Below are 144179 nucleotides of genomic sequence, written 5' to 3'. Positions count from 1 at the left end.
CTCTCTCCCTCTCCTCTCTGTCTCTCATCATCGAAATATATTCACAAAACACCCACATCTCTGTCCACACTATAAATCAGGGTGGGGAGCCTCTGGCCTGCAGCCCAGATCTGGCCCTCAGCTTGATTCATCTGGCATGTGGGGGATACTGTACTGGCTGCCACAGCTGCAACCCAGAGAATAATGCCTGCCTCCATCCCCTCCTCCCACCCCCTGGACTGCTGAGGCTGGCCCATTCCAAAGGGAGCCTCGCAAATAGCCAGACTCAGATGGGAGGGGGGTGGCTCCTGTGACTCCTTCAATTGCTATTAAACAGGAAATGGGACTACAGAGCCAAGGAGGTGATTTTCATAATGAGAAAAGTCAATATTTAGCAGCCACTTTGCTAATTTCCAGGACTGATCTAACAAAGGCTATCACCTACATTTTCTCATTTCATCTTCCCAACGCTTTTGAACTAAGAAGTCTAGTTTTCATCTGGGGCATAGGAAGCAGGGGCTCAGGCACTTGCCTAGCCCCACAACTAGTAAGCAGCCCAGCTGGGAATCAAACCTGGCTGGCTTACATCAGCGCCACTGTAACCATTCTGCTGTACTGTTTGTGGCGTCAATGCACCCCGCTTGCTCTCAAGATTCTAGAGCCATATCTTTTCCTTGTCTCTCCATTATGTGCAATGACCATGTGGTAGTTCTGTAGTGACTATAAATATGACTCCAGTTACTTAAGGCTCCCCACCCTGATTTGAAACATTTAAGTGTGACAGCCTGTGCTCTAAGGATTTATAAAACAAACAAACAAAACCGAAGGGTAGAGATTGTGTTTAACAGGCTTCTTAGAATTTTTAAAGGCAGTGAAACTCTTTTCAAGTCCAAAGAAATAAAACATTCTTGGGGGGTTTATCACAAAGATTCCTCTTTCCTATTTGCCTAGATAGATGATGACTAATAGGGGTGGAGAAGGAGAGAGAGAGAGAGAGAGAGAGACAGAGAGAGAGAGAGAGAGAGAGAGAGAGAGAGAGAGAGAGAGAGACAGAGAGAGACAGAGAGAGAGAGAGACAGAGAGAAAGAGAGAGACAGAGAGAGAGAGAGACAGAGAGAGAGAGAGAAAGAGAGAGACAGAGAGAGAGAAAGAGAGAGAGAGAGAGAGAGAAAGAGAGAGACAGAGAGAGAGAGAAAGAGAAGAGAGAGAGAGAGAGAAAGAGAGAGAAGAAAGAGAGAGAGACATATAAGAGAGAGAAAAGATAACATAGATAGAGAAAAGATATCAGAAGAGTAGATATAGAAAGAGAGAGACAGAGAGAGAGAGAGAGATAGAGATAGACAGAGAGAGAAAAGAGAGACAATATAGAGAACAGAGAGAGACGAAGAGAGAGAGAAAGATATCGAGAGAAGAAAAGAGAGAGACTAGAGAGGATATAACGCATATACATATAGAGAGAGATCAGAAGAGAAGATACAGAGAGAGAGATATATATAGCAAATAGATACAGGAGAGAGATACGAGAGAAAGATAAGAGAGAAAGAGAGAGAGCAAGAGAGATAGAAGAGAAAAGCTACTCTCTCAGAGAGAGAGAGAGACTGACTCCCAAAGCAAGCCCTCTGGTCTTACTCTCCAAGAGACCTCTTCAGACCCTCCCATGGTACCTCAATGCCCCAGTGCAGCATTGGCACAACTCTTCATCTCCTAAAAGAATGCATTGGGATAGCAACTCTGGGCGGGTGAACTGGAGCCCAGAATTTATGCCCCGATAAAATATAAGAGGTATGATCAAACAACATGGTGAATATTTAAATAAAAAAATATTACAATAAAAGACACATTGCCATGAATCTTCCTCAAAATACTCCCCCTTGCTTCAAACGCACTTATCCCATCATGCTGCCTCTTTCTGAAGCAGTTCTGGAAGTCCTCATTCTTGAGTCTTTAGTTGTGCTGTCATGGCTGCCTCCATGTCCTGAATGGTTTCAAAACATTTACCTTTCATGGTCATTCTGACTTTGTGGAAGAGCCAGAAGTTTCACGGTGCCAGATCTGGTGAATAAGGTGCATGAGGACACACCATAATGTTTTAATTTGATAGAAATTGCCGTATCAGAAATTGCCGTACCACCCGACTGACTGCACTGAACAAGTTGAAACTTGTCAAACACTGCTATTAAGGATCGATGCACTGCTTCCCATGTTGAAGATCCCTGCCTTTCCATTGGATGGCACTCGGCAGCAGCATTCACCGTATTTTGTGATCACAACAGAAAGACTCCATGTCACACATCACTTCTGGTATACAGCAATTTCTCAAATAAAAACATTACGGAGTGTCCTCATCCACCTTATTCACCGGATCTGGCACCGTACAACTTCTGGCTCTTCCCCAAAGTCAAAATACCATGAAAGGTAAACATTTTGAATCAATTCAGGACATCGAGGCAGCCACAACAGCGCAACTAAAGACATTCATGAAAGAGGACTTCCAGAACTGCTTCAGAAAGTAGCAAGAACGATGGGATAAGTATGTTTGAAGCGAGGGGGCGTATTTTGAGAGGGATTAATGGTAATTTGTCTTTTACTGTAATAATTTTTTTTTATTTAAACATTCACCATATTGTTTGATCATACTTCATAGTATGTCTCTAGTCACCAAGATAGACGTTTTGTGAATCTAGAAACACCCAGCAGTTGAATGGTTAAAAATGAAAAGGGAGCAGGGGTAAGTTCAGAGCCCCCAGTGTCAGACCATCTGTCTACCTTAAAAAAAAAGAAAGATAAGCTTTTGCCTGATGTGAAATCTGAAAATACCGATGGACCCACAAATGCCCTTTAGTGACACTCCAAGGCAGCAAACAACTGCTTGGGTTTAGGAAAAATTGGGGGAACTCTAGACTGATCCAGGAAAGAGGAGGCAGCTGCTTAGTAACAGAGTCTCAGAGCACCCTGACTCCTGCTTCTTGAGGCCCAAGTGATAAGAGTTAGAAAATAATAGTTTGGATGGGCCTCTAAACCCCACCAACACGGTGGTCCCAGAATCAGACAGCTGGGACAAACGGTCCTGGCAGTGTGATAGTCCAAATGAGTACATCTTGTCCTCCCAAGATCCTTGGAAATGAAAGCTTTGCTATGCTCATTACTGTGAAGGCCCTGGCGCCCTCCAACCCATTTGTATCTCTTCATTCTTTCTCTAAACATTTGTTGTCTGGCAGGCACAGCTGCAGGCTTCTAAGAACCATAGCCTCAGACCTCTGGGAGACCCGACCGAAAAAGGTCAAGGTGAGGAGTATCAACCTGAAGGACATCGTGTCTGATTCCTAGAAGCAAGTGGACACTGCAGGCCTGACCATAGAAAACCCATGCCTCTGTTTTAAGAACGTACTTGCATCTTTCCCTGTGTGGCACTCCAGAGGCCAACAACTCGGAGGAGTTTCATTCTACCCAGAGAGAAGTGTATAAAAACTGCAAGAGTCTAAGGAAGTAAATCAAAATCACAGTGCATCTAGCAGCCTGGTGACCTATTTCCTGAATTGGATGTTGGAATCGCCTTCCCACAGAACAGCCAATTGTGATGTGTTAGTATTTTCATGCAGCACAGCCCTCTGGCATGGAGGCGCTGCCCCATTCCTTCCCAAGGAAATTCCACTGCAGGCAATGTTATGATTAGTGGACTAATAACACTTGTCGTTGGAACACTCCAGACAAAGCTGCAGTGTGGACTGGCCTCCAAGTCCCTTAATCACCTATTTCATCATCTCGACACTGGAGCCCTGGCAATGGGGATGGGCTTGTGGATCCCAATAATTAACCAAAGGGACAGCTGCTTGCTTGCACGGGGATCTCCCTTCCCTCCATTCATAATCCTAAGCCGATCCGGGGTGTTAACTGGTGTGGTTAGCATGTCCAATACTGGATGGCAGCTAGAAAAAGAGATGCTGCAGGCTAATTCTGAAGCAAGCCACCTGCTCGTTGACTCCTGACATTCATGCACACACATTTTCCTTGTGATTAACTTACTAGGGTTCTGGGCAGGGGCCAGGAGAGAGTCCAGGAAGTGTGTGCATGCTAGTGTGCCTGCCACCTGATAGGGAGTACTACCAATCCCCAACACTATAATGGCAAGCTCCTTTATCCTTCCCCCTGACATGGCATGGGGCTGTGGAGGCAGGAGATATGAAAGCTCTAATCATACCACAGCCTCTGTAGAAGCCAACTGGGTCTATAAAATATGAGGGGGGCTGAAGGACAGTCTACTCTACTCCTTCATCCTGGTCCCTTTCAATGTGCTTTGAATCAAAGCAGTTAATTAGCTGAAGGCAGAGGCTTACTGTCTTTGAATGGACTGATTTAGAAGTGAGCATGTATCAAAAGGGAATATGATAACATAGACGAGTAGGGGAGAGTGAAGCTGATACAATCACAGAGGGAGGAAAAGCATCTCCCAGGACTTATGATTTCTCGGAACTGCTGGCTATCCTCAGGCCAGTGGACTCGACTTCCTTTCCAACCCTGACAGCCATCAGGGCTTCTTGGCCACATCTTTGAGGGAAGAAATAAACATATAAAGAGAAAACTAAGTTGGGGGGGGGGCATGAGTAGTGAGAGCCAGACAGAGCGGGTGAGAAAAAAGAAAAAAAAAAAAGGAGAAAGGTCAATTATTATTGGAAGGTAGAGTGCTAACAGCAATGTCTGCAAGGCCTTAGCAGAAACACCGGAGCTCCGGGGTGCCTGGAACTGGTTTCAGGGAAAAGCACTTTCCCAGTGAGCACTATTTGATTATTTTAAACACATCAGCAGTTCTCTAGATAACAAGACACAAGGCAGACAATCCTTGGCAATTTTCTTCCCACAGATGCTGGGCTCATTCTCCAAGTTTCCTAACTGGAGAATAACTACACTGTTCATGGGATTCCCAGGGTGAGATCGCTGCCCCCAAGCAAACAGCAACTCCCAGGTGTCCAGTCCCACTGGACCCAGGTACCAAGAAATGATGGCTTCTGTTCTCCTCTCCACCCTCCCTGAGAAGTGCAAACTGTCCGGGTGACCAGACAGCTCTCAGAGCAAAGGCTCAAACATTCTCTGGGAAAGTCACACCTCCACCCCTTTCCCACTGACCTTTCCAAAATTCATTTGGCTTTGTTTGGGGCTCCACAAGTTATGAAAGTTAGCTTCCAGGGGAGCTAGAGATGAGGCATTCCCAATGTGGGATTCAGAACTCTGTTAGTTTCCACCAAAGTGCCAGAGTATAGTTTGGGGGTAGTTTCTCCCTCATATTTAGAGAATGACGCAAAATCTGTTGATTTGTTTAGACACAATTGTCCCTCAGCAGGACAGATGGTATTCAACAGACTGAAATAATTAGGATATTTAAAAGAAATAATTATGTGGGAAAATACAGTTGGAGTCAAACATGCCTGGTAATCTATATGAAGAATTCATGTTTAAAATGTGAGTAAAAATTGTCATTATGGGTTCTGTTGCCTTGTTATCCTGAGGTAAAACAACTCCTTATTGACATGAGATGTTTCATAGCATGCTGTTAAAGACAAACATGATTTTTTAAGACTCGTGGGAACAGTGACATGAAACGCTCAGTTTATTTTCATCTCTTCCTGGGGAAACCGAAGTTCCTGGTGAAACAACTTTATGAGGCAATGGTTTAATTACACTAAATAGTTTTAAAAAAATAACAGCAGGGTGGGAGTGGGGGTAGGGCGAGCTATCTTGTTAAATTGCTTTTTGTTTGACTTTGAGCTGCCTTTGGCTTTCCATAGCTCAGTGTCCAAAAGATGGGACTCCTTTCTGAAACATACACTTCTTTCAATGAAAACTTCATGTGCAATGCTTTTTACTAGGTATACATCACTCCTCTGCCCAAACAAATGACTATAAAAGAGGCTGCCTGCAACATTAAATCCTGAGCCAACTGACTCCTGGAGCAAACAGGAGGCCTAAATGCAGGGTGGAAGCCAATTACCACCAGATAACACTATTGGCCACATGGTTTGCTTCTTACCTCCCCCATGGCCAGTGCCACCAAGCTCTCTTTCACTTGTGTGATCTGACAAAGGCAATGTAGCATGATTTTTGCCCAGCACCTTGATCAGGTATTAAGCCAGAATGACAATGTGAGATAAAATCTACCTGATTCCAAAAGTCTGGGGCCAGGGGAAAGAGTGGACTTTGAATAAAGTGGATTTGGGATTAGTATTTGAGCTTTATTTAAGTGAGGCATCCAGTCTTGATCTCAAAAATTAATTCTAACTTTAAAATTTTATAATTCCTTGACATTGTCTACAAAAGCTGAACATGTATACAGCCTAGGACTCAGTAATTCTACTCCTAGGTATACTCAACAGAAATGCACACACACGTGCTCCAAGACACATGTACAGAAATATTCATAACAGAACTATTCACAATAGCCACCACTGATAACAACTGAAAGGTCCACCAAGAGTAGAATGGATGAATTGTGATAAAGTCATTTAATGAAATACTATACAGCAATGAGAATGAATGGTCACAGCTATAAGCAAACATGTACATAAATCTCACACACTTAATGTTCAGCAAAAGAAGCCAGATACAGAAGAGCACAACCTGTATGATTCCATTTATATAGAAAGTTCAATTACAGGCAAAGCTAATCTGTGGTATTAGAGGTCAGGACAGTGGTTAGCTTCGGCCAGGGAGTGGCTGGGAGAGGAGATGAGGGATGCATTAGATTGAATGGTGGCCCCAAAAATATATATCCACGTTCCAGAACCTGTGAATGTGACCTTATTTGGAAAAAGGGTCTTTGCAGATGTCATTAAGTCAAAGATCTTGAGATGAGGTCATCCTGGATTATCTGGGTGGGCCGTAAATCCAATGACATGTGTCCTTATAAAAGACTGAAGAGGAGAAGACACAGAAGGGTGAGAAGAAGAAGGGCCCTGTGAAGAAGGGGGTAGAGATTTAGAGTGATGTGGCCATAAACCAAGGAAGGCCTGGAGCCACCAGAGCTGGAAGAGGCAAGGAAGGACCCTCCCTTAGAGCCCCCAGAGGGAGTATGGCCCAGTTAACATCTTGATTTCAGACTCCTGGCCTCCAGAACTGTAAGAGAATAAATTTCTGCTGTTGTAAGCCACTAAATATGTGGTAATGTGTTATAGAAGCCCTAGGAAGCTAATACAGGAAAGGTGTTCTGTTTCTTGATCTGAGTACTGGTTCCATGAGTACGTCCATTTTGTGAAAATTCATCAAGTTGTACACTAATAATTTGTGTACTTTTTATATGTATATTATACTTCATTAAAACATTTCTTTTAAAAAAAATCTATGATTCTATAATCTAATTTCCAATTAGCCACCATTTTGAGTAAACAGAGGCTGGCTTTATGAGGTTTTATTGCTTATGTTTAAGCTGTGCTTTACAACTGGAAGGAAGGCCCTTCACCAAACAAAAAAAACTACGCCCCTAACAAAATGTATAATCATCATCTTTCCCTGCACTGTAGTACAGGTGAGGGGAACTTTGGAAGACAAAATATCACAAGTAAGGAGCAGATATCCATTTTTCGTATTTTCCTTTTTGTTGAAGTAGATGGCGGGTAGTTTAGGGGTAACACATCTCCAGGACAGGAACTGTCTGGAAGTTTTGGGTAACAATAGGGTGACCAACACCTTGCTTTTGCTCAAAGTGAATCAGTATGAACATTTTGTGATCAACAAGAATAGGAAGCCCAACCCTAACCCCACCTTATCTGGCAATTTTGCAGTGAGTGGGAGAAGTACTGCATATAGTTCATGTTATTAAGAATGAGATTCAAAGATGGTTTTCTCTGTCTTAGAAAAAAGAACACACTTGGCAGCCTACAAACAATAAACCAGTGGAGGTTTCAGATTTTTTCCAAAAGAATGAGATGCCTTCAAAATGAGCATGTTTTCCATTTTCCACTCCCTCCAACCCCAAGCAGATGATTTTGAATGTGTACTCTCCTCACACTGGCTTTGAAGAAGTCAGCACTTGCCAGAACTGTGGACTCAAGACGAATGCCAAGTGCAGATGGAAGTGGCTGTGGAGAGCCAGGCCCAAATTCCCTCAGTAGGGATTACTGAGGAACAAAGCTGGCAGGGTGGGGATTTCAAACAGTCACAGGTGCAGAGAAGTGCAGGGCAGGAGATGGGGTCCCTGGGAAGGGCGTTTTCCACCCTCATATAAGTCAGTTCTCATGCATGTCTGCTTAAAGGGGGCCACTGCTGCCTAAATCCACTTGCTGAACCTGTCAGTTCAAGGAGACCTCATCACTGAAAGTGGGCAGACAGGCCTACTGTTTCCTCCATGATGGATCAGATCTTCCCCCATTAGCCCAGCCCAGGCAGCAAGGAGACAGGACTCTGACCACATTGTCTGGGGCCTGGAGTATAAAGTAAAGAAGACAACAGTGGTCTTCTTTCAACTCTGAGAGGGGGTTTTGAAGTCCACAGTAGGAATAAGCAAAGTTTTGGCAATGGTTTGGGTGCTGACTTTCTTAAGGGGCCAAATTAGGTTAAAATTGATGACTCTTCTGGTTCCCACCTGCATTGGAATCCTCAAATGTGTGTGCTGTATTCTGTGTGGATGCTCTGTCTTTCCCCTTTTAGAGTATAAGCTACAAGGACAGCAAGGGCTGGGCCCTCCGTTTCTGTTGTCACCTTCGAGCTGTTGTCATCTACATGCAGCTGTTAATAAAAACAGAAAAAAAAGAAAGAAAAGTGAAGACAGAAGTGAAATGGCACATGTTCCAAATTAGGCCACTATAGGATGGCCAAAATAGTGACTTCTTCAGCGAGAATAAAAACCCACTCAAGGATTTGTTTGAGAGGGGAAAAATATGAAATTAGGGGGCAAAGAGAAGAAAATTCCTACCCAGGAAATATGAAAAGAAAGGCAATGTTTGTGAGACCAGATAATAACTAACTGATTTGGAAAGAAGTCAAAATATTAGGTAATGTGGAATTCTGAGCCTTGACTGTAACATATATTGCATATTTTTTTCCTAATTCAGTTTTGTCTGTATGGCATTCCAGCCAAATGTTCTAACCAAAAGCCCTTGAGGAAAAGACTGAACATGAGACAATAGTCCATAATTCACTTCCATCAGCATTCACTGAATGCTTACTATGTGCTCAACATTGTTTGGTTCTGTGGGGAATGTGCAGGAAGCAGAAAACACAGTCAGTGCCTGCAAGAAGTTTGCCATTTTGTTGGGAGAGAGAAGACTTCCAAACATACAATTAAATTAGAAAATAAATATAGTAAAGAATTAAAAGAAACATACTTTAGTGCAAAGGCATATGGTTCAGGCAAGAATGGGCAATTCAACACCACAAAAATGCTGAAGATAGTAAGGAGAGGCCTACAGAATACAAATAAGGTGGACTCCTGGGCTGTGGGAACAAGGCCAGCCAATGTCACATCATGCTCTGAAACTGATGTTAACAAGGAAAACTCTAACCTTTTGTCCTATTAAAACTAGGGTGCTATCTCAAAATCAATAGGAGACAGAGAGAGGCTTCTAAAATCTCAACCATATTGTGGTGATCACTTTGTAAGATATATACATGTTGAATCACCTGAAAGTAACATAATATTGTATGTCAACTATAATCAAAAATAAATTTAAAAAAATAAATAATTTTTTAAAATAAATGAAATATGGCAATTCTATTCTTAATTTTTTGAGGAACCTCCACACTGCCTTCCATAACGGCTGCACCAGTCTGCATTCCCACCAACAGTGTATGAGGGTTCCTTTTTCTCCACAGCCTCTCCAACACTTGTTACTATTTGTCTTGTTGGTGATAGCCGTTCTGACTGGGGTGAGGTGATATCTCATTGTGGTTTTTATTTGCATTTCTCTGATGATTAGTGATGTTGAGCATTTTTTCATATGTCTACTTGCCATTTGTATGTCCTCTTTGGAAAAATGTCTCTTCAGGTCCTCTGCCCATTTTTTAAATTGAGTTGGTTGATTTTTTGGTGTTGAGTTATATGTCAACTGTAAGATATCCATTTAAAAGGCTAGCTGATACAAAATCAGTTATCTCGATGTGGTTGTAACAAGTTTTTGGTAACTGAGTGTGAATACTGAATAAGGAGACCTGGATCAGAAGAAGTTGTCAGTAAGTGTGCAGCACTGTTTACAGAAGTGGACCTAAGTTCTTTGGGTATATTTTGGATCAGAACAGAGGAGACAACCCAGGTACTACCCTTCTGCTCCTCCCTTGGTTATGATGTCCTAAAAAATAGTGGCTCCTTTAGAGTCTTGTCAGATGACCCAACCACATATTACCCATGTGGCCTTGGAATGGAAACTTACTTCACTTCCCCGAGACTGAGTTTCCTAAAATGGGAATAATAATACCTGTCCCCACTGGATATGATGAGGATTCAATTAGGTAATACATGTGGAGTGCTTAGCACAGGGCCTGCCGTATGTCAGGGGCTTAGTAAAAGTTTGCTATTGTTTTTATTAATCATGACAACCTCTTGTTTGCCACCAAAGGCTAGATCAATTGGTAGTTAAGAGTTTGGGCTTCAGACTCAGATACAGTCTAAATCCTGAGCTCTGCTATTTACTAGCTGCGTAACTTTGGGCAAATTAGGCTGTTTGCTATTATTATTATTTTCTGCTATAGCTATTATTACTACCAGCTTGTTTTCCTAGGTACCTTGATACTGAGGACACAAGCATTCCAGACACTGGAAAGGCATACCTTTCATTGCCAATGAATAAGCTGGTCTTCTGAATTATAGTCCCCTCTGAGTCTAGCTAAGTGTCTATCAGTCCCCCAGAGTCCCTGCTGGATGACGTGTGAATTCCTGTTTCAGTGACCAGCCAGCCTCTCTTGTTACCATCTATCTCCCCAAATAAGAAAGTTTTTTTATTATGCTGAGTGAAATATGTCAGACTGAGAGAGACAGATACCATATGACCTCACTTATATGTGGAATCTAAAGAACAGAATAAACGAGCAAACAAAACAGAAATAGACTCAGAGATACACAGCAGAAACTGATGGTTGCTAGATGGGAGAGGATTTGGGGGATGGGGGAGACGGTGAAGGGATTAGAAAGTACAAATTGGTAGGCACAAAATAGTCACGGGGATGTGAAATACAGTATGGGGAATATAATCAATAATGTAAAGATCATGGAAGGTGCCAGATGGGTACTGGACTTATTAGGGGGATCACTTCATAGACTGTGTAGATGCCTGACCACTGCACTGTACACCTGAAACTGAAGTACAATTATATTGAATGTCAACTATAATTATATATATGTATATGTACATATATATAAATATGTATATAATTATAACTATAATTATACCAGCGGTGCCAAAAAAATGTATACACATGACTTGTATTCATCTTTTGTTATCAGTATATATTATTGCAATTTTAATACAGTTTTTCCTGTCTTAAAATGCATACGCATTTTTTGGATATATATATGTATAATGTATATATATGTGTGTGTATATATATGTATACATATATATATATATATATATGGTCATACACTTTCCCTATGTAAAGTACAGCATAGGGAATATAGTCAATGGTATTGTAATAGCTATGTACGATGTCAGAGGGGTAGTAGACTTGTTGGGGTTATCACTTGGTGAGGGGTGTAAATGTCCAATCATTATGTTGTTTCGTATACCTGAAGCTGATATAAAAAATAAAATTTAAGAAAAGAAAGTTTTTGGCTCACAAAACTGTAAATCCAGAAGCAGGTGGCTACAGGGCTGACATAATCCTGTACCCTAGCTCCTTTTCCCTGCTTTTCCCTTTGTCTTGATCTCCTCCAAGTTGATTTTATCCTCAAGCTTGAATGAGACATATACAGCAGTTTCAGACCTCATATCCATATATGACAACATGTTAGAGGGAGAGAAATCTTTCTTAACCATGGGGAAACTTTCTTAGAAGCCCACAGCACTTTCCTTCATCTCTCATTACTATGGACTGGGTCACATGCCCACTCCCAAACTAATCCTAGTAGCCAGGTATATCTAAAACATCCAGGGGCATGGCATTACCAAGACTGGGTTAGACTAATTAGGTTCCACCCAGTGAAGCTGGAAGCAATCCCCCAAATTACACTTAGGCTAAACAATGTGAGAGAGGTAGAATAGATGGTAGGATATCAACCCACAATGGCCACCACCTTAAGCATGCTGCTTAATGCTAGGGATCATGAAAAATAACCCTATTACAAATAATTGGCCCTTCCCTGAAAGCAAGTTGAAGTTAAGGTGTACCCCAGTGACCTCTTTGGAACTATAGTCATATCCGGAGTAACAGGAATGTCACTGCCTGGAAAAACAGGGTCCTTTTCTAAAATGGGCTTTCCCTTCTGGCCAGACTCCTTGGTCCATAACTGCAGTTGATAGAATCTTTGGGAGAGGTTTCCTTGGCCTTTTGTTTGAATGTCGTGCCCCCTTTATGATTCTATACATGAAGAGGAAACCAGCCCTTTCCAGCTATGTCAGGACTTTGATTAATGCCTCAGTAGCAAGCATGACCCAAACCACAGTAGCCTGGTTCCTTCCTTTCCCAGAAGGAAGCTAACATGGCTCTCCCTTTGTTTGAAGGTGCTGGATTGAAAAACACTAGCTGCAGTTTCAGCGGGAGGTAAGGAGGTCCTAAAATCCATTCCCCTCCTTATCCCTCTACTGTCTGTGTTGAATCGAAAATGAATCAGCCTGAGAAACTAAGATTCATCCAAGTGAAGGTTGAGGACTCTATACATTGACACAAGCGAGGCTGGACTACTTGCAGAGCTCATTGTGACACGCTGTACTGGAAGGTGTACAACCACAGGCCTGTGCCTCAGGGTTCAGTTCCTAACATTGGTTTCCTCCTTGATCTGTTTTTAATTTTTCAAAACTCCCACCCCTCTTGCAGAACAGTTTCGGTTCCTTGCCTGACCTCTGCCTGGTCGCCCTGAACAGGTTGCCTTTTTCCTCAGCTGGTGAGGCCAGCTAGCTGCCTAATTGTCCCAAGAGACAGGAAGGCACCCTTTCCATCTCTCCAGTTTAGGTCCATTTTTACCGCCTCTCTAGAGTTAACATCAATGACTTTAAAAACATCTTGGTAAATGCAGATGTAGAGGCTAGATAGGGCTGTGGTCACCTTGGCCCTCATTTTTCTTGCTGCTCACAGAGTAGGAAAATTCAGTGCTGTTTTTGGACTTGACCCAACACCTTTTCTGTTCAGAAAGCCAATAACTCACTCTCAAAGTGACTTGTTTGGCTCTGCTGGCTATATCACGTATCATATATTATAGATGATATATCACAGCCATTGGCAAAGCTAACTAATGCCCAAACTCCACTCCTAGATCCCAGCACTGACTGCCAGAGGTAACCATACATTAACATTAATGAGACACAGTGGGCTGTTAAACCAATCTGCATTATTTGAAGTGAAAGGGTGGAAGCGAACACACTTCCAAGTTTCTTGGAGTAGTATCAGTCTAATTTCTTTTGGTCTGTAAATAACTTTGAAAGATTGTATTTTCTATGTTACTTGGAATTTGTTTTTCGAATCAAGTGAATATTATGTACGGAACATTGTGCACAATGTTCAAGGGGCTACGAGGGTTTTAGTAAGGAATACATGCCATATGTTTTCGAAAACTTAGAAACAATCCAAGGTAGTATGTGCTAAGTCAAAACGAATGGAATAGAGCAGGCTATATGTGTGAGAGAAGCACAGAAGACTTTATCCTTAGTTGATGCATAACAGCTTACATTCATTTCTAAGCATTGTCCTTGGGCCTTCCATTCAGAACAATGACATACTTTGGGAGAGGTAGGTTGGAACAACACTGATCGTCTAGAGTTAAATGAAACCTCTTATTAACCCATTGCGAATCTGCACCAAGAGCACTCTGTTCAGTTGCTTGCTTTCTGTGGCTAATGTTGGCCTATCCAGGAGGCCAAAAGAGCGTCTGCCCAGTGGTTTGTATAGCAGCTTCCATTCTGACAGGGAAGGAAAGATAAATGTGGAAGGAGGTGGGGATAGTGGTGACCTGACCTCTCTGGAAAACACTCCGCTATATTTTGAGTTGACAGGTCACTCGGCTTAATGTTTTTAAAAGACATTTTGTTCAGTGTCCTGTAGTGAGTGAAGTTTGCACTCTTCCAGGGAAGAGAAATTAAATGTCTGTGGGAGTGCAGAAATAGTAGGGACCTCCTTGGGAAACTCTCTGTTGGTCACTCAGTTTATTAATTTTTAAGAGACATTAAGGGGTCAGGAAGAGAACCCTGGCCTAGAAGTCAGGAAATGTGGTGTGGTGTGGGCCCATTAGCAGATGTAGGGAGAACATCAGCCACTGGGAATCCACAGGGGGCATTTATAATGATGATAATGGCAAAAATGTTACATTTTATACCTCTACACTTTTCAAACCATTTTCCCATTTACTACCAGAAAATCACAGAATCTTAAGAGTGGGAAAGAATTTTAGGAATTAACCTGTATGTCCTCCCACCCCAGGAAAGACTCTCCCCTACAATATCCCTCTTGTTTAACTTTCAGAGAAGCCCCCTATGGAAGCCAGCTTAGCAGGTACCACCATCTCTGTCTTAGAGGAAAACCAACTAAGAACTTAGGACTTTCAGGCCAAGATGATGCAGTCAATTAGTGATAAAACTGGCCTTAGGCTAGTCCTGGGTTCTTTCCATGCGATCGCATGTCTCTTTTACCTTTCAGGGGATAGGTTCTAGTCACCCTTGTGGTCCTTACGATGAAATTTAGCACCTAATTATTCTTGAATTGCTTTAGAAACTTCAGATCTGTTATCCAAACTAGAGTACAAGATCTCTGAGGGACAGATTCATATCTCTCCCTGCATATTGCCTTTGAATTTCCGTCCTTTCCCTAGCTCACCACCCATGTTAGGGGTTCTTGGAAGATATGTAAGAAATGCTTTTATGAACAGATTGAAATTCTAAAACTTCTGACTTACTACTTACATCTTAGAAGTATTCCAGGTTCTACTTTCCCCGATTTTATCCTCATCTTTCGGAAATTCATTTGGTTGTAGCTTTCGGAGTTACTTAGGCAGATTGAAATACTTTGGTATTGGGACTTAAATAGGGGGAATATCTTGATATCTTACATCAGATCACCTTTCTCGAGGGATGAAACAACTGGCAAGGCAATTACCTAGGTCTGATACTGGCAAGCTGAGGATCCAACATGTATTTTATTTTTCCGTAAAGCCCTGGTTGGAACTCTCTAGAATGGAGAAGTCCTATTGCCCCTTTCTGGCCACTGGAACATATTAAAAGAGATACACTGTGCTCATTTAAAATCTTAATGTTGGAGGAAGAGGTCTAATCAGGGTTATTTGTCAGGGGCTTTTGACATAAACTAGCCTCTTCCTAGAGTAGTAGGCTGCAATGAAAACAAGAAGCAAAGACTTATACAGAAATATCCGAAGGATTGACTGGTTACCCAAAGTGTGCACTTAGAATTTTATGAAGTTAAAAGTTTAAACTTGGTGAGGTATTCTTATTTTAAAAATCAAGGTTTTAAACTGCTGTCTATACCTGGACTTAAAAAAAAAAAAAAACTCTCTTTAGTTCATCATTCTTTTGATGTTGTTGACATATAGAAAACCCCTGGCTCATCAGTTTCCATTCCTTTCATTTTATTCCTTTCCCACAAATAGGATTTATATTGCTACAAGCAGCTCCTGCTCCTGCCCTCCAAGGACATCTGGAAAGGGTGTTAGTTAAATAGCAATGGGTTTGTACAGTGCTATAATTTGTATAGCTATAAGGAAGACACGACCACGCTTACACCAGAGATGGGTGAGCTGTCCCAAAACTCTTTCATCAGGAGAACAAGCAATGGAATCTGGCAGATCACCCAAACCAAACACCACCCAGGCAGAAGGGGCCCAACTTGTCTGGTGAGATTCTTTCAAATATATTTTATATTATCAAGGCTTAAATTCACCAGGAAAAAAAAAGACAATGACATTTACCAAGAGACATTTAAGGTAGAGTAACAGAGCTGCTGAGATAGGCCCCCAAGCCCTCTTCCTCCCAACTACCCATTCTTAGTAGATGAGCTTGCTGACAAACCTCTTACAAAAGTTGCTGAAAAAAAATTGAAGCTATGGGTCTAAACTCCCTTAGCTATTGGAGATGTGAGAATATCTCTGACATCAGATGAAGATTTTTTTCCCCAAATACTTTCTAAGTTATCTCCATACTCTCTGCTCTAGAATTCATCCCTTCCCAGTTTTCTACACCCACGTTTACACATATCCTCTCCCTCTAGACCTGTACCATCCTATATGGTAGTTACTAGCCACATGTGGCTCTTTAAATGTAAATGAATTAAAATCGAATAAAATGTAAAATTCAGTTCTGCGATTGCACTGGCCACATTTCAAATACTCAACAGCCACATGTGACTAGTGACTACTGTATGGGACAGTGCAGATGTGGAACATTTCCATCATCACCAAAAGTTCTACTGGATAACATGCTGTGGGGACAGAGCCCCAAAAAGCAGTTTCCAGGCTCTCGGCCTCACATAGAAAGGTGCTGGCTCAGGTAGTAAATGGCCATCGACTGTGATCAAATGGCCAGCAGCTGTGGCTAGTTGGCCGTCAGCTGTAACCAGTGAGCCATTAGCCATGAATATAACTGCCGTGGCTAGGCTAGTAGCAAAAAGAAGAAAAGGGGGAGCTAGCAAGAGATGGTGGCTGAGTCTGCAAGCGGCACAGTGAGGGTTGAGAATTGTGTTGCTCCTGGTTCCTGTGTCTCCAACCCAGCCGCCAGCGAGAGTATAGTGGTATGACTCCCCTACCTATGGCTCCGTGGGTGTTCCTTTTTGGCCTAGCCATATAACTGCGTTCTTTTGTGTGGGGAGTGGGACCAGAGACCCCGCCAGACGCCCCGCACGACACTTGGCGTAGTCGGCAGGATACCCCGCAGGCCGCCCCACACGACACCCCGCATGACAAATGGCGCAGCGAGCAGGGTACGGTGCCGGCCAAAGCCCTCCGAAGGGCAGTGGAGAACAGCTGCCTGAGAGCTGGACCCCCGTGGAGGGGTGGGAAGACGTGGACGGTTCCCCAACCAGCAGAGGCCGGAGAAAGCGAAGGTCCTTGCGGCCCTGTGGGCTGGAAAGTGCTTGCTGAGGCAGCCCGGATGCAGGACTTGTAGTCCCAGGAGGAAACACTTGCTGAGTCCTCCGTGGGAGCTGAGAGTGAGGTCAAGGTCATCCCTCACCCCCAGGACAGCCCTGGAGAATGACTATGAACTATGGGGAATTGCCTTCCATCCCTAATTTAATGGACAGCTTGACTATTTGTTTGGGAACATACCACCATGTAGTGGAACTGGCAGATGTTTGCTATTGTGTCTTGACCGGCCGCCATTGAGAATATGTAAGCACCTTGACTGTGAGCCGCTGTTGTTCCAGCACGGTACCCTGAGAGGCCCAGAGAGAGTGGCAATGCCCTGAGAGCCCTGGCTGTGTCCAGGAAGTCTGGCTGTGTCCAGAGAGAGTGGCAGTGCCCTGAGAGCCCTGGCTGAGTCCAGGAAGTCTGGCTGTGTCCAGAGAGAGTGGCAGTGCCCTGAGAGGCCCTCGTGTGCCCGGGGAGACTAGTGGTACCCTAAGAAGTCCAGGAAGTCTGGCTGTGCCCAGAAGTACTGGTGGTGCCCTGAGAAACCCTGGCTGTGTCTGGGGAGACTAGTGGTACCCTAAGAAGTCCAGGAAGTCTGGCTGTGCCCAGAAGTACTGGTGGTGCCCTGAGAAACCCTGGCTATGTCCGGGGAGACTAGTGGTACCCTAAGAAGTCCAGGAAGTCTGGCTGTGCCCAGAAGTACTGGTGGTGCCCTGAGAAACCCTGGCTATGTCCGGGGAGACTAGTGGTACCCTAAGAAGTCCAGTAAGTCTGGCTGTGCCCAGAAGTACTGATGGTGCCCTGAAAAGCCCTGGCTGTGACCAGAGAGCTTGGCTGTGTCCAGGATATTGCATTCACCTCCAGGCTCCTCGCACAGGGCCCCTCGCGGAAGACGCTTGTCGTGTAGATTGTGAGGCGAGACCCTCTAGGGGTGGAGTGTGGGGACAGAGCCCCAAAAAGCAGTTTCCAGGCTCTCGGCCTCACATAGAAAGGTGCTGGCTCAGGTAGTAAATGGCCATCGACTGTGATCAAATGGCCAGCAGCTGTGGCTAATTGGCCGTCAGCTGTAACCAGTGAGCCATTAGCCATGAATATAACTGCCGTGGCTAGGCTAATAGCAAAAAAAAGGGGGAGCTAGCAAGAAGATGGTGGCTGAGTCTGCAAGCGGCACAGTGAGGGTTGAGAATTGTGTTGCTCCTGGTTCCTGTGTCTCCAACCCAGCCGCCAGCGAGAGTATAGTGGTATGACTCCCCTACCTATGGCTCCGTGGGTGTTCCTTTTTGGCCTCACCATGTCCTGCGTTCTTATGTGGGGAGCGGGACCAGAGACCCCGCCGGACGCCCCGCACAACACATGCTCAGTAGGGTCCTCTGATTTCTTACCTATCCCATGGGCTCTCCAACAACAGCAGAAGCTACCCTACAAGTGACTCTCCTACCCTAGTAGCTACCAGTCTCTACATGCTGGCAAACTTTTAGAATGAGAATTTGCTTTAACACGTTCATTCCTTCCTTAGTCCTCTGTAGTCTGACTTCTGTACTTTCTTTACAGAAATGAAGCCACCAAAGACTTTTGAGGCATCCTCCACCATTTTTTCCCAGTCATCACCCTCCTCAAATTTCTCCTCTCTGACCTGTTTCTCCCATCTCCTGTCCATGGCACATAATCACTGCTGAAGAAGTGCTGATTCGCTGAGATAAGGAGCTTCCCTCCTTGATCACTTAATCCTGGAGGGCCCTTCCTATGTCTCCTTCCTGTCCCTAAAGCCCAGTCATCTGTTCTTCATTTGCCAGCCCTTCTCTGATGAGCTTCTCTGATGGTCTTCCCTCCTTCACCTTTAACTATCTGCTCAATGAAAACGGGTATTGATCTTACGGCTCAAGATGCTAATTTCTCACCTACATGCCTGGCATTACTGGGAAAACACCAAGAATAAGTGCCTGTATTATCAAGGAATGCCCCCAGTTATTGATGAATGCACAGAATTCTATCGCCCCATCCCAGTTAATTCCCATATCCCTCACAACACCATAGGCCTGTGACTGAAGGAGGCAGAAACCAAGACTGTAAAATGGAAGACATAGGCTCTAGCCAAAGGAACTTTGTCTATATAATAATTCTACCATAGTTTCTCTTACGACTAGTTTCAAAGCCGCAGGATAGTATAGAAGTTCCTTTTCCTATTCATTTCTTCTTTCTTTTTTTTTAAGAATAAGGAGTGGGTTAGTAACCTCCATGTTGCCTCTTCATAGCAAACTACACAACAGTTGTAGATCAAAATGGAAAACCAGTCACTTGCACAAAGGCAACAGAATGCAATAAGCATGCAGCAAATTACACCCTGGTGTCGTGTGAGGGAAACTAAAAGAATACCTCCTTCCCTCCTCAAAATGAAGGCATAAAGCACACTCTAACATTTAATAGCACTGATGTCTATAACTAACTTGCAGGGAAGTCAGAACTTTTTTTCTCCCTTTGGCTTTTTTCTTTTCTTTCAGCAGAAATATTGTTCTGCTGTTTAGAAAGCTAAGAAAGTAAATCAGTAGAAATATACAGCTCATTCAGCTGAAAGAAAATTAAAGTACGTAATGAAGACAACACAGTACATGGTGCTTGATTCTGTTACCCTTAAAGACTACCAGGTCCAGACCAATATTTCCCACCCCCAGCTTTATTGAGATATAGTCGACAAATAAAATCGTAATATATTTAAAGTGTACAACATGAAAATTTGATTATGTATACATAGTGAAATGATTACTACTATCAAGTTAATGAACACATCCATCACCGCACATATGGACTTTTTGTTTGTTTTGTTTTGTTTTTGATTGGCTTCATGTGTACAAAACACTCTAATAGTTAGACATTTATCATTTATAGCCCTCACAAAGTGATAATGCCCCTCCCCCAATCTACTACCCCTCTGACATCTTATATAGCTGTTACATTTCCACTGACTCTATTCCATATGCTGTACTCCACTTCTTGTGACCATATACATATATATATATTAATATAATTGTAACTGACATTCATTATTATTCAGCTTCAGCTTCAGGTGTACAGCGCAGTGATCAGGCATCTACATCTTCCCTGAGGTGGTCTCCATAATAACACAAGTGTCCATCAGATACCCTACAAAATCTTTACAACATTATTGATTATATTCCCGAAATTGACTTTCGTATCCCCGTGGCAATCTTGTGGTTACCGATTTGTGCTTTCTAATCCCCTCACCTTCTCCCTTATCCCCACCGCCCCATCTAGCAACCCTCAGTTTTTCCTCTATGTCTCTGAGACTGTTTCTGAATGAGGTCATATGGTATTTGTCTTTCTCTGTCTGACTTATTTCATTTAGCATAATGTTCTCTAGGTCCATCCATATCGTTGCAAATGGTAAGATTTCGTTCTTCTTTATGACCAAGTAATACTCCATTGTATAAATGTACCACAGTTTCTTAATCCAGTCATCTACCGATGGGCATTTCAGTTGTTTCCATGTCTTGGCTATTGTGAATAGTGCTGCAGTAAACACAGGGATGCACAGATTTTTCCAATTAGCATTTTGGAATTCTCTAGATAGATACCTAAGAATGGAATTGCTGGGTCATAAGGTAGTTCCATTTTCAATTTTTTGAGATACCTCCGTACTGATTTCCATCCAGAGTGGCTGCACCAATCTGCAGTCCCACCAACAGTGCACGAAGGTTCCCTTTCTCCACATCCTCGCCAGCACTTGTTGTTTGTTGATTTATTGATGATAGCTATTCTGAACAGAGTGAGGTGGTATCTCATTCTGGTTTTTATTTGCATTTCTCTAATGATTAGTGAGGTTGAGCATTTTTTCACATGTCTGTTTGCCATCTGTATGTCCTCTTTAGAAAAATGTCTCTTCACGTCCTCTGCCCATTTTTTAATCGGATTGTTTGTTTCTTTGGTGTTGAGTTGAATGAGTTTTTTTTTATATATAAATTTTGGATATTAAACCCTTATCAGATATATCATTGACAAATATCTTCTCCCATTCAATAGGATCCCTTTTTGTTGTACTGATGGTTTCCTTAGCTGTGAAAAAAACTTTTTAGTTTGATGTAATCCCATATCACATATGGACTTTTTAATACACAACACAGTATTATTGACATTGTCACTGTGTTGTACATTACATCCTCAGAACTTACTCATCTTCTAACTGGAAGTTCAGATCCTTTGACCAACATTTCTCCATTTCTCCCACCTCCCAGGCCTTGGCAATCACCATTTACTCTCTGTTGCTATGAGTTTGACCTTTTATATATTTTTTAGATTCCACATATAAGTGATACAATACAGTATTGTCTTTCTCTGTCTCCTGACCAATGTCCTTGAAATGTAAATTCAACACTCAAAACCCGTAAGTGACACTAAGAACACTGGGGAAGCAGGAGAAATTTACACTGGATAGACATGGGTTGGCCCAAAACTCAGTGATCTTTGACAGCTACAAGGTCAAGACAGTTTTTTTCACAGCGATTTGTACAAAGTTTGTTTATAAAAGAAAACCACATTTAAAAGAGGGCATTCAGTTATATACAAGGTAATCCAAGTAGCAAAATAATCTCCAAAGTGGGCATTTACTAGACAGTCTGGGTTAAAATGATATAAAAGGCAGATTGTTTGGGCCTTTCTTGTTCTTGAAGAAAATTTGTAGATGAAAAAAATGCAGAGAGAGAGAGAGAGAGAGGAGAGAGAGAGAGAGAGAGAGGAGAGCTTCCTTTCCTACATAGCCTTCTGCCAAACAGATTCTGTTGCTAGGTAAACATAAGCTACCAACAATTTATGTACCAATATATACAGCAAATTATAGCTGAGAGGAAGCTTGCTAGCTTATGAAACAGATGGTAGATTTGCGTCGTGGCCCAAGAAAAACAGGGTTTTGCCATGATGAGCCATTGCAAACCTCTCTGACAATTTCCTAGCCTAATAAACACTCTGACTTTTTATGTTGTGAAGTTGGATAAGAGTGGAATCATGTAGAAAAGAAAGGGTCAAAAGGAATGACAAAGATGATGGATGCTCTTTGAGAGTTGGAATTATTGGTTTTAAGCTTTGTGTTTAAATATGCGATAACAGCAGAAAGTAAACCAACACGGCTTGGAATATATCCCTCAGACTTGCCATCTGGGTTGAAGTCAAATAAAATAAGCCCAACTACATCAACTCCACTTCTCTAGCACTATAAAATTCAAGAAAGGCTGGTCAAACAATCAGGGGTAGGAACAAGAGGGTATAATCTTCTGTGAACCTCTGCAACTAGAGAATATATCCATGCTTATTAAAATCTTGTAAAAGGAAATTTCAGGGACTTAAGGCCTTTGCAGCTCAAATTTCTCATCCAAACTTAACTGGTGTTTGTTTAATAAGCAACTGGTTTACAATGGGACTTCAACTGTCCCAACACATCCTAGAACACACTGTTGAACCACACTCAGATCCACACTGACATCTGCAGGTAATTGAAACAGGATTTCTATGAATTAATTTCTAGATGTAGGACGTTCAAACCAGTCATCACAGTCGTGTGTGAACCCATAAAACGTAAATACCCTGGATGACAATTTATTTCTTTAAAAAATACTCCCAAGGTTTAAGTGCTTTCATAGACTGAAATATTGCATAATGAGTATGAATTCCATTATGTAGAACAAACCCACGAATATACAGCGATTTCTGCCTTGTGTAATTACAGCAATTTTATTTTCACTTTATTTTAAACTTTTTCTTCTATTTTCCATTACTTTTCATATATTCTCCAATGAGCACACAGTACTTTCACAATAAATTATTGAAAGGTTGCTACCTAAATTTTAACCTCAAACCCTTAGTTGTTCCAATTCGATTTGTATTCATATTCATCAAAGCTTTTATTAAATTTATTGGGGGTGACATTGGCAAATAAAATTATATAGATTTCAAGTGTACAATTCTATAATACATCATTTGTATATTGCATTGGGTGTTCACCACCCAAAGTCAAATCTCCTTCCATCACCATTTATTTGACCCCCTTTACCCTTTTACCACCCCCCTCTCACCTCTACCTTCTGGTAACCACTATACTATTGTCTACATCTATGAGTTTTTATTTATTTATTTGTCTTATTCGTTTGTTGTTTTCAGTATCAAAGCCTCTAAAAAAAAAAAAAACCCTGCAAATGTTTTACTGTAGTAAACTGCTGTTATGCAGCATGCTTATTTAAATAGATTACCAAAACTCCTAAATACACACAAAGATAAGGATAACAAAGATTTGTAGCATACTCAAGCTGCTCTAGTCTAATACACGTGATTTTTCTATAGTGCCTTTCAACTGAGAGAAATTTCAAAGCAACATTTATTGGATCATCTATAATTACAGCATTAGAGAAAATAAGATCTACTACAAAGAGGCTCCCTTTATAATGACTGTCTGGGGGAAAGCATGTTTTTCTGGGCTTGCAAAATCAAGTGACTCATTCAAGTTCTGAGGTAAAAAAACAACATTTGAAAAAAGCCTTATTCTACATGTTGAAAATTAAAGTGTAATAGAAAAATAAATTAAGGATTTCTACTGATAGAAAGAGAAAGGACAACTGCTTAAGAGCTAATTAAAAAATCCAATCAACAGGCACTCATAAACATGCAGTCCCCCAACTTACAAGTGTGTAACATCTCAAATGCTTACTGATATACTTATTTTTTTGGTGCCCAGAATGCATTTTCGTGAAGAAACAAAGTTAGGTAGTTGGGGTCCCAAGTTAATTCATAAAAGTAAAACCAAAATACTGCAGGTTTGCAATGAAATTGTAGGAAGCAGTTTTAGCAATAAAATCAAAGAAGTATTGAATGATTATAACAATAAATTATTTTTCACTTTTCTTATTTTGGTGCATGGAAAAATAATTATAGAAAGATAAAAAAGCAAGACATTTTCAAGTACTTTAGATATTAACATCTAATTGCTCTTTAAAACTTGCAGCTTTTCTTATTTTTGTTTTATGCTTATAGGTCATGCTTAAGATTTTACTTTAGTTAACAAATTGACACAAGAGGGAACTTAGGGAGAAAAATTGGGAGAGAGATTTTGCTATGGAAACTAGGTAAGAATTGAAACAGAAGGTGAAGGAGGGGGAACTAAAGAAAACACGGATGTAGACTATATTTCTTGTCTCCACATCATTCATTCATTCATTCAAATATTAAGTGACAGGTCCCATTGGTGCGTATAAGGACCCAGTAGTTCATTCATTTCTTCATTCATTGAATCATTCACCCTCCTCCCCAAGTGACCAGATAGTCAAGTTGACTGTATATATATATATATATATATATATATATATATATATATATGTATGTATGTATATGTATGTATATATATATTTGCATGTCTCTTACTATGTGTGAAGTTGAGTATCTTTTCATATATTTAAGGGACATTAGTACATTTTCTTCTGTGAACTGTGTATTCATGTTTTTGCCCATTTTCCTCTTGGGATTTTTAGCCTTTTTCCCCCTCTGGAATTTAAGAGTTCATTATATATTGGGGATATTACCTCTTTATGTAGAATATGTAAGTATTTTCTCCCAGTTTTGTTCTCTTTCTTTTGACTTTGCTTATGTGTTTCTTGCCTTGCAGACACTTTTTACCTTTCTTTTTCTTTATTAATGTAACAGGTTCTAACACATTGAATTATATTTTTTAAAAAGAATTTGAAGTGATATGCAAAAAGAAGGGGGTAGTTTCTTTCAAAAGAATGCTACCTAATAAATGTGGAAGGAATGACAGAATTAGGAAAATCTCATTTGCAGCCACCATCTTAAAAACTGATTCAGGTAGGAATCACTAATGGATGCTAAAACTATTCGTTAAAAGTTGTTGGAAAGCAGGACATTTATAGGGTCACATCTACTTTTAAAATATTAATTTAGAGACATCATCAAAATGGCGGCGAGAGGTGAGGCTCTGTAAATCTCCCCTGGAATTTACATCTAATCGAACAACTATAACTCCACAAAAGACTCCCTGCACAGCAGACAGGCAAGACGAAGAGGCCCACTACTGAATTCACCTAAAGGTGGGCGAATCCCCTGAGCAGGGGAGGAGGTAAGGGAGAAGTGTAGAGACAGACCGCGGGGGCACAGGACGCAGACCTAGCTCAGTGCTCCGAGCTTGCTGCATTCCGGAACTACTGCAGCTGGGGAGAAGGAAGAACTCGGACTGCTACAGATCTCTTTATGGCCCAGGGCTGAGGGGACAGCATATACCACGGACGAACACAACGCCCGCGGCAGAGACCTCGGAGAAAAGACTGAGAGAAGAAGGCTGAAAACGGTGGATTAAGCCCTCACTGCCGAGCAGAGAATGGAAGCCTTAAACACTGAGACTAGCCGCCCCCTCCTGACCCTCCCAGAGCTCGCCCCGCCCCCACCTGCCCGGTGCCAGAAGCAGAACAGTAGCAGTGTCACATCAAAAGAACAGAATATTTGCTGTTCTGAGAACTGTGGACCGCAGACACAGATTCGCAAGCCCAATTAATTCTGGCAAAGGGGAGGGAGCTGTGGAAGCAGGACCTGCTGTGGAGGTGGTTGCTGCCATTGCTCTGGGCCAACTCTCACAACTCACCCCGCCCCTGGCCCCACCTATCTGGGCAGATCCTGCAGGAGTAAACAAAACTGCTGAAACATACAGGCTCTGAATCTGGTGCAGGAAGAGCTTTGGAACTTCAAAAGCTCTCCGCATACCCACACGGACACTGCACCGTGTGACCCAAGCGAACGATTAACAGAGGAGAAGCCCGTCTCCGAGGGAATCCCCCCATTGTCTGAGAAGCTGGAATAGTGCAGAGAAAACATAGCACTACCGTGTGAGAGAGAAAAAAAGGCTGCAGTCAGAGAGAAAATAAAACTTTCTACCAACAAGTACTGGAAAACAAAACAAAGACCTCTTCCTATCAACTTGTTGCAGAAGCCACACCTGTAGATGTCTAGGAAGAGAAATAATAAATAAGTAATTGCCATAAATAACCAAGGCAACAAGACAGCTAAGAAAGAAAGTGAAAAGTCTCCAGAAAAGGAACTTAAAGATATGGAAATATGTAACTTAAATGACAGAGAATTCAAGATTACAGTTCTGAAAAAACTCAATGAGATGCAAGAAAACACAGAAAGGCAGTTTAATGAACTAAGAAACACAAACAAAGAACAACATGAGCATTTTACGAAAGAGATTGAAATTTTAAAAAAGAACCAAATAGAGTTTCTGGAGATTAAGAACTCAATAGAAGAAATTAAGAATGAAATAACCAACTTAGATAGTAGAGTTGACCAGATGGAGGAAAGAATCAGTGACATGGAAGATTGAAACCTGGAAATTACACAGATGGAAGAAGAAAGAGACTTGAGACTTAAAAGAAATGAAAGAACTCTACAAGAACTTTCTGACTCCATCAGAAAGAGCAATATAAGAATAATGAGCATACCAGAAGGAGAAGAAAGAGAGAAGGGAACAGAGAATATATTCAAACAAATTGTTGATGAGAACTTCCCAAACTTGTGGACAGAACTGGATCCTCGAATCCAAGAAGCAAATAGAACACCTAATTACCTCAATCCCAACAGGCCTTCTCCAAGGCACATTGTAATGAAGCTGTCTAAAATCAACAACAAAGAAAGAATCCTCAAGGCAGCCAGGAAAAGAAGACGGTAACCTACAAAGGAAAGCCCATTAGATTATCATCAGATTTTTCAGCAGAAACTCTATAAGCCAGGAGGGAGTAGAACCAAATATTCAAACTATTGAAAGAGAAATTATGAGCCAAGAATAATGTATCCAGCAAAGATGTCCTTTAGATATGAAGGAGGAATAAAGACCTTTCCAAACATACAGAAGCTGAGGGAATTTTCTAATACACGACCTGCACTACAAGAAATACTAAAGGAGGCTATTCGACCACCAACAACAGGGACAGTTTGTGGCAACCAAAACATAAAAAGGGGGAACGTAAAGGCCTGAACCGGAATATGGAAATGGACAAAGTAAGCGTGCAGAAGAAAATGGAATACTCTAAATATCAAACTTTCTTTTACATAAACTTAAGGGTAACCACTCAAAAGAAAATCCAGAACTGAAATATATACTGTAATAAAAGAAGAAACAGAAGGAAACATCATAGAATACCACCACACAGAAATAACAGACAACAAAAAGGCAAAGAAAGAATGGAGACACAGACTTACCAGAAAACTAAAGATAGAATGACAGGAAATCCTCACATATCAATAAGCACCCCAAATGTAAATGGACTGAACTCACCAATAAAAAGGCACAGACTAGCAGATTGGATCAAAAAAACTAAACCCAACTATATGCTGTCTCCAAGAGACACATCTCAGCTACAAGGACAAGAATAGACTCAAAGTGAAAGGGTGGAAATTGACACTCCAAGCAAATGGTATCCAGAGAAAAACAGGTGTAGCCATACTGATATCAGATGAAACAGACTTCAGGGTGAAAAAGGTAACAAGAGACAAAGATGGACATTTCATAATGGTAAAGGGGACTATACAACAAGAAGACATAACAGTCATCAATATTTATGCCCTCAATCAGGGAGCACCGAAATATACCAAGCAACTACTAACAAAACTAAAGGGAGAAATTTTGAGGTTCCTCAAAAAATTACGAATAGAATTACCATATGACCCAGGAATCCCTCTCCTGGGTATCTACCCAAAAAATCTGAAAATATCTACACATAAAGACACGTGTGCTCCAATGTTCATTGCAGCTTTGTTTATGGTGGCCAAGACATGGAAACAACCAAAATGTCCTTCAATAGATGAATGGATAAAGAAGTTATGGTATATATACACAATGGAATATTATTCGGTATTCAGAAAAGATGATATAGGAACATTTGTGACAACATGGATGGATCTTGAGAGTATAATGCTAAGCGAAATAAGTCAGACAGAAAAAGCAGAGAACCATATGATTTCACTGATATGTGGTATATAAACCAAAAACAACAAAAGAATAAGACAAACAAATGAGAAACATAAACTCATAGACACAGACAATAGTTTAGTGGTTACCAGAGGGTAAGGGGGCAGGGGCGTGGGAGATGAGGGTAAGGAGGGTCAAATATATGGTGATGGAAGGAGAACTGACTCTGGGTGGTGAACGCACAGTGGGATTTATAGATGTAATACAGAATTGTACACCTGAAATCTATGTAATTTTACTAATAATTGTCACCCCAATAAATTTTTAAAAAATATTAATTTCATGAAAAGATGCTCAACATTACTAACCATGAGAGAAATACAAATTAGAACCACAATGAGATATCACCTCACACCAGTCAGAATGGCTATCATCAAAAAAATCAAAAAATAAAAAGTGTTGGTGAAGATGTGGAGGAAAGGGAACCCTCGTGCACTGTTGGTGGGATTGCAAATTGGTGCAGCCAGTATGGAAAACAGTTTGAAGGTTCCTGAAAAAATTAAAAATAGAACTACCATATGACCCAGCAGTTCCACTCTTAGGTATCTATCCAGAGAAATCCAAAATGCTAATTCAAAAAGAATTATGCACCTCTATGTTTATTGCAGCACTATTCACAATAGCCAAGACATGGAAACAACCAAAATGTCCATCAGTAGACAACTGGATTAAGACACTGTGGTACATTTATACAATGGAGTATTACTCGGTTATAAAGAAGAATGAAATCTTACTATGGATGGACCTAGAGAACATTATGCTAAATGAAATAAGTCAAACAGAGAAAGACAAATACCATATGATCTCACTTATATGTGGAATCTAAAAAATAGAATAAATGAACAAACTAATCAGAAATAGTCTCAGAGATTAGAGAAAAACTGAGGGTTCCTAGATGGGAGTGGGTGGGGATGAGGGAGAAGGTGAGGGAATTGGAAAGCACAGATCGATAACCACAAGATGGCCGTGGGAATACGACAGACATTTTGGGGAATATAATCAAAGATGTTACAAAGATTTTGTAGGTATCAGATGGGCACATGTCTCATTAGGGAGACCACTTCAGGGATGGTGTAGATACCTGAACACTGCGCTGTACACCTGAAACTGAAGCTGAATAACAATGAATGTCAACTATAATTTAATACATATATGGTCACAGGATGTGGAGTACAGCGTAGGGAATAGAGTCAGTGGAATTATAACAGACGACAGACTGCTAGCAGATTGGGGGAGGGGGTTATCACTTTGTGAGGTGTGTAAATGTCTAACTATTACATTGTTTTGTACACCTGAAACTAAACAAAAAAGAAAAAGATGCAGTACATATATACATGAAATATTACTCCACCATAAAAAAGAATGAAATTTTACCATTTGCAACAACATGGATGGACATATAGGGTGTTGTGCTAAGTGAAATAAGTCAGACAGAGAAAGGCAAATATCGTATGGTTTCACTTATGTGTGGAATCTAAAAAACAAAAACAAACAAACAAACAAACAAACAAAAAACAGACTCAGAGAACTAACTGATAGTTGCCAGATGGGAGGGGGGTTGGGGGCTGGGTATAAAAGGTGAATGGATTAAGAAGTATACATTGGTAGTTACAAAATGGTCACAGGAATGTAAAGTACAGCATAGGGAATGCAGTCAATAGTATTGTAATTAAATATGTATACTGCCAAGTGAGTACTAGACTAATCGGGGGGATCATCACATAAATTATATAAATATCTAACGTCTAACCACTACACTGTACACATGAAACTAATATAAAATAATATTGAAAGTCAAGTATAATTGAAAACATTTTTAAATAAGTTAATTTAAAAAAACTTAAAAGAACACACACACAAAAGCTAGACTGGTGCAGCCCCTATGGAAACAGTATAGAGATTCATCAGAAAACTAAAGATGGATATACAATACAACCCAGCAATTCCACTTCTGGGTATCTATCCAAAGAAAACAAAAACACTAATGCAAAAAGTTATATGTACCCCTATGTTTATTGAAGCATTATTTAAAATATCCAAGCGTTATTCTAAGATATAGAAGCAACCTAGGTGTCCACTGATAGACGAATGAATAAAGAAGCATAATATATATATTTTTTTTCCAATGGAATATTACACAGCAATAAAAAAGAATGGAATCTTGCCATTTGCAACAACATGAATGGATCTAGAGGGTATTATGCTTAGGGAAATAAGTCAGGCAGAGAAAGACAAATACCATATGGTTTCACTTATATGTGGAATCTAAAAACAAAACAAAACAAAAACAGACTCATAGATACAGAGACCAACAGGATAGTTACCAGAAGGAAGGGGATGGGGAGGATTCGTGGAAAGGGGAAGGGGAATATACTCAATAATATTGCGATAAATTTGCATGGTGACAGATTATTACTAGAATTAGTGGGGTGATCATATTGTATGATATAAAAATGTCAAATCACTATATTGTACACCTGAAATGAATATAACCAATATAAGACTGCATACCACCTATACTTAAAACATAAATTTAAAAAAATAAATAAATTTGCATATACAACTGAAAAAAACACACAAGCTACAAAAGTTAGCCTTGGAAAGGCTCTTTAGTTGAGCAAGGAAGGAAATCTACAACCATCAAGGAAAAGTAAGGTAAATAAACTGGGACTATTTGGATGGAGCAAAGTTAAAGGAATCTAGATGTCTAGCACTATACACTGCATACATTGCTATATGCTTTGCTATAACGAGGAATTATTAAATCTTTTTGAAATTATTCATTTAACTTTAAAATGAGGTGTTTCTTGAATTCTTAATCCTTTCTGATGTCTGCTATAACAAAACCATATACATAGTTTATGAGAGAAGAAAGTTATTACAAATATATCATAAAGGTTTAAAATTATTTTTAGTGTTTATAGTTTTGTTATTAAAGTAAATTTTGAATTTTTTCCATGCTTGCATATGTAATGTGATTTAAAAATCTAAATTAAGAACTTTTTTAGCATTATTTAATAAGATTATCAGGTTATTTCAACAAATATTTCATTAATGTTGCTGTTGATAAGATTAAGGTTTAATCATTAAACACCTATATCCTTCTCCTTTTCATGGTGCTGTATATTTCTTTATTGTTACTATTATGCTGAATTTTGAGTTTATTTGTTCCTCTACTTGGAAAAGAAAACAATTTTGTATAAAAATTTATAAATAAATAGATAAGAATTCAAAGGGAGAAAAGGTACCTTTACAGTGGAGCAATCTAGAGGACACTGCCTTGACCAAGTGATCAAACTTGACCTTCACCAGTGGGACAACAGACATCATGTATCTCCTGATACAATGGAATACAACTAGATGGTATTCCTGTTAACAGTGTTTAACTAATCTAATGTATAACTGAATATAATCATGAGAAAACAATCTAACAAGTCCAAATTACAAGACATAATATAAGACAATTGGCCCAGATTCTTAAAAAATGAGTATTTCTTGAGTGACAGAAAAAAAGTACAGGATTGTTCTGTATTAAAGAAAACTAATGATACATAACAACTAAATGAATTTACATGATTTGTGATCCTGAACTGTGGATCCTTGATTGGAAAAAAAAAAAAGAAAGCAAGCTCTCAAGTCGATTATTGGGACAATTTGGGAAATTTGAATATGGACTGTGAATGAAATAATATTTTATCAATGTTAAATTGTTTTAGTGTGCTAACAAAATAATGATTATGTAGGCAAACACCCTTGTTTTTAGGCAATACAGGCTGAAAAGATGTCTGAAAGTGTCTTGATGTTTGCAACTTAATTTCAAATGGTTCATAAAAATGTGTATATAAATATAAATATTATTACATATGTAAAGAGACGGGAGGAGACAAAGAAGGAGAGAGACAAGAGAGAGAACAAATGTGGCAAAATGATAACAATTGTTTAACCTTGCTTAAGGGTATATGGGTGCTCAGTGAATTATTCTTTCAACTTTTCTATAGTTGACATTTTTCTAAATAAAAAGTTGAAAATTTTTTTAAATTAAATTTGGAAATATCTATCAAAATTATAAATAAACATACCCTTTGACCCAGTAGCTCCCTTCTAGGAATTTATCTGACATATGATCAATATTATTCATTGCAGCATTGTTAGATAATAGCAAACGATTGGGAGCAATGAAAATTTCCTTCAACAGGGGACTAGCAAAATAAAATGGTTAAAAAACTGAAGAAGCTCTTTGAGGACTAATATGAAATCATCTCCAAGATACAGTGCTAGGAAAAAAAGGTAAGGTACAGAGCAATTCCTATAGCACTATGTTTCATGAAATAAATGGACCTCCCTCTTCCCCTCCCTAATCCCACACCCCTTGCAACATGGCTTTGCAGCTTCTCACATCCCTTGAATCTGGGCTACCCTCGTGACTTGCTCTGGTCAATAAATTATAACAGAAGTTATGGTGTGCCCGGTCCAAACTGAGGCTCCCAGAGGCCTTGTGTGCTTCTGTTCTTGTGAAACCCTGACACAACAATTAGAAAAAGCTGGAGGGTGAAAGACCCTGTGTTATAGAGCCAAATAATCCCAGTTGAGGCCATTCTAGACCAACTAATCCCCAATTGAGTCATCAACTGATCATCTGAGATCAGCTGAACCTGGCCTTGAGCAGTAGAACCATTCATCTTACAGGCAGACTCATTGGGAAAAAATGAATGACTATTGTTTTAAGTCACTAAGGTTTTGGGAGGTGGAGGAGGAGATTACCCAGTTATAGCTCACACAAATAGGCTATCATTTGTGTAAAATTTTGGATAAGAGAATATATAGATGTGTTTGCTTGCATATGCAAACTTTCTCTGTTACGATGCACAAGAAACTAAAAACACAATTGCTTTTGAGGAGAGAAGCTACGGTGGCTGGAGGATGAAGAGGCAAGGGAGATATTTCACTGCTTTTTTGTACTTTTTGAATTTTGAAATATGTGAGTGTATTTCCAATAAATGAATGAATAATGCAAATCTGTTTCTTTTACGCAAATCTTTCCAGAACTCTTGAATCATATCTAATGGGTAATGGGAACTCTCACACCAGGTTGGTGAGATTATAAATTGGTACAGTCTTGGTGGGGTGGATGTATGGCTTTAAGCAGCGCTGTGGGGACAGAGCCAGGAGTGCGGTTTCCAGGCTCTTGGCCTCACATAGAAAGGTGCTTGGCTCAGGTAGTAAATGGCCATCAACTGTGATTGGATGGCCATCAGCTGTGGCTAGTTGGCCGTCAGCTGTAACCAGCGAGCCATTGGCCACTAATATAACTGCTGTGTCTATGCTAGCAGCGGATGGGGGCTAGCAAGAAGATGGGGGCTGGCAAGCGCGGATTACAGTTAGCAGAGAGTCGGTCTGTTGGCAGAAAAGTGGACAGCAGGTCACATGTCAGGTGACTCCAGCCTCCAGTGAGACTATAGTGGTATGACTCCCCTACCTATGGCTCCGTGGGTGTTCCTTTTTGGCCTCACCATATCCTGCGTTCTTATGTGGGGAGCGGGAGCAGAGACCCCACAGGCCACCCCGCACGACAAGCGCCTATAAAACATGTAAACACATAGACTATCTCTGGAAGAACCCACCTGAAACTGATAACCCTGGTCGCTTCTGAGAAAGGACCTGACGGAACTGGGGGCTAGGGTAGAAGAAAGACTGACTTTTCCTTATATGCCCTTTTTATTGTTTGAATTTTTTACACTGAACTTGCATTACTTAATGAATAATATGTACATACTATTTGACCCAGCAATTTATCACTTCTAAGATTCTCTCCTGCTGAAATACTTACAGAAGCAAAGATAAACGTTATGTTATTACTTATATATACTAATAAAGTATAAAGAACTTAAATGACCAAATTAAGGGTTATGGGTTGGTGCAAAAGTAATTCCGGTTTAAAAGGTTAAAAATAATTGCAAAAACCGCAATTACTTTTGCACCAACCTAACAGTTAAATCAATTATGGAATGTTCATACAAGGGAATACTATACAGTTGCTAAAAATGAATGCATAAACCATCACCCAGATCAACACAGAACATTCCAGAACTCCTGAAGCACTCCCTAATGACTACTTCCAGCCATTCACCCCTATGAATGATCATAAACTGTTCTATGTAACCATCACCCAAGGTCACATATAACATTCCTAAAACATACAGTTTACGATAATTCATCAAGCTGTACACTTTTTTGTATGCTATACTTCAGTAAAAAAATTTTAAAATATGCATATGTATCTATTATAAATATGAAGGCTGTGTGGGGAGGAGTTTATTTACTTTGCATACTTCTATAAGGTTTGAACTTTTTATAATGAGCTTTTTTCCTTCATAATTGATCACATAAAATGACTAAAAAATAAATGAAGAAAAACAATAAAAAAGAACATAATTTAAACACTTCTATGATATATTGGTTTTGTCTTTGAGGAGAAAATATACACAGTCAGGATTACAAATCCTAGAATTTTTGACCCACCACTTACAACAGCCACAGTTCCCCTTCCATCCCCTCCCCACCCCATGGGTTCTGGAGGGAGATAAATGCTTCAAGAACAGATTCAGACAAAGAAACACTTTACTAGCTTGGGCTTTCACCTCAAACTTCAGTGTAGTTACCAGATTTGTTAGACTAAAGATTCCTTTTGTCCAGCATAGGCAGGCCTCACTGACCCAAACTAGGAGTTTCTTTCTCTGAGCGCTACATTCTGATCTTAGCTTCGGAGCTCTAACCACTCCGTTAGTCAGAAGGGATAGGTAAGAAAACACAAAGTAAAGGAAAACCACAACTAAGGGAGGCAAGAAACCTTTTAGGGTGACGGATTGGTCCCAGTTTGCCTGGGACTTTGATTGTTTTAGCACTGAAAGTCCCCAGGAAACCCCTCAATTCCAAACAAACCAGGACCTAACAAACCAGGGCTGGAGTGCTCTTTAGACCCCTTTTCCCTGAGCCCCAAACAAGTTCCCCCCTTGACCCTCAAGATAAGGGGGGCTGTCTTCTCAGAAGCTAAAGGAGAGGTACCAGACTTCTCTTACCACACTTCACAGAAGAAAGCAGAATCACAATCCCAGAGAATCCAAAGGGGCACCCAAAAAGAGCATTCCACACAGATTCAACAGCTTTTAATCTCTTTGTACTGACAGTTCCAGACACCACTGTGACCCAATAGTTTCCTGGATCTGAGTTCTGATTCATATTTTACTTTGAAGATTTGGGCCATATCTAGATATCTAGCACTCATGCTATAGTTTGCTTAACATGTTTCTTTAAATGAACTCACTTTTTCTTTATTATGCTTATTTTTTAAATATATGTATTCCAAAATATTATTTGCTAAATTTGTTTTAGTAGGAAACTTCATATAATGCATAAACGGAAAACTGGTATCATGTGCCACAAACAGAAGGTACATATTAGGTATATATTAATAAATATTACTTAGAGGTGGAAGACTCCTCATGCAAGTTTTCCTCAGGAATGAGTGGAAGACAAGAAGCTTAATGCTCCTCCTAGAGGTCAGAGTGTGTTGCTAACACTTCCCCAGGGCTTTCTTCCAGCTCCTTCTAGTATAGGTTAATATTCCCTGCTGATTTTCTTTCAGCTCCCTCTATTGGTTAGACTGCGGGGTTACTCAACAAAACTTTATTGAGTGGCTAGTATGTTTCTGAGGATACAGACAAAAATGGGAACAATTTTCTATTGTAATTGAGCAAGGGTTGGTCAAACAGGACAGGAGGAAGTTAGAAAATTTGGACATAAATTCCTTTTATCCAAAGTAGGCAGGCCTCAGTCACCCAAATTAGAAGCTTCTTTCTCTGAGCTCTATATTCTGACTTTAGCTTTGGAACTCTAACCACTCCTTTAGTTAGAGGAGATAGTAAACCTTCGTATACTTAAGCCTCTGCCATCCGACTTTTACCCTTTCCACTTCACCAAAAGTACACATACAAAAGTTTCTGGGGGACCTCCTAATTATCGGATTCAATGAGAAATTTTCAGTCCTCATCTTAAGTGACCCTGGAGATAATCTCCTCCTTAGCTTTGCTGATGCAGCTACCTTTCTGTTTTTCTCCTTTTTTGCCACCTCATCTCTCCTTCAACTCTTTTAAATGTTGATACTCGCAGGATTTTGTCCTTAACCTTCTCTATGCAATCTCCCTCCTTACACCTACACATACAACTTCTACCAACATAAGCTAAAGACTCTCAAATCCTAAAAGACAAGATGCGGCCTGTTTCTCTCTCAAGCCTCATTTTAAAAAAATTATTGGGGTAACTGGTTAATACTGCCTTTTTCATAATTAGCAAATTACTCATATTTCTGTGATAGTGTCTTGGTCTCTTCTTGCCTATATCCTATTTCACTCTACCTGACTCCCACCTCCACCCCAAGTTTGTTCTTCAAGATTCAACTTCACTGTTATTCTTCCAGGAAGTATTCCAGAAGCAGACCACAGCCTATGTTGGGTGCTCATCCTTTGTGCTCGCTCAACACACCCAAATCAGTGATTCTAACGGTTGGTGAACTTCAGTATATTCCACTGGGCTAGTTTTCTTGAAGGTATGAACTTAATCTGCATTTACAGTTCCCAGCACAGGGCTCAATAAATATTTGTAAAATTGATGAGTGTAAAAATTCCCTGAGAAGATAACAGATTAGGTAAATGCTATGCCTACGGCATCCCAGGATCACACCAAAATTACAAATAAATTATAGAACAATCAACCTCAAGAATCATCTGAAGACTAGCTGAACAGAACCCCTATAACTAAGGATATAAAGAAGCCACATCAAGACTGGTAGGAGGGGCAGAGATGTGAAACAGGCTGACCCCAAACCCACAGAGAGAGGCTGAACTCTGGGAGGCACACCTCGGAGACAGAGGTCCCACCTGAAGAGGGAGGGGCTCCCCAGCCCCATACCGTGCTCCCCAGCCCAGGGGTTCTGTGCTGGGGAAAACGGTTGCCACACCATCTGGCAGTGAAAATCAGCGAAGAGCCTGTCTGCTCTTCTTGGTGGAGTAGAAGGTGGCTGGAAACCCAGATACCCTCTTGTAGAGCTGGCACATGGCCTTGCTTACTTGTGGGTACTTGCTTGGTCTCTGGTGGAGGGGTGGCAGGTCAGGAGGCCCAGGGACGTGTGGGGAAGGACTGAGTTGTGTGGTTTCAGTGAGGGAGCTGGAGGGACAGGAGCCATTTTTGTCCCTGTGTGGAGCCTGACACACGTGTGGCCTACAGGAGGGCACCATCTTTTCAGGGTTAAGTCCTCCCCCAAAGGGCCAAGACTGGGACCGTATTGATCTGGTAGAGTCCAGGTGTGCACACTGCCATGGTGGCACGCTGGGTCCCTGTCGTCTGCACAGTTGGTGCTACGTCGCCTCTGGAACTCTTGACTGCTGGGCTGCTGGCCCAACCCTACAGGTTGCAGAAACCTGTGTAAAGTGGGTGGAGGGCCTATGGCAGCCCAGGAAACATTTGCTGGTGGGCAGTAACCCAAGACCTGCACCATAGGGTCTCTTAGGAAGTGCTTGGGAACCTGCAGGCCTGACACTGATGGTGATGGGCTGGAGACGGGTGGTGGCTGGCTGTGGTCATCTTCGGGCGTTTTTGTGGGGTGGTCATGGGCCCAGCACTGGTGCGAAAGCCAAGACTGCATTGACTTTGTAAAAACCACCGACCACACCACTTAGCTGCCTGGAACCCCACCCCACACACCTACAGCTGCATTGCCAGGGGCACTCTGAGCACCTGAGTGGCCGTCCCCACCCCACTAGCCACGGAGGCCTTTTACAGCAGTAGACAATCTGCGATGGACCAGGGAGACTTTGGTGGTGGACAGTAACCCAAACACTGCACCGCAGCCACTCCGAAGAAGCTCTTGGGAATTTCTGACCCTGTAGCAGTGGCAGGATGCGGGTGTTCTTGGGGCACTGTGCTAAGTAGTCACAGACCAGGTAGTAGTAAGAACTGAATCTACGTTAACTGTAAAAACCATCAGTCACGTCTCATGAGTCCCTTGAACTCCACCCCACCCAGCTAATGCTGCACTGCTGAGGGTACTATCAACACCAGGTAAACCAGCCTGGCCTGCACACCAAAGGAGCCTCTTTCAACGGCTGGGCCTTACAGGCAGCTGGCAGGTGGCGATAGGCCTAGGAGGCCCTGGGCTTTTTGCTAAGCTGCCTCAGGTCCACTATTGGTGTCAGCCACCCTTGGTTCACAGCAAGGCCACCCCCACATGCCTCCAGGTCCAGCACAGGCAGCAGCCAACTACATATAACTTTGTGGCTCCTGCCAGGTAACCACGAGCTTGTAACACACAAGGCTGAAATTGGCCTTCACAGGAGTCCCTCCCAAAAGACACCCGAAACAACACACTGAGAGGCCAGTTTCAGACAACAGCAGAGCACTATAATTAGCCCAATAAGCGGCACGCCCAAAGGGGGGGTCTCAACAGGCCAAAGAGCCCTGGGGATGAATCCCCCTCTGAAGGGTCAGACCCCACACAGCAGCTCACATACTGTGGGCGTAGCCAATCCTTACAGTTAGTCAGCCTGGGAGTCAATCCCACCCACTGACATGACAAAAGCAATCAAGGCTCAACTACAATAGGAGAACACACACAACACACTCAAGGGACACTCCTGGAACACATGCACAGGAGATTTAGGGAGATGTTACAATTGGACTACACAGGATACATACTACATAAGGCCGCCCAGAAAAGACTGAGAGACCTAGATCTACCTAATATATAGCAGCAAACACAGAGCGGCAGCCAGAATGAGGAAACAAAAACACATGTCCCAAATGAAAGGAGAAACCTCCAGAAATGGAACTAAATGAAATGGAGGCAAACAACCTACCAGAGACAAAGTTTAAAACACTGATTAGAAGAATGCTTGAGAAACATAGTGAGAATTTCAACAGAGATAGCAAGCATAAAGGACACAGAAATCTTAAAAAAGAACCAGTCAGAAATAAAGAACACAATAACTGAAATGAAGAATTCACCAGAAGGAATCACGAGCAGATCAGAGGAAACAGAGAATCGAATCAGCTATTTAGAAGAAAAGGGAGCAGATACAGCCTATCAAAACAACAAAAATAAAAACTAAAAAACAATGAAGATAGTTGACCTAAGGGGCAACATCAAACCTAACAATATTTGCATCATCGGAGAACCAGAAGGAGAAGAGAGGAAGCAAAGAATCGAGAACCTATTTAAAGAAATAATGACAGAAACTTCTCCAACCTGGTGAAGGAAACAGACATACAAGCCCAGGAAATGCAAAGAGTTCCAAACAAGATGAACCCAAACAGGCCCACACCAAGATACATCACAGTTAAAATGGCAAAGGTTAAAGACAAAGAGAATCCCAAAAGCAGCAAGAGATAGAGAGATAGTTACTTACAAGGGAGCCCCCATAGGACTATCAGCTGACTTTTCTACAGAAACATTGCAGGCCAGATGGGAGTGGCAGGAAATATTCAAAGTGATGAAAAACAAAGGCCTACAACCTAGATTGCTCTACCGAGCAAGGCTATCATTTAAAATTGAAGGAGAGATAAAGAGCTTCCCAGAAAAGAATAAGCTAAAAGAATTCATTACCACCAAGCCAGTATTATAGGAAATGTTAAAAGGAATTCTTTAAGCAGAAGAAAGGAGAAAACAAAGTAGTAACAAAGACCAAAAACATAAATAAAATGGCAATAACTATGTACCCATCAATAATCACTTTAAATGTAAATGGATTAAATGCTCCAATCAAAAGATATAGGGTAGCTGAGTGGATAAGAAAACAAGACCCAAACATATGTTGCAAGAGACCCACCTCAGATCAAAAGACACATACACCCTAAAAGAAAAGTGATGGAAAAAGATATTTAATGCAAATGGAAATGAGAAAAAAGTTGGGGCAGCAATACCTATATTTGATAAAACAGACTTTAAAACGAAGTCTATAATAAGAGACAAAGGACATTACACAATAATAAAGTGATGAATCCAACAAGAGGACATAATCCTAATAAACATCTATGCACCCAACATAGGAACATCTAAATATATAAAACAAATATTGCCCGACATAAAGGCAGATATCAACAGTAACACAATCATAGTAGGCGACTTTAACATCCCACTGATACCAATGAACAGATCCTCCAGATAGAAAATCTAACACGGAAACAGCAGCCTTAAATAACACACTAGACCAGACAGATTTAATTGATATTTTTAGAGCATTTCACCCCAAAGCAGCAGAATATACATTCTTTTCAAGTGCACATGGAACATTTTCCAAGATAGACCACATCTTAGGCCACAAAACAAGTTTCAATAACTTTAAAAAGATTGAAATCTTATCAAGAGTCTTTTCTGACCATAGTGGTATGAAATTAGAAATGAATTACAAGACAGAAACTGAGAAACAAACATATGGAGACTGAAAAACTAAATAATGAATGGGTCAACAATGATATCAAGGAAGAAATCAAAAGACACCTTGAGACAAGAGAATATGAAAACACAATGACTCAAAAATCTATGGGATACAGTGAAAGTAGTCCTAAGAGGGAAATTCATAGCAATGCAGGCCTACCTAAAGAAAGAAACAAACAAAAAAACCCTCAAATCAACAGCCTGTCTTTGCACCTAACAGAACTGGAAAAAGACAGCAAAATAAGCCCAAAGTGAGTACAAGAAAAGAAATAATATAGATCACAGTGGAAATAAACAAAATAGAGAGACTGAAAAAAAAAAAAACAATACAAAATACCAATGAAACCAAGAGCTGGTTTTTTGAAAAGAAAAACATAATTGACAAACCTTTAACCAGGATCATCAAAAAAAAAAAAAAAAAAAAAAAAAAGAGGACCCAAATAAATAAAATTAGAAATGAAAGAGAAGTGACAAACAACACCACAGAAATACAAAAAAAATTTTTAAAGAAAATACTGCAAGCATCTATACACCAACGAATTGAACAATCTGGAAAAAATGGACAAATTCATAGAAGCATACAATCTTCCAAGGCTGAATCAAGAAGAAACAGAACATCTGAACAGACCAATTACTACCAACAACATTAAATCAGTAATCAACAAGCTCCCAACAAAAGTCTGGGACCAGATCATTCACAGGTGAATTTTACCAAACATTGAAAAAAGAATTAACACCTATTCTCCTCAAACTATTCCAAAAAATCCAGGAGGAGTGAAGGCTCCCAAGCTCGTTTCACAAGGCCACCATTACCCTGATCCCAAAACCAAACAAAGACATTACAAAAAAAGAAAACTATAAGCTGATGTCCCTAATGAACATAGATGCAAAAATCCTCAAGAAAATATTAGCAAACCGAATTCAGCAATATATTGAAAAGATCATAAAACACGGTCAAGAGGGATTCATTCCTGGTACGTGAGGTTGGTTCAATATCCGCAAATCAATTAACATGATACACCACACAAACAAAATGAAAAATAAAAATCGTATGGTCATGTCAAAATAAAATCATATGAACAAATATTTGACAAAATCCATCATCCATTTATGAGAAAAAGTGTCAGCGAAGTGGGCATACAGGAAACATATCTCAACATAATAAACGTCATATATGACAAACCCACAGCTAACATCATACTCAATGGGGAAAAGCTATAAAAGCATTCCCCTTATGATCAGGAAGAAGACAATGATGACCACTTTCACCACTCTTATTCAACGCAGTACTGGAAGTTCTAGCCACAGTAGTGAGACAAGAAAAATAAATAAAAGTCATGCAAATGGGAAAGGAGGAAGTAAAATTGTCATTATTTGCAGATGACATGATACTGTATACAGAGAACCCCAAACATTCTACCAAAAAACTATTAGAACTGATAAATGAATTTAGTAAAGTAGCAGGATACAAAATTAATATTAAAAAACTGGTTGCATTTTTATACACCAATAACAAACTCTCAGCAAGAGAAATTAAGAAATCAATCCCATTGACAATTGCACAAAAAAAAATACTTAGGAATAAATTTAACCAAGGAAGTAAGAGACCTGTACTCAGAAAATTATAAGTCATTGAAGAGAGAAATTAAAAAGATACAAATAAATGGAAATATATACCATGCTCATTGATAGGAAGAATTAATATAGTTAAAATGTCCATACTACCCAAAACAATATATAGATTCAACACTACCCCTATTTAAATACCAATGATTTTTCACAGAACTAGAACAACTAATCCTAAAGCTTATATGGAACCATCAAAGACTCTGAATAGCCATGGAAATCCTGAGAAATAAGAACAAAGCTGAAGGTATCACACTACCTGATATCAAATTATACTACAAGGCTATTGTAATCAAAGCAGCATGGTACTGGCATCAAAACAGACACATAGATCAATCGAACAGTATAGAGAGCCCAGAAATAAATCCATGCCTATATGGTCATTTAATCTATGACAAAGCAAGCGTAAATTTACATTGGATAAAGATAGTCTATTTTAAAAAATGGTGCTGGAAAAACTGCACAGATACATGCAAAAATGAATTTGGACAACCTTCTTACACCATGTACAAGAAGAAATTCAAAATGGATTAAAGACTTAAATGTAAGACCCAAAACTATAAAACTCCTAGAAGAAAATATAGGAAGTAGACTCTCAGATATTACCCTTAGTAATATTTTTAAACTGATATATCTCCTCAGGCAAGGGAAACAAAAGAAAAAATAAACTAATTGGACTACATGAAACTAAAAAGCTTTTTCACAGCAAAGGAAACTATCAACAAAACAAAAAGACATCCTAGTGAATGGGAGAAGATATTTGCCAGTGATTCATCTGATAAGGGGTTAATATCAAAAATTTATTCTTTAAAAATCCTCATACAACTCAACACCAAAAAATCCCAAACAATCCAATTAAAACATGGGCAGACGACCTGAAGAGACATTTCTCCAAAGAGGACATACAGATGGCAAACAGACATATGAAAAGATGCTCACCGTCACTAAACATCAGAGAAATGCAAATAAAAACCACAATGAGATACCACCTCACCCCAGTCAGAATGGCTATCATCAATAACCAACAAACAACAAGTGCTAGCGAGGATGTGGAGTAAAGGGAACCCTTGTGCACTGTTGGTGGGATTGCAGATTGGTGCAGCCACTATGGAAAACAGTATGGACGTTCCTCAAAAAATTACAAATAGAACTACCTTGTGACCCAGCAATTCCACTCCTGGGTATTTACCCAAAGAAATCCAAAACACTAATTTGAAAAAAAATATGTGCATCCCAATGTTTACACAGCACTATTCACAATAACCAAGATATGGAAACAGCCGAAATGCCCATCAATACACAATTGGACAAAGAAATTATGCTACACTTATACAATGCAGTATTTCTCTGCGATAAAAAAAATAAAATCTTCCCATTTACAACAACATGGATAGACCTAGAGGGTATTTGTTAAATAAAATAAGTCAGACTGAGAAAGACAAATACCATACGATCTCACTTATATGTAGAATCTAAAGAACAGAATAAATGAGCAAACAAAACAGAAACAGACTCAGAGATACAAAGAAAAAACTGATGGTGGCTAGATGGGAGGGGGGCTGAGGGATGAGGAACGTGAAGGGATTAGAAAGTACAAATTGGTAGTCACAAATCATGGATATGTGAAACACAGTATGGAGAATATAATCAATCATGTTGTAAAGACTATGTAGGGTGTCAGATGGGTACTAGAATTATCGGGAGGGATCAATTTATATATAAATGCCTAACCACTGCACTGTACACCTGAAACTAATATAATGTTGAATGTGAAATACACACACACACACACAGTGCCAAAAAAATGTATATACATTTTAAGAAAGGAAAAAGGTATTAAAATGGTAATACTCAATATATACCAGTAACAAAAGATGAATACAAGTCATGTTTAACTTCTGCAATTACAAGAGGTGCTCAAAGTGGTTACCATCAGTGTCCAGACACTTCTGATTATGGCGAACTACTGCTAAGCAACGTTGACCAAAGTGTCCACTTGTATACATTTTTTTCTGGCACTACACACACACACAGGGTGCCAAAAAAATATATACACATTTTTAGAAAGGAAAAACTATTAAAATTGTACTACTCAATATATACTCATAACAAAAGATGAATACAAGTCATGTGTATACATTTTTTGGCACCCCCGGTATACATATGGGGGTGCCAAAAAATGTATACACATTTTAAGAGATAACACTTTGGTCAATGTTGCTCAAGCAGTAGTTCGCCATAATCAGAAGTGTCTGGATGCTGATGGTAATCACTTTGAACACCTCGTGTAATTGCAGAAGTCAAACATGACTTGTATTCATCTTTTGTTATTGGTATATATTATTGCCATTTTAATAGTTTTTTCCTTTATTAAAATGTGTATGCGTGTGCATTACTTTTGCTAAAAGAGCATTATTGAGACCATAGGCAAAATTTGAATGGGGTCTGTAGATTAAATGGTATCAAAATTAATTTCCTGATTTTGATCATTGCAATTTGGTTATGTAGAATGTCTTTAGGAAATTTTCACTGAAGCATTTAAGGGTAACGGTATCATATTTGTAACTTAGATGGTTCAGAAAAAATGTGTACATACATATACTATGTATACATACAAAAATATACACATACATATGAGAGACAGAGATAAAGTAAATGTGGTTAAATGTTAACAATTGGGGACCTGGGTGAAAGATATATGGGAGTTCTTTAGGCTATTCTTACAACTTCTCTGTAAGTGTGAAATATAATAGTTCATATATTTTTTAAAATACCGAAAAGAAAATTAAGTGTTTGTAACCTGAGTCATACGTAAAAGATTTTATATTTTGCCTGTCTACCCCTCCATCCTGTTCTAAAAACAATTTAGTCTTACAAATATGTTAAAAAAAAAAACACAAAAAACAACATAACATAAGTTGAAAACAAATAAGAAATACATGTGGTCTTCGCAAGAACCTTCAAATTGTCAAATTCTACAAAATGCTCTTGAAAATTTGACAGATTATGGGGAGAGGTTTCTCTTTGTTTTGGGAAACAGCCCAAACTTCAATATAGCTATTAGTTCTTTTCTGTTCCTTTTATTCAAAACCTGACTGAAATTAGACAGAGAGAATGCAATGCTGGGCTATGGAGGCAGAAAATCATTGTTAATAAGAATAAAGGAAATAGACTTTAAAACTTTTTACAGAATTTTATGCAGTGGTACACACTTTATTAAATTTGCACTCTAAGATATACATACACAAGGTCAGCATTTCACAAAATTTCCTATTATTACAAAAGCAGGTATCATGAAATACAGTGATAATATAACTCAAGCAAAAGTTTATCATCTATAGCATTTTCTTATCATATTATCTCGTACTTGTTTTCAAATAGAAGCCTGAAATATGATATAAGACTATATTAGACCAGGAAGGGATAATTTTAATTTATAACAATGACCATTTTTCGAATATTAAACTTTATATAAAAATAAAGGGGTACCGTCAATCAAGCTCATCTGAAGGTCAGTATCTCATTTATTTATTTCAAAACAATCCCTGCACAAACTTAACTTTCTAGTCACTTTAAACAATAAAAACAAACCTTAGTTTAAACAATAAAGTGAATCATCTTGCCTCCTAATTCTCATACCACTGGAACAATTTCATTTTCCTGTCCCAATTCTATCCCACCACTGAATTTCAAAAATAAGTATCATCACATTCCAAAGGTTATTTCTTAAGAGTCCTAAACTAGAGCCAAAAATTCATGGCCAAAAGTGTCCCTTTAAGGCATAATAGACAGTAGAGTGAGGGTGGATCAATGTCCCGTAAGACAAAACCATCTCTCAGTACTATATAGGCAGAAACAGCTTAACATGGTTCTTTCACAAACAGAATAAACACACAGAATAACATCAAAGTAATGTTTCTTTAAAATGGCATACAAGGGAACAATCTTCACAATATATACATTTATGTTAGGTTTGAAGGATTATGGACTTTGCACAGGTGAAAGCAATAAGAGAAAGCCATTAATGGCCATTATGGCAGTTAGTAGAATTGAAAACAAGCAACACATCTGATGCTAACAGAACTACTTACTGCTAGCTAAGTGATGCTCTCTTATAATTGAAAGAGAATAGGGTTCCCTTCAAGCCATACAGTATTACTAGTTTGTGAGTACCCACAACGTGCAACATCTTCCTTTAAAATTCAAGGATATTTGCCTTCAAAAGATACAAGTGCAGTAGTTTTCGTTTCTTACATTCATTCAAAAATGGAATATTATGATCCTAGCAGGCAAATTTGCATATTAAATACAGACAATCCACCCATGATAACTGAACATTAAAAGAAATTCATCACAACAGACATTTTTACAGTTTTAAATAATAAATAACACAACAGACTAAACTCAGGTTTTTTAAATAGCTCCGTTCACGACTTCCCTCTTTTAAAATTAAATAACTTCTGGTACCTCAGACTTACTATCACAGAAACTGTTCACAGCTCAAACAGCTTCTTAAAAGCAGAATGTGCAATAACATTGACTTCTTCAGCTCCTAAAAGCTGCCGCGTAGATATCAAACCACCCTTGCTATAAAGCAGCATGAACAAGAACTGGATTCCAATTCCGGTGGCAACAGAATGACCAAAACACAGTCAACAGCACCACTCACCACACACGACAAAACAAACGAACCCAATGACAAAAATGTAATCAGAAAAAAGTAGCAGTTGAGACAGCATGTGGCAATCGGGCACATAATGCCCCCTTTTCTACCCTACCATGTGATATACATCATTACAGCACAGCACTACACCCCAAGACACCTCAGGCCTCCTAATACCCCCCAAGACAAGACAAGCTGTCAAGCTCCATGTATGCTTTTCTACACAGAGGTTTGTGTGTAAAGAACATTATTCATTCATTTGTAGATGCTCCACACATCTGGTCAAGGCAGGAATTTCTTCTCCTTGATGACACCACCTAAAAATATTAACAATATTTTATACATTCCGTGGGGCAACAGGTTTGGGGAGAAAAACAACAACTGTGGCAGCTAAGTCATAAGAACCTGTGGTGACTACTCCAAGCACCTTGTAAGTCCATTTCCATTCTCAGCACTAAAATCAATCCTCACGTCACACACGCCAACAGCAAACAAGCAGTATGGGTAGTAATGAAAGCAACTATGTGTTTCTTCTGCTCTGTGAGAAAGGGGCAAGTAAGCAGCTCAAACAGAAAGGGCAAACAAAATAATGTACTTTAGGTTGATGGAGGAAAAAAAAAAGAAACATGTAATGTAATCAAACGCAATGCATCTGTTGTTGTGAAATGAGAGATTTGAAAGTATGTAGTCAACAGAAGACAAAAATCTCTCAAGCAAGAGAATTTCTGATCAATTCTAGCTGTCATATCACTGCTGGGAAAAAAGAACCATTATTGAAAATACATCAGTGCTTTTCTTAAATGTATAGACTCTAAGATGGGCACTCTTTGAGGCACTGAGAAAAAACTATACATACTCTAAGCAATCAAAAATGAGTACTTGAGATTTAGTCACTAGATCCAAAGTGAGATCAGCAAAAAGAGACATAAGTAAGGTCACTACACTTGTAAAATTGAACTTTAGAAAAGAGAGATGCCAAAGAAGAACGGCATCAAAGTGGTTTAAATCTGTGACACTTTAATCCTCACTCTGGATCAAAGTTCTCTGTGTCCCTCACTGAATGTTTTATGTAGGAAACAGCAGTTAAAACACTGGATCAGAAGTCACTTGGGTGAGAGATCATCCATCAAGATGAACGGAGGGCATGATTTGGAGCATGCTACTGGAGACTCTGCGGTTGTGCTGCCTTTAGCCAGTGAGGCTGAGGGTAAGCCATTGCTGCTACTGCTGCTATTACTGCCATCCAAAATATCTGAACTGAGGACAAAGCAAAAACAATTATAAGCGGATGCATCTATCAGGGTAAAGGTAAACATAACATGCAACAACACAGTTTCAAGAACTCACAAATCAGTAAAGCATTTGTAAATAACAAAAAAGCATAAAAGCAACAGCAATGAACTACATTGTGTGTGTACTATATTCAGATACCTGCAAAAGGACAAAGTCATGGAAACGCAAAGTAAGACACCTGAGGTTCTGTACCATTTTGAGTGCCCTCCTGGAGGCACCAGAATGTCCAACATACAGTAAGTGCTCCTCTTGACAGGTCATGGTTTTCGTGAGGGAGTTGCCTTACCTTCAGCTCAAGAGATTTCTATGCTTATATGTGTCTTCTTATCCTCGCATCAGCCTTAGAATGAAAGGAATGGCTACTCACTGAGGTACCTACCCTGGACTGTGTGAAGTATTCTGTCAAATACATTACTTCATGGTCCCTCGACTCCAGAACCAAAGCCTTTCAACTGCCCTAGATTTTACCACTTCCCCACTCCCAAGAGGCCTTCGCTTCAAAAACGTTTTTTTTCCTAATTTTCCCTATTATTTGCCCTTTATATTCTTCTCATTTTATGAATTTCTTACACTATTTCCTTTCCTCTTTCAAAACCCAAAGGTCTCCCTGCCATCACTAAAAGATTCCTTTCTTTAATCCCTTCCTTTACTACCCAGTTAAGCTTCTAAAAGGAATGCTCTGTATTCACAGATCCAATACCCTCACAGTCCATTCACCTCTTTAATCCCGATGACTACCTTCTGCTCCTACCTTTCCACTAAAACACCTGATCTGGGCATTAAGAGCCTCTACAGCGTAGCCCAGGGATACCTTACCCATGCAGCCCAGGCCTTCACGGCTCCCGACAATCAATCTGGCTCATAAATCTGGCTCCATACTTCAACATTCCCAATCAAGAACCTTCACAATTTGGCATCAGGCTGCCTTTCTGGCTTTGATTCCCATCAATCCAACATAAAAACTCTATGCTCTATATTTGGCCCAAATTCACTCATTCATTTATTCTAATATTATTGAATGCCTGCCAAGGGCAGGAAGTATGCTAGATATTAGAAAAACAATGGTATACAAGACAGACCTTATCCCTGCCCTTATCAAATTTACAAGAGAGTGTAGGAGACAGACATTAAAATAACCATGCTAATAAATATATAATTATAAATTTGTGATCAAAGCAATAAAGGAAAGATACAAGGGGCCCTAAGAATATATAACATCGGCAACCTGATCTAATTTGGAAGAACAGGAAGGAACAAGGATCCCCAAAAATGATATTTGAGCTGTCATCTGTAAAATGAGTAGGCACAAACTAGGTAAGGTTTGAGAGGAAGCAAGGGTAGTTCTAGAAGCCAAAAGCAGGTAAATTGGCTGTAGTAGAGTAAGGAAAACACAATGAGAGACAAAGCTGGATAGGTAGTCAGGCAGTTTTAGGATTTACACATTTTTTTTTATTTTTGAAAATAAAAAAAAGCATAGAATTGGAAAAGGAATTATGAATCAGGAAATGTGGGTTCTAGTTGAAGTTTGGTCACCAGCTCCTTTGCAAAAGCCCATCCTGATCTAATGTGCACTAAGGTTAAATATTATGAGTCTTTTAATATCATTCCTATGAATTTCTGTTAATATATTTCTAATGTTAAGCAACCTGTGGTACATTTGGAAGTTTCTGGGCCCTATACCACCCTCAATGAAATATAACTCCCCCACTTCTTTACCCTTCTATTTTTCTTCAAAATGCCATTTCTTTCTATTGCTTCTGGATTGTTTTTAGGTGGAGACAGAATACAAATAGGCTTCGGAAAAGTAAAAATAAAAATGGAAATAGTATATTCCACAGTGCTCCCACTCTATGCTCACTGCTGTCAAATGCATCATTAATAATACCACTTTTAAAAAAATAAGTTTGGAAAATTTAGCTGGCTCTGATATTTTTTCAACCAAAAGGCAAAAGGGGTCTAAAATATGAATTATTCAAACTACTGAAAGTTGCACAGATAATCTAAGACATTGGAAAATCAAAAGACCTTTATATTTGCTTTGGAACATATGTGATTTTTTTCCTCCTGCAGCATTTTGCCTAGACTAATATTAAAACGAATTTACTTTCCTAAAGCACATGTTGGCTGGGCAGCCGAAGGACATGCTCTGTGCTATTTAGCAGGAAGAAACAGGCTTGGATTAACCAGACTTATGGTGCCCTGGGTTAAAGGATTCCATTTGTAATAAGACCTGCTTGTTTAGGTGAATCCTATATTCATTCAAAAACACAGAACATTGACTCATGCAAAGCAATCTGTCATTTAACACTGTTGATTACCTTGAGGAAAAAAAGCTAGCAGGAAGTTACTGAGAAAAAATAAATAAATCTGAACATTTCATTTCATCTTTTTTTCAAGAATTTCTTCTCTATTATTAAATATGAGCACACAAAATTTTATTCATTAACAGAAAAATAGCACACTTACATTTAGTCGCCAGCGCAATTTAGATTCAGAACTTGGTAAACCTTTAAGCAGATATTTTCGCTAAACTAGAATCTAGTTTTTGTTCTATTATGTTGGTGCAAAAGTGATTGTGGTTTTTGCCATTATTTTTAACCTTTTAAACTGCATTTAGTTTTGCACCAACCTAATAATTAATCTGGCACCTCTACCCAAGGACATGGAAGCGCAGACAAATTACCCACTGTTAGCATATTCTCATAAAGCAAGACTTAGGTGATATTTCTGAATCCATAGAAAGATCACTGGACAAAAGTTGGTTTTCACAGTGTCCATTAGTAAACCTTCTAAAAGCAACAAAGTATGGTCTAATTTGAGTTTCTCTCTTCTTTCTTTCCTAGCTTAAGCTCTGATGGAGATGTTAATGAGCCTTAGACTGAAGGCCAAAAGCCAGACAATGGCAAGAAAGCAAAGGATCTAGACAATTCAAATTGGACAAAGGAGTCCATGAATCAAAAGTGAACTAATTCATTCCAGCCAATGAATATACATTTTGAGGCAATATTTAAACCACACAATCAAAAATGCTTATGACTGTTAAAGTAGTGCCCTCTGTCTAAAAAAACGAAGGGTGAACTTGTAAGACAAACTAACAACAAAACTCTGCTGTCCGGTGTGACTTGTGCTCTCATACGATCCAGGTGAGCCACTTTGTGCCTTGTACAGTCAATAAACTGGGTTCTGTCAGATTAATGGCAGGCAGGAAAATGCACTAGAAATTGGCCATAGCCCTATGAAGCCCAGCACAGATTTTGATACAAGGTCAGACTATGGCAGTGCACCCCCTACCTCTTGATGTGAGTTAAACAGGTCCATACAGCATGTACTCTGGTCTCTACTATTTTATCTTAGGAAGGTCCAACATTATCTTCCCATATAACCTCTAAGTTTTTAAAATCACACATTTAAATATGATCATTTCCACAGTTACCTTGGGTGCAGATAAAAGTATCCGCACAGATGTGTAAGCTTCCATAAACATCTTCAAAGTGTATGTATACATTTCTATTATTAAATAAATCATGATTAAATCTTAGTCTTTGTCACATATTCACTACGAAATGTTCTTGCCATGACACATATAACATTAAAAACAATGTTAAAATCACTAAGATAAATCTAATGAAAAATGTTAAAATAAAACCATAAAGGTTAGATTAGCAGTCACATTAACACTGACACACTGGGCAAGAAAATTCATGGAAGACTTTTGCCTTTTCTATAGGAGAAATAGACTATCACTTAATCTTCGCTACATAACTAGCAGCCCTTACTAAAAATGCCTTTATTTTCATGCCACAGATAGTCTTATTCCCAAAAGAAAGAGGAGCAGAACAAGAGTTCCCAACATACAAAATGAATCAAAGCACCATGCAAAGGTACGAAGTGTGATCAAAAGATATGGTAAATATTTGAATTTTTAAAAAAATGTATTAGAGTAAAGACACATTGCCATTAATCCACCTCAAAATGCTCCCCCTCGCTTCGAACACACTTATCCCATCGTTCTTGCTACTTTGTGAAGCAGTTCTATAAGTCCTCTTTCTTGAGTGTCTTTAGTAGCACTGTCGTGGCTGCCTCCATGTCCTGAATCGATTCAAAATATTTACCTTTCATGATCATTTTGACTTTGGAAAAGAGCCAGAAGTCGCACAGTGCCAGATCCGGTGAATAAGGTGGATGAGGACACACCATAATGTTTTTATTTGACAGAAACTGCTGTACCAGAAGTGATGTATAACGCGCAGTCTTTCTGCTGTGATCAGAAAATACAGTGAATGCTGCTGCCTAGTGCCATCCAATGGAAAGGCAGGGATCTTCAATACAGGAAGCGGCGCATCAAACCTTGGTAACAGTATGTGACAAGTTTCAACTTGTTGGGTGCAGTCAGTTGGGTGTGGGCTATGGTTGAGAGACGGTGTGTTTTAAAGTGTGCCGTAAATCATCCTACATCATGATAATGCTCTGTCACACATCGCTTTTGGTATATGGCAATTTCTGTCAAAAACATTATGGTGTATCCTCATCTACCTTATTCACTGGATCTGGCACTGTGCGACTTCTGGCTCTTTCTCAAAGTCAAAATACCATGAAAGGTAAACATTTTGAATCAATTCAGGACATCAAGGCAGCCATGAAAACACAACTAATGACACTCACGAAAGAGGACTTCCAGAACTGCTTCAGAAAGTGGCAAGAATGATGGGATAAGTGTGTTCGAAGCAAGGGGGAGTATTTTGAGGGGGATTAATGGCACTGTGTCTTTTACTGTAATACATTTTTTAAAAATTCAAACATCCACCGTATTTTTTTATCACACCTCGTATACTTCCCAGCTGTCATCAAACTCTTGATGTTTATGAGGACTAAATGCGGAATGACATAATTCCTGCCTTGTGGTGACGACGGTCCCCAAGTTTGGTTGGCAGAGATTTCGGAATTTTCATTTCGTAAGAAATATGATAGAGAAGTAGGCCTACTATTTCTTTGGGCAGCAGTTGGCACACTCGGCACAAATTCCAAATGGATCCATACTCAAACTTTACATTTAGTTTGTCCTTAAAAAATGTCAGATTTTAAAGGTCATTATCTAGTATATAAACTTTAAAGTGTTAAAGCCCATCTTTTCTTTGCAAGGTGGGGTGGGGAACAAATTATAACAATTTAAATGATTAGATAACATCTACTAATGATCTTATATTTTCTCTACTCCCTCAAAGGTATAAAAGTTGTTTCCTTAGCTTCGTTATCAAGTAAATAGCTATTTTTGGCAATGAACACCAGAACACAGCTATTTCCTGTCTTTGACCCCATTTCTAAGAATATAGATATCTGATCAATGAAAATACATTAAAGAGATAGAAAAAAGTTTCTGCAAAAGCAGGATCCAATTTTTACATATCAGAAATAAATCATATTTAAAATCTTAATTGTAGACAAAAATATCAGCAATATTAGTATCCAAGGTATCCCCCAAATCTTAGTACAATCTTAAGTTTTAATATCCTCAGAAGCCCAGATGCTACAAACTTACTAAAAATGTCATTTGAAATTTTAATTACTTAAATATTTTTGACACTTAATTTTGTGAATTTTGAGAAATTTCTTTTTAACGTATTATTTGAGCCATATGTTGGCTTATTAGTGCTCTATGCGTAGCCGTGATAAACAAATCTCTCCAGTGTAAGGGAACACTTTTTGTGTTTATGGATCCAAAGTGCCCTTCATCATCAATGCCAATGATCCCGGAGCTCTCATATCAGTCACAGTTCTTTGGAGAATGGGAGTTGTGGCAACAGAAATAGAAACCTCACAACAGCCACCAATGATAGCTTGGGTTTTGCTACTCAGAGGAATAAACATCTGAACAAGGGGAGAGGACCCTTCGTAAATACCATACCTTCTCTTTCTTTTCCTATTTATTTGCGTAAACCTGTTTTATGGCATCCTGCACAGTCAGCTTACGACAGTATTTTTTTTAAATCACCTTACTCTGTCTGTATGTTTTTAGCTTGGCAAAATTCTTTCACATCTTTTATCAAACTTGGCTACTTGGTTAGTAACTGGGGAAGCAAATCTATTTATAATGTCATGTGCCTACATTAAAACACACTTTACCATAAAAGTGATATGCAGTTTCCACTAAGTATAGAGTTTCACCCATTAGTCCTCTTGACAAGCTTTAAAAGATTTCTCTTTGCAATCATCTACATACCTGGAAAGGCACTCTATACCAAAATTAGCTCACTGAGCTACCAAGGACAGAGATGAGAAAGAAGAAAGACTATGGGGCTGAAAATAGCTAGAACAATCTAAAAGGTATTTGTTCCAACGTTAGAACAGTACTGATCAACACGTCTAATAAACTAGAATAATCTGACTTCTTGGTCAACTAGAAGTACAGGTTATCTTCCACAAAACATGGAATAAGTGATTTCGAAAGAAGGAATTGTTAATCCTTATATCTTAAATGGCTTACACAATTCTTCCATTTAGAGAACACCATCCTTTTAAAGTGAATGAAATCAACAAATAAATAAAGTGAATGCTCTCGTGGGCTCTTTAAAAAGACCCTCAGCCATAAAACTCAGGGAACGGAAAATTCTGAACAGGGAACAGAAAATTCATACACAATCATGTCTAAAACATGGGTGCTTAGTGAGTTGATTAGCATGTATTTAAAAATTTAAATTACCCTGCCACTGCTATTATCCTTTCCCCTTCCTTCCAATATATGTCAGTATCCAAGTGCTCAAGTTCAGGTACCGGAAAATAAGTTAACTTCAGCACAAAAACAGTAAAGGGCCTTAAGTTAGATACCTAAACTAGGATGAGTGAGACTATATATATATATGTGTATACACACACACACACACACACACACACACACACATATGAATAGACCACAGAAATCAGGAAGTTTTACTATAAAAATGAAACCTTAGCATCGTGACAGAATACCCCGAAATTTTAAAAAATATTTTATAACAACAAATAATGCTATTTAGAAAATGCCATGCTGAAGAGAATGCTGGTAATCTCTGATAAGTCGCGGGATTCAAAGTAAAAATTGGCAGTTATAAAATGCTCATGGGGATGTAGAGTAAAGCATAAGGAATACAGTCAATAATATGGTAATAACTATATATGAATTTAAGTGCAGGTGGGCACTAGACTAGTCAAGGGGATCACTTCTTAAATTATAGAAATGTCTAACCACTATTGGTACACCTAAAAACTAATATAAAATAATACTGAATGTCAACTGTAATAGAAAAAATTTTTAATTGTAAAAAAGGGATAAAGTACAAAATGCAGGCAAAGCAGCTATAATCAGTGCACCATTACCCAGAGCAACCCAGAAACTCTTTCTCACACCATCCAGCTGTTGACTCTCCTACACCATTAGCACCTACTGAGAGAGGCTGATCTAACAGGAGAGAGGAATGAAGGTGAAGGTGCCAAAAAGATACACATTTCCAAAGAAGTACTCATGACTCTCAAATAATCTGCTTTTTCACATTACCTACACCTCCATGGAGATCTTTGGAGCATGGATCAAAAGTTCAATATATTTTAAATGATCCCAACATACTTTTTTTTTTTTTTTTTTTTTTTTAAGGAGGGCGTAGCTCACAGTTGCCCATGCGGGGATCGAACCAGCAACCTTGGTGCTAGACCATGCTCTAACCAACTGAGCTAACCAGCCACCCCCCCCCAATATACTTTTGATGTCTCTTTTTAAATAGATCATACCCTAATATCATTTTGATTTTATTTCTTTTTTTTTTCTTTTTTTTTTTTTTTTACCAGGAACTGAGATCAGACAATTGTGCAGCCTCGGGAGAAAGCATATTGGTAGTGCCTTGAAAGAGTCTCTTGGGCTGGCTTTCAGTCTCCATTTCACCTAAAACAGAAAGAGATGATGCTTCTGTAAAACAATGTTACAAGCTTACTACTAAAGCAGGTTGATCTTTGTTTAACCAAAGTTCAGAATACTTCTTTAAGCTGTTACCTGAAAGACATTTTTCCACATACTTTAACGTAGAAGAAATATATGTCCACATAACCTCAACCAAAAAGTCAGCAACCCTAAAAAAACCTTCTCATTGATCACATATAGCATGCTATGGATATAGTCATGTTCTTTAATAGGAGAGTAGAACACTGATTGCATCAGGCAACAGTAGAAATAAAGTATCTCCAAATAGTTGACAAGTCACAATGTAATAATTTATGCTAGACGATTAGTAGAGACCATTGATTTTATATATTTTAATATCAGAACATTTTATGAGTTGAAGTCAAATGAGTTTAAATGTTTTTAGTCTGATAAAGAGTGTATAAAATCAAAGGTTGCTTTAGGCTACTTAGTGAAAATGAAGATTGAAAACAGTCATGGGCTGCCTAACAATGACACTTCAGTCAACAACGGACCTGATATTTGATGGTGGTCCCATAAAATTATAATGGAGGTGAGAAATTCTTATAACCTAGGGAGGCTGCAGTGCATTCCTCACGTATTTGCAGTGATGCTACTGTAAACAAACCTACTGCACTGCCAATGATATAAAAGAATAGCACATACAATTACGTGCAATGCATAATATTTGATGATGATGAATGACTGTTAATAGCTTTGTATTTACTATACTATACTTTTTATAATTATTTTAGTCTACTCTTTCTATTATAAAAAAAGTTTGCTGTTAACCAGTATGCCGTGTTACACCAGCAGTAGCCTCATACATCTCATGTTTACTGCGTCTCTTGCCTGCATCATTTTCTCTCGTGCTTCATTTGATCTCATGTTGTTTTGTAGAGTAATATGCTGTCCAGCCTTGTAGCCTAGGACCAACAGGCCACACCATACAGCCTAGGTGTGTAGTAGGCTAAACCATCTAGGTTTGTGTAAGTGCACTCTGATGGTCGCACAATGATGAAATCTCCTGATGCAATCTTAGAACATACCTCCGTTGTTAAGGGACACATGGCCGTATAACTTTGAAAGCATATCCATAACTGAAAGCAATTATTAATCAATTCACAAAATTGGTATTTTACCGGCTACCTCAATCCTACAGATTTTCTCAGAACTGGTAACAGAAAAATTTGCATCAAAGGAATAAAGCTTAACATTTGCCACCAGGAGTGCAACGACTAACAACCCTAAGTTAGGCAGAAAAATCCCTTTTCCAAATAAGTTACGATTTAAAACATGCACATGTCTTGATTTTGAAGCTCTTTATCTGAGCCTTAAAATGGAATATTAAAGAAAATTTAAGTCATGGACCTATCTATATTCCAGTAGGAAATTAGTAACAGTAAACTTACAAGATTTTTATGATGGAATAAGATCAAGATTTTTATAATGGAAAAAGATCAAGCAAAAACAAATACAGCATTCATTTTTTTTCCATATTATCAATTACTCAATATTACCTTTCCTCTGGAGCTATTCTGAATATTACTAAAATTCAGGAAAGATTATATTTTTATTTGCCTGTTCCATACTTTAATATGCAGCTTTTAAAAGCTGCCGCTGGGCTTTCAACAACACCTCATGAGCAACAATGCTCCCGTCCTGTTTAGCAAAGAATCCCTCCATCTGCTGGTATATTTTGGAATAGCTCTGAAACGAAACAATCATACTAATTCCACCAATTTCCCGCAACAAATTTCAAATTCATAATAACGACAATAATAATAGTTTGAATTTCCACGTGTTATTTTCATGTAATAGCTACTGCGAATGTTCTTGGGACTATAAATAATTCCTTAAAGAATTAAGGAAAAAGACTACTGGTTTATAAAATAATATTCACTAAATGCAAATATTGTCACTATATCAGGATCTATTTTCCAGAGCACACCATCTTTAATTTTAAGTTGTCTGAAATATAGCACTTTTTGATTCTGTGTATGATGCTATTACTGGAAAAATTTCACCAAAGCAATCAAGTATCTGTTTACCTAACATGAGGGCTGATTTACTGGCTCTGAAGGTGATCTGCACAAAAAAATCACTTATTGAATTGCTTTTTAAAAATTAGTGCTAAAATTCTTTTTAAAATGACATCCAACACTTGCAATCATGTAGTCATATCCCCAGGAATAATGGCTAAAACTGTTAAATCTCTTTGGCCTTTTTAAAAAATAGACTCCATTAGGTGTCCTCCATAAGCATCTAAAACTAGCACTGAGTGAGATCATTTTAGTTTAGTGCTTTGTGGTCCAAAAGAAGGTAATTAAGAGAGCACCCCCATTATATCAAAAACCCTATAGACTTGAACATGAGGCAATTCTCTCTTTGCCAAGGTACAATTTGGTGGTGGCCTATATTTGAGCATACAGCATGCTTATAGACCTATCTGCCATGGCATAAGCATATATTTCTGCAACATATCAACTTGCATCTCTTTTATATTCAGATCACTGAGAGGCAAAGTTTTTGGAATATATATTGATGATATGAATATATGAATAAGATTCAGTTATGAGGTACAAAAATATAGACAGTATCAAATAACTAATTTACAAAAATTAGAATCAGTAAAGCGTACATTGGGAAGAGTATCATACATTTCCTTAGGGAAAAAAAGTCATGCCTTAAACTAATTTCAGACAGAAATTCTAATTGGAAATTCAAGTTCGACTAGGTTTAATATCAGAAATATCAACGTGATGCTCACCTTTTCTTTTAACAGGACCAAGAGCACTGGGCTTAATGCACTTGACTGGACTCCGATGCCTCCTGCTTCAAAGAAAAAAAAAACAGGATGACATGAAGTACTTCTAAGATGCAAGACAAACATTATAGCCCAACAAATAAGTCAAAAAAATGGACATTCATAGAGGGAGAAATGGAAAATGCCTGTGTCGTAGGTTGAGTAACAATTGCCAATACATGATCTGAGCTGGCATAGGCAATCTGGAATAACACGGAATTTTAAGCTGTCTTTTTTTTTCTCTCTCTCTTTTTTTAAAAGCTATCTTTTAAAATCGTTCCATGACATAAAATATCCACAGCATTTTTTTTTTAAGATAAACCTTACTAAAAAGTTATTCAGATTTGACAGGTCTACAATCTTAAACAAATTTTCTTCCTTATAAAGGACGTATTATGGGATGGGGGTGTTCTCTGAATATAAACTGGCACTAAATCTAAAAAAAATGAATCTGGTAAAATGTTAATGGTAGAATGGTAGAATACAGGTGATAGGTATATGAATGTTCACTGTGAAATTCTTTCAATTTTTCTGTCTGTTTGAAAATTTCCATAATAAAATGTCAGGGAAAAAATTCAGCAGAGAGACAATTTTAGTAAGTAGCATTTCAACCACACTTGAAAAGCAGGTTTACCTACCTGGAGAAGCATCTCGGAGTAGGAATGGGACTTGGTGGTAGCCCACTGCTGCTCACAAACATTTGTAAGGATGGCGAAAAACATTGCTAGAAAAACATACTTAATATTAAAATAGGTCTAGCGCTCCGGTTTTCAAAAGATTCTTCTCAAAATGACAGAAACATCATCCTTAGAACTGTTTAGCTGCCTATGTGTCTCTCATGTACATGTGAATGAGAATATATATACATAATTTTTTTCCAAATTACTGTCATAGACTTTCATTGAATTTCCTTCTAGTCGTTGGATTCTTTAAAAGTGAGGTGATGTGTGTGTGTCTGCGTGTGCGTGTGTGTGTTTTAGAAAGTAAACAGCTCAGTATGTGAAAGAGTTAATACCTCATCAATGAACCTACCTTTCCGAATCCTCTGGTGGGTGATGGTGCCGGAGAAACTGGAGTGAAATCAATCCTTTTAGGAGAATATAATTTCTCCGGCTTGTCAAAATCACTATCACTCTGTAAACATAAAGTGTTATTTCCTCATAATTCACAATTCAGCACATCACAGCTCTTCTTTACTACTCAAACACACCTACACTTTTAGAGTAGAAATGTACAGACCCTAATTGCAATAAAATATTCCGGTGGAAAAGCAGAGATCAAAAATGAATACAAATTTGGAAACAGAAGGGACGGAAATGGAGGAAAAAAATTCATAAAGCCAATGAACACTATAAAGGTTTCTAGAAAATAAAAACACAAGCAAACGTGAAAACTTTACCAGGCTCAAGCTCTCATCCCATGACTGGCTTATCTGCATTGCTGTTTGCACTTCCCTAAAACAAAAAAAAATGAAACGCCATCAGTGCTCAGAAACAAGACATACATTAGGCTGTGCCGTGGTCTTGTGACGTGCTAACCTTTCATGTGCAGTTTCTCTGTTCATCAGATCCATGCCTTCCTCCTGCAAAGACAAACAGGTACTGAAAACAGAATATTTGTCCACACAGTTCTTTATTTCAAAGAAAAGAAAAAAGACTTTTCTACCTGATTGGACATAATCACAGTACAGCAGAACTAACATTCTAAGACTGTCAGCCACGCCACATTTGTATTTTATCTGAACACTCAGAAGAATTTCAATCTGTCTACAGCTAGCCAGTTGCAGCCTGATGCATTTTTGCTACCTAAAACTTCAAAATGAGAGTAAAATCAAAATGTAAACTTAAGAAAATTGTGGCTCTGTGTTAGAAAGTAAAATTTACCCTTTTGATTTGGTGCAGTCGGCTACTAGGAATCCGATTAGGTGAGGGTGACAGCAACTGGAAAGAAAAAGTAAACATGTACTGTTTTCTGAATCACAAAGCAACAGTCTGCTGTCAGCACCAGTGTACAACCTCTTTCTAGATAATTTCTCGTATTCTTCTTAGAAATCTAGGTCTTTAAATTACTGAACATTAATGCACTAGAGGCAGTACATTCAGTCTTTAGAAAGTACACCAGGTGTCCAACCTCAAGGCACCATCTGTCGCTAGACAGGCACCGACTTTAACATTTTTCCCAAATGAATGCAGAGCTGTGTACATTTATATAAAAAAAGACTCCAGGCTTGGAAATATCCATTATCCCACTAATCTAAAAATCAGAAACTGTAATAGGAGAAGAAAAAACTGATTTTACTCATTTTTATTACCAATGGACCAATGGAAGAAGACAGACTAAGAAGCCCAGTATAATGTTGTGTCTATGATTAACGTTTATCCAAAATACTTTAAAACTGCAATAAGAAGATATTGTTTGCATGAGCTAAATCAATTCTGAAATTTGATCACTAATGTGATCACCACAAACCTTACTGGTTAAGAAAAATCAATGTGGAAGACAAGGTGTAGTTTTTAGAATAACTTGCTTTCCCTTAGATCACTATTTTTTACTAACACAAAACTGAAATGATTTGGGGGCCAAATTATGTTCCTTTAAAATAGTTACAATCTGATGACAGAATGTAAGGTACTATTCCTATCAACAGATCTTACAAGGTTCTAATAGCCATAATGTAAACAACTACTGTTTATTCCCTAAAGAAATGCAAATGAAATTGTAATACTATAAAACTCAATAAGACAATTATCCTGTTACAAGAGGCCCTATCCCATTAAAACTTGTTTGAATACTAATGTAGTGAGTGGTATAAAACGGTGATAAACCTTTCTAAGTTGTTTGGGCAAAAGCTAACTCAGGTAAAAAAAAAATTAAGTTATCCACTGAAAGATGATGATTTTACCTCAGAAGATACCTCTTCATTACCCACTCCTTTCTTTGACTTTTTCCTCTCTTAGGTTTTGAAAAGAGAAGAACTTTCCCAGTAAAATCCTTTTTAAAAGTATTTTTTCCCATTGTGAAAGTAATACATGTTTACTGGTGAACTCTTAATAAGGTCATCTGAAAAACACTAAGCTACTAGGCAAGCAAATAAGGCAGGAAAGATTCTAACAGGACAGTGTGGAGGAGAGCATGGACGTGTCCATCAGAGAGCAAAAGAAACCCCAAAGGCGGTGAAATAATCAGGAAAACCAAAGTGAGGATCATGAAACACTGACTGTGGAGAAAGTCAGACATTTAGATGCTACGCCTTCATGATGTACAACGTGTCAATGTTAGACAGAACTGGAAAGTAGACCCGAAAGGGGTATGGAGGAGCAAAGCCATGTCTAGTTCCAGAAACAAGAGTAACGCAGGTTGAGAAAAAAGCCAAGAGGTGCTGGTAAATGGTGTTAAGAAAAGCAAAGAGCTCAAGAAGGATAAGAAAAGAAGCCCCGACATTGACAAGCAAGTGGGCTTTAGTGGCTTTTGCAAGAACAAGTTTTTAACAGAGTTGTGGTAGGAGTAATGAGACTACAAACTGGCCAAATAGTTGGCAAGAAATTAGGAGACAAGGAATTAGAGGCAGTTGAGTGTAGATCAGCTTTGGGAAAAAAACAAACAAAAAAAAACTCAGAAAGGCAAAGAGAAGAAAGGGAAGGAGAGACCTACGAAAAAAGAAAACAGTTTGTTTTCCAGATAGTAGATGTGTGAGTTGGGAGAAGGAGGTGGGAAGAAAAGAGCCAGTGAGGAAGGGACTGAAGACACACGATAGAGAGACAACAGACCGACCGAAGTGACAGGAGAGTCAGAAAAACTACATGAACCATTAGGAGAAAACATTACATGTGAAGGTAAAGACATTTTAAGGAGAAGACAGCTGACGTGTCTGCAAGATAGGTGTCTGCCTTCTCTGTGAAGTGAGAAGGGTCATCTTCTGAAAGTGAAAGGTGGTGAGATAGGAGGCTTGCAGAGCTTTTAAAAAACAATTTAGAATATTGCTTTGGAAAATGGCACGGGGCCAGTGGCCCCTGGAACTCAACATGCCCAGAAAGAATTGATCTTTTGTCTCTTCAAACGACCAATTCCTCTCAATTTCCCTACTTGTAACAAAGGCAATACTTTTCCCCTCATCACCAAGAAATAAAAGTGCAGTCATTTTGAGTCCTCTTTTCCCTGCCTTTATATCTAATCAGTGGTCAAATCATGAACATCTTACTTTTGCATGTCTCTTTCATCGATCCCATCCTTTGCACTTCACCCATCAACACCTTACCTTTTGCAGGCTAATACAGCACATAGGTAAGCACATTAAGATTTCCAGAGTACACTGTGATATACTGTATCTGGTGTAATCGATATTATGATGGAAGTACCCAAAGGGCACTGTGGAAGGCTTTCCACACTGGAAAGCAAGAAAGGAAACAGGGATGGGATGAAGGGTAGCATAAGGATCAAAAAAGAGCAAGAATCAACAAGACCCCTTCAGCAAAGTAGGTATTTTAGTGCAGCCAGAGCCTAGGGTATTTGTCAGGGAGAGGTGAGAGATGAGCCTAGAAGAGTTAAGAACCTTTAATTCACATCTTAGAAAAGAGCAAAGTGAAGTGTAAAGAGGCAAATACATTTTCCCTTCTTTGCTATGCTACTGACGCAGAAACATTTTCATATATATAGCAAAAAAAGTACTTACATTTTCCAGGATCCTCAGGGAAAGGAGGTGAAGTGAATCAAACCTCCAAATAGCTAATGTTTTCCCCTTTAAGTATTTTTAGCCACTTCAGCTGGAAATCTTTCTTAAAAGTGTGATATTTGTCCCCTTGTTAAACAGATTATACCAAACAGAATGGCACTGAAAGATCTCTATTCTAATCCCAGCTCTGCCACTTACTAATTGTGTGATTCTGAGCAAGCCACTTATATCAGCTAAGTCTAGCTGCTGCCTCTTTTAATTGGGAAAAACATCTTCTGCTCTGCCTACTTCATTGGGTTGCTATGACATTAAATGTGTGAAAGTACTTTGTAACATGTAAAATGTCATACGAGGGTATGTATTACTATCATTTAAGAAAAGGTGGAAGGAAGACCCAGGTGTCCTTAAGAACATCAATTATTTTATGCTTCTGTGCCATTGACACTTCAGGGGCCATTAACATGTTCTTAGCCCTTATCCTCAGCCACAAACTTTTTTAAAAACACCTCTGTCTGCTTTTCAGTTTTCCCCTCTCCTCCCTTGCTGGCAGTTATTAGTATACCTTTAACCCAAATGTACCTCTTCTGATTTGCTGCTTCTCAAACACTACTGGGTTGGAAGCTTATTATAATTGTGCATAAATTTTAGATGATTCAGAGGTCAGAGAGGCTCTCATATAAATAAACTGATGAACCTTTGCGCACAGACTATGGAAATCTAGTTCAGCCATTTAGAGAGAGATCTATCTGTTTGCTTACATCTCAGATGTCTTCCAGGGCACAGCAGCTACTGGATAAGTGGGCTGCCCATGTGAAGTGTTGCTATATAAAAACCTCATCATAATTTCTCCCAACACAACCAACTAATAAGGTGATCCCCGACAGCTCTGGCTATATAGAACAGTCATGATCAGCAACTCGACTGAGAATACAAATACAGCATTTTAAAGGAGTCTTTCTTTGGATAAACAGCATTGGCCAACAGAAATAAATACTCTGCTACCATTTACGTGATTTTTTTCATTCTAGGACAAATAAAGACCACTGTTCTAAGCTAGAATTAGAAGTTAATCTCCTGACTTACCTCACAACGAAGATGCAAGCAGTGACACAAAACAATGAACAATTTTCTAAAATACAAAGTCCCACAGCCAAGAAATTTTTTTAACCAGTTCTCCTCTTTTGCACCGAAAGCTGAACATGGCCACAGCATTAAGCAGCAAACAAGACAGAAAACAATAATTTTTTTCTATTGTAAACAATTGTGCATAGCACACCATCTTAAGAAAGAACTACATTTGAAAGTGTTTCCCCCAATAAAAACCACTAAGGATACTTACTCCTATACTTACCAGGTTGTGACGGCTCATAATCGTTGTACTATTCCTCCGAGTTTTAAATGTGTAAGGCTGAAAAACCTGCGAAAGGTCACTGAAAAAATAAAAATAAAATTATTAAGGTCTTCTCATTTAAGATACCCTTTGACTATATTAATGCCAATTCGCCAATTAATAATGAAATCTTCGATGGCTCATTTCAGACAATGAATACACTCTTCACCACTCTTCACCGTCCTCTTCAGAGCTTCCTGAGTGATGGGTGTGCTGTGGATTACAGGTTAGCCAAGATACTGATCTCGATGGTTGGGAGACGACTAGGAGAAGTATGGGGCGGAGCTCCAGACTGGTTGCCTCCAGCTGCTTCTTCTCAGAGCTTAGCTCCCCCCCACCCCACCCCCGCAAACCGGTTCCCACCAGTCACAAATGAGCAGCCTCAACTGTTTACCCCAGCGGACCTACGAACAGTACTGCTTTCTGTGAGTGCCATGATGTGACGAGGGCTCGGGAGCCCTGTTCTACAATACGAGCCCATCAGCATGGGGCCCTAAACACGTGTTCTACCTTTGAATCCCACTGTCCAACTAAATAAATGTACCTGGAATTTTGCTCACGTTGCCCCTTCTGCTTCAAATGCCCTCCCTTCGACCTACCACCATCTGTCAAAATCCTTCTTCTCCTTCAACACCCATCTCAAATGCCATGCCCTCCATGAAGCTTCTCCTCATTCCACAAAACTAATGCATCTTTCCCTCCTTTGAACCCAAAGAGCACAATGGGAAATAGATGCTTCCTGAGACACTGACTTTACCTTTCATTAAAGCAAACTAAGCATGTGCATGTGTCTTAAACCCCTTGGTAGAGGTGTTTTGTTCATCTTTGTACAATATCCTGCAGTGCCTAGCAGAGTGCCATGCCCACGATGAGAGATCAAGAAGGATTTTCAGGTTTGGGACCATGGAGATCGCCTAATGCAGCTCTCCTACATTTTAAATGAGAAAACAGAGACTCAGAAAGGCTAAGTGACTCATTCATAATCATAGTCAGTCAGGGAGAAAATTAGGACTAGACCTCGTCTCCTCACCCCTTCTTCTGTCACCATGCTACCTTTCAAGAAATTACTTAAATCATGATTCAAAAAACAGTATGTTATTTCTACAGCAGTCTACGCACAGGTCAACAGGATCATCCTAGTCCCTAGTCCCTAGCAATTGCTTGCCTACCAGATTTAAAAAGACAACCAAAAAAGACCGGTTTATTCCTATAGTATCAGAAATAAATGTAGAACAGAGGATGGCATTAGGAAAGTCACTCCATCTTTCCCTCAGTTTCACAATAAAAGAAAAAAAGTAAATCCATTTTCCCCCAAAATGAGAATATTATAATCAGGTTGATAGACAAGGATTACCTCTTCCTTTGCCTCCCCTGTGTTTGATTAATGTTTCTGGCTAACTCTACTCCCATCCCCTTTTTTGGACTAATTTCTTTTCTACAGGGTCTCACAAATTGGCTCTCTACCTAACATAAACTGTCTACGTATAAAAGTGAAGTGGAATAGGCTCAGGAGGTCTGCCAGCCTAACCTTCACTATCACAAGAGTCTACCTTAAAACAGACCCTCCGGTGACTAATTCACAGGAAAATGCAAGACCCTACCACTAAAATTCAAGAGCAGAGTCTTTGTATTGTTTTCTAAAACCTGTGTTTTCACTGACCTATATGCTACATGCCACCCTTTTTTATTCACTGGAATGCATTTCAGGCAATTTTAGGATTTGCAAACATTACAACAAATCTGAAACACTTAATGGGACATGAACAGGCCATTTAATTTCACGTTATTAGATAAACTGTGATTTATTCAAGTAAACTTCTGTTAATGCCAGAGTTCCTAAACTAAGCTTAGAAATAGCTGCTCTTAGAGACAGGTGTCAAGTTACAAGTCTAGTTCCAGGGGCTTCAGTCTGACATTCAGTGGTGTAAATTAGGCAGGGCAGGCAACCTGTTAGAAGAGCCAGAAGATTCTTGTAGTTTCTTTTAGAGTGGACCAACAGAGCTTCAGGTAGAGGGCCCCGTTGTCCCCACACTGCCCAGAGTTTGAGGTCAAACTCTCACTCCATCTCAGGACTCCAGTCACCGTCAAAAAAACAAATCCTCATCCCCTCAGTTTGGAGAGCCCAAATGCGCTCCAAACCTCACTTTAGGGAAGGAAGACTGCTTGCAGGGGGTCGAGGAACCCCTGAACCCCAGTAGTCCACCCTCCCCAACCCTGCTCACCTGAGCCCATGGATCAGGGGAGCACTGCTGGATCTCCTCAGGGTGCCCCCATCAGATGTGTCAGGCTCAAAGTCCAGCTCCATTTTCTCCTGAGCCATGTCGGAGACTTGCAGGCAGGCACAGCGGACAGTGCTCAGCTCCTGGGGCTTAGCTATGGACTCTCAACACTCTCACTGCAGGACTGAGCTGCTGGGGACTGGCAGCTGGGGGCGGGGGCTACGGGGCGGAGGCTTGGGGGCGGGGGCTGGGGCGGAGAAAAGCAGGAGAAGAGGGAAGGACGATGAGGATGAGGAGGGGAGGAAGCTAGTGAGTTAGGGGAGGAGAACGGAGAGGTGGTGGAGGGTGACAGAATAAAGGAAGAGAATGGAAGAGGGATGGAAGGAGGACGGAAAAGAGCAATAGGATGGGGAAAAAGATTGATGTAGAAGCAGGAGGACAAAGGGTAAAAGGCAAAGGACAGAAGGGGGAAAGGAATCAAAAAGATAGGGGGAAAGGACGGCAGGGTGGAGGGAAAAAAGGAGCACGGGGGAGGAAAAGAAGGACGATGTATGGGGAAGAGGAAGGAGAGGGAAGAGGACGGGGGAGAAGAGAAGGAGGGGCACGAAACTAGGCAGCGGCGGAACTCATGCTGCTATCTTTCGGCCGACGACCTCCAGCGGGGCCGGGCTACAGACTCTGCAACTGCCTGAGCAGCGCTAGCACCGACGAACTGACAGTCAGGCAGGGCCCGGCCAGGCGACCTCGGCGGTTCCAGCTCCCCATGCTTGGGGACCCGGTCCAGCCCCCCATGCTCCGGGATCGGTCCCGGAGGCTCCTCAGCCCTGTGATCGGTGCTTCTCCCCTCCCTACGCCCCCTCCCGCCTGGAGTACAGATGGGGGTTCGGCCCCTCAGCCCCCGCTACGGTGCCTCCTCTTCCTCTCTTGGGTTCTAACGGCCCAGGGGAACCCCTTGGGGCCAAGACCAAAACCTACAACCTGCCGCAACTTGCGCCTCCCACGCTTCAGAAGCGGGAACCTCCGCGGGGCCAGGTCTTCCGCGTTCAGGCACCCATTGGCTACTGCGCACGCGCTCGGCAGCCGCGCCAATGGGCGCACTAGCACGGAGCATGCGTGGGAGCCCCGCCCCGCAAACCTCCTCCAAAGGGGAGGAGCGTTTCCACGGGGGCCCCGGCGTCTTCCTCCACGGCATTGGCGCTGGGACCCTGGCGCCCGATTTTGAAAAGAACCAATAGTTTGGAGACACTGGAGCATCATCTTTCAGGAGGCGTTTGAGCCATTATTCAAGGGATATAGAAACATGCGGGTTCCACATTACTTCGTTCCCAGTTTGTATGCTCTGATTTCTGTGATCCCCGCACATTTTTTTAAACCCTTCGATTTTGTTGGTCTTTGTCTAGAGGGGCCGATTTTTTTTCAGATGATCCGTTTGGATTCACTACACTAAAGGGAAGTGAAAAAACAAAAGCAATGGTGTAAAAGCAAAGAGAATATAATGAGCGTTCATATAGCTAGTGAGAAGCACTCACCTCCATTTGACAAGCACCGTTAGCTTCAACGATATTATTAATAGGAACACGTCCAGAAGAACAAGTAGCAGAACCAGGTTTTTTTTCTTTCCAGCATTTATGGACCGTAACAATCATGATTAGGCATGTGTGAGATCTGGAATTATTTATTTTATTTAACAAACATCTACATAGCAGTTACCATGTGCTAGGCACTATCCTAAGAACTTTAGAAATATTAATTCATTTCATCCTCAGCACTGGAAGGACCCAAGGAGAAAGATGGTCATTGTATTGTGTTAATCATTCATACATACATAGAAAGTACAGGAAATTTAATAATTACGAAATTAGTTTCACAATTTAGCAAAACTAGTTTTACCTGCCTCTTCAGTTGTCCCATATTAAACTTGCCAAGCCCCTTTGTCAATTCATTCCTTTGTTTATGTTTTCTGCTCATTGTTTATGTTTTCTGCTTGTACCATGAGAGTTTTTAAAGCACTTTTGGAAAGTTTCCTTTAAATTGCCTATAGTTTCCTGCCAGCTGGATTAGAAATGCAACCTGTTTTTAATCAATTTATGTATCTCTTTATCTCAAGGTCTTTAGCAACCCCCCGTCCAACTTACTCTAAAAAATTATAGTACATTCTATTGTTCACAATAACTACTAAACAAACATTTGTCGACCACATGCACAGTCCCTAACTGAGGAGTCAAACAATTTAGTAGAATCCCTAACTTTCAGGAGCTTAACAATTAGGAGAAACTCAAGGATATGTGAAAAGATGGATAGTGCCTTGGTCATTTGCAGGTTTTATTCATATCATTCTTGCCTGTAGGTTTCTTGTGCTCTTCATGTATACTTTTGGGGGTTTGGGCATATTTGTGACTTGTGGACTTGGGGTCAAGTTGCTCTTGTGATAACTAAAGGTTAACATGTTGCTTAAAATTTGCCATGGCAACTGGCATAATAAGAGCTAATTATGACATGTTTGTGGGACACCTTTTATAAGTAAGAGGTCAGGGGCAGATGACAGCAGATGTGGGCATACAAAAAGAGTAGCATAAGTGTTAAAGTATATCTAAGCAAACCAGCGATCTGAGATCATGGTATATTACTATGAAACAGCAAGAGCTGATCATGAAACACAGCTAGGTTGGTATAATAATGTGTGGCAGAAATGAGAAGAAGTAAAAATAATCAAATGCTGTGTTGATTATACAGAATTCTTTGTTTCTGTTGTTCTTGTTCTTTTTGACATTCCAACCTGTGTACGTACTATGAGTCCCGTCTCCATCTTTATGGGTTTTGGGTTCCTGACGTGTAGGTGAACTTTAAAGAGAATTCCTTCTCTTTGATCACAATTGGAAAATTGTTGCCATCTCATGTATTTAGTCGTTTCATATCACTACTCCCTTTCTAGAAACAGTGTCTTAGTTGTTCTTTCCTTATTTTATTATGCCTATTTTCTTAGTGTTACTGTACTTAGATTTTTGAAAATTAGATATCTGTAATGCATAGGCATGATGAGATTTTTGTCTATTCATTCAAAATGTATCCATTAGACCTTATTACCTGCCAGGAATTTAACAAACTTTTTGAAAAATGAGAGTAGAGTAGAGGTAAAATCCACTTGTTCTCTGGTGTACTCCATATTTTTCCTGCTATTCGGACAGTTTGTTTTTGACCCTCTGTTCTGTATTTAACCACTGCCTCTTGCATACACCCTGACTTTACTCCCTTTAGCTGCCACCTTTCATAAAATTTTGAAGTACCCTAAGAACTTTAACTGTGGCTTTCAGGAGATCTTGGTAGGAGCTCAGATTCTACTGCTACCTAATTATGTGCAATTAACCTCTCTGGAATTTTATCAACTGTAAGATAGAAATCATTTACCTACTTCACAAGATAGCTGTAAGGACAGATTATTTAAACCCGCATTTATTCATGAAACAATTTAATAAGTATTTATCAAGTGCTTATGAGTACAGAAACAGTGTCCAGAGAAATATCCAGAGGCACCTCGTCTGTCTTTTCACTTAAACAGAAGAGCAGAGGAAACTTGGCTTTGCCACTTAGTAGTTGTAATTTGAGTAACCCCTCTGGGCTTCGGTTTCCTCCTTTGAAAAATGGGTATTGTGATGGCACCTACGTCACAGGTATTGTAAGCATTAAATTCGATCACATATTTTAAGTGCTTAGGACAGTACCTGACACGGAGCCTCCAAAATGGTAGCTATTGTTAATCCACCTTACACCAGGAATGATAACTCCAAATCCCCTCATGTATGGGATTTAGGTAACCTAATTCTCCTTAATATAATTAAGTTTTTCTTATTCTATTCTCAGAATGAATGAAGAATGATTATGATCTTTCATGTCATAACTTGTCATGAACTGTTTCAAGATAATCCCATTTTAAGTTCACCATTGATTGGTTGAGCAGATTTCATGATTGAACCAATTGAGACAAGGATGTGAAAACATTTTTAAACTGTAAAGTGCTATACAATGTTATGACTATTTTAATTAACAACTCCCATTTCACTAGTTGCACTCGCCTTCTGGGAACTGCATATAGTTCCTAAAACGTGCGGTTTTACAGAATTATTAGTGTGCAGTTAAGATTTCAGTACTCAATATGGCTCATTACCTGATGGTGAAAAATTCTAAAAGGGAAGTTCTTAAAATGTTTTGAACCATGACAACAGCATTGTTAAATGGAAACACTAATTTGTATGGACACTAAATTCTGAGATATTTGTTTTAAGAAAACGAGCCTCCCTCCCCCCCCGCCAAAAAAAAAAAGGAAAAAGAATAAATAGAAAAGGAACAACAAAAGAAAAAAAGGATGTTAAGCCTCCCTGCTTTAACTCAACCTTTTTCTTAAACGAATAACTTTCAAGAGCTAGATTTTATTCACTGTAAGAATATATACTGTACGATATTGTAAAAAAAAATAGTAATGAAATAACATGGAAAACAATGATTCATCTGCGCAAGTGATTCAATTGCATTAGCGCCTTACCAAGGACCCTTTGGGAGCAGGTGGCATCTAAGCACTTTGGAGTGGTTTTGTTTATTTCCCAGACTTTAGCTTTTTAAAAATTACAAAGGTGTAGTGTCTGCTGTAACAGGATGGAAAAATTCGTCATGGGAGGTAACAAGTTTGTTGGCCTCAATCATAAGGGGTTCATGAATTAACCAAAGAAGAAAATTTAGTATTTCACATAGGGCAGAAAGGAGGGCTCTCCTGTACACCTTACTCCTCCCCACCCTTTGTACCCTAAACAATGGTTAACGAAACCATTCCAGGGTTAACGTAGGAGCAGAACTACCACAGTAAATCTGCACTAGGGAAAGAAAAGGGAGGACTAAGCTTGGCGAAAAAGGCGGCTCCTTGACTGCGCGTGCGCCCCTGGCCTGACTGACAAAGGCGCCCGTAATAATACTCATTGCTTGCGTAATGAGCAAGTGCCGCCGGGCGGGGCACGGGGCGCATGCGCAAGGGGCGGGCGCGGAACTGATTTTCTAAGACGTGCCGGTTGTAATTTTCGCTTTATTCCGAAAGGCTTACCTAGGTTTCCCTTGGCCGAGACAGATAAAGGAGAAAGATTCGAGGAGGTGACTAAGATAAATTCCTCATTTTCATTATAGGCTTGGAGATGGAGGATCTTCTCGACATTAAGGGTTCCGAGCTTGGGGGGCAGGCGATTCGGAGCCAGTCCTGCTTCACTTTATGCCCGCTGGTGTTAGGGTTAGTAGGGCTGCAAAGATGAGCACCCCTCTCACCTAAGAGCTTCCTCCTCTCTTTTTGCCCCCTTTTCATCTCTCTCTACATCATCTCACCAAGTTGACTTGTCCTTATGTGAAGCGGAGCCAGAAAACCTTGAGAACTTAGAACTAAGCAGTGGTTTCTTCCTCAATACAGATATGTCACAGGAGATAATGAAATTAGACTTGGAGCTGCTGCCGAGTTCAACCACCACAGAAGGCAACATCCTCAGAGGAACCAACAGCACCCCTTTGATCAGTGGTCTTGGGTGAGCAGGACTGAGATACTGGAGGAAGCAAGCAGGGGGATGGGTGGCAAGCGTTGGGGAAAATGAGTTCCAATAGCATTCCCAGCCCTTCATGCATCCAGATTGTGCAGGAACCTCTTTTGTTCCTGGGTTCTGGAGATCCCACTCTTAGCCTAGGGAGGAATGGGATGGGCTGGCCAGAAAGAGAGAGAGCACACACCTACCCTGAGGTTAACTCGTATGTGAAACTTAATGTCCTCTTCTGACAGTCCACCAGCACCTGAAAGCAGCAACTAATTGGTGTGGATGATGACTTTTTCTAACTTCATCCCATCTCTTATCCACTCCTTTAAAGAAACTGAGCACGCCCCACCCTCGCCTCCACATCTGTGATTACTAATTTTTGTCCTTCTCTCAGCTGCTTTGTCAACTCTGACCTTCATCTCCAGCAAATGGAAATGGTTGTCAAGCAAATAAACTTGGGCCTCTTTTATACCTAGTTTTTATTTGAACAAAAAGTAGAAGTACTACAGAAATTGATCTCCTAAATTTTGTATTCCCAATGGCCAATATTGTCCCCAACTTGGTTCTTGGGTGGGGGGGGGGGATTGTGAAAAAAATATAACTTTTTTATGTATAAAGCACAGACATACATGTGGAAATTTCGTGGGAATTTTCAAGGGAGTGATTGGGAGAGAAATGTCTGAAAAGGCTCCATATATATATATATATATATATATATATATATATATACACACACACACACATACATATATGCCAGAGGGTGCCAAAAAAAGTACACAAGTGGACACTTTGGTCAGCGTTGCTCAACGTTTGAGGACGCTGATGGTAACCACTCTTGTAATTGTAGAAGTCAAACGTGACTTGTTTTCATCTTTTGTTATCAGTATATATTGAGCATTACAATTTTAATGTTTTTTTCCTTTCTTAAAATGTGTATACATTTTTTTGGCACCGTGTGTGTGTGTGTGTGTGTATGGTTTAGAAACACTACCCTAACTGATTTAACTGTTATTTCTTGCATGTATCCAAAGTTTTGGCATGACTCAAGCTTATTATTTCTTTTTTTTTAATTTATTTTTAATTTATTGGGGTGACAATTGTTAGTAAAATTACATAGATTTCAGGTGTGCAATTCTGTATCACATCATCCATAAATCACACTGTGTGTTCACCACCCAGAGTCAGCTCCCCTTCCATCACCATACATTTGATCCCCCTCACCCTCATCCCCCACCCCCCAACCCCTTTACCTTCTGGTAACCACCAAATTACGTTCCCCAGATTAATTTTCAAGCCTGTGGCCATCCTATGGTCACCGATTGCCCTCCAATCCCCTCACCCTCCCCCCCACCGCCCACCCCTCCCGCCCATCTAGCAACCCTCAGTTTTTCCTCATTGTCTCCCAAACTGTTTCTGATTAGTTCATTCACTTATTCTTTTCTTTAGAATCCGCAAATAAGTGAGATCATATGGTACTTATCTTTCTCTGTCTGACTTATTTCACTTAACATAATGTTCTCTAGATCCATCCATGTTGTTGCAAATGGTAAGATGTCTTTCTTCTTTATGGCTGCATAATACTCCATTGTATAAATGTACCACAGTTTCTTAATCCAGTCATCTACCGATGGGCATTTTGGTTGTTTCCATGTCTTAGCTATTGTGTATAGTGCTGCAATAAACATAGGAGTGCATAAAGATTTTTGAATTGGAGTTTTGGATTTCTCCGGATAGATACCTAGGAGTGGAATTACTGGATCATATCAAGCTTATTATTTCTTAAAATAGAATTTTAAAGTGAGATATCTCATCTCACACCCCAACATCATAAGGTTTTCTCAATATTGTAAAAAATATCTGAAAAATGTGTTCACTGCATTATTAACTTTGCTCCTCACCTCTTGCTGGCATCATGCTAATTGGTGGTTGTAAATCACAACTGTTAGAAGTGAACTCAGAGACTAGATCTACCCTCTTTGTTTAATATATGAGGAAACTGAGGCCCACAAATCCATAAATCTCCAAAATGACATAGAAGTAGAGCCAGTAGTAGGAACCTGTCTTTGTCTCCTAACTCCTACCGTGTTTCCCCGAAAATAAGACCTAGCCAGACCATCAGCTCTAATGCGTCTTTTGGAGCAAAAGTTAATATAAGACCCATTGGTATATTTTATATTATATTATATTTATTATATTATATTACACCCAGTCTTATATTAAAATAAGACTGGGTCTTATATTAATTTTTGCTCCAAAAGGCGCATTAAAGCTGATGGTCTGACTAGGTCTTATTTTCGGGGAAACACAGTAAGCTAGTGCTTTGTCCACTACTAATCAACATCTAGGCTGATTAAACAAATGCAGCTTTCTGCTCATTTGCGGTAAGAGCATATATTATTACAAAACGCAAAGCAACCTAAGACTGACCGAAAAATAATACATTGCCATTTTTAGTAGGTGGGTAGAAAAACAAGGGTCGGGAGGAGGTTCCACATGTTGGGCTGAGAACAAGAACATCCTATAAATTCAGGATTTTACTCTGATCCTGTTGTACAAATAAATGAATTGTTATGGACCACTCTGCTAGTAGAAGAAAGCACTTGGGGAAAATGTTAGTTTTATTGGAAGCCTTATGAAATGAAAAAACAAGTTGCAAATAGATGATGGAGGATATATACTTGAAGAAACATGTGGATCCTGTTTAATATGTTAAGTGCTGGGGGGAGGGTAGACCCCCTTCCCCAATCCCCAAAGTCCTGGAAGCAAACAGAACGATCCCAGTTATTCCTTCATACTTTGCTTTATTCTGCAAAGGATTTGAAATTTTTATTTTATTTTTATCATAATTTGAGCATAGTTGCAGTGTCAAATTCCATAGCTTGAGATCCTGATGTACGAATTGAAATTTGTACAGAAGGGTGCAGGGCAGTTGCATCTTTATCTAGTAGGAGTTAAAGGTAAAGAAACCGCAATGTGGGCCAAGTCCGGGGCCTGTTGTTTATGAAGAAGGAGTAAGATAGGAATGATATATGACATGCCTGAGGTCAGGAAACTCGTCCAAATGATCTGAGGGCATATTTTGTGCTGTTGTGACAAGTTTCGGGTGTGGTCAGAGAAGTTACACTGAAGGGAAAAAAATTGAAGTAGAATTACACTGAGCCTTAGTTGGATTCATTTTCACCTCAGTTCTTTTCAGTTGCACATGTACACTGCTCACTTTTCTCACCTTCCCTTAGTTGGGCTTTGCCTCTTTCACAGCTCGTTAAGTATCATTGCACTTCTTACAAGTAATTTTCCAATTTAGCTTGGAGCTTCCTGCAGAAAGATTAAATCTCTCTTGCACCAGCATTTGCAGACTTTGTTCTTTTAACGTCAATTCTTTAATACAAGTGTTACTGTTTTTAAGAAGTCTCTGCAGTGTATTGCATACATCGTATATTAATATTAATAAAAATACCAGTGTCAAAAGTTTTGAACCTCTTGGTTCTTTATACTCTTTAGACCTCCATTTGGCTGACTTTACTACTGGTGTCAATAACTTTTTTTAAAGGTAGTAGGTTTTGTCTTCTACTTTTCTGGCTCTTATTAGAATTAGAGATTAACTTCTTGAATTTCTGCCAGTGCCCTCCCCCTTTGAATACCTCTAGCCTGAGTGCGCACTTAGACTATTATTGCCTCAATTCTGTTTGAAAGTCAAACTACTGCACGTGGGCCAAATCCAGCCTGCCAGTTGGTTTTGTAAATAAAGCTTTATTGGAACATAGCTGTGCCCATTTGTTTACTTATTGTTCATGGCCACTTTCCCACTACAAGGCAGAGTTGAGTAGTTGCAACAGAGATTCTATAGTCCACAAAGCCCAAAGTATTTACTATTGGCTCTTTGTACAAAACGTCAGCCAACCATGTGGTTTAGTAAACACTTAGAAACCTAGAAGAAGAATAGTGGTCATGAAGTATGATTGCTTTGGGAATATAACTAACAAATATATTGTAGTTTAGACAGAACTGCTTGCTGATCGTTTGATAGGGAGCATTGAACATCTATCTGGTTACATTACTTTCACTTTTTCTAAGTATAGCACTTAACTCGGTTCTAGAAGTCACCAAGGATTTTGTGAAATCGTGTTGAGTGACATAACAATTGAAGTATATGCTGCCTTGATTTCTTTCAGTTATAGTCTTATTAAATAAAATTGGCAGACAAAAGTTTAAGGGAGAATATGATGGCCAGCCTTAAGAATTACCCCCCCACACACACACAAGATAGTGGAAAATGGAAAAAAGTGGAAAGATGTAACTCATTAGCATCCCCCCAACCTCCTTCTAAATGACTGCTGGGATATATTCCTGTTCTTACAGGGAAGGGCTGGGAAAGGAAATAAAAATTAGACCCATACATATATCCTCTTGTAAAATATTGAATTACTGCCTGTTATATGCAAATGACCATGCTGAAAAAAATGTATCTCAAGGCTCCATAAGCTTTTAATGTAATAGGAAAAATAAATACACAAAGGACTTAAATATGTGGTAGAGTTAGATGTGTGCTTAGGAAGGGAAAGAAAGTGCTAGGGGAATTCAAAGAAGGAAATGAGAAATGACAGTGGAATTGTTGAGGGATAAGGAAAAGCATTTGAAGTATATGGAACAGGCTTGGAGGCAGAAAAGCTTAGGTGTATTCCAGATAGCTAGTCAACTCTGCCTGCATCACTGTCTCTCCCAAATATTCATCTACTGACCATTACTGATCCCAGGTGACGTTTTCACCCATCCATGGTTTTAAAGTTAAGTACAGCATAATTAAATATGTCGTTAAGTAGTCACCAATCATCCTTCATCCTTTTCTGGGCAGGACTATATTCTGAAAGTGCTATTCTTTTTTTTTTTTTTTTTTTTTTTTTTTTTTTTTTAACTACCAAAATGTCCTTTTTAAATGAAACAATGGTGTTGGCAGATGGTAAATTTTTCTTAAGTGAACTTCCTTGGCAAAAGAATGGTAGCAACCATATATTTGTGCCAAGATTTTATTTTGAAATTTTAGTAGTCCATGAAATCCAAAAGTCGAACTAAATTCTGGAAGGCTTTGAATGACAGTAAAGAAGGTAACTGAATTCGCAGGCAATGCAGAGAGTCACTGAATGTTGGAGCAGGAGAGCAAGCTGTTGTCTAGGGAAGTGATCTGGTAGTCTGTTAGAGAGATGGCAGTAAGGAAAGAAGAGAGGTGAAGTGACCAATTAGACTATTGCAGGATCTATGGAAAAGTAAAGTGGCTTTGAATTGGTTTGGGACAAGACTGAAAAGAATAAGACAGATACATGTGAGATCACAGAGGTAAAACCTAGAAGACCAGGCACCTGATTGAATTTAGGGGGCATAAAAGAAAATGTTAAAGATAATTTCTTATCATTAGGGAAACCTGGATGAAAGATTCACAGGAATATTCTGTATTCTTTTTGCAGCTTCTTGTGAGTCTTAAACGGTTTGAAAATAAAAAGTTACAACAAAAAGAAGACGTAAAAAGGAAAAGATGATTTAGTTAGGGTCCCAAATAGGGCTGAGGCTGGCTGGGTGGGCGCCATCAAAGCTGAGGACACAAGCATCATTTTCAGCGGGCAGCAGCTGCTTAGCTTCGGTCGACTGCTGCCACTTGGGAATGTGGGCCCAGTGTGATAAAATCTTGCAAATTTTCAATAGAAGCCAGAAATGTGGAATCTGGATTATTTATGTGAAGTCTCTCAGTGTTTGAAATGTGCGCAACTAATTCAAAAACAAAACACTGAATCGGCCAAATGAAATACATTTGTGAATATCTCAGTGCTATCGACCCCTGCTATTGGTTATCCCTCCTGTTCATGTGAAAGTTTGGGAGTTGAGAGGAAATTGGTACTAGCACATTGTACCTCCACACATGAATTTCAATCAATTACAGGTTTACACAGAATATGATGTATTTCCAAGGACACAATAAATTGTATTTATTCTTGGTAAAATGATTAGAGGTAAAGTCGCATGCTTGAGAATTCCTTACTTTACGTGGACACTTATTTAGGCTCAGCCAACTAAGGCTTTGTGTATATGTGTGTGTGTATGTGTGTATATGTGTTTTCATGGCTATATCTGCACAGCTGTCCCAACAAAGAAGCCATTTACATTAATGGCATTGCTATTTAAGTATTTGAAATTTTATTTCTTTAAAAAATTTTTGTAATGGATTTTAAATGACCAATGTTTTCTTTTTCTTGCCAGTGATATTCCACAGGTGTTGCAATCTGACACATTAAGAACTAGAAGAAGCAGTACAATGTTAATGTCACGACAGTGTCTGGTAAGAAAATGCTTATAGCAGGCACACTGGCCAAGATTGTGCTCTTGACCTTACCCAGTGGTTCTCAAACTTGAATGTGCACCAGGAAGGCTTGTTAAAACAGACTACTAGCCCTCAACCCCAGAGTTTCTGATTCAGGAGGTCTGAGTGGGGCCTGAGAATGTGCATTTCTAACAAGCTCCCACTTTGAGAAACACTGCTCTAAACATTACTGAAGGACAAACAAACACACGGACTACAGTTATGATTGCTTTGCTGCAACTGCAGCAGAATTAACTCTTAAATCTCATATGGATTTAACATTGAGATTTATTTTATGTATAAGACCATCTGGCTTCCAGTTTTTAAAAGAACATTATAATTTTGAGAGGAAAATTTGCAAGCTCTCCTAAGAGTAGTTTTCAGGCTTTTAGTTCAACTTTTATCTTGCATTTATCTTGAATTGAAAATGAAGTTTGTTTTTCATGGTGTTATAATGCAATCTCTAAATTATAACTCTTATCTAATAATTATCCTGTAAACATAGGAAAAATGCTAGGAGATCAGTCAGCCAAAGTGAATAAATGATTCATCATATGAATTTTTTTTATTCAGGTGAAATTCATATAACATACAGTTAACTATTTTAAAGTGCACAATTCATGGGCATTTAGTGCATTCACAATATTGTTCAGCCACCACCTCCCTGTTTCAGAAAGCACACATCTTTGTCCTGTTCCTGATCATTGCTGGAAAGCTTTCAGTCCTTCATCATTGAGTTAACTAATTTTTCTTATATTAACTCTGTAGGTTGTGGTAAATGCCCTTTGTCATGTTGGGGAAGTTCCTTTTCAGCAATAAAAAGGATGAAATCTTGCCATTTGCTCCTTGCTGAGTATTTTTATCATGAAAGTGTGTTGAATTGTTTCAAATGATTTTTGGGTACCTATTGAGATTGTCTTGTGTTTTTTCTCCCCTGTCCATTCTGTTAATGTGATGTACCACATTGATTTTCTCATGTTGAACCACTTTGCATTCCTGGGATAAATCTCACTTGGTCCTGGTGTATAATCCTTTTAATGTGTAATTGGATTAGGTTTGCTTTCCTTTTGTTGAGTATTTTTCTACCCACATTCATAATGGGTATTGGTCTGTAGTTTTCTTGCGGTACCTTTGCTGGCTTTGGTATCAGGGTAATGCTGATCTCTTAGAATGTGTTAGGAAATGTTCCTCCTCTCCTATTTTGGGAAGAGTTTGAGTAGGATTGGTGTCAATACTTTTCTAAATGTTTGGTAGAATTCATCAGTGAAGCCATCTGGTCCTAGACTTTCTTTTGTTGAGAGGTATTTGAAACTGATTCTAACACATTACAGTACTTGTTACAGGTCTGTTGAGATTTTCTATTTCCTCTTGAGTCAGTTTGGTAATTTGTGTGTCTTTAGGACTTTGTGCATCTCATCTAGATTATCTAATTTGTTGACATACAATTGTTCCTAGATTTTTCTTATATGATTTTTTAAATATGATGGAATCTATAAAACGTATTTTAGTGAAATGTTATAGCTTGAAACCCATTTTAAAATATTGCCTCCTAATCTTAAAACTGGATATTCCTCTAATATAATCATATTCAGTATTATCCTTATCTTCACCATCGACATAAGAAACATCTGAACCTGTAGAGAACTTTATGAGTTTATTTGAGCCAAACTGACAACATGCCAGGAAGCAAGATCTCAAATGCTCCAGCAAATGACAGTTTTGAAGTTCTTTATACATGTTTGGAATTAAGGAGGGAATGTAAGGAAGATTAAACATGATTATGTGCTTCCTTGAGGGTGCTTACACCTCTGAGGGGTCTGGAAAAGAAGATGACTTCTGGCATTTCAAAGATGTGTTAATCTAGATGCAGAAGAACAGTGGACAGGGCTTGCTTAAGGCAAAGAAAAACCTTTTATAGGCCTGGGACATGACTACCCACCATGACCTGCCCAGTTAGGAATTTATGATCAGATCATCCTGTGAGGTTACTTTTGGACACTGAAATTGTCTGATTTATTACAGAGCCTCTTTTTCTTTTATTTTTTTCTCAAATGGTGGTTGAATTTATTTGCTTGATCAGTAATGGTCTTGGCAAAAATTAGTTAACCAACACTGAGACAATTGTAATGAAAAATACTAAATTTTAAATACCCATGACACCTTGATAGAAATTAGAGTTTACATAAACAAAAATGAAGCCTCCAATGTTGCTAGTAAATGCAAAATGAATGTAATGTGACCGACAGGACAGCAAGAATGCTTTTATATATTTATATTTGACACCTGACCATATTTTCAGTCACCATAATATCTTCTCTCCAGATTAAAACAAAATAGTATGCTTATTTCTATAACAAAGCTTTTTTTTCATACAAAATTCAAATAATGGCCAACAAGTCACAGCAGTGCAATAAGTGGAGGATAAAAAAAAAAACTATCAAACAGGTGCTGAAAATAAATACTAACTACCATGTTTCCCTGAAAATAAGACCTAGCCAGATAATCAGCTCTAATGCGTCTTTTGGAGCAAAAATTAATATAAGACCTGGTATTATATTATATAAGACCCGGTCTTATACTATAGTAAAATAAGACCAGGTCTTATATTAATTTTTGCTCCAAAAGACGCATTAGAGCTGATTGTTCAGCTAGGTCTTATTTTGGGGGAAACACAGTAGGAGGAGGAGGACAGAGGCCTCCTGGGGGTTTGTTTCTATCACCTTGACTATGTGGTTTGTCTTCACAGCCATATCAGAGAGCTGACCTATCTCATGGATGCCATTTATTCAGGCGGAACGTGACTGAACCAACGTGCCTGAGAGCCAGCCGCCCAAATGCCTCAGGTCACCAGGGAAGTGGCGAAAGCAAAAAAAGAATGGGGTTGGGGATCACAGCTATCATTAAAAGGAAAAGTTGTGTTTTTCTATTGCTCGATCTCATAAATTGAGAGTCCATGAGCAGGCTTACTGAGAAGATATGGATAACTGAAAATTTGTATTTAACAGCATATATATGGCTTATTCAGGCAAAGAGACATTTATATTCCAGGCCAAGCAAGCCATCTAAGTAATTCTGTTGTATGGAAGATTTCCATACAACAATTGTATGGAAGATTTCTGGTTTGAGAAACAGATCCTTTGTGTGGATTCCTTAGGTCTAGGTGTCTACCTTTGACCAACCCAGTGAAAGGCATTTGGAAATCAGTAACAGCAAGGAGTGGGAGGAGCCAGAATGAGCCAGAAGGAGCAAGGTGGCCCCTCCTCCACACTGGGCCATGCTGACCCAGGGTTGGCAGGTGGGCTCCACAGGCAGCTCTGTCTGCAACCAACTGCAGAGCCCCTTTTCCGTTCAAACCACATTCAAACCACAAATGCACTGATGTTATATTGGGAAAAAATTAGAATTGCTCATTAAACAAATCTTCTACCCTCTCATTTACTCATTCATTCAACAGTATTTATTGAGCACTTGCTTGTCTGTCAAAACCCCCATACCAATCCAGTCTTTTCTACTCAGCCAAGTCAATAAATATTTTTAGGAACCTACTATGTATTAAGCCCTGATCTAGTTGCCCAGGAGATCTAACCTAGTTTGAGGGTTTTAGGGAGGAAATGACATCTTAGCTGAGATCTTACTAATGTGTAGGAGTTAGCTAGTTTAGGAAGTAAAAAAATGGCACGTTTGAAGGCCTATATTGAGAGGGAATGTGGTGTGTAGAGAATTTGAATGAAGTGCATTCTAGCTAGAGTGGAAGTAAACATGAAGTGGTGAGAGTTGAAGTTGGAAATGTAGATTAGTGCAAGATCTTGCAGGGCCTTCTAAGTCATGCTAAATATTTTGCACTTTACCTAAGGTCAATGGGAAGTCATTGAAGAATTCTGTCTGATTGACATGATCAGATTTGCATTTCTAAAAGATTATTACCTTGGCTGCAGTGTAGAAAGTGGATGGGAAGAGGGCAAAAGTAGATGCAAGACGATCAGATAGGAGGCAACTGCAATAACCCTGGCAAAGACCTAATAGTAATTTAGGGACTAATGTGATAGCAGTGGGCATGGAGAAAAGTGTCAGATTCATGAAATATTTGAAAGGTACAATGAATTGGTGATAGATTCAATGTAGAGTGGGAAACAATAGAGGCAAAGGTGACTGCTAGGTCTCTGGCTTGGGCAACTGATGGGGTGGTGATACCACAGAAGAAGGGGATATTGGAAGAAGAGTCGATTTAGAAGGGAAGACTAGAAGTTTAGTTTTGGACATGTTACATTTGAGATTTTCTGGGATCTCCACGTGGAAATGTTAGATACACTAGTTTAAAGTTCAGGATAGAGATCTGGTCTAGAGACACACGTTTAGGAATCAATCAATTGCTGTTTAAATCTATGGGAACGAATGATATGACCTATGGAGAGAGTATAAAAGGAGGTAAGGCTACAGGAAAAAGCTTTAAAGATTGCCAACACTTACACATCAGTCAGAAGAGGCGCCACCAAAGAAGCCTAAGATGGAATGGTCAGAAAGGTGGAAGGAGACTCAGAAAAAAGCAGTACCATGAAAAACCAAGGAAAAGTATTAAGTCATATGCTCTCAAGTTGTCAGACATGATAAAGTCTGAAAGGTGTCCTTTGGGTTACCAAAATGGAGATTATTCACAAATTTCTTATATTTGAAAGCAGTTTCAATGGAGAGAGGGGTGGAATGAAGGCAGACTGGATTGGGTTGAAGAATGACTGAGAGATGAGGACCTATAAATAGCACCATACAGACTAGCTTGGTTATTCAGGGATAAATTACCCTTTCTATGCCTTAATTTCTTCATGTGTAAAATGGGAATGTAATAGTATCTGCCTGTAAAGTTTGTTGTAGTGATTACATTAATGGCTGTATAATACTATCAATAAAACATGTAAAGAAAAAAAAACTTAGCGTACATAGTACAACAATGTAATTGTATTTAATACCACTTAAAAATGGTTAAGATGGTAAATTTTATGTTATGTGTATTTACCACAATTTTTAAAAAAAATTTATTGGGGATTATTGGGGAACAGTGTGTTTCTCCTGGGCCCATCAGTTCCAAGTCGTTGTCCTTCAATCTAGTTGTAGAGGGCGCAGCTCAGCTCCAAGTCCAGTCGCCATTTTCAATCTTTAGTTGCAGGGGACGCAGCCCACCATCCCATGTGGGAATTGAACCGGCAACCTTGTTGTTGAGAGCTCACGCTCTAACCAACTGAGCCATCCGGCAGCCTCTCCAGAAGCTCAGCAGCAGCTCGTTGTCTTCAACCTAGTTGTGGAGGATGCAGCTCACTGGCCCATGTGGGGATCGAACCAGCAACCCTGTTGTTCAGAGCTCGCACTCTAACCAGCTGAGCCATCTGGCCTCCCTACCACAATTTTTTAAAAAATAGCTTATAGCATGTAAAAAAAAATCAGTGTAAAGCACTCAGTGCAGCACTGGCACATACTAAATGCTCAATAAATATTGTATGTTTATATAAGTAGTAGTACATATATAGAGCAACCATGTACCTGCCATTTTTTAAACTACGGACTTGAGGTGATTTTGTTGAATAAATTTTTTTATTAGTTTCAGGTGTACAAACAACATAATGATTAGACATTTATACCCGTCACAAAGTGATAACCCCCCCCAATCTACTACCTGTCTGACACCGTACATAGCTATGACAATACCATTGACTATATTCCCTATGCTGTACTTCAGTTTACATCCTGTGACAATATATACGTATATATCTACAGAGAGTGCCAAAAAAAGCATACACATTTTAAGAAAGAAAAAAAAAAGCACTATTAAAATTACGCTGATGGTAACCACTTTGAGCACCTCTTGTAATTGCAGAAGTCAAACGTGACTTGTATTCATCTTTTGTTATTGGTATATATTGAGTATTACAATTTTAATACAGTTTTTCCATTTCTTAAAATGTGTATACATTTTTTGGCACCCTCTGTATGTGTGTGTGTGTGTGTGTGTATAAAATAGTTGACATTCAATATTATTTTATATTAGTTTCAGGTATACAGCAAAGTGGATAGGCATATATATTATCTAGGAAGTGATTACCCCATAAGTCCGGTACCCATCTAACACCCTAAATAATCTTTGCGACATTATTGACTATATTCCCCTCACTGTTTTTCACATCCCCATGACTATTTTCTGACTACCAATTTGTACTTCCTAACCCCTTCACCTTTCCCATCCCCCAAACCTCCTCCCGTCTAGCAACCATCAGTTTTTTTCTCTATCTCTGAGTCTATTCTGTTTTGTTTGCCCATTTATTCTGTTCTTTAGATTCCACATGTAAGTGAGATCATATGGTATTTGTTTTCTCAGTCTGATTTATTTCATCTAGCATAATATTCTTTAGGTCCATCCATGTTTTTGCAAATGGTAAAATTTCATTCTTTTTATGACAGAGTAATACTCCATTGTATAAACGTACCACAATTTCTTTATCCAATCGTCTATTAATGAGCATTTCAGTTGTTTCCATATCTTAGCTATTGTGAATAGCGCTGCAGTAAACATAGGGGGTGCATCCGAGGTATGATGAAAAAATACAGTGAATGTTTAAATTAAAAATTATTATAGTAAAAGACACATTGCCATTAATCCCACTCAAAATACTCCCCCTCATTTTGAACACACTTATCCCATCGTTCTTGTCACTTTCTGAAGCAGTTCTGGAAGTCCTCTTTTCATGAGTGTCTTTAGTTGCACTGTCGTTGCTGCCTCCATGTCCTGAATCGATTCAAAACGTTTTCCTCTCATGGTCATTTTGACTTTAGGGAAGAGCCAGAAGTCGCACGGTGCCAGATCCGGTAAATAAGGTGCATGAGGACACACTGTAATGTTTTTATTCGACAGAAATTGCCGTACCAGAAGTGATGTATGTCATGGAGCGTACTCATGATGGAGGATGAAGTAAAGACACTCATGAAAGAGGACTTCCAGAACTGCTTCAGAATATGGCAAGAACGATGGATAAGTGTGTTCGAAGCGAGGGGGAATATTTTGAGGGGGATTAATGGCAATGTGTCTTTTACTGTAATAATTTTTTTTATTTATACATTCACCATATCTTTTGATCACATGTCATTTTTTTTTTTTTTTGAGTTAGTGTTTTGGATAAATAACCAGGAGTGGAATCTCTGGGTGATAAGGTAGTTCTATTTTTAATTTTTTGAGAAACCTCTATACTGTTTTCCATAGTGGCTGCATCAATTTGCAATCCCACCAACAGTGCACGAGTGTTCCCTTTTCTCCACATCCACGCCAACACTTGTTGTTCGCTGATTTATTGATGATAGCCATTCTGACAGGAGTGAGGTGGTATCTCATTGTGGTTTTTATTTGCATTTCTCTGATGGTTAGTGACGTTGAGCATCTTTTCATATGTCAATTGGCCATCTGTATGTCCTCTTTGGAGAAATGTCTATTCAGGTCCTTTGCCCATTTTTTAATTATGCTGTTTGTTTTATTGGTGTTGAATTGTATTAGTTCTTCATAAATTTTGGATATTAATCCCTTATCAGATGTATCATGGGCAAATATCTTCTCCCATTCAGTAGGATGTCTTTTTGTTTTGCTGGTTTCCTTTGCTGTGAAAAAACTTTTTAGTTTCATGTAGTGCCATTTGTTTATTTTTGTTTGTTTCCCTTGCCCTAGGGGATATGTCAGTAAAAATATTGCTAAGGGTAATGTCTGAGAGTTTACTTCCTGTATTTTCTTTTAGGAGTTTTATGGTATTGGGTCTTACGTTTATGTCTTTAATCCATTTTGAGTTTCTTCTTGTATACGGCGTAAGAAGGTGATCCAGTTTCATTTTTTTGCATGTATCTGTCCAGTTTTCCCAGCACTATTTCTTAAATAGACTGTCTTTATCCCAATGTAAATTCCTGCTTCCTTTTTCATAGATTAAATAACCACATAGGCATGTATTTATTTCTGGGCTCTCTGTACTGTTCCATTGATCTATGTGTCTGTTTTGATGCCAGTACCATGCTGTTTTGATTACTGTAGACTTGTAGTATAAGTTCATATCAGGTAGCATGATACCTCCATCTTTGTTCTTATTTCTCAGGATTTCCATAGCTACGTGCTGTCTCTTACGTTCCATATAAATTTTAGGATTATTAGTTCTGTGAAAAATGCCATTGATATTTTGATTAGGATTGCATTGAATCTATATGTTGCATTGGATAGTATGGACATTTTAACTATATTAATTCTTATATCCATGAGTGTGGTATATGTTTCCATTTATTTGTATCTTCTTTAATTTCTGTCTTCAGTGTCTTATAATTTTCTGAGTACAGATCTTTTACTTCTTTGGTTAAATTTTGTCCTAAGTATTTTATTTTTGATGCTATTTCAAATGGGATTATTTTCTGAATTTCTCTTTCTGAGAGTTAATTATTGGTGTATAAAAATGCAACCAATTTCTGAATATTAATTTTGTTCCCTGCTATTTTACTAAATTTATTTATCAGTTCTAATAGTTTTTTGGTGGAATGTTTGGGGTTCTCTATATACAGTATCATGTCATCTGCAAATAATGCCAATTTTTACTTCCGGCTTTCCCATTTGGATGCCTTTTATTTCCTTTTCTTGTCTATTATAATTCTGGTGGCTAGAACTTCCAGTACTATGTTGAATAAGAGTGGTGAAAGTGAGCAACCTTGCCTTGTTCCTGATCTTAAGGGGAATGCTTTTAGCTTTTCCCCATTGAGTATGACGTTAGCTGTGTGTTTGTCATATTTGGCCTTTATTATGTTGAGATATGCTTTCTCTAATCCCACTTTGCTGAGAGTTTTTATCATAAATGGATGATGGATTTTGTCAAATGCTTGTTCTGCATCTATCGAGATGACCTTATGATTTTTGTTTTTCATTTTGTTTATGTGATGTATCACATTAATTGATTTGCGGATATTGAACCAACCTTGCGTACCAGGAATGAATCCCACTTGATTGTGGTGTATGATCTTTCTAATGTATTGCTGAATTCAGTTTGCTAATATTTTCTTGAGGATTTTTGCATCTATGTTCATTAGGGATATCAGCCTATAGTTTTCTTTTTTTGTAATGTCTTTGTCTGGTTTTTGGATCAGGGTAATGGTGGCCTCGTGAAATGAGCTTGAGAGCCTTCCCTCCTCCTGGATATTTTGGAATACCTTGAGGAGAACAGATGTTAATTCTTTTTTGAATGTTTGGTAAAATTCACCTGTGAAGCCATCTGGTCCAGGACTTTTTTTGTTGGGAGCTTATTGATTACTGATTCAATTTTGTTGGTAGTAATCAGCCTGTTCAGATTTTCTGTTTCTTCTTGATTCAGCATTGGAAGATTGTGTGCTTCTAAGAATTTATCCATTTCTTCCAGATTGTCCAATTTGTTGGTGGGTAGTTGCTGGTAGTATTTTCTAAAAGTTTTTGGATTTCTGCGGTGTCAGTTGTCACTTTTTGTCTTTCATTTCTGATTTTATTTATTTATCCTCTCTTTTTTTCCTGGTAGTCTGTTTAAAAATTTGTCAATTTTGTTTATATTTTCAAAAAACTAGCTCTTGGTTTCATTGACTTTTTTTTTCCTTTGGTCTTTATTTCATTTATTTCCACTGTGATCTATATTATTTCCTTCCTTATACTCACTTTGGGCTTATTTTGCTGTTCTTTTTCCAGTTCCCTTATGTGTAAAAATAGGCTGTTGATTTGAGATTTTTCTTGTTTTTTTAGGTAGGCCTGCATTGCTATGAATTTCCCTCTTAGGACTACTTTCGCTGTGTCCCATAGAATTTCGGTCATTCTTTTTTCATTTTTTTTTTTTGTCTCTAGGTATCTTTTGATATCTTCCTTGATCTCATTGTTGACTCATTCATTATTTAGTATCATATTATTTAGTCTCCATGTGTTTGTGTGTTTTTCAATTTTTGTCTTGTAATTGATTTCTAGTTTCATACCACTGTGGTCAGAGAAGATGCTTGATATGATTTGGGTCTTCTTAAATTTATTGAGACTTGTTTTGTGGCTTAATGTGGTCTAATTTGGAAAGTGTTCCATGTATGCTTGAAAAGAGTGTATATTCTGCTGCTTTGGGGTGAAATGCCCTAAAAATATTAATTAAATGCATCTGGTAGTGTGTCATCTAAGGCTGCTGTTTCCGTGTTGATTTCCTATCTGGAGGATCTGTCCATTGGTGTCAGCGGGGTGTTAAAGTCCCCTACTATGATAGTGTTACTGTTGATATCTGCCTTTATCTCAGGCAATACTTGTTTTATATATTTAGGTGCTGCTATATTGGGTGCATAGGTGTTTACTAGGGTTATGTCCTCTTGTTGGATTGATTCCTTTATTATTATGTAATATCCTTCTTTGTCTTTTATTATAGTCTTTATTTTAAAGTATATTTTATCCAATATAAGTATTGCTACCCCATCTTTTTTCTCATTTCCATTTGCGTGAAACGTCTTTTTCCATCACTTTACTTTCAGTCTATAAGTGTCTTTCGATATGAGGTGGGTCTATTGTAGACAGCGTATGCATGGGTCTTGTTTTCTTATTCACTCAGCTACCCTATGTTTTTTGATTGGAGCATTTAATCCTTTACATTTAAAGTGATTATTGATAGGTACATAGTTATTGCCATTTTATTATTCGTATTTTTGATATTCATTAGTGTTTTTTATTTTTTTTGTTTTGTTTTCTCCTTTCTTCTGCTTAAAGAAGTCCTTTTTAACATTTCCTGTAATACCGGCTTGGTGGTAATAAATTCCTTTAGCTTTTTCTTATCTGGGAAGCTCTTTATCTCTCCCCCAATTTTAAATGATAGCCTTGCTGTGTAGAATAGTCTTGGTTTTAGGACCTTGTTTTCCTTCACTTTGAATTTTTCCTGCCACTCCCATTTGGCCTGCAAAGTTTCTGTTGAGAAATCAGCTGATAATCTTATAGGAGCTCCCTTGTTGTCTTTATCTTGCTGCTTTTAGGATTCTCTCTTTATCTTTAACCTTTGCCATTTTAACTATGATGTGTCTTGGTGTGGGCCTGTTTAGGTTTATCTTGTTTGGGACTCTCTGCACTTCCTGGGCTTGTATGCCTATTTCCTTCACCAGATTGGGGAAATTTTCAGTCATTATTTCTTCAGACAGGTTCTCAATTCCTTGCTCCCTGTCTTCTCCTTCTGGTACTCGAATGTTGTTATGCTTGATGTTGTCCCATAGGTCCCTTAAACTATCTTCATTGTTTTTTATTCTTTTTTTCTTTTTGTTGTTCTGATTGGGTAAATCCCGCTCCCTTGTCCTCTAAATTATTGATTTGATTCTCTGTTTCATCTAATCTGCTGGTGATTCCTTCTAGTGAATTCTTCATTTCAGTTACTGTGTTCTTTATTTCTGACTAGTTCTTTTTTATGGTTTCTGTGTCCTTCATTATGCTTGCTATCTCTTTGTTGAAATTCTCACTACGTTTCTTAAGGATTCTTCTAATCAGTGTTTTAAACTTTGTCTCTGGTAGGTTGTTTGCTTCCATTTAATTTAGTTCCATTTCTGGAGGTTTCTCCTTTTCTTTTATTTGAGACATGTTTTTTGTTTGTTTGTTTCCTCATTCTGGCAGCTGCTCGGTGTTTGCTTCTATATACCATATTTCCCAAAAAATAAGACCTACCCTGAAAATAAGCCCCAGTTAAGATGCATTTAGTATGTCATGAGGATGTTCCAGAAGAAGACGACATGACTGTATTTGAATAAATGTAGATTGTTGTACATGAAAAAAATAAGACATCCCCTTAAATGTATGCCCAAATGCATCTTTTGGAGCAAAAATTAATATAAGACCTGGTCTTATTTTGGCGGAAATACGGTATAAGACCTGGTCTTATTTTCGGGGAAGCACATAGAATAAGGTAGATCTTCTATGCCTCCCACTGTTTGCCAGATGGCCTTATGTACTATGTGTCCTGTGTGGTCCAATTGCACAGTCTTCCTAATCTCCTGTACTTGTGTTCCAGGAGTGTCTTTTGTGTGTTGTTTGTGTTCTCCTGTTATAGTTGAGCCTTGATTGCTTTTGGTGCATCAGTGGGTGGGATTGACTCCCAGTTTGACTGTGAGTACTGGCTATGCCCACAGTGTATGAGCTACTGTGTGGGGGCTGACACCTCAGAGGAGGCTTTGTCCCCATGGGCTCTTGTGCCTTTTGAGACCCCCCTTTGGGTGTGCTTCTTGTGGGGCTAACCAGGTAGTGCTGTGGTGTTGTCTGAAGCTGGCCTCTGGGTGTGTTGTTTCTGGTGTCTTCTGGGCAGGGCTCTCGTGCAGGCCAATTTCAGCCTTGCCTGGTACCAGCCCACAGCTACCTGGTAGGTGCCTCAAAACTACATATGTTTGGCTGCTGACTGTGCTGGACCTGGAGACATGGGTGTGGCCTCTCTGTGTACTGAAGCTGGCTGCCACCAATAGTGGACCTGAAGCAGCTTAGCAAAAACCCCAGGTCCCCCTAGGTCTGTTGCCATCTGCCAGTTGCCCATAAGGCCTTGCTGTTGAAAGAGGTTGCTTAGCTGCATGTGCTGGGCTGGTTGACCCAGTGCGGAGAGTGCCCTTGGCGGTGCAGCACTAGCTAGCAGGGTGTAGTTCAAGGGAGTCATGAGACATGACTGATGGTTTTTACAAAGTTAACGCAGATTCCGTTCTTACACCAACCAGTACCTGGCCTGTGACCACGTTGTACAGTGCCTCGAGGACACTGCATCCAGCTACTGCCTCAGGCTTGCACATTCCCGAGAGCTGCCACCGAGTGGCAGCCGTGCAGTTTTTGGGTCATGTATACCACTCAAATCTCCCCAGGCCATTGCAGATTGTCTGGTGTTGTGGAAGTCCTCCATGTCTTGTGGGGCTGGTCCGGCCACCCAGGTGCCCAGAGTGCCATTGGCAATGCAGCTCTAGGTGGGTGGGGTGGGGTTCCAGGGAGCTAAGTGCTGTAGTCGGTGGTTTCTACAAAGTCAATGCAGTCTTGGCTCTCGCAGCACCGTTGCTGGTCCAATGATCTCCCCACAAAAATGTCCCGAGAACACTTCAGCCAGCCACCGCCTGTCTCAGGCTCACAACTGCCCTAATACATTGTAGCGCAGGTCTTGGGCTACTGCCCACCAGCAAATGTTTCCTGGGCTGCCATAGGCCCTCCACCCACTTTACACAGGTTTCTGCAACCTGTGGGGTTGGGCCAGCAGCCCAGCAGTCAAGAGTTCCTGAGGCGACGTAGCACCAACTGTGCAGAAGGCAGGGACCCAGCGTGCCACCATGGCAGTGTGCACACCTGGACTCTACCAGATCAATACGGTCCCAGTCTTGGCCCTTTGGGGGAGGACTTAACCCTGAAAAGATGGTGCCCTCCTGTAGGCCACACGTGTGTCAGGCTCCACACAGGGACAAAAATGGCTCCTGTCCCTCCAGCTCCCTCACTGAAACCACACAACTCAGTCCTTCCCCACACGTCCCTGGGCCTCCTGACCTGCCACCCCTCCACCAGAGACCAAGCAAGTACCCACAAGTAAGCAAGGCCATGTGCCAGCTCTACAAGAGGGTATCTGGGTTTCCAGCCACCTTCTACTCCACCAAGAAGAGCAGACAGGCTCTTCGCTGATTTTCACTGCCAGATGGTGTGGCAACCGTTTTCCCCAGCACAGGACCCCTGGGCTGGGGAGCACGGTATGGGGATGGGGAGCCCCTCCCTCTTCAGGTGGGACCTCTGTCTCCGAGGTGTGCCTCCCAGAGTTCAGCCTCTCTCTGTGGGTTTGGGGTCAGCCTGTTTCACATCTCTGCCCCTCCTACCAGTCTTGATGTGGCTTCTTTATATCCTTAGTTATAGGGGTTCTGTTCAGCTAGTCTTCAGATGATTCTTGAGGTTGATTGTTCTATAATTTATTTGTAATTTTGGTGTGATCCTGGGATGCCGTAGGCATAGCATTTACCTAATTCACCATCTTTGACCTATCTCTTGTGGCATTTTTTTTTTAATGCAATAATCTTCCTTAGGAATTCTAGGCTCTTAATTTGCATAGGGTACAGTTCAATATAATGCATATTTAAAAGTAACCATCTTATATGATGGATTGTGTTTGGCAAAACTGAAGTCATTTTACCTTAATTGATGATGGGAATGTCAAGGCTTATTGGCTTAACTTGGTATAACACATTATGCATATGCTTTTATTTTGTTCAAAGTATCACTTCATTGTCGGTATACACTTGCCTTAGTATAGATATTCTGAGTTATCTAAGAGAGTAATATGATAATTAGAATGCTTTTGCCAGAAGTTAAAAAAATCCAATCAGAAGCGACTTAAACAATAAGGGTCATTTATCTCAAATAAGTTTTGAAGAAAGGAGGGTTCAGGGTTGTTTAAATGCAGTTCCTCAGTGATGTCATCAGAGTCCCAAGTTCCTCCATCTTACCACTCTATCAACTTCAGCAGCCTCACTAACCTTTGTAGCTAGTGATTAGACCCAGGGTTCAGAATCATGAGTATAGTATGGTCATATATATTACAGATGTTGAGAAGAATATGTATCAATCTATTAGTAGTAGTTATCTCTGGAGCATGGAATTAGAGGAAGAATTTTAATTCTACTGGATGCATTTCTGTATCATGTGAATGCTTTTCACAAAGTATCAACAATTCAGATGATTTCGTTTCTAGCTGATTTGTATCACATTACAAAATAGAAACATCATTTTTGAAATTATACAATTATTGTTGAGTGATCTCATGAACCATAAATTTGAGAGTCCTCTCCCATACTGGACTGTCCTTAAAATCAGTGCTGCAGGGACCTAGAAAAGTCAAATTCATAGAGACAGAAAGTAGAATGGTGGCTGCCAGAGGCTGTGGGGAAGGGTGAATAGGGAGTTGTTTAATGAGTATAGAGTTTCAGTTTTGCAAGATGAAAAGAGTTCTGGAGATTAGTTGCACGACAATATGAATATACTTAACACTAATGAACTGTACACATAAAGATTATTAAGATAGAAATTTTTATATTATAATATTTTACCATAATTTAAAATTTTAAGAATTCGTGCTGCTTTTCATGTATTTCAATGTAAGTAAAACAGTGTTCGGAAAAATAATCAGCGTGACACAGGGCGTTGAAGAACCATGGGTATCATTTAACATACAAATAAAGATGCCTATTTTCCAAACGTAAAAATCCGTTACCCACAATTATTTTTTTAATTAAGCTCAAATGTTTTCTTCACCATTATCAGGAAATCACTTCACCCCGCTTCTGATGAGCAGAACCCCAAGGACCTCTTCTGCCTATGGGGACTGTGCCTTCTCTCCTAATTACCCTTTGCTTTATCTCCTAAGAACTCTGAGGTTGGCATGCCTGTTCCCCCATTTTTCCACAGAGAAAGAGATTCCTCTGTTGAATTTGGTGCAGCCATGTCTTTTCTCCATCCCTGCCTCTCCTATTCCAAAAGAAGCGGGAGAGTGTCTTGTCTTCCTGTCAGAAATAGTTGTGCTTTTCTTGAGCAATCTGTTCATTTTAATTTTATGTCTACTGATATTTATCTAATTAGGTTTTGCTTTTCACATTGGCAACTATTATACAAACTCTAAATCCAGTTTGTGGTCCACCCAGTAGTGAGTGTAAAATACATTCCTTGTCCTACTTTATGCTCTGTCTTTCTAGCCTACATTCAATTCATGTTCAGAATGTTCATAAACCACCTTAAATCATTTGAGGAACTACTAGGCAGAGACACGCGTAGACATAGCATACAACTCTTGTTCAGCATTTTCTAAGTGGTTCATGTCTAGTAACTACAGTAAGAAATGGGTTAAAAAATAGCAAACATAATAAAGTTAAAAATTATTTTTAAGGAATTTAATGTCTTTACAATAGTAGTTTTCTGTGGTCTTTTAAATGGAACTAAGCTTGGTCTTTCTTTCTAACTTAATTCCTTCACTGGAGATAACGCTTGGGAATCAGCTTCACTCAGCACCTTCCCCAACCCCTCCAATTTCCCCCATCACATCCTTCCTTGGTGCTGGGACCCTTGCTTTCTCCCGAGGACATTTTTCACTCCAGAGGGTAAGAGAAAGGCACAATGAGAAAATTACACAAAAAACACCAGTGAAGTTTATTGACATCCCAGGAAACTATTTCTATTTTTATACTTTGTTTCATATAGAAAAATTATCTAACATAATTCCCTTGCAAACACCACCTGTAGTACTTAAGCTGTGGGAGAATTCTCTTCCAGAAAAGAATTTTCGACATTATTACTATAAAAGAATCAGCCAAGTCCAATACTCGATCCATATTTTCTCCAATTTAAAAACTTTCCTGCGGCTTATGATTCTATAGCTTAAATTCAAATCCTACCTTCTGCAGACATTTCACACTATATTCCTGTTGATGTCATCAATTTCAGTCAGGCAATCTTCTCAGGATTTCCTGGATAAAGTTTTCCAATAGGAAATTCTAAGCCTTTGTCTAAAACGAAACCAGTTCCTTCCTTAGATATCAGTTAAAAATAATTTCTTCCAGGAAGTTTTTCATAATTATCTTAGAACAGTTTGGCACACCATGCAATTCTCTTGTTTTTTTTTTTTTATATATAACATCATTATAATACAGTTAAAGTACCATAGTTTCTGTAAATAGAGCATATGTATATATTTAAGTTCAGGTTAGCATGTCTTTTCAATTAAATTATTACTCTTGTAAACCCTTAGTATTTCACATTCTATATGGTAAACTTTCAGGGCATTTGAATGATGATGATATGCACTTCAGTAGCATGAGTTAAGCATATTAAAATTCTGCTTGTTCAAAGGTGTGTAGGGGGGGCAGAGGGTTTTTAAAGGAAAACCTCAATTTTTCAGATGTGGTGCATGTCACTGCACAATTTCTCACTGATCAATGCTAATGAAGGGGAACATGGGGGAGGGGGAATATCCCAAACTGGATAAATCACAGTATTTTCTATTGCTTTGGAAAGTAGATAATCTTTACAGTATGCATTAAGAATTAGCATACAAATCTTTTTAAATTAGTAATAATATCTAATGTTGGAGAGGTACAAGGAAATTGATATTCTCATACACTGCTGGAAAGTAAATTTGTATAAGCTTTCTGGAGGGCAGTTTGGCAATGTGTATCAACAGCCTTGTGACCCAGAAACTCCAACTCTGAATTTACCCTAAAGAATTCATTAAGGATGTGTGCAACGATTAGCTTAAAGGTTGTTATCACAGCACTATGTATAAAAGCAAGCAAAAATATGGCAACAGTATGTCTGCCCAACAACAGGGAATAGGTTAAATGACTGAGCCTTCATTATCTGTGTTTGAATCCCAGTTCTAGCATTTACTAGTTGTATGACCTTGGGTGACTTGCTTAATTTCCCTGGCCCTCAGTTTTCTAATCTTTAAAATGGAGACAATTAGAATGTCTGCATCGTGGGGTTGTTGTGAGAACGGAGTAAGATATGGCTGGCACATAATGAGTGCTTTTTATTACGGTCCTTTGACCTCCTTCTTGATCATAAGGGCTGTAGCTCTTGCACCTTTCAAATACTTTCTGAAGGCCACACACCCTCTGCTCATTCATGATGCTGATCCACTTGGAAACATCAGTTCCTTTCCTCTTCGCTCCATCATCTTCTGCCCTTTGCAAGGACAACCGTCAGCTTGCAAAAGTCACCAGATGTGTCGAAAACAGTGTCCTCGAGATTAGTCTTATAAATTTCCTGTAGACTATTAATTTCCTGCAGCTCCTGGTTGTTCCTTGAGCAGATGATCTCAATGAGGGAGTCCTCATCAGTCCCCAGCCCCTTCATGGAGGAGGCTTTCACCTCCGAAGCCTTATACTGAACAGGTGTTTTCAAAAGGCCCCAAATCACCATCTCTAGGTGGCCGGACAAGGCTGACTTCAGTGCTGATGCAAGTTCCTTTTTGGTCCTTCTCTGGTAGGTGGAGGTGATATCCTGTCTCTGTTCATTGCTGCGGCTGGTCATATGTTGATGATGGTGACCTCATCCTCACCTTTAGTCTTGATGGCCATTTCAGTGTTCAAAATATCCCACTCAGCATAAAAGTTGGTGTACACTTTGACTGATCTGCATGCACTTAGGGGTGTAGAGTGGTCACTCTCTAAGCTGAGCTTGCACAGAATTTCATGAACAATGAACATTTTGATAGAAGCTGGTCCTGGAGCTGAGAGCTGTGGACATCGCCAGATGTGGAGCCAGAATGTGTTGTTACTAAGAACAAAAACCAAAAAACTCCAAACTGCAAAATAGTATGTGCAGTAGGATCCGGGTCTGGAAAAATAAATGAGATATTTACTATACTCATCTCTGGATGGTGGGTGATGCTGTTTTTTTCTCCATTAATTATGTTTTATACTGAGCATGTATTGCTTTATAAAGAGAAAAAAAATAAGTCAGTTTCTGTTGAAAAAAATAAAAGATCAGGATGAATAGATGGAACACAGAGGACGGGCAGTGAAAATACTTAGTACAATACTATAATGATGGATACATGCCATTATACATTTGTCCAAACCCATAGAATGTATCACACCAAGAATAAGCCCCAATGTAAACTATGGACTTTGACGGATAATGTTGTGTCAGTGTAGGTTCAATTATTGTAACATTTTACCACTTCTCTTTGGCTTTTGATAGTGGGAGAGGCTATGATTATGTGAGGGCAGGGGAAATCTCTGTACCTTCCACTCAATTTTGCTGTGAAAACACTGCTCTAAAAAATTAAGTCTATTAAAAATTAATAAAAATAAAAGATCAGATGGGAAAACGATGAAGAATGCTGGGTAGTAGGGAGCGGATACCCTAGTTTTATAAATACCATATATAATCCAAGTTGTTTATAGATTATTAAACATTGAATTCTAGAAGTGTTTGATGATGGTGGTGATAATGGTGGTAGTGGTAGTAATAGTCAGTTACCATTTATTGAGCACATACTATGTGCCAGACACTGTGCTAAGCATATTACATGCATTATCACCATTATCACATTTAATATAAATAGATGCTTAAAAGAGCTGTTACAGTTTTCATAACACTGTTTCATATAGCAACAAATCATATATCCAATATATCCCTTTTATGTAAGTTTTAAAACTATTTTTTATTAAAGTATAGTTGGCATACAATATTATATTAGTTTCAGGTATACAACATAGTTATTTGACATGTATGAGTATATACCTTACAATGTAATTATCACGATAAGTCTAGTACCCATCTGTCACTCTGCAGTTATTGTGATATTATTGACTATATTCCCTGTACTGTACACTACATCCCCATGGCTTATTTATTTTATAACTGGAAGTGTGTGTTTCTTATTCCCCTTCACCCTTTTTTAATGCAAGTTTTATTGAGAAAAGTTTCCTGACTTTTGTGAGAAGGGTCAGCTAGTAGCATTATTGATTTACATTAGGAATTTTCTTGAAATATCAACCCTGGAACACAATCAGTACAGTCCAGCCTGAGTTTCTGTCCAGTTGGCAGTCTATAGCCATCCAACCCCTCCCTCTTTATACTCACCCACTGGATAGAAATGAACCAGGCTCAGAATGGATGCATAAGTGAATATGTCTATGCCAAAGTTAAATAGATAGTGCTGTTAGGTATAATTTGCTCTTCTGTGTATACCAAAGTAGATAATTTTTCCCACAGTGCAAACTTTGACTATGGCATTCAAGGCCTTTCCAGCATCTTCACCCTCTCAGCATCAGAGTCTTCTGTACCTCCACAGATGCCTGGCGTTCCACTCACACAGGACTAATCATCTTTCCTAAAATGTGTCAAGCACTCACACTTTTCTGTTGCTTACTTGTGTGCTGTCAAAATCCTTGTCCCATAAGTTCCAACTCAAATTCTACCTTATGCTTTTCTTATATGTCTTCCCACCTCCCACCCCCTACACCCCGTCCACTTAATCTTTGCTTTTCATTCCCACCCCGCTTTGCCTCCATTTAACACTCATTTTCTTGTCTCTTATATAATATTCACTTTTATGTCTCGATAGTAAGGTCTCAAAGAGTAATAACTATGGATTATTAGGTGTTTTTTTTTTAAATCTTTTCTTCCCCTCTGAGCAGAAAAACAGTTCCTTACACATAATAAGGACTCAATTAATATTGAAAAACTTGAGTTAGCCCTATTTTTTCTGGTAGTGAATTGTTATAATGAAGTAATTGTCACTAATTATGAAATATAATTTATATGTAATGAATTTTCAGTTACCCATATAAGAATATTCTATTGTTGCTCTTACAACCTTGGCTGTTTTCTCCACCTTCTAGCTAATGATTAGAAAAAACAAACTGATTTTAACACTTTCTTCAGCAAAATATAATTAGTGAGGTAATATGCTCCTTTAAAAGTCATAGGGGGCCGGCCTGGTGGCTCAGGCGGTTGGAGCTCTATACTCCTAACTCCAAAGGCTGCCAGTTCGATTCCCACATGGGCCAGTGGGCTCTCAACCACAAGGTTGCCAGTTTGACTCCCTCAGGGAATGGTGGGCTGCGCCCCCTGCAACTGGCAACGGCAACTGGACCTGGAGCTGAGCTGCACCCTCCACAACTAAGATTGAAAGGACAACTTGACTTGGAAAAAAGTCCTGGAAGTACACACTGTTCCCCAATAAAGTCCTGTTCCCCTTCCCCAATAACATCTTTATTAAAAAAAAGTCTTATGATGTATTATAGAAATGTACACTTGAAACCTATGTAATTTTAGGAACCATTGTCACCCTAATAAATTTAATTTTAAAAAGAAGACACATTTAAAAAGTCGTATGATACGTTTTAAAATCTAATAAAAATTCATACAATCTATTCATAAAAAGATGTATTTGTTTAACGCATTTTTTTGAGCACTCATCTTCTCTGCACCCACCAGCTCTCTCCTCTTACTGCCTTTCTTGAACACCATCCACCTAGAGGTTTTAGCTAGAAACCTCAGGCCAACCTTTAGCTCTTTCCACTCTTTCTGATCATTTCTCCGTCTGCCTCCTCTTCATCCTTCCCTTTTTCATTCAGATCCTCACCATCTCTCACCTAGCCAATGACCCTGCTTCTAGCCCCTCTTCCCTCCACCTTCAATTTGTTCTGCGTATGCTGCTAGGATTGTCTTTCTAAAACAGATATGATCTTGTTTAAAATACCTTTGAGGTTTAAGAACTCAGAGGGACCTATGCTTTAGGTTTCCTATTGGGTTCAAAGGACAAAGTCCAAAATCCACAAAATGGTTTCAGCCAAATTTCCCCAAATTTGCTTCCTGTCATGCCCTGTCATGTACCAAGTTTCAGCCACCCTGAACCTTTCTGTTCCCCAAGCATATCTCTCTGCTTGAGCGTCTCTTCCCACTCCCTGAAATACCCTCCCTCCTCTTCTCTATCTACTGAATTCCTACCCTCTTCTGTGAAGCCTTCTCCAAGACCCTAGGCAGAGTTCTCTGTCCTTTGAACTTTCACAAATCATAACTTGTTCTGGCACTTACCTGTGACCTAGTTACCATACCTAGACTTTGAATTTCTCAAGGACAGGAAAATGTCTTATGTCTCTTTGGATCCTCAGGGCCTAGCACAGTACTTGAGCGTATAGTAGGTGCTCATTAAATATTTTTGAATACACAACTCAGTGTGCTCTTAAGATATAATGTGCAAGTAAGATATGGTTAATTCGTTATCTGGCATTCCAAGAACCAACCAGAATACAAATAGAATGGATAAATGAATTCTAAAGGTAATTTTCAAGCCTTATTTTCTCACTTAGCTTTAACTCCCTCCATCCTTTCATTTCCCTCTTGTATGGGTCCTCATAAACCTTGAGAAAAGACTGAAAAGGAAAAAATAGCCCTGAAAAAGAGAAAGTGCCTAGACAACGAGCATCTGAGCAAACAAGAGTAAAATAGACTGAACTACTTGAAAGTGATTGCCTTAACTCACTCCATATATGAAAGTTTGGTTTCCCCAACTAGATTCCAAGATAAGAGTTATTGATGGAGATACTTTGCTTATATTTCTTTTGTATACTTGGCAAGTTAGCTGCTGATTTTATGACTGTTCCAGCTTTTTCTGGATAATGCCTATCGTTAAGCTTTACTAAAGGGCTAAAACTGGGAAGAAAAAAATAGATGATTTCAAGATCTAGTGCCTTGGGAAAGGAAAGGTAGAGATAAACAAAATGCTCTATCTTCTGCCCCATATTTCTTATGTTAATAGTTATTTTATTCTGTTCTGATACACACACACACACACACACACGGTGCCAAAAAACTGTATACACATTTTAAGAAAGGAAAAACTATTAAAATTACACTGATTTTGAGCGCCTTTTGTAATTGCAGAAGTCAAATGTGACTTGTATTCGTCTTTTGTTGTGAGTATATATTAAGTATTATGATTTTAATAGTTTTTTCCTTTCTTAAAATGTGTATACATTTTTTTGGCACCGTGTGTGTGTGTGTGGAGAGAGAGAGAGACTTGATTAGTACAATTTTCTGTCAAGATTCAATTGTGTTTTTAATTTTTTAAATTTTAAACTTAACTAATACTGTTGCTAGCATGCATTAGCACTTAAGAAATATTTAGATAATTCACCATTGCCTTAATTAATGTTAGAAATAATCCGAAACATTAAAATGAGCTTGACTTTTATATTTTCAATTTCAGTTTTTGCCACCTTCTCCCACTTGTACTTTTATCAGTCGCCTTCATCAAATCAAACAGGTAAGAAGACTTTCACCACTGGCAGCTGTTCACTTAGAAAAGTAAATTTTATTTTTCTTTTAAAAAATACCTATGGTTCAGTAATTCTAAGTGAGGTCACATGTGTTTAAGTTTTTAATTCCAGGAATGGTTTCTCTAAAAAACAAAAAACAACTGAAAAGTCCTAATTTTATTTGGTTTATTAACTATTTTAATAAATTGAAGTTTCCACAAAGACTACATACTCTTCTACATTAAATCTAGCTTCTTTCAGCATTCTCAGAGAAAAAGAATGCTGTATATAAAATTTTTTTTTGCTTAATAATAACCATAATTATCATGTTTTTTTTTAAACTAGCAGAAGAAGAATTTTTTTTGACAGATAAAATGGCCTTTATGCTATCATGTTTTGTTCACTTCTTAGTGACCTGAGTTCAGAAACACATTGTACTTTATTGGCTTGTGCATACTTTATTGGTGTGTTTTGTGCATGTGTGTGCTTGAGTGCATGCATGTGTGTAGGTGTTTAATAGCAAAAGTCTAATACAGAATTAAATCTTTTAATTATCCAAAGATTAACTACAGAATTCTAAAGATCAAATCACCGTACTACCATAGGTAGGATTTTTTTTTTTTTTACCCAACTATAAGCAGAGTTTTGTTTAAGGGGGGCTTAACTGTCACGAAGCACTTATTTATTATTCACTTACTACTGTAGTAGTTACTGTACAACTGTGACCTCATTTGATCTCACAACAAACTTACAAGGTCAGAAACTAAAGATGGGAGAGATTTAGTAATTTACCCAATGTCCAGAGTTAGTAAGAATCAATACCAAGGTTTACCCCAAATTACAGGATTCTTTTCCAGCTATCCTTTCTCTGTTTCAGTGGCACAAAACCTGTAGAATCTTGTGACCCTAGTTTTTAGTACGCGACTCCTGCTTCCCTACTTCTTTTGTCTCTCTCCCTCTCACCCCATGGCTTCCCTACGGCCCAGCTCATCCACTAGCAAGAAAATATGGTAAAGAGTATTTTACTTTTTAGTAGATAAAACATTGTTTTACTGTTTGTCATTGTGAGTATGTAACTATTTAGAAATTCTTAATGAAAGGACCTAAAACTAGTAGGTAAGGTGACCTCTGGCTTATCTGTGCACTTTGGTGTGTTGTTTTTTTTTGCTTCCCCTAAATTAGACCATTTTTTGAAAATTGATTACACGTTGCTATGTGATTATAAAACTTGAAATCAAGGTTAATTTAACTGGTTAGTAATATAAATTGTAAAGCAATTTATTTCCATAGTGACAGAATATATATTGTGAACCGTTAAAATGAAACACAAGTAGAAAATAAATAGGAAAATAGAAATAACATTACTACTGATTGAATGGAGAATTAAGATTTACTTTCAGCAGTATAACGGTCTCATAGGTATCTTAAGTTGCATATTTCTTTACATGCATTCTTTATCATGACTTCTTTTAGCTCTTGAACTTAACCTTTTAAGTACAAAACAAATGTCTGGTTTTCACCTCATTACATTTCACTCTTATAACATTAATAAAGGCATTTATTTCACTTTATTTTATTTTTCAGTAAAATAGGAGAAATAATAGCAGCTACCTCATAGGATCATTGTGAGGATAAAAGGAATTAATATATGCACAATGCCTGGCACACTGCATTAAAAAAATTTTAAAGACACAAAATAGAACCTCTATGTACTCAATCTCCAGATTTACCTATTTTCTACATTTTATACATCATTTTTAATCTATCCCCTTCTACTTTGGGGGAAGGAGGATGCTTTAAAATAAATCCCTGATATCTTTTTACCCATAAACACTCGGTATGAATCTTTGAGGACTTTTTTTTAACATAATCACAATGTCATCAATACATCTAACAAAATTAAGTTATTCCTTAATATTATTTAATAAACTGTTCGTATTAAATTTTTCCTGAGTCTCAAAAATGCCCTTTTTATGGGATTCAAACATGTTCCAACAATGATCTCTTAGGTCTCTTTTATTTAAAACAGCCTTTTCCTCTTGTTTTTGTTCCATATCACTCATTAATTGAAGAAACCAAGCTTTTTGTCCTGCAGAATCCCTTCATTCTGATTCTGCTTCCATGTGGTATTATTGAATATGTTCTTTTATTCCCTGTATTTCCTATAAACTTATTTGATTAAATTTGCTTTTATTTTTAAATAAGCACACTGCCCCAAGTCAATATTAGATTCTGGGTCAACATTTAAGTAAGTGTATGGTTTAAGTTACCCTTCCTGGTAGGCAGTTAATGGACAATTTCTTCTTGACTATGGTTGTTAGCTGTTTTCTAGTTATTGAAGAGCTTTAGAACATCAAGCTAGAATTTTTAAAAAATCTTTTTATAAATTAAATTTTTTGTTCTGACAATGGTTAGTAAAATTACATAGGTTTCAAGTGTGCATTTCTGTAATACATCATCTATATATCACATTGTGTGCTCACCACCCAGAGTCAGTTCTCCTTCATCAAGCTGGAATTTAATTTACTTTTTTTCCTCAGCTTTATTGAGATACAATTGACATATAACATTGTGTAAGTTTAAGGTGTACAATATAATAATTTGATATATGTATATATTGTGAAATGCTTAGCAAGGAAGTTAATTTTCTAAACATATAGTAATTACTAACTATTCAGGAATTATTCTTTTACGTAGTTTCCCTTTCCTAATAACAACTGAGCTGTATTTCAAGAAGATTGAAAGCACTCAGCTTTTAGTTCCGTATCTCCCAAAGCCCTAAACATAAATAACTGCCTGGCAGAAATAGTTTGTGTATTAGTTTGCTAGGGTTACCATAACAAATTACCACAAACTAGGGGGCTTAAACAACAGAAACTTTTTTTCTCACAGTTCTGGAGGCCAGAAGTCTGAGATCAAGTATTTGGCAGGGTTGGTTCTTTCTGAGGCCACGAGAGAAGGATCTGTTCCAGGCCTCTCTCCTTGGCTTGTAGATGGCCATCTTCATGTTCACATGGATCACATTCACATGGTTTTCCCTGTATACATGTCTGTGTCCAAATTTCTTTTTTTATAAGGACCTCGTCATATTAGATTAGCGCCCACCCTAATGACCTCATTGTAACTTGATTGCCTCTGCAAAGACCCTATTTCCAAATAAAGTCACATTCTGAGACTTTAAATCAATAGATGGATTTTAGGGGACAGTTTACTCACAGTATATTGTTCTATAACTTCACATTTATTTTCTGACATGTTAAATAGGATATAAAATCATTGGTACCAGTAAGAACGTGATTTTCTCTGCAGTGTCTTAAGTAAAATTAATTTTTAAAATTATCAACTTGCACAGTAGCTCTGTATTTCTAGCATCCCTTATATCTTCACAAATGTAAACTTTAGCAACACATACTACCATCTTTTTATAATACCTGGTTTGGATAAATTAAACTGGATTTAGACACAAATATAAGGCAACTTTGTGAGATGAAACCATTTAAAACAGATTATACCAGTTGGAGTACAGCGCATGTTTTTGAGAGGGACAATTTAAAGATCATCTGTTATATAAGGTGAGCTTTTTCATCTGCTGGCCAGGTTTCACAGTTAGTCTGTCTTATGACTTTGCTAGCATTTTCTACTCTAGTAAAGCAATGACATTAGATTTCTGTGGTATGTTTTTGAATTTTCTTTGGAACCTTGCTAAGTACCTAGTGTCTTTTATGAAGAGACATTCTTTAAGGGAATAGCCTACCTTGTTTTAAAAAATATATATATGGTGGTGGAAGGAGAATTGACTCTGGGTGGTGAGCATACAATGTGATATATAGATGAGGTATTACTTGAAACCTATGTGATTTTACTAACCATTGTTACCCCCAACAAATTTAATTTAAAAAAAGAAATTTAATTTGATCTTAGTTTACAAATCATTTCATTCTTTCAACAAACATTTATTGAGCACTGGGCCGACAATAGGCAACTAATATCTTTCAGGCATACTCTCTTTCAGAGAGCAGAAATGGGTAACTTACTGTTTTTATCTTGGATGCTAAAAAGTTGAAAGTGAAGATTAGTGCTCAAGTGCAGCAACTCTCTTTAACCTAGGTTTCTGGCATACAGTACTCTTTGCCCTTGACAGTTACATGGCTCTTGACATTTTATCCTTATTTTTTGAATCTTTTTTCATTATAAGCCATCTCATATTCATTTTGGAAATAGGCAAGATATAAATGGTAAAAGGGTCAACCCAGTTTTACTAATGACCCTCAAAATAACTGATGATGGCTAATCTTCCAACTTTCAATGGGACGAATAATAAGCAAAATTCTGCCCTAGTTCTGGGAAAACTTGTTCTTTACTTGTTGATTGAGTGAATTACCAAATACTTTGAGCTTCTCACTAGAGGAAAACATCTACATAAATATTCATGGAAGAACTATACTAACAATTATATTTTGCTAAAAATACATACTGTTATTCCATTGTTTTAAAAGACTGACTGGAGGTTCCTCAAAAAATTAAGAATAGAGCAACCATATGATCCAGCAATCCATCTTCTCGGTATCTACCCAAAATATCTGAAAATGCATATTCATAAAGATATACGTACCCCTATGTTCATTGCAGCATTAGTTACAATAGCCGAGACATGGAAACAACCTAAGTGTCCTTCACTGGATGATTGGATAAAAAAGATGTGGTATATATATGCAATGGACTACACTTAGCCACAAAAATGATGAAATATTGTTATTTGCAACAACATGGATGGTTCTTGAGAATATCATGCTAAGTGAAATAAGTCAGATGGAAAAAGTCGAGAACCATATGATTTCCATCACATGTGGGATATAAAACGAAAGCAACAACAAACAAAACAAACTCATAGACACAGAAAATAGTATGGTGGTTATGAGAGGGGAAAGGGGCTGAAGATGAAGAGGGTAAACGGGGTCAAATTATGGTGATAGAAGGAAACTAGACTCTGGGTGGTAAGCACACAGTGCAATATACAGATGATGTATAATAGAATTGTATGCCTGAAACTTATATAATGTTATTAACCAATGTTACCCCAATAGATGTAATTAAATTTTTTTTTAAAGACTGATTAATTTCTTAAACTACCCTTCCCAATTTCCCTCATTTTCCATAATGTTATCAAAACAGTCACAGTCACACAGCTTTAAGGATCCAAACTCTAGGTTCATCTTTAATTCTTCCTTATTTTTCTACTGTATCTAATTAGGCATCTAATCCTATTAGTTCTTCCTTGACAACATCCTGTCTGTTCCCACTGCTACTTCATTCTGTCTCTTGGGTCCAGATTACTCTAATAATATTGTCCCATCTCTGCCAGTTTAATCTGACTTCCATAACCAACAACAAGATAACTTTTCTAAAACATCATTTTCACCTTTTTCTCTCCTGTGCAAAAAGTTACAATGGCTTCCCACTACCTATTGAATAAGAATAAGAATAGCTAGATTATATTGAATATTTTCTAACATAGGTTGCAAGGCACTATGATAAGGACTCTATAACCACCTCATTATCCTCATTATTACCATAATCTTCATATGGATGAAGAAACTGAGGCTCAGGTTAGGTCGCTTACCTAAGGTTGCACAGGTAATAAGTTACAGAACTGGGATTTGATTCAGTTCTGTTTGGCTCCAAAGCCTGTGGTTCTAACAGCTATGCTATTCTGCACAAACTCTTTTAAGTTCAAACTCTTCAGTTATTTAAGGTTATAAAATCTGGCCCTGTTTTACCTCTCCAGTTTTGTTTTTCATTACTTCATAGCACAAACTCTGTTTCAGTCAAGCTGTATTTTTCCCTCCTCTAAACTTTTGTTCATATGGTTCCTTCTGCTTGGAATACCCTGACCTTCACCCTCTGCTTATCCAGATTTTAAACATCTTTCAAGGCCTAACTCAAATTTTAATCCACACAACTCACACCACTCTTCTATTACAGGCTGCCAATAACATTTATTGTCTGTATTATAGACAATGATATTTAAACTCTTTTGATCACATACTGCATCAGTAAAAAATGTTTGAGCACATGTTTCCAATATATGTATACTGTATTTAAATTATGAATATATACTACTGTGCTAGTATATAATGTGAATCATACAATATATGCAAAATAGAAATATAAAAAGGATAACCTAAAGATGAATGGTTTCAGAAAATTTTAAACTTTATTAGCTATAGGTCATTATTGAGAATGAATGTGAATTCCTATTTCCAATAATCTTCATGATTTAAAATTGTTTTAGCCAGCTCCTTGACAGAGCAGATGAGCTCAGCATTGTGTTTTCTTAACAATGTAGCAGATGATGAGCTATGCTAGGAATAACACAAGTTTCACCTTTGCCATTTCCCTGTTATTTGCTTAGACTTCTATTACTAATCTTCTGTCCTAGGTTTCTTTGTAGGAATCTTCTTAAGGCACTTGTCAATTTTGTGGCACTTGGTTTAGTTAAAGCTACATAACATAAAGCTACAATATGGCCACCTAACTTGGCTCAGGTGAACTGCAGTTAGTTGTAATTAGGTAAAGGCAAAAAACAAATCAGTACTCACAATATAGCCATGGGGATGTGAAACACAGATTGGTGAATATAATCAATAATTTAAAGAAAATGTAGGGTATCAGATGGGCACGGGACTTACCCAGGGAATTACTTCATAGACTGTGTAGATGTCTGACCACTGCACTATACACCTGAAGCTGAAGTAGAGTATTGAATATCAACTATTATATAATTATATATATATTTATATATATATAATTATATATGTATATATATAATATATGTATGTGTATACATATATACATATATATACATATATATGTATGTGTATATATGTATATGTATATATATATATATATATATATATTCAGGGGATGTAAAGTACAGCATGGGGAATATAGTCAATGGAATTATAACAGCTATATACAATGTCAGATGGGTAGTATATTGGGGGGGATATCACTTTGTGAGGGGTGTAAATGTCTATTACATTGTTTCGTACACTTAAAACTAATAAAAAAACATATATCTCCAAAACCCAACCAATTCACATCACCTCGACTGCCACAACTCTAGTCTGAGCCACCATCTCTCTCATTTGAATTATTTTTTTAAAAAAAATGCCTTATGTCATAGAAATGGCACTGTGAGGTGAGCCTCTTGAAAGCTCCCCTTGAATTTACAACAAATTGAACATCTGTAACTCCACAAAGGACTCTCTGCGCAGAAGACAAGCAAGACTAAAAGATGCGCAATTGAAATCATCTAAAGGTGGGCAAATTGGGCAAGCAGGGGAGGAGGGAAGTGAAGGGGGAAATTTGGAGACGCAGGCCCCACGGGCCACAGGATTCAGACCAGAGCTCCGAACTCCCTGCATTCTGGAGCTACTATAGTCATGGGAGAGGGAAGAATTCGGAATGCTAGTGCTCCATTGTGCCGCACAGTCCCGCCAAAGGGATCAGCATATAACACAGCTGAACCCAACGATCACGGCAAAGACATCGAAGCAAAGACTGAGGGAAGAATGGTGAAAACGGTGATTAAAGGCCTCACTGCCAAGCAGAGGATGGAAGACATAGGCATGGAGCCTAGCCGATCCCTCCCTATACGCAGAGCTCGCCTCACCCCCACGTGTAGAGTGCTAGAAGAGGAACGGTAGCTGTGTCATATCAAAAAAACAGAATGTTTGCAGTTCTGAGAACTGTGGCCCACAGCCACGGGCAAAGGGGAGGGAGCATTTCGTACAGGACTGGTTGTGGTGGTGGTCGCCACCATTGCTCTGGGCCACGTCTCACAACCCAACCCACCCCTGCCCCCACCTATCTGTGCAGAACTCTGCAGGGGTAAACAGAGCCACTGAAACGCACAGGCTCTGAAACTGATGCAGGAAGAGCTTTGGAAATTCAGAAGCTCTCCACATCCCCCCACGGAGACAGTGCCCCGTCCCAGGCAACCTGCTTACAGAGGGGAAGCCCACCTGCCAGGGAACACCCCCATTGCGTGAGAAGCCAAAATAGTGCATAGAAAATATAACACTACAGAGTGAGAGACAATAAAAGGCTACAGTTGGAGAGAAAATAAAACATTCCACCAGCATCTAATGGAAAGCAAAAGAAAGACCTTTTCTTATCCTGTTCCAGAACCCACTCCTGTAGATGCCTAGGAAGATTAATAATAATTCATTAATTGCCATGAATAACCAAGGTAACAAGACAGCTCAGAAAGAAAGTGAAAAGTCTCCAGAAAAGGAACTTAAAGACATGGAAATATGTCACTTAAATGACAGAGGATTCAATGTTACAGTTCTGAAAAAACTCAATGAAATGCAAGAAAACACAGACAGGCAGTTTAATGAACTCAGAAACACAATCAAAGAACAAAATGAACATTTTACCAAAGAGACTGAAATTTTAAAAAAGAACCAAATAGAATTTTTTGAGAGTAAGAACTCAATAAAAGAAATGAAGAATGAAATAGCCAGCTTAGGTAGTAGAGTTGACCAGATGGAGGAAAGAGTCAGTGACATCAAAGATAGAAATTTGGAAATGATGCCGATGGAAGAAGAGAGAGACTTGAGACGTAAAAGAAATGAAAATAACTCTACAAGAACTTTCTGACTCCATCAGAAAGAGCCATATAAGAATAATGGGCATACCAGAAGGAGAAGAAACGGAGAAGGGAACCGAGAGTATATTCAAACAATTAGTCGAAATAAGAACACCAAATCACCTCAATCCCAAAAGGCCTTCTCCAAGGTACATTGTATTGAAGCTGTCAAAAATTAACGACAAAGAAAGAATCCTCAAGGCAGCCAGGGAAAAGAAGACGGTAACCTACAATGGAAAGCCCATTAGATTATCATGAGATTTTTTTCCACAGAAATTCTACAAGCCAGGAGGGAGTGGAACCAAATATTCAAACTATTGAAAGAGAAATTATGAGCCAAGAATAATATATCCAGCAAAGATATCCTTTAGATGTGAAGGAGGAATAAAGACCTTTCCAGACATACAGAAGCTGAGGGAATCTTCTAACACACATCCTGCACTACAAGAAATACTGAAGAAAGCTATTCGACCTGAAACAAAAAAGCAAAGGCATACAAAACCATGAGCAGTAGTATGAACAGACAGACAGAAGCAGGACATGGCAACTCATATATCAAATAGGACACTATACACTTAAACATATACAGGGTAAACAAGAAAAAAAAACACTTCAAAAAAAGAGACAGGAGAAAGAGAACATGATACTGCAGTGCAGAAATCAATTCAAAGCATAAATAGGGATAATTTGTGACAACAACAAAGTAAAAGGGGAGAGAGTAAAGGTCTCAACCAGCACAAGGGAATAGAGAAAGGAAGCATGCTGAAGAAAATTGAATACTCTAAATATGAAACTTTATTTTACATAAACTTAATAGTAACCACTCAAAAAAAATCCAGAATTGAAATATGTAACATAAAAAAAGAAGAAGAAGAGGGAAATATCATAGAATACCACCACACTGAAATAATAGATAGCAACAAAAATGCAAAGAAACAATGGAGACACCATCCTACCAGAAAACCAGAGATAGAATGATAGGAAATCCTCAAATATCAATAATCACCCTAAATGTAAATGGACTGAACTCACCAATAAAAAGGCACAGAGTAGCAGATTGGATTCAAATACTAAACCCAACCATATGCTACCTTCAAGAGACACATAACAGCTACAGGGACAAACATAGACTCAAAGTAAAAGCATCAAAATTGATATTCCAAGCAAATGGTATCCAGAGAAAAGCAGGTGTACTTATGCTGATATCAGGTGCAACAGACTTCAGGATAAGAAAGGTAACAAGAGACAAAGATGGACATTTCATAATGATATAGTGGTCTATACAACAAGAAGATATAATAGTCGCCAATATTTATGCCCCAAATCAGGGAGCACCGAAATATACCAAGCAACTACCAACTACTAACAGAACTAAAGGGAGAAATTGACTAAAACACAATTATAGTAGGGAACCTAAATACATCATTGACAGCTATGGATAGATCGTCCAAACAGAAAATAAATAACGAAATAGCAGCCCTAAATGACACAGTAGATGAAATGGACATAATTGACATCTATAGAGCACTTCATCCTAAAGCATCAGACTATACATTCTTTTCTAGTGTACATGGAACATTCTCAAGAATAGAGCATATATTGGGACATAAAACTAGCCTCAGCCAATTTAAGAAGACTGAAATCATACCAAGCATATTCTCTGATCACAAGGCTTTGAAATTGGACATCAATTACAAAAAGAAAGCAGGAAAACCCACAAATACGTGGAGATTAAACAACATACTTTTAAAGAACGACCGGGTTAAAGAAGAAATAAGAGGAGAGATCAAAAGATACATAGAAAAAATTGAGTATGAAAATACATCCTACCAAAATTTTTGGGATGCAGCAAAAGCAGTTTCAAGAGGGAAATTTATATCATTACAGGCCTATCTCAAGAAACAAGAAAAATCCCAAATAAATAACCTCACGTTACACCTTAAAGAACTAGAAAAAGTAGAAGAAATGAAACCCAAGGTCAGCAGAAGAAAGAATACAATAAAAATCTGAGCAGAACTAAATGAAATAGAGAACAAAAAGACAGTAGAAAAAAATTAATGTCACAAAGAGCTGGTTCTTTGAAAAGGTTAACAAAATTGACAACCTCTTGGCTAGACTCACTACGATAAAAAGACAAAAGACACTAATAAACAAAATCAGAAATGTAAGAGGGTAAGTTACCACAGATGCCACAGAAATACAAAGGATCATCCAAGAATACTATGAAGGACTATATGCCACCAAATTCAATAACCTAGAAGAAATGGACAAGTTCTTAGAAACACATAGCCTTCCTAGGCTGAATCATGAAGAACTGGAAAATCTAAACAGACCGATCACCAGTAACGAAATTGAGTCCGAAACCTTCCCAAAAGCAAAAGTCCAGGACCAGATGGCTTCACTAGTGAATTATACCAAACCTTCAAAGAGGATCTAATACCAATCCTACTCAAACTCTTCCAAAAAATTGAAGAAGAGACAGTACTCCCTAACTCATTTTATGAGGCCACCATTGCCCTGATACCAAAACCTGGTAAAGACAACACAAAATAAAGAAAACTACAGACCATTATCTCTGATGAATACAGATGCAAAAATCCTAAACAAAATTCTAGCAAATAGAATACAACAATGCATTAAAAAGACTATTCATCACGACCAAGTGGGGTTCATCCCAGGGGCACAAGGATGGTTCAACATCTGCAAATCCATCAATGTGATACATCACATAAACAAAATAAAGGACAAAAATCATGTGATTATATCAATTGATGCAGAAAAAGTGTTTGACAAGATACAACATCCATTTATGATTAAAACAATAAAGTAGGTGTAGAAGAAAAATACCTTAACATAATAAAGGCCATATGTGAAAAACCCTCAGCTAATATCATAATTAGCGGTGAAAAACAGAAGCCCTTTGCTCCACGTTCAGGAACACGACATGGCTGTCCCCTATCACCTCTGCTTTTCAACATTGTGTAGGAAGTCCTAGCCAGAGCAATCAAGCAAGACAAAGAAATAAAAGGCATCCAAATTGGGAATGAAGAAGTTAAATTGTCACTCTTCACAGATGACATGATGCTATATATGGAAAACCCTAAAGACTCCACCAAAAAGCTATTAGAAACAATCAACGAATACAGTAAAGTTGCCAGCTACAAAATCAACGTACAAAAGTCCATTGCATTCCCATATACTAACAATGAAATCTCAGAAAAAGAAATAAAAAAACACAATTCCTTTTGCAATTGCAGCAAAATGAATAAAATACCTAGGAATAAACTTAACCAAGGATATGAAAGACCTATCTGCTGGAAACTATAAGACATTTTTAAAAGAAATTGAAGAAGACACAAAGAAATGGAAAGACATTCCGTGCTCATGGATTGGAAGAATCAACATAGTTAAAATGGCCGTATTACCCAAAGCAATATACAGATTTAATGCATTCCCCATCAAAATCCCAATGGCTAGATGGGCGGGAGGGGTGGGGGGTGGGGGGGAGGGTGAGGGGATTGGAGGGCAGTCGGTGACCACAGGATGGCCACGGGGTTTGAAAATTAATCTGGGGAACGTAATTTGGTGGTTACCAGAGCGTAAGGGGGTTGGGGGGGGATGAGGGTGAGGGGGATCAAATGTATGGTGATGGAAGGGGAGCTGACTCTGGGTGGTGAACACACAGTGTGACTTATGGATGATGTGATACAGAATTGCACACCTGAAATCTATGTAATTATACTAACAATTGTCACCCCAATAAATTAAAAATAAATTAAAAAAAAATCCCAATGGCATTTTTTAAAGAAATAGAACAAAAAATCATCAGATTTGTTTGGAACCACAAAAGACCCCGAATTGCCAAAGCAATCCTAAGAAGAAAGAACAATACTGGAGGTTTCACATCCCCTGACTTGAGCTTGTACTACAGGGCAACAATAATGAAAACAGCATGATATTGGCTGAAAAACAGTTACATAGACCAATGGAATAGAATTGAGAACCCAGAAATAAACCCACATAAATATGGACAGATAATTTTCGCCCAAGAAGCCAAAAACATAACAATGGAGAAAGACAGCCTCTTCAATAAATGGTGCTGGGAGAATTGGAAAGCCACGTTCAAAAGAATGAAACTAGACTGCTATCTGTCACTGTGTACCAAAATTAACTCAAAATGGATCAAAGACTTAACCATAAGACCTGAAACAATAAAACGCATAGAAGAAAACATAGGTACTAAACTTATGGAACTTGGGTTCAAAGAGCATTTTATGAATTTGACTTCAAAGGCAAGGGAAGTAAAAGCTATAATAAATGAAAGGTAATATGTCAAACTAAAAATCTTCTGCACAGCAAAAGAAACCATCGACAAAATAAAGAGGCAACCAACCAAATGGGAGAAGGTTTTTGCAAACAACGCCTCCGATAAGAGGCTAATATGAAAAATATATAAGGAACTCATACAACTCAAGAACAAAAAAAGCAAACAACCCAATTAAAAAATGGGCAGAGGATCTGAGTAGACATTTCTCCAACGAGGACGTACAAATGGCCAGTAGTCATATGAAAAACTGCTCGACATCACTCATCATCAGAGAAATGCAAATAAAAACCACAATGAGATATCACCTCACACCAGTTAGAATGGCTATCAACAAGACAAATAGTAACAAGTGTTGGAGAGGGTGTGGAGAAAAAGGAACCCTCATACACTGTTGGTGGGAATGCAGATTGTTACAGCCACTATGGAAGGCAGTGTGGAGGTTCCTCAAAAAATTATGAATAAAATTACCATATGATTCAGCAATCCCTTTCCTGGGTATCTACCCAAAAAATCTGAAAACATTTATCTGTAAAGATATATGTGCTCCAATGTTCATTGCTGCTTTATTTACGGTGGCCCCAACATGGAAGCAACCAAAGTATCCTTCAATAGATGATTGGATAAAGGAGATGTAGTATATATACACGATAGCATACTATTCTTCCATAAGAAAAAAAACGAAATACAGTGGTACCTCGGTTTTCGACTGTAATCTGTTCCGGAAGACCATTCGGGTTCTGAAACATTTGAAAACAGCCGACAGCTAGGCCTCAGGATCTGCACTCAGTGGAAGCTGCATGACATGTTAAACTTTCGAGAGGTGTTGGAAAACCAAAGTGTGTTCGAAAACTGAAGCATTTTCTTCTGGGTTTACAGCGTTTGTAAACCGAAATGTTTGTCAACGGAGACGTTCGAAAACCGAGGCACTACTGTAGTATCATTTGCGACAACATGGATGGATCTTGAGATTGTTATGTTAAGTGAAATAAGTCAGAAAAAGTCGAGAACCATATGATTTCACTGATATGCGGTATGTAAAACTGAAAACAATAAAAGAACAAGACAAACAAATAAAGAAACAAAAACTCATAGACACAGACAATAGTTTAATGGTTACCAGAGAGTAAGGGGGGTGGGGAATGGTAGTTGAGGGTAAAAGGGATCAAATATGTCGTAATGGAAAGAGAACTGACTCTAGGTGGTGAACACACAATGTGATATATAGATGATGCATCACAGAATTGTACACCTGAAATCTATGTAACTTTACTAACAATTGTCACCCCAATAAAGTTTAAGAAAAAAGAATTTAAAAAAAAAGAGGTGTGCATTAAAGTGTGTTAGTTGAAAAACAAAAATTTAAAAAGTGCTCTTCTCTCACAAGATCTTTGGACTCTGTGGGCTGAGTGAGGGCAACTGTGTCAATGTGTATATCTAATATCAGCAAGCCTTCACTTCTTACTGTCTTAGATTTTGGAAAATGTAAAAGTTGAATTTCTGTGTTTTTTTTTTCTTTTTGCTTCTCAGTGGATCATCTTGTACGCCTGGCCTATGATTATGCTTACTTTGGAGAGCACCGACTTAATGTACATAAAGCTTGCCTATCAAATATGATTCTAGGTCTCTTTAGGGGACGCTCATTGGCTTATTTCATGTTCCCCGTAATACTTAGCACCATATTTTCCCAGCACTATCTTACATACTTTATTATGTGTGAAATATGTTTTTAAGAACACTAGGATGAATTTGGACTGTGGGTTTTTATTAACCATTTTGAGAATACAATTTAGTGGCATTAAGTACATTCACGATAACCATCATCACTTTCCATTTCCAGAACTTTTTCATCACGCCAAACAGAAACTCTATACCCATTCAGCAATAACTCCCCATTTTACCCCCATCGCCTATAACCTCTATTCTACTTTCTGTCTCTATGACTTTGACTATTCTAGGTACCTCATACAAGTGGAATCACATTTTTTCTTTTGTGTTGGGCTTATTTCAGTTAACATAATGTTTTCAAGATTCATCCATGTTGTAGCATATGTTAGAACTTCATTCTTTTTGTAGCTGAATAATATTCTATTGTATGTATATACTACATTTTTATCTGTTCATTTGGTGATGAATACTTGGATTATTTCCATTTTCTGGCTATTGTGAATCCTGCTGGTGTGAACACTGGTGTACAAGTATCTGTTTGAATCCCTGCTTTCAGTACTTTGGGGTATATATCTAGGAGTGGGATTTCTGGATCATATAGTATTTTAATGTTTAACTTTTTGAAGAACTGCCAAATTGTTTCCCACAATATCTACACCATTTTACATTCCCACCATTAATATATGAGGGTTCGAATTTCACCACATTCTCACCAGCACTTGTTATTTTCCATATTTTTAAAACAGTAGTTATCCAAATGAATGTGAAGTGGTAACTCATTGTGATTTTTATTGGCATGTCCCTAATGACAAATGATGTTGAGCATCTTTTCATGTGCAGATTGACCATTTGTATATCTTCTTTGGAGCAACATATATTCAAGCCCTTTGCTCATATTTTAATTGAGTTTTTTGTGTTGTTGTTGTTCAGTTGTAGGAGTTCTTTATATATTCTTGCTATTAATTCCTTATCAGATATATGATTTGTAAGCATCTCCAATTCTGTGATTGTCTTTTCACTCTCTTGATAGTGTCTTTTAATGCACGAAAGTTTTAAATTTTTATGAAATTCAACTATCTATTGTTTTCTTTTCTTATCTCTGCTTTGGTAACATATCCAAGAAATCATTGCCACATCCAGTGTCATGAAGTTTTTGCCCTGTTTTCTTCTAAGACTTTTACAGTTTTAGATCGTTAGGTCTTTCATCTATTTTGAGTTAATTTTTGTATGTGGTGTAACAAAAGGGTACAACTTTATTCTTTTGTGTGTGGATGTTCAGTTTTCCATGCACCATTTTTTAAAAGACCACCCTTTCCCCATTGAATGGTTTGACACCCTTGTCAAAAATTAATAGACCATAAATGCAAGAGTTTATTTCTGGACTCTCTATTCCATTGATCCATAATGTCTGTTCTTATGCCAGTACCACACTGTTTTGGTTACTGTAGCTTTGTATTACGTTTTGAAAACAGGAAGTGTGAGCCTTTCAAGTTTATTCTTTTTTTTCACAATTGGTTTGACTACTTGGGGCTCTTTGAGATAATGTATGAACTTTAGGATGGGATTTTTCTTCAAAAGAATGCCACTGGGATATTTTTTTTCCCTTCTTTCACTTCCCCCTCCCCCACTCTGGCTGCCGCCCACTCACACTGGCTACAGGCTGCTCCTGGAAGCTTATGGTAGCCCAGGGCAACACATAGCAGCTCACACCGAGCTTCGGCTGCTCAAGGCAGCCCAGCTCCAGGAAAAGCCGTTGTTCACAAACTTAGCTGTAGAGGGCACAGCTCACTGGCCCATGTGGGAATCAAACTGGTGACCTTGGCATTAGGAGCACGGCACTCCGACCACCTGAGCCACTGGGCTGGTCCCCGCCATTGGGATTTTTGATAACGGGTTGTTGCATTGCATCTGTAAATCACTTTGAATAGTATTGCTAGCTTAACAATATTAAGTCTTCCAATCCACAAATACAGGATGTCTTTCCATATGTGGGTTATTTTTTTAAAACTATGTGGAAAATGATATTTGCATATTATAAAAAGGTCAGACAAAATGGTAAAAGTATAAAGTAAGAAAGAACAAATTACTCCAAACCTCACTATTCATTGATAAGTATTGTTGACATTTTGGTGAATATCCTTCTGAACACTTTTGTTTATAATTTTACATAAATAGCATCTATTTTTTTCTTACTTAATATGTAATGAATATTTTTTCAATGTCAATGACTAGATTTAAATCATATTTGTATCATCATTTACTTAAGTAAACCCATACTGATAAACATTTAGTTTGTTTTGGACTCTAAGTAATATTACTATCATAGTATTAATGATAGGAAACATAGTATAATATTTTTATGTGGAATCTAAAGAACAAAATAAATGAACAAGCAAAACAGACTAATAGATACAAAGTACTAACTGATGGTTGCTAGGTGGGAGGGGTGTTGGGGAAGGGATTAAGAAGTACAAATCGGTAGTTAGAAAATAGTCTCTGGGATGTAAAGTACAGCATAGGGAATATAGTCAATAATATGGTAATAACTATGTGTGGTGCCAGGTGGGTACTAAACTTATCAGGGGATCACTTTGTAAATTACATAAATGTCTAACCATTATGTTGTATATCTGAAACTAATATAAAATAATATTGAATGTCAACTGTAATTGAAAAATAAAAATAAATTAAAAAGTAATAATTAGCACAAACAGAAAGAAAAGGAAAAATAGTATAATATTTAACGTTTGATGTTTTCTCTTTTGAATGAACAAAGGTACAAAGTTTTTCTCCAATTAGTTCTTGCATATCTGATGCATTGCAATGCATAAGTAATAGATCTTCAGTGTGGTAGGTGCAACAATGAAAAGGAGAGAACCAGACACTTGTTTAGAGGTTCCATTGTACTCCAGCTCTTCTATAGCCCAGTGAATAATAACAAAGGTACAGCCAAATGAAATCACTTTGTAAAACTGTAGGAACTTTATTCAGTTTATTCTCATGTTCTTGCCTTTCAGGAAGAATGCATGGATTTAATAAAAAGAGAAGTAATTCATGAATGGTGAGTAGTGTACTTTGAATCACCATTCTGATCATTTGTATATTCAGTCACATCTTTTCTTTTAGATAGGCAAACGGCGGTACTGATGTCTTTTCTTTTGTAGGGAGGTACAAACTACAATGAAGATAAGTCGATCTTTGGAAGAATCTTTGAACTTGGTATGATATTAACACTTCAAGTTTGTAGAAAATTTGAAAATTTTACTGATTTTCAATGTTGGCACTACCTAGTTTTGCTGTAAGTTCTAGAAATCTAAGATTTCATTGACAACTAAAATTATATATGCTGCATAAATAATTTTTGCTTGCTCTTAAGAAAGAGTTTATGATTTTCCCATACAAATAACTAACATTGTTTGAAAGTGGGGTTCAAAGTAAATAGTTGTCTGAAACAAAAATATTGTTGTGGACCAGCTTCCTGTCTATACAAGTGGGTCTTTAAAAAGTTCAGTTGTGCTGGTTAAATTGCTTAGATGACAAAAAATAAAATAAATGATTTCACTTCCTTCTACATAATTTATTAACTATATACTAGAGTTTAAGCCATAGACATTGGATTTACTGGAAAATACTGTATTTTTATGCCTATAACACATATACTCCCACTAACATACAACTTTAAGTTAAACGTATTTGGGATTTAGTTACATCCCTTGCTAACATTTGTTAATGTCTCCGTACGCATTATGATTACTTAGTTGTGGTAGTTGAATGATGTTCAGGGTTCTTTTCCAGGTACATCTCAGGTAATCACAAAACAAGAAATGAGCTGAAATTTGAGTAGAAGAGATTCTGGTTAGATGTCAATTTCCAGATTTGGGAATTATTAGATAAAGAAATGGGTCATCAGCAAAAACAGTGACATCTTGTTATTCTATGAGCGTTGAGTGCCTTAGACGGGCATCTATCCCCGATTCTGTAGTCCTGAAGAATGAGTAGATAACCTCTGGAGCCTGTCACTCTTCATGTTTTGGTGCTAATACAATGTATAGATGCTTTGGATTCCCTTAACTGAGAGGATTCTGATTACTTTAGGTGTTGGTGTGAATGAATCTGAGAGTGTGTTAGGAGGAGGAAGGGAACGTGTAACACAACTCTCCTTGTGTCTTGGAAAAGAAAAGAGGACATTTTAAAATCCTGAATTATGTAGTACTGATTTTGTGTACATAAAACCTATAAGCATCTTTTATAGCTGTATTTATTTTTGCTGTCCCATTTGTATCTTAGTTCTAACCAAATCCTTTTTGCTACTTCCTAGGCAAAGTATTATAGGTTTTTTGGGGTTTTTTGTTTTGTTTTGTTTTGTTTTTGGTGGAAAGAAAAGCAGGTTTATTCAAAATGCCGGCATTCTGGGAGGATGGCAGACTCCTGTCCAAAGGCTAACCCCTTATGTTTTTTAATAACAAAGCATAAGTCAAACCAAAAGAGAAAAAAATTAAATTTAGGATTTGTGTGTATAGTAGGTATCGCTTAATATTGAGTATGCACATTCTAGGTCTTCTGGGGTCACTAGGGAAGTCCCTCAATTACCATGTAGTTCTCTTTCCCAAAAGGCAAAGGGTACCTTTGCTTATTGAAGTGAATCTAGGGTTCCCTGCTTGCTTGAAGATGGTGAGAGCTCCTCACCTTAGTACAACCACTGACTCAGTAAGGATTCCCTTCCCCATGCCACAGCTACCTCCCTAATTATTTGATAGGTAAATAATTGGTGGTGCTACAATTGTACACTGTTTTCTGCTTACACAGCGTGACAACAATTTAGAGAATTCATATTCTCCGAAGTGTACTGATTTAATTCCAGTATCCTCAAAAGCTTCTATTACCAGGGGGATTGGGAAGGTAAGAAAGGAATGTCCCTCGAAATACTTATGAAGCATTAATGCTTCACCACCCAAATCTTTTGGGGACCATATGTATTGTATATCTGATTCTAAATTACAGTTTTCCCTTTCTTTTCATTTCCTAAAAGTATTATTTACATGTAACAAAAGTCATCAGCTTTTAATTATTCAATATGATTAATTTTGGTAATTGTGTACAATCCTGTCACAAGATATAGAACAGTTCCCACACTCTAAACAATTTTCTCATGATCTTTTGCTCTCTCTATCAACCCCCTCCCCTGCCACCCGCCCCTGCCCTCCCTATGAAACCACTAATCTGTTTCTGTGAAAAGTGGCAGATTTAAAAACTCTGTTCCAATTTTGTTTCAGCAATGTTTTTCTCCATCATTACAAACTGTTGTGAGTTGCACTGATTTGCTTACAAGTCCTAAACCCAGTCCTATGCGACGATTTACACTGTAAGTTTATATTATATGAAAATACCAAATTGTTTATTAAAATAAGAGTTTTAGAAACTTCAAAGAAATTATAGCTCCAGGTTCTGTGACAACCAAAGTAATGTCTTTTTTAGCTAAATTAAAATGTCATTGTTTTGCTTTATCATTTTGTATATTGAAAATAATCAAGTGACTAAGAACATGTGACAACATGTGAATATATGAAGAATCAGCAATTATTAACCTGTTTGAACATACTCTTCCTCTGACCAAGTTTGTTGATAAGAATCAGAGCTAACTCTTGAACTTTAAATAACTGTACCTGCTCATTCACCCAGGATTCTCACTTGATTCAAAGCAAGTCAAGGCCAGGACTGCAGATCCTTCTAGCTTTTGTCCCCACAACTTGGGGAAATCCTGAATCCTTATAAATTATAAGATAGCTTTCTGTCCTGGAGCATTCCTGTTTCTACCCATATTTAGAGAAAAGCAGTAGAATGATGGGATGTAGGATACTATACAAACTCTCCTTTTAAAGTCTATGTCTTTAGATATGTTATAATGAAATAGTTATAGCTGATTTTGTTCAAACATTTTCTTGTAATGATTGTGATAATTTTATTTTAGAAGAAGTCAAAGTTCCACCAACGTTATTAGAACAAGTGTCCTTGGATCAATAAAAAGAAAAGGTACTTTTATCTACCAAGCAGAAATAAATATAGCCTTGAATTATTTTTGTAAAATATCATAAAATTAAGTGTTATACTAAAATTCATCTTAGAGGATTTATTTATTTGAAATATTTTTGATAAGTTACTAGAGGCCTTTCAAAGAAAATTATATGTAAAGTCATTTTGAAAGCTATAAAATGCCATATAACTGTGAATTGAGAAATTTGATTCCAGTTTAGTCGAGTATTATGATTTCCATTATATAAGTGTAATTCACCAAGCTAGCTGCCTTAAATACTTTCTGAAATAAGGTGGGGGATGAACGAATGAACAAATAAATAGAGTAAATCAGTTATCAAGTATTCTGCTGAATCTCAACCCCTGCCCTGCCCTGCCACCACCCATACATGCTAATATCATATGAAAAAGTTGATACAAATTAGATGCACTTACAATACTAAAAATGTATGCTAAGGTATATGTTGTTTGATGTTTCACTTCTTTATTGGAGTTATTTTTTGATTAAATATATGGAAAATGACCTACCTACTCAGTAATAAAAGGGCAATGGAAAAAACAGAAGTATGTTTTTTTCTTAAACTCCCACAATCCTGGATCCCATTCCTCAAGCCCACCTCACTAAGCTGTGTTCTTCTTCTTCTTTTGTTAACACCACTACTGAATTAGAGGCTTATTATCAAGTTTAACCAAATAACTAATTGGGAGGGAAATGGATAAATAAGAAAGGAGATTAAACTTTTAAAATGTATTTGTGAAAAATCCATTAAGATGGGAAAGAAGGAGAAGGGGAAGGAGGGGGGGAGGAAAGGAGGGGAAGAAGGAGGAGGAGGAGAAGGAGGAAGAGGAAGAAGAAAAATAGGGGGAGAGGGAGGAGGGGAAGAGCAAAACTATGGGGAAAGAAATTGAAACATAACATACCTAACTCAGCATGTACTTATTATATTCTAAGACTAGATCAATTCTGGAAGATACTCTTTTCCAAACTAAGTACATTGTTTTTTGATGATGGATCAATGACCTAGCTTAGGGGTCTTTTGCCTGTGCTGGGAAGTGTGGGCTAGTGTTGAAAAAAACATTCAAATATATTAACAGTTAAGGAGCTGTTAGAAAGTTGGGCTCATCTGAGGTTTTAAAATAAAACATGCTTAAATTGAAGACAGTGTTTTACTAAATTAAATTATTTCTCCTTTAAGACATTTACACAGAAAATGTTTTATGACACTGAAAATGCTTGGAATTTTCTTAGAATTTATTATTTAAAAATTTATATTTCAATTTTGACATAATAGACTTGGCTTCTGCCAAGTGACTTGGTGGACATGGTATGTCACAAACAAGCTTCTTACACCTGGTTTCCAGCTGCTCTGGAAGATGACTGCCTCGTTTCTTTGAAGTGTCCCTAAGAACTCCACAGTGAATTCTATATGTACCATATAGTCTATATTTTAAGTCAGACCCTCCCAAACATAGCATGTCCAAATTTGGTCAAAATTCATCTGGTCTTTCAGATGCAATAACAGATTGAGCAGAAATTTTATTTATGTATTTTGGAATATGAATATTGATTAGGGAAACCAGAAACTATATCCTACCGTGTTTCTCGAAAATAAGACCTACCCAAAAATAAGCCCCAGTTAAGATCGTCAGCCAGATGGATGCATTTACATAGCATGTTATGATGATGTTCCAGAAGAAGATGACATGACTGTATTTGAATAAATGTAGATTGTTGTGCATGAAAAAATAAGACATCCCCTGAAAATATGCCCTAATGCATCTTTTGGAGCAAAAATTAATATAAGACCTGGTCTTATTTTCGGGGAAACACAGTATTTGGAGCCCATTAATACAAGGGAAATGTGGGGAAAGATGGTATAAAAAATCAAAAAGAGGTCCTGGTGGGGGAGGTTCAGAAGAATGAAAAAGAATGAGGACTCTGTGAAGTGGAAGAGAGTGGAGATAAAGGTTCGAGTCTCCAAGCATATGAAGGTGTATTTTATGGGAATAAGCAACCGTTACTTCCATTAGGAATAAGCAAGAGAAAATAAGGCTTCAAGTGGGAATTCTAAGAAATCTGCAGAAATTAGGCAGCTGTAAATATTGTTTTGCAAATAATGTTTTAGCAAAGAAAATTTTGATTTTCTGCTATGATGAATTTGTTTTGATTTGTCTTATCTTTAATTTAAACCAAAAATAAGAGATGAGTCATTTTTCCATGGTGCTGTAAGTGTAATCTGGAATGGGACAGGATACTTTTTTGAGCCATGATTATACTAATCCTAAAGAAGGCCTGTGGAAACTGCTCTTCAGGATATTTTTTAATGAATAGGTGGGCTTAGTATTTTATCATTCAAATATATTCCACCCTAGAAGCTACGGGGTTCAACATCAGTTTTTCTTATATCCACCCATGGTTATCACATGAAAGTGTAGCAGCGTACAGATTTTGACATTTACTTCAAAGTGAAGTTTGTGGCATTGCATTTTCTTGAAATTAGATTTTTCTTCTTAGTCTTTAAAATTATATTTATTTTGCTCATTGTATGCTATAAAAAATTGATCTTTTTATATTTAGTTCATTATGTATGTTTACTAGCAAAATAAAGATAGCAACAACCTAAAGGTTTAAAATGAGGAATGAGATTAAATTATGATACAGCCTTACTACATGGCTATATAAAACCATGTTTTAGAATTTACTGATTATTATGAGAAAATTATAATCATTAGAAACAAAAAATAGATTACATATTGGTATTATATACAGTACAAATCTAATTTTGTTGGAAAAAACAATTATGTATACATACCCATATTCAAGGATTAGTAGATTTCTGGTCACGACGGCAGTGAAATGGATGGACCTGGAGGGTATTGTGCTGAGTGGAATACGTGAGACAAAGAAAGACAAATGCCACATGATTTCACTTATATATGGAATCTAAACAACAAAATAAAGAAACAAAACAAAAACATACTTATATACAGAGAACATTTCAATGGTTGCCAGCTGGATGGGGATTTGGGGGTGGGTGAAAAAGGAGAAGGGATTAAGAAGTACAAATTGGTGGTTACACAGTAGTCATGGGGATGTAAAGTATAGGGAATATAGTCAATAATATTATAATAACTGTATGGTGTCAGATGGGTACTAGATTTATGGGGGTGATTACTTCATAAGTTATATAAATGTCTAATCACTATATTGTACACTGGAAACTAATATAATATTGTATGTCAACTGTAATTGAAAAATTAAAATTATTTTTAATATTAATTTTTTTAAAAAAAGAATGACTGAAAAGTGATTATCTCTGGATAATGGTGATAGAAAATATTTTTCCTTTGTGTTTTTCTGTACTTTATATATTAATTGCAATATACAAGTTTTACTTTTGCAATCAAAAACATAATAAACATGTTAGATGAAACATATCTACCTTGATTTGCTTTTTTGTCATAGGTGAAACTGCATTTGAAAATCAGCCTAAGAGATTTTTCCAAGGCACAACCAACGTGGCTTCTTCTGATACTACCTAACTGTCTGATATGAATGAGTGGTGAGTCTTAACATCAGGTTGTAAACATTTATTAGCCATTTTCACTTAATTTTTAAGTTTACTTTGGCTATTGTATATGTTCAGAAGTATGGTATGTTATTAAATATTTTTAGAAGTTATAAAACTAATATTCCAAATAGATGCTATGAACTTTAAATCTCCTCCCTAGCTTTCATGTGTGATATTAATATATGGTGGATACAAGTGGGGTTTTGGTATTCGATTTAGAGGTATTAGAGAAATACATAAAAATGCAAGCTTGGTAAAAGGTTATCTTCTGCCCACCTTTTCTATCTTGGATTTTTGTGTGCTTTATTAGGCTGAGCATATTATTGAAAAGTGTGCCAACAAAGTATGTTTTAATAATTAAAATGGTAAATACAGTGAATGGATTTTTTATTTATTGTTACTGTGAGTTTGTTTTACTGCTCTTGTGAAATTGCTCTTGTAAATAGTACAAGTTCTTTGCTTCACATGTTTTGTGTTCATTTGTAGACAAAGCAGAGTTCTCGGAGATCTCTTGAATTCTGTTACCAATAAGTGGCATTGTCTTCTCCTAGTCTGTCATCTGTTCAGATGCTCTTGATGGAAACAACAGCAGTACAGGATCTCCTTGTAATTTACCAGCTAAAATCAGCACTGTCACAAACTCACCTGTGTTGCCTGCAATTCTGGTTCTCCTTTTATTATAGTAGATGAACCTTCAACTAAGCGATTCACCCATCCCAAGACTTTCTCACCAATGGAGAAATACACATGCACACTCTCTCACTTGTGTGCTCTCTCTCTCTCTCTCTCTCTCTCTCTCTCTCTCTCTCTCTCTCACACACACACACACACAAGTTGGTGCAATAACAGAATTGTATGGTACAATTTAGACTACTTCCTATTTATCTTTTTTTCCTAAAATTCTGTTTATTTATAGAACATGCATATCTAATTCCTGTGTAGGTCCTTAAAAGTAATATAGTAATATTTTCAAAGTTGTTTTCTAAATAAGAACTATGTTGAAGATAAGTTATATATCTTTAGGCTGCTAATATATAGAAACATGCTGCACTTTGACTTAAAGAAAATGAATTGAAAGCTCCATTTATTTATGTGAATAAATACATAAATAAAATTATACTCGTAAGTTCTGATGGAATGTAATTGTTCCATTAATCAACAGGTAAAATGATTTTTCAAGATTACATACTAAATATCCATTCTAGTTTTTAATGATATTTTCAGTAATTGCTAGTTTCTACTTAGTAAGGAAAAATCACTTATCAAAAGCAGTTTCTAAAACCAAGTTAGTCATACCGTACTGATCCAATGATTACCTATTTTATATGTGAATCCTTGGATGTTTAATTTTGGGGGAAGAAATAGGTAAGGGAAGCAAGATGAATAAAAACTAATTGAATAGCAAGAAAATAATATGTAATTGGGGCTTTACTCAATTTGTGTTTAACTTGATTATCCCTGATTAATTTTGTATTCTAATTAAATGTGGAAAAAAGACAATGTCGATAAATTGTGGTCTTTTACATTTCAATAAATTACTTTTTTATTCATCATCATGACTACTGATTTGATTAAATACAGACTTAATATGTTAGGGCTTCTCTTCGAGAGTTATGTGCTTCCAGTTATTCCCTAAGGGCTATAAATGTTTGTTTAAACCCCAATTTTCTATTTGAGAGTCTTAAGGGATTTTTTTTAATAACAAAAATCATGTGTTAAAAAATTGAAATCTAAAGTAGTGCTTTAAGTAGTTGAGGGTAGTATTAGCATTTTGAAAAATAGAAATGTATCCTTGTGAAATCAAGTTGGTAATTAGTTTAAATTTCCTCATTAATGACATAGGAATGATTATCTAAAATTTTCTAAGTTTTTCCTTTTGTTGGAAATAATCATCAAGATGGAAATCTGATGTAGGTATGCCCCACATGGGAAAAATTCTGTGGCACCAAGAATTTTTTGACAGTGGCCCAGATGGAATTGATTAGAATGGGTATCTATGTAGGGGAAGATTCTTGTCACCTATGAATAAATGAAACTGAATGTTTGTGAGATGACTGGGATCATGATGGTCTCCTGAAACTGGGACAGGATTCTACTTGGCTAAGGACAAGTGAACTATCCATATTGCCTTTGTTACCCAGCTTCTTTACTTGCCAGACCCTTACTCAGCCAATTGTAAATTATATAAGGGGCCCTCATGGAATGAGGTGTGATTGCATTGATGTGCCTTGTTGAAATTGTAGATCGTTGACAGACAAAAAGGTCCTCATGCATTATTGGCACTTTAGCAAAAAAAAAAAAAAATGTTTTGCAGAATGTTCAGGCACAAAGACTCAAGATGGAGAAAGTGAACAGTGGGGGTGAAACTACTACCATATTTCCCCGAAAATAAGACCTAGCCAGGCAATCAGTTCTAATGCGTCTTTTGGAGCAAAAATTAATATAAGACCCGGTTTTATTTTAATATAAGACCAGGTCTAATATAATAATTATATAATATCAGGTATAATATAATATAATACCAGGTCTTATATTAATTTTTGCTCCAAAAAACACATTAGAGCTGATGGTGCAGATAGATCTTATTTTTGGGGAAACATGGCACTCAGTTGTATAAGGAACATTTATCAGTAAATCTTGGTAATCTCTCTCCTAGCTTCTTCTGGTGGTTGCTGGAAATCCTTGCCTTGCAGACATACCAGTCCAGTCTCTGTCTCCATCATCCTATAGGGTTCTCCCTGTGTCCCTGTGTTTTCACATGGCCTTCTTGTAAGGATAACAAGGATTGGATTTAGGGACCCCCCCCCTTCCAATATGACTTCATCTTAATTTGATTACATCTACAAAGAACCTATTTCCAGATAAGGTCACATTCACAGGTATTGGGGATTAGAACTTCAGTATTATCATGTTGGGGACACAGTTCAACCCACAACAGGATAATTTTGGAATTTTTATTTTTGCTTGTTTCATTTTTCTTAAATTCATTTTTAAAATCATCTATCTTATAACCCATCTTTAAAACAGAATAAGAGGTGACCATTTTTATAAATGTGTTAGTATGTCTTATATATTATAAATATATAAATATGCTTATTTATCAATATATATGTTTGTATGTGTACATACATGCTAGTTTTCAGATTATCAATGAAAGGGTAAATGAAAGAGGCAATATGTTTTTCAATTTTTTTAAAGCATCATTTTTAAGCCTTAAATATGTATTCATGTTCAATCAAGTACTCCTGTTTTACTTATAACCTTATAAAAGAGCAGCACTCCAAATTCATCTTAACATAAAAATTCACTGCAGTAATAAAGTTAGAGTCTCATATCAGGGAAAGAAATATGGTTCTTAAATTTTATAATGGCTAAAGCAACCAATTAAGGTTATAATTTAAAGTATATTCAATGGGTATTTAATGAATACTTTCTGTGTACAGGAAACTATACTTAAAATTGTATGATATATGAAGATGAATGAGATATCATCCCTATCTTCAAGCAGGATAACAAAAGTACAAAGATAATGATACCAGGCAGTCTAAGATAATGACTATAGATACACACATGAAAGGACCCTTGTGCTATGAAACTAGAAGAGAATGACAATACTGGAATCACAGAATCTTAGAATTTAAAGGATTTTAGAAGTTTTAATCTACTTTTCAATGTAAAAATCCTTTTAAGAATTCAAGACAGATTATTATCTTGTAGCCATAGTTTGAAATCTTGTAGTAACAAACGGACTCCCTCACACAACAGTTCATTCTCTTGTTGGACAACTCTCTATTAGAAAGCTTTTGCATTAAAAAGGGGGAATGGGGTTAGAATTTGTATGTAGGTGGCCTGTTTCACTGGCTCTTCAGAATTGAGGGAAATCAAATGAGCTATTAAAAGCCCATGAATTAAGATTCTAGTTTTTCATTAGTCTTCTTCCCTGCTCCTTGAATTAGTACTCCCACTACAGGATATATTTAATCTCATCTCCTAAATGAATTTTTAAAATTCACCTAGAAGCAACTATATATAAATATCCATGATGAAAATGCATGTATGGCACTTTGTGTATCTATAGAGAAAACTAATTACAAGTTGCCTGAAATGTTTTTAAATATTTTAGATCTTAAAAGGTGAGCTTGAAAAATCTATCATATAGGTAGACTTCACTGTCAAATAGTTAAATTGTGCATTTAGAAAAGGCCAGAGAACAGTAAGCACTCTGACAAAAAGATAGTTTTGTTGCCCATAAATTCCATGGTATCTCACAGATTTCTTAAAATGTGGTTTTTAACCCAAGAATAACTAAGGTTGATTTTTACAAATGTCTATAATGTATAGGTGGAAAGAGTCATATATCATAGAGGAATCTTGGAAACTTGCTCAACTTTCTTAACAGGGAGACTTAAAATGACCATGGTCTCTCAAAAGAAATGCATCAACTTAATACAGTTATGGACTAGATCCTATTAATTGAATAATAGTTAGATGTATGAAATTGGAGAAATCTGTGGCATTACTGACAGCAAAGTAAATTGGTAACATAATTGTTCATGTCAACCTTTTAGGGGTATGGCCGGACTACATTATTAGTACAAGAGTCAGGAGAACTGCTCTGTCATTAGCTCTGTATGACTGTGGGCAGGTCCCTTCACCTCTGAGGGCTGCAGGTTTCCAATCTGTAAAGTGAAGTTGGACTAGATATTTATAAGGTCCCTTCCGTCTCTTACAATTTTATTGATTCTGTAAAAACATCTGCCTTCATCTTTACTAGCATGATGGTGAAAGTCATGATGGCATTAAACTTCACAAGGCTTTAAGAAAATATTTAGGAAATTAGAAAGCGTTATACCTAATATTTTGATTCTTTCTGGCAACAAGAAACTCATTTTGTTCAGCTTCATCAATAGTTTCCTCTCTTCTATGAATTATGCATGCTTTATGATGAAATGTGGAAAGCTAATTTCCCCCAGTTTCTTGTTTTGTGTGGATAAATGATCCTCTCAGGATTTCCATATTAATAACAAGTTCCCACTGGCAAAGCACTCACCATAAAATTTTCTTTCTACTGTAACTACAGCTTGAGAAAAAATAAAATAAAGATATACTTGGTATGTTTGTTTCAGAGATGCAAAGGAGACAGGGCCAAAAGTTACATCAACTGTAAAACTCTGTCCCTATACACATTTGGAAGTACTCGACTAGTACTGAAAAGCAGACGACCAGCAAAATAGCTTTTTATTTTTCCTCAATAATTATCATATGACTATAAGAAAAACCCTCTAACTTCAGTTTAGTTGATTTCTTGGCATGGCTCTTGTGCTTGGTAATTCTCCATTAAACACAAAGGAAGAGGGACACATTTGAAAGTCACAAACAGCTGGTTTGTGATTTTGTGCTGAGGAAGGAAATATTTTGAAATTACATTATCCAGCAGAAGAACCAAATTATACTTTGCATTTCTAGTCTCACTCTTCAGAGAGGAAGGGTTTTAGATTGCTTCCTTAACTAGACTTATATTAAACTCCACAGTGGTTTACATCAAATCCTGTTCTTGGGTAATCTTTTCATAAGTGTGAGGTCTTTGGAAAGGAAGCTGCTGAGGCTAGGATGTTGGGGCTGTCAAGGGAAGTTCACTACAACTCCCTGAAACTTGATTTGGAACACATTCCCATGCCACACGGATTAGTAGAGGCTTAAACATTTTTTATAATATACAAGGCTGTTGAGAGTGTGAGGAAAGTGGTATTTGAATTCATTGTGGTGGTTTCCTAATGTCCTTTCTGGAGGAAGTTTGGTGGCATGTACAAAAGCCTTCAAAATGTGCACATCTTTTGATATAGCCCCTCTTCTAGGAATTTTTCTTAGGGAAAAATATGGAACAGTTTGAAAAGGATGTTTACTGTAATGTTATTTGTAATTGTGAAAAACCTAATGTTTTCAACAAATGGTGCTAGGGCAACTGAATATCCACGTGCAAGTGATGAAGTTGGACTCCTACCTCAACCATATATGAACATTAACTCAAAAGGAATCAATGACCTAGATATGAAGAGCTAAAACCATTAAACTCTTAGGAAAAAACGGGGTAAATCTTTATGATTTTTGGATTTCGCAATGGATTCTTAGATATGGCACAAAAAGAATAAGCAACAAAAGAAAAAAACTTAATAAATTGGACTTTATCGAAATTAAGAACTTTTGTGCATTGAAGGACATTAACAAGACAATGAAAGGAGAATCTATAAAATGAGGAAAATATTTATAAATCATATCTGATAAGGATTTAATCCAGAATATATAAAGAACTCCTATAATTCAGCAACAAAAAGACAAACAGCCCAATTAAAATATGGGCAAAGGACTTTATGAATAGACGTTTCTTCAAAGAAGATATACAAACGGCCAAGAAGCACATGTAAAAGATGTTAATATCATTAGTCATTAGGGAAATACAAATCAAAACCACAATGCAATACCACTTTACACCCACTAGGATGGCTATAATCAAAAAGATAGATAATTACAAGGTTTGGTGAGGATATGGAGAAATAGGACCCTTGTATATTGCTGGTTAGAATGTAAAATGATGCAGCGACTGTGGAAAACAGTTTGGCAGTTCCTGAAAATATTAAACACAATTATGTGATCCAACAGTTCCACTCCTTGAAAACAAGTACTCAAACACATACTGGTATGTCAGTATTCCTGCATTGTTCACAATAGCCAAAAGGTAGAAACAATCCAAGTGTCCATCACCAGATGAATGGATAAAAATGTGGTACATCCATACAATGGAATATTATTCACCTGTGAAAAGGAATGAAGTTCTGATACATGCTATAACATGGATGAACTTCGAAAAACATATGTTAAGTGAAATAAGTCAGACACAAAAGGACAAATATTGCATGGCTCCACTTATGTGAGATATTTAGAAAAGACAAATTCATAGAGACAGAAAGTAGATTGCAGTTTACCAGGAGCTGGTGGAAGGGAGAAAGAGGAGTTACAGAGTTTTTGGGGGGATGATGAAAAATTTTTGGAAATAGTGGGAATGGTTACATAACAAATTGAATGTAATTAATGCCATTAAAATGTAACTAAAGGATCAGGTAAGCCAGCATTTCTCAGGGTGTTTTATAAAAAGTGAATAAGTAGTGTCCTGAAGAATTAAAGAAGGAGGAGGCCACAGGCAGTCTTTGGTCGAGTACGTTTCGGAAATTAAGTTAAACTTGTTTCTTTAACATTGTGAAAGTCCAAGAAAGGGAATATGGTATGAAACATTTTAAAACAGTTTAACCTAAGTTCTCTTTTTTTAAGGGTCATCTTATGGGATTGCTGTTATGTGAATACCCTTTGGCAAACATTGGGTTAAACAAATCATAGTACATTCATTCCATGGAAATCTCTGCACAGTCATATATCACTTGACATCAAAGGATGTTTATACTATATTGTACAGTAGGGAAAAAAAAGCAGTGTCGATGGGATCTCATTTTTGTTTTTAAAAAATATATGTATATATATATTTATATGGATAAATAACGGAAAAATGTCTGTAAAGCTACATGCCAAAATGTTTAAGTTTTTGGGAGGTAGGAAGATGGATGATTTTGTTTTAATTTGCTTTTCTCTTTGCTTGTCTGTATTTTCAAATTTTCCGACATAGAATATCTGTTACTTACATAATCAAGAAATAACAGAAGTTAAAATACATATATTTTTGAAACTCGTGTGCAGTTATTAATTGTGTGAGGGAGGGGATGAGAGGATCAGGACTCCTTCACCACGATTGGACTCTTCACTTACTTCTACTTGAACTTTCATTGAAAGAGAGTCAGAGAGACTGTCAACTGTTAGAAAGTTCTACCATTCAAAAATTCTTCCTGATATTGAATTCATCTACCTTCTATCCTTTGGTCATAATTTGTCATAGGGAATGCCAAAAAAAAAGTAAGCAAAATCCATCTCCTCTCCCATAGATGCAGACTTTCAGATATTTAGCAGCAGCTACCACATCCCCACAAATATTTTCTCCTCTAGATTTCCATTCTAGTCTTTTTTTCTATGAGGTGGTTTCCAGACCTTATTACCATCTTAGCCATTGGCCTCTGAACATTTTCTGGTCAATATCCTTCAAGTGTGGCACCCAGGAATGACCTCAACCCTCCATACTTTTAAAAAATATCTCTTTATCAGTTCCTTTAAAAAATGTGATATTATTAGATTCCTGTGACTAAAAAAGTAATTTCAGAATACTTCCCAGTTCAGATAAGTCCTCGGGACAAGGGCTCTCTCACTCCCTCCCTCCCTCCCTCTCTCTCTCTCTCTCTCCCTCCTCTTTCCCTCTCTCTCTCCCCCTCCATCTCACATAGGCCTCTCTCTCCCACCTCAGCTAAGCCTGTCTCTTCCCTGAGAACATATCAGTGATAAACCCTGCTTGCAGACTAATCAACTTGCTGACCTTTGATTCTTCACTGTGTTTACAAGAAGAACCGAGACTCCCATAACATATCTATTTCCTTTGCCAGGTTAGGGAAGTTTTCTGTCATTACTACAAATAGGTTTCTCAATTCCTTGATCTCTCTCCTCCTTCTGGTACCTCTGTGATGTGAGTGTTGGTACACTTGTTGTTGCAGAGGCCCCGCCCTTAAACTCTTCTCAATTTCTCAATTTTTTGGATTTTTTTTCTCTGTTCTGATTGGGTATTTTCTGCCACCTTATCTCCTCCATCGCTAGTTCAATGCTCTGCTTCATCTAATCTACTGTTTGTTCCCTGTTATGTATTCTTCATTTCCATTATAGTATTCTTTATTTCTGACTGGTTCTTTTTATGTTTTCTATCTCTATTTTTATGTTTTCTATCTCTATTTTTATGTTTCCTATCTCTTTGTTGAAGTTCTCCCTGAGGTCATTGAGCATCCTTATAACCAGTGTTTGAAATTCTGCATCTGGTAGATTGCTTGTCTCCGTTTCATTTAGTTCTTTTTCTGGATCTTTGTTCTGTTATTTTCTTTGGGACATGTTTTTTTGTCTCCCCATTTTGGCTGTCTCCCTGTGTTTGTTTCTATGCATTAGGTAGGGCTGCTATGTCTTCCTGTCTTAGTAGAGTGGCCATATGTAGTAGGTGTGCTGTGTGGCTCAATGACACAGTCTTCCTGGTCACTTGAACTGCGCACTCTATGTGTGTCCCTTGTGTGGGTTGTGTGTGTCCTCCTCTTGTAGTTGATCCTTGGTTGCTATTTGCATGCCCATGGGAGGGATTGACCCTTGGGCTCATTGGTTGTGAGGACTGGTCATGACTACAGTGGAAGAGTTGTGGTGCAGGGACTGACCCTACAGAGCAACATCTGCCTCAGGGCTCTGGTGCCTGCTTAATATGCCCCTTGGTTGTGTCCTTCTTGGAAGCGGCTGGATGATGCTCCAGATCTCTTTGAAGCTGGCCACTGCGGGTGCCAGTCCCAGGACCACCTGCGAAGGTATCTGCTGCATGTCAAGTTCAGCTGCGGCCAGTGCAGGAGCCACAAAGAAATCCACGGATTGCTGCTGCCCATGCTGTGCTTGGAAGTGACTTGAGAGGGCAAGCTGCGAACCAAGGTTGGCTGCTGCTATTGCTGGCCTTAGAGTTGCTCAGCCAGAGGTACAGGAAATGCTCTAGCCAGATGCTGCTTGTCTGGGTTCCAAGAAAATTTGAGAGACCCTAGGAAAGTCTGAAGCATGAGCTAAGCCTGGCAGTTTGTATGCAAAAGCTACTAGAAGTGGATTGGGTATGTGTGAAAGTTGGGTGGGGCAGGGTCTCAGAATCGCCAGGTTGTGGCAAATAAAGGGCATTAACCAGTTTGATGGAGACTCAGATATGGAGGCCACCTGGGTATACACTCTGGGAAGAGGGAGGGCTCAACAAAGAAAAAATGACCTCCACAATTTCCTCCATCCAGAAGAAAACTGCCCTTCCAGTTCCCGTCCAAGCCAGATAACTCAGTTCCCCACCATATGTCCCTGCTGCCTTTCCAGCTGCTGCCCCAGCACTGGATCTCAGAGCCAGTGATTCTGTCAGTGAGTAAGTCCTTTCAGGGTCCCATTAAGAGGAGTGGCTGGGACTCCAGCTGTTCTCTGTCTCACTCAGCCACAATCTCTGCTGGTTTTCACAACCAGAAATTATGGGGACTTCCCTCCCTGACACTGGAACTCTGGGCTGGGTTAGGGCTCAGATGTCACACTCCTCTGGGTGTGGGATACCTCCACAACCGAGATATCCCTCCCAATTTTTAATGGTCACCCATCGGTGGTGACCAGCCCATTCTGCTTCTCTGACCCTCCTACCAGTCTCGAGGTGGCTTCTTCTGCACGTCCTTAGTTGTAGGGCTTTGGTTCAGCAAGATTTTAGGCGAATCTCAATGATGGTTGCTTTGTACTTTAGTTGTAATTTTGATGTGGTCATGAGAGAAGGTAAATACAATGTTTACCTACTGTGCCATCTTGACTGGAACCTGATTATGATCTCAGTTGCTGCTTTTAGGATTCTCTCTTTGTCTTTAACCTTTGACATTTTAATTATGGTGTGTCTTGGTGTTGGCCTCTTTGAGTTCAGCTTCTTTGGAGCTCTCTGTGCTTCTTGGGGTTGTATATTTATTTCCTTCACCAGGTTAAAAAAATGTTTTGTCATTATTTCTTCAAATAGGTTTTCAGAGACCCCTTAAACTCTCCTCATTTTTTTTTTTTTTGGATTCCTTTTTCTTTTTGCTCTTTTGATAGAGTGTTTTCTGCTACCTTATCTTCTAAGTTGCTGATTTGATCCTCTGCTACATCTAATCTACTGTTGATTCCCTGTTATGTATTCTTCATTTCCATTATAGTATTCTTTATTTCTGACTGGTTCTTTCTCATGTTTTTTATCTCCATTTTTATGTTTCCTATCTCTTTGTTGAAGTTCTCCTTGAGATCACTGAGCATTCTTACCAGTGTTTGGAACTCTGCATCTGGTAGGTTACTTATCTCTATTTTGTTTAGGTCTTTATCTGGAGCTTTCTTCTCTTCTTTAATTTGGGAAAGGTTTCTATGTCTCCCCATTTTGGCTGCCTCCCTGTGTTTGTTTCTATGTATTAGGGAGGGCTTCTATGTCTTCCCGTCTTAGTAGAGTGGCCTTATGTAGTAGGTGTGCTGTGGGGCTCAGTGGTGCAGTCTTCTTTGTCACCAGACCAGGTGCTCCAGGTGTGCCTCTTGCATGGGTTGTGTGTGCCATCCTCTTGTAGTTGAGCCTTGGTTGTTGTTTGCATGTCAGTGAGAAGGGTTGACCCTCAGTCTCATTGGTTGTGAGGACTGGCCATGACTATAGTGGAGGAGTTGTGTTACAGGGTCTTACCCTACAGAGCAGGATGTAAGGGGTTTGGTGCCTGTCCAATCCACCCTTGGGTGTGTCATCCTTGGAGGAGGCTGGCTAATGCTCCAGCTCATTTTGAAACTGATCACTGGGCACGCCATCCCCAGAACCACCTGGGAGTGCTCCTGGCTGCAGGTCAAGTTCAGCCACAGTCTGTTCCCCACCCAGGACCAACCAGCAGGAGCTACAAAGCAATCTGCAGATGGCCACTGCTGGTGCCATGAATGGAAGGCCTTATGAGGCCAAGCCACAAACCAAGGCCAGCTGCCACTAGTGTTGGTCTTAGGGCTGCTCAGCCAGAGGTATGAGATATTAAAAAAAAAAAAAAAAAGACAACTTCCTAGTTCAGTGTGACTATACTCTGAATCCTATCCTAAGATTGTATATGAGAGATATTCAATTATATATTCCCCCATCTTTTAATTTCTAAAGCTATATAGATGAATAAAATATTCCAGATCAATTTATCATCGAATCTCCTGGTTATTATAAACCCTAGTAGAACTTCTTACCAAACACTTAAAGGAGCATGAGATAGGTTCCATTCTGATGGGGAGGGCAAGGGATTCCCTGTAGTTTCGCCAAGGAATCTGAAGACCCTCTTGTCCTTTACCATTTTGTACTTTTTGTCCCAGTCTTTGGTACCACTTTTTAGACAAAGTCAAGCTGCATCCAGATTGATTGTCCTCTCTATTGCAAGGCACCTCACAAGATGACAGGAACAAGCCAGGGTTCATGGTGATGTAGAATATCACTTCTTGTCCTTGATCTCCTGACAAACCTAGTGTATACATTGATCTTCTTTCCAGCCTAATGAATCTTTTGTCTTTTATTCCTTTTGCTACTCCTCCCACTTGGTAAGCACTATTTAAAAGAGTCTGGAAACTGTATATACCAGCTCCATTAGCATCGACCCAATGTCTTCCACCCTGCATATATGACTGTGCACTTAATTTTTGTTTATATTTTTTAATTAGTTTCAGCTGTACAAAGCAACTTACAACATTGTTGATTATATTCCCCATACTGTATTTCATATCCCCATAACTATATTGTGTCTACTAATTTGCACTTTCTAATCCCTTCACCTTCTCCCCCTCCCATCTAGCAACCAATAGTTTTTTTTTCTATGTCTCTGAGTCTATTTCTGTTTTGTTTGCTCATGTATTCTTTTCTTTTGATTCCACATGTAAGTGAGATCATATGTCATTTGCCTTTTTCTCAGTCTGACCTACTTCACTTTGCATAATATTCTCAAGGTCCATCCATGACCCAGCAATTCCATTCCTGGGTATCTATCCAAAGAAATCCAAAACACTAATTCAAAAAAATATATATGCACCCCATGTTTTTTGCAGTGCTAGTCACAATAGCCAAGATATGGAAACAACGGAAATGCCCATCGATAAACGATTGGATAAAGAAACAGGTACATTTATACAATGGAGTATTACTCAGTCATAAAAAAGAATGAAATTTTACCATTTGTAACTCTGTGCTTAGTTTTTTCAAAAGAATAGTTTTCTGATTACAGGGACTGCATCTTTGCACACAGTTTACATAGGATACTTAATACTTATACTTGCCAAGCAGAAATAACTTTAAATCTTTAACTTTTGAAGGATTTTCTATTTATGGTATTTTTTAAATCAACTTTATTGAGATATAATTTACATACTTATTACAAATTGCTCCCATTTTAAGCTTGCAATCAAGATATAGACCACTTCTAATACCATAGAAAATGTCCACTGCCCCTTTGTAGTTAATCTTTTCTCACCCTCACCACTGGCTCTAGGTTACACTGATCTCTTTTTATTCATTATTATCGATTAGATTTCTCTTTTATAGAATTTCATATATATATTCATATAATATGTACTTTTTTGTGTCTGGTTACTTTTGCGTAAAATGTCCTTGAGATCCATCCATGCTGATTACTGTATCAGTAGTTCATTTTTATTGCTGAGTTGTATTTCATTGTGTGTATATTGCACAATTTGTTTATCCATTCACCTTTTGATGGATATTTGGGTGTCCACTTGGGGGTATTATGAATAAAGCTGCTATGAATATTTGTGTTTAACCTTTTGTGTGGACATATGTTTACATTTCTCTTGAATAGATACCTAGTAGTACTGCTATATTATGTGGTGAGTGCATGTTTAACTTTGTAAGAAAGTGCCAGCCTGTTTTCCAAAGTGATTTTACTATTTTATATTCCCACCAGCAATGCTTGTTCATTTATGTAGTTCACATACGTAGTTCATTTAAACAATGTTTTGATTTTGAGATTCTACTTTTCAAAAGGATATGTTGTATTGAATGTTGCTTGAGATAAGAAAGCCATCAGTGAGGGTGAGGAAATATGTTTAAATGTGTTTATTTTATCAAAAATGTTCATCAGATTATATTTGTTTTCAAAGAATTGACTCTGTATATCTTGGGTTTTGTTATTTGGTCAAATGCAATTATTCATTACTGTTTAAAATGATTGGCTAAAGTGCATACTTCCTTCAAAAGATAATTCTGTTTGATTTAGAAAGTAAACTGACCTGACTTCCTCCAAAGGCTCCTAAAATTCTTAGGAATAGCTTCATATGACTTCCCACTTCTTTTAGTTAACTTCAAGATAAATTCATAAATAAATCATACACAGTTAAAGAGAAGCTATGTATATGAGTATGTAGCCACCCAAACTCCCTCACTTACTCACATGAGAAGAGTCTCTGGCTATGTACATATTTTCCAGTGTCCTGTTGGTTAGAGGCTGTGGGTACTTGGAAAGCTATGAAGCGTGGTATCAGCCTTTGGATCTTAGTGACAAGAAAGAAATTTAAAAAAAAACACAAAGTGATACAAAACAGTGGATATAGTTGGGCTATTTCACGATACCCAAGATCCAAGGGTTTAGAGAGCACATGTTACCAAGCAACAGGCTTCGCTATGTCACTTTACCAAATAACTCCAGCGTAAGTGCCAGCGTGCCTGAATCTGGGACTCCTCAAATGTTGGGCGGGAGAAGGAAGCCATTTGTGTCCTAGAAAATGTGGTTCCGCATTTCCCAAGCTATCAACCAAAGGATTTTGATGTCTACTTTCCTAAGGGGGTAATATACTTGCTTTTGGGGATATCTATCCCATCATAGATGGTCTGCATCAAACAGATCCAATACTGTTTTCCTCTGTGACGTAGGATCCACATAACAGATCACATTTGCAGGCTTAGTGGAGTCATTAGGCAATGCCTGCTCTGCCCCAGAGATTCCAACCCCTTCTGCTCCTAGATTTCTTTTTTCCATAAGATGCTTTTCTTTAGTCTCCAATTTTCTCTAAGCCATTAAGAAAACATTATTATGTACTCTATACAAGTGCTCATCTTCCCTTTATAAATCGAACATTGAAGGACTGCACTGGTGCTCGCATTCTAGGGTTACTATATTATATTGAACTTTTCTTTGTTGTAAGCCTTTGGCTTTTTTTTTTCTTTTCTTTAGAAACAGAGCACACTTCTCAGGAAATTGAATAGCAGTAGTATACTTTGAGAGACTAAGCAGGTTAACAGAACCTAGGTTCTGTCTGTCTACTGACGTATTATTTATTATATTTATATTCTGCTTCTTTCCCCAAAGGACTTGAATTAGAGACAACTGAAGTGGATGCAGTTTGTCTTTCGTTTCTTCCCACCCACCTTGCTTTCTGTTGCCTCTTTCCCTCCAGCTGCGCAAGTGCCAACCTTCCCTCCCCCCACTGAAATCTGCCCAGGTCTGCCCTCTTCCAAAAAGGGCCAGAGCTCATGCTCCAAAGGTGCATTTTCTTCCCCTCTTCTAGTCAAAAGTCACATCCTAGCAAGTCTGAAATCAGTTTGAACGTTCTGATTAAAGTTCTTCACAGGAAAATTAGTGACCAATAAATTTAACTCCTGGGAGAGGTGTTTTATTGTAAAGCAGTAATTTAGTTCTAATCTCAATCATTGGATTTTGGGGGGTAGTAGTCAAGGGATGATGTAGCTTGGAGCTTCTGTCCCCTTTTTGTCCCCCAAGAGGGACATGGAGTGGGCAGAAGCCATGTGCCCTTCTCTCCTATATCCCCATTATTGTCCCCATTTATTTAGGAGGAAACTTAGGCTTGGGAGGAAACACTTGCTCAAGTTTCCTCCTAAACAAATGGGGACAATAGTGTACCTACATCATAGAATTACTGTGAAAATAAAATTATCTGCTGCATGTAAAATACTAAGCTACCTGAGAAATAATAAGCACACAATTTTAAAAGTGCTTGCTGTTACTGTTCTTATTTATAAGCTGGTTTCTGAAAGGAAGAGAAGAGGTCAGTCCTAGGTATCCTCCAGTCTCCCTTTCTAGAGCTTCATGGCATATGATACTAGGTTTCCATTCATGCTGGTGTTATAAAGCTTCCTTTAAAATAAGTGTAAGTAGGGCAGGGTAAGTTCTTTAAAGAAAATCACCAGGTATCAGGTGGTATGTGGATATGGCAAAGATGGTGATGATACAGTGAATGACTACTTCAGTGATTCCTCGTTGCTAGAATAAGTTCAAACTGTGTAATGCAGCAGCCACTCTATTTAATATTGCACCATACAATGTTAATATTAAGTGTTAATATCCCCCCACACCCAGTGCTCCTGATCCCCTTTAGCCTCCTCTACTTTTTCTTTTTTCTATAGGATTTATCACCTTCGAACATTTTTTTTATAGTTTACTTATTATTTTTGTTCTCTGTCTCTCTTTGCTAGAATGTAAGCTCCCCCAGAGCAGGAATCTTTTTTGGCTTTTGTTTTTTGTTTGCTAAGTGAACAAAGTGCCTAGAATAGTGCCTGGTCTGTTGTAGGGGTCACTAAATATTTGGTGACTGACTGATTGAATGACCGTGGCATTGTAGTCCTTCACAATCTGGTCCCATTCTCTTCTAGCCTCACTTCTTGTCATTCTCTCCTCTGTGTGTCACTGATACTAGCAGTTTCCCATGTACACCATTTGTCCCATAAGTTAGACAAATCATGGTAACTCCCGCTTGATGGAGGGCATTTGGCAACATCTATCAAAATGACAAGAGTGCATGGTCTTTGAAGCAGCAGTTCTGCTTTTAGGAGTTTATCCCACAGATAAACTTGCTCGTGTGCCAAATGAATATGTGTTGTGAGTCACTGCAGTGCTTTAGTCACTCCTGTTAGACACAGCAGTGACAGAACTCATTAAATTATTATGTAGAGCTATATTTATTGACGTGGGAAGATCATAATAGCTAGCATTAATTCAACTTGCTATATGTCAGGCACTGTGATAAGTATTTTTATATATTTTTATCTCATTTAATCCTCATAACAGCCTTGTGAGGTAGTTACTTAAAATAGTCCTCATTTTACACAGGAGGAAATGGACTCAGGGAAGTTAATTTACTTACCCAGGGTCAGAGAACTAATATAGCAAAGCTAAGATGTCTGAAATATATTACGACAAAAACAGTATGTATACTGTGACTCACTTTTGTAAGAAAAAATACGTATGAATATACACATGTATATATGTGCATATAAAAAGATTTGAAAGGAATACATCAAAATATTAACAGTTGGATAGTGGGATTGTGGGTGGTTTTTATTTTCTTCTTTTCGCTTATTATTTTCTGACCTTTCTGTTAAATTTAGGAGCTGACTTGGAAGGAGGAAGTGAAGCCAGCAGGCATGAATTACTTGTGTAATTTTAGAGATGACTAAATTTTAAAAGATTGGTGATAGTGTGGAAAAGTGACACAGAGGGAAATGTTTTTAGGCTGAGAGGGAAAAATTAGTGAGGAGGAATAGCTTGCCCAGAAGAAAAGAGGATGGCTCCTGAGACCAAGTACAGGAGAGGGCAAGAGAACCTAGTGTTAAAGGTATAGGTGCAAGAGGCAGTCTTAAGGAGGAAGTCCCTTTGTTCCCATGAGGCTGAGGGGTGGGGAAAGAGCTAGCACAGGCAAAAATGCAGAGAAGCAGGGAAGGGCTAGGTAAAGGGGAGAATTGAGGGAGCTCCTGTTTGATGACCTGTGTCCTGTCATTGAAATCCAAAACTATGACCTCCACTGAGGGGCCGGGGTGAGGGTCAGGTAGGGGGGTCTGAGGAGAGGGAGAAGATTTGAACAATTGCTAACAGAAATACACATATACAAAAGGATTGCCTCCCAACCCTTGGGGCCCCCCTGATGCTGGCTGGCCTAGCTCTGTAGCAGAGCCAGTTTCGTGACCTTCTCCAGCAATAGTTGGCAGCCTGGGAGTGGGGGGTGGGGAGAATGAATGGTGGGGTTTTCACAGAGCAGGTGCTGCAGAAGGTTGCTGGGAGAGTAAGTCCAGAGGTTAACACTAGCGTGGTAAAATGGCTGATCATGAAGCTGACTTGGAAGGAGGAAAGGAAACCAGCAGACCATGGATGGCCTCTGGGAAAGGAGAGGGGAGGAAGGACAGGCTGGTGGGAGTAGGGGCCAGAGGGTGGTGGAGGGAGACCCATAGGAGGCTGAGGTCAGAGGGGTGTTTCTGAGCTTGTATGTTGAAGCAGTCCCCTAGGGGCCCTGGGAGTTAAGTGGAAAGGAGCA

The 144179-nt window shown here is 38.2% G+C and overlaps 2 protein-coding genes and 1 non-coding gene across 6 annotated transcripts; 1 reads left to right on the top strand and 2 right to left on the bottom strand.

The window, feature by feature from the left end:
* Positions 1-45496: 45496 nt before the first annotated feature.
* On the bottom strand, positions 45497-67412 carry PABIR2 (PABIR family member 2). Of its 4 annotated transcripts, none has more exons than XM_033115222.1 (10): positions 67283-67412; positions 65022-65100; positions 60885-60941; positions 60540-60583; positions 60401-60455; positions 60034-60135; positions 59640-59725; positions 58966-59030; positions 56084-56180; positions 45497-48235 (listed from the first exon to the last, which is right to left on the bottom strand). In XM_033115222.1, the coding sequence occupies exons 1-10, from the start codon at positions 67378-67380 to the stop codon at positions 48082-48084; spliced, it is 837 nt and encodes a 278-aa protein (XP_032971113.1). In that variant the 5' UTR covers positions 67381-67412; the 3' UTR covers positions 45497-48081. The 4 variants fall into 4 exon arrangements, with proteins under 4 accessions (XP_032971113.1, XP_032971133.1, XP_032971124.1 ...); XM_033115242.1 differs by having other exon boundaries at positions 45497-47295; XM_033115233.1 differs by having other exon boundaries at positions 58966-59027.
* LOC117030491 (small nucleolar RNA U109) lies at positions 56314-56457 on the bottom strand. Its single transcript, XR_004424407.1, has one exon. It is a non-coding gene; the product is annotated as a small nucleolar RNA U109 (small nucleolar RNA).
* Positions 67413-72292: 4880 nt separating the features above from the next.
* On the top strand, positions 72293-126899 carry LOC117033750 (protein FAM122C-like). Its single transcript, XM_033126056.1, has 7 exons — positions 72293-72412; positions 72720-72832; positions 101911-101967; positions 119625-119668; positions 119772-119826; positions 126104-126182; positions 126742-126899. The coding sequence occupies exons 2-7, from the start codon at positions 72722-72724 to the stop codon at positions 126897-126899; spliced, it is 504 nt and encodes a 167-aa protein (XP_032981947.1). The 5' UTR covers positions 72293-72412; positions 72720-72721.
* Positions 126900-144179: the final 17280 nt, after the last annotated feature.

The sequence above is a fragment of the Rhinolophus ferrumequinum genome, chromosome X (genome assembly GCF_004115265.2).
Source record: "Rhinolophus ferrumequinum isolate MPI-CBG mRhiFer1 chromosome X, mRhiFer1_v1.p, whole genome shotgun sequence".
Taxonomy (NCBI): domain Eukaryota; kingdom Metazoa; phylum Chordata; class Mammalia; order Chiroptera; family Rhinolophidae; genus Rhinolophus; species Rhinolophus ferrumequinum.
Note: the sequence above shows the minus strand (reverse complement) of the source record. Positions and strands in the feature narration are given on the sequence as shown.

What these genes read in the sequence shown, in the direction of transcription:
- LOC117033750 (XM_033126056.1), top strand. Translation starts at nt 72,722, where the DNA reads ATGTCACAGGAGATAATGAAATTAGACTTGGAGCTGCTGCCGAGTTCA. An exon ending in CTTTGATCAGTGGTCTTGGG is followed by an intron (nt 72,833 to 101,910) that starts TGAGCAGGACTG and finishes TTTCAATTTCAG; the next exon opens with TTTTTGCCACCTTCTCCCAC. An exon ending in TGGAAGAATCTTTGAACTTG is followed by an intron (nt 119,827 to 126,103) that starts GTATGATATTAA and finishes TTTTTGTCATAG; the next exon opens with GTGAAACTGCATTTGAAAAT.
- PABIR2 (XM_033115222.1), bottom strand. Translation starts at nt 67,380, where the DNA reads ATGGCTCAGGAGAAAATGGAGCTGGACTTTGAGCCTGACACATCTGAT. An exon ending in CCCCTGATCCATGGGCTCAG is followed by an intron (nt 65,101 to 67,282) that starts GTGAGCAGGGTT and finishes TTATTTTTTCAG; the next exon opens with TGACCTTTCGCAGGTTTTTC. An exon ending in CCACCAGAGGATTCGGAAAG is followed by an intron (nt 59,726 to 60,033) that starts GTAGGTTCATTG and finishes ATGTTTTTCTAG; the next exon opens with CAATGTTTTTCGCCATCCTT.